The sequence below is a fragment of the Tachysurus vachellii genome, chromosome 3, assembly GCF_030014155.1.
Source record: "Tachysurus vachellii isolate PV-2020 chromosome 3, HZAU_Pvac_v1, whole genome shotgun sequence".
NCBI lineage: Eukaryota > Metazoa > Chordata > Actinopteri > Siluriformes > Bagridae > Tachysurus > Tachysurus vachellii.
Genome location: NC_083462.1, coordinates 13,167,157 through 13,310,531, shown reverse-complemented (window position 1 = coordinate 13,310,531; position 143,375 = coordinate 13,167,157). Strand labels below are relative to the sequence as shown.

At 40.0% G+C, this 143,375-nt stretch overlaps 8 protein-coding genes and 1 pseudogene across 18 annotated transcripts; 2 read left to right on the top strand and 7 right to left on the bottom strand.

The window, feature by feature from the left end:
- The first annotated feature begins 5,407 nt into the window (after positions 1-5,407).
- On the top strand, positions 5,408-9,915 carry LOC132842219 (GTPase IMAP family member 8-like). Of its 3 annotated transcripts, none has more exons than XM_060864884.1 (4): positions 5,408-5,444; positions 6,301-6,469; positions 7,004-7,614; positions 8,212-9,915. In XM_060864884.1, exons 3-4 carry the CDS (start codon positions 7,026-7,028, stop codon positions 9,546-9,548), a joined length of 1,926 nt encoding a protein of 641 aa, XP_060720867.1. In that variant the 5' UTR covers positions 5,408-5,444; positions 6,301-6,469; positions 7,004-7,025; the 3' UTR covers positions 9,549-9,915. The 3 variants fall into 3 exon arrangements, with proteins under 3 accessions (XP_060720867.1, XP_060720868.1, XP_060720869.1); XM_060864885.1 differs by having other exon boundaries at positions 6,301-6,536; XM_060864886.1 differs by lacking the exon at positions 6,301-6,469.
- An 8,231-nt stretch (positions 9,916-18,146) lies between these two features.
- LOC132842218 (GTPase IMAP family member 8-like) lies at positions 18,147-21,253 on the top strand (annotated as a pseudogene).
- A 1,268-nt stretch (positions 21,254-22,521) lies between these two features.
- On the bottom strand, positions 22,522-31,288 carry ndufv1 (NADH:ubiquinone oxidoreductase core subunit V1). Its single transcript, XM_060865829.1, is given in 12 exon segments — positions 22,522-22,761; positions 22,844-22,988; positions 23,406-23,487; positions 24,313-24,479; positions 25,096-25,282; positions 25,284-25,309; positions 27,702-27,891; positions 28,461-28,644; positions 28,741-28,911; positions 29,444-29,526; positions 29,673-29,837; positions 31,197-31,288. Coding segments are annotated over 11 exon segments (1,473 nt in total). The 5' UTR covers positions 29,832-29,837; positions 31,197-31,288; the 3' UTR covers positions 22,522-22,682.
- Positions 31,289-35,627: 4,339 nt separating this feature from the next.
- Positions 35,628-45,264, bottom strand: hcn3 (hyperpolarization activated cyclic nucleotide-gated potassium channel 3). Its single transcript, XM_060865087.1, has 7 exons — positions 44,788-45,264; positions 40,625-41,057; positions 40,168-40,329; positions 39,554-39,772; positions 39,102-39,248; positions 35,979-36,219; positions 35,628-35,875 (listed from the first exon to the last, which is right to left on the bottom strand). The coding sequence occupies exons 1-7, from the start codon at positions 45,261-45,263 to the stop codon at positions 35,628-35,630; spliced, it is 1,926 nt and encodes a 641-aa protein (XP_060721070.1). The 5' UTR covers position 45,264.
- A 2,229-nt stretch (positions 45,265-47,493) lies between these two features.
- On the bottom strand, positions 47,494-49,599 carry si:ch211-81a5.8 (uncharacterized protein LOC560648 homolog). Its single transcript, XM_060864883.1, has 4 exons — positions 49,546-49,599; positions 49,047-49,433; positions 47,820-47,907; positions 47,494-47,712 (listed from the first exon to the last, which is right to left on the bottom strand). The coding sequence occupies exons 2-4, from the start codon at positions 49,214-49,216 to the stop codon at positions 47,557-47,559; spliced, it is 414 nt and encodes a 137-aa protein (XP_060720866.1). The 5' UTR covers positions 49,217-49,433; positions 49,546-49,599; the 3' UTR covers positions 47,494-47,556.
- Positions 49,600-51,914: 2,315 nt separating this feature from the next.
- Positions 51,915-65,395, bottom strand: clk2a (CDC-like kinase 2a). Of its 3 annotated transcripts, none has more exons than XM_060865826.1 (14): positions 65,219-65,395; positions 60,615-60,802; positions 60,106-60,346; positions 59,035-59,128; positions 58,124-58,190; positions 57,570-57,686; positions 56,468-56,634; positions 56,269-56,363; positions 56,047-56,176; positions 54,490-54,572; positions 54,078-54,157; positions 53,556-53,646; positions 52,949-53,136; positions 51,915-52,805 (listed from the first exon to the last, which is right to left on the bottom strand). In XM_060865826.1, exons 2-14 carry the CDS (start codon positions 60,800-60,802, stop codon positions 52,793-52,795), a joined length of 1,554 nt encoding a protein of 517 aa, XP_060721809.1. In that variant the 5' UTR covers positions 65,219-65,395; the 3' UTR covers positions 51,915-52,792. The 3 variants fall into 3 exon arrangements, with proteins under 3 accessions (XP_060721809.1, XP_060721810.1, XP_060721811.1); XM_060865827.1 differs by having other exon boundaries at positions 59,035-59,125; XM_060865828.1 differs by lacking the exons at positions 59,035-59,128; positions 60,615-60,802; positions 65,219-65,395 and having other exon boundaries at positions 60,106-60,246.
- Positions 65,396-68,066: 2,671 nt separating this feature from the next.
- On the bottom strand, positions 68,067-81,376 carry setdb1a (SET domain bifurcated histone lysine methyltransferase 1a). 3 transcript variants are annotated; one of them, XM_060865824.1, is made up of 21 exons: positions 81,231-81,376; positions 79,109-79,314; positions 78,579-78,781; positions 78,398-78,423; positions 77,536-78,292; positions 77,283-77,432; positions 75,573-75,777; positions 75,409-75,482; positions 75,128-75,318; positions 74,508-74,616; positions 74,103-74,406; positions 73,143-73,365; positions 72,668-73,032; positions 72,445-72,561; positions 72,037-72,206; positions 71,714-71,950; positions 70,943-71,152; positions 70,739-70,834; positions 70,436-70,656; positions 68,970-69,058; positions 68,067-68,394 (listed from the first exon to the last, which is right to left on the bottom strand). In XM_060865824.1, the coding sequence occupies exons 2-21, from the start codon at positions 79,297-79,299 to the stop codon at positions 68,277-68,279; spliced, it is 4,056 nt and encodes a 1,351-aa protein (XP_060721807.1). In that variant the 5' UTR covers positions 79,300-79,314; positions 81,231-81,376; the 3' UTR covers positions 68,067-68,276. The 3 variants fall into 3 exon arrangements, with proteins under 3 accessions (XP_060721807.1, XP_060721806.1, XP_060721808.1); XM_060865823.1 differs by having other exon boundaries at positions 79,109-79,311; positions 81,231-81,356; XM_060865825.1 differs by lacking the exon at positions 81,231-81,376 and adding an exon at positions 80,793-80,864.
- A 2,067-nt stretch (positions 81,377-83,443) lies between these two features.
- Positions 83,444-93,558, bottom strand: lrrc71 (leucine rich repeat containing 71). 2 transcript variants are annotated; one of them, XM_060864880.1, is made up of 15 exons: positions 93,342-93,558; positions 93,047-93,169; positions 92,143-92,262; positions 90,135-90,210; positions 89,899-89,973; positions 89,481-89,549; positions 89,064-89,205; positions 88,824-88,907; positions 87,463-87,537; positions 87,222-87,317; positions 85,693-85,777; positions 85,475-85,554; positions 84,348-84,459; positions 84,186-84,274; positions 83,444-84,068 (listed from the first exon to the last, which is right to left on the bottom strand). In XM_060864880.1, the coding sequence occupies exons 1-15, from the start codon at positions 93,415-93,417 to the stop codon at positions 83,946-83,948; spliced, it is 1,425 nt and encodes a 474-aa protein (XP_060720863.1). In that variant the 5' UTR covers positions 93,418-93,558; the 3' UTR covers positions 83,444-83,945. The 2 variants fall into 2 exon arrangements, with proteins under 2 accessions (XP_060720863.1, XP_060720865.1); XM_060864882.1 differs by lacking the exon at positions 93,342-93,558 and having other exon boundaries at positions 92,143-92,258; positions 93,047-93,172.
- A 784-nt stretch (positions 93,559-94,342) lies between these two features.
- On the bottom strand, positions 94,343-133,060 carry ash1l (ash1 (absent, small, or homeotic)-like (Drosophila)). Of its 4 annotated transcripts, none has more exons than XM_060865821.1 (27): positions 132,909-133,060; positions 131,935-132,027; positions 124,878-125,611; positions 116,311-120,622; positions 114,166-114,856; positions 113,844-114,017; positions 113,643-113,737; positions 113,259-113,332; positions 113,082-113,127; positions 112,877-112,985; positions 112,339-112,545; positions 109,065-109,211; positions 106,729-106,837; positions 104,101-104,411; positions 103,846-104,015; positions 103,488-103,640; positions 102,484-102,538; positions 102,058-102,190; positions 101,315-101,563; positions 100,635-100,721; positions 100,459-100,549; positions 100,218-100,356; positions 99,071-99,243; positions 98,729-98,895; positions 97,464-97,911; positions 97,176-97,277; positions 94,343-96,773 (listed from the first exon to the last, which is right to left on the bottom strand). In XM_060865821.1, exons 3-26 carry the CDS (start codon positions 125,445-125,447, stop codon positions 97,186-97,188), a joined length of 8,802 nt encoding a protein of 2,933 aa, XP_060721804.1. In that variant the 5' UTR covers positions 125,448-125,611; positions 131,935-132,027; positions 132,909-133,060; the 3' UTR covers positions 94,343-96,773; positions 97,176-97,185. The 4 variants fall into 4 exon arrangements, with proteins under 4 accessions (XP_060721804.1, XP_060721805.1, XP_060721802.1 ...); XM_060865822.1 differs by having other exon boundaries at positions 94,343-97,277; positions 104,101-104,171; positions 104,250-104,411; XM_060865819.1 differs by having other exon boundaries at positions 94,343-97,277.
- Positions 133,061-143,375: the final 10,315 nt, after the last annotated feature.

The following is a 143,375-nucleotide window of genomic DNA, read 5'->3' as shown; positions in this document are numbered from 1 at the left end:
GAGGAAATACCACCACCAAAAACCAGTCCTTCGCCCCTAGTGCTCAGGCCCTGCCAAGAAAAAGATGACATATAACTACAGTCACGTTAGAGACTGAGTCAACTCAAAAAAACAAAAGTAAATAATTAAATTCACAACCAATAAATAGTTGCTACAATAAATCAATTTCCACAAAATAGAAATTAGAATGTAAGAAAAAAAAAAGAAAATAGACTTTGTAACCAAATTATATAGATCAAAACTAAATCCAATACAATTGAAGAGAAAGTAATTTAAATAAGAAATCCAAAATCCAATTAACCATTCATACCCCAGAAGCAATCAAAACCGAATGCAACTGAAGAACAACAGCAAACTAAAGAAGAATCAAATCAAGATTGCAAATGAAATACATCAAAAATAATATATAATAGAACTAAAGAAACAGACAAAACAATATAAAACAGCCACAAAAGGGAAATAAACAAAAAATGAACTTGAAAACAGGTTTGGGAACAGGTGTAGAAACAGGATTGGAAACTGGTCTGGAGACCGATTTAGAACCATGTTTGGAAACAGGTTTGGAATCCGGTTTGGAAACCGATCTGGAAACAGGTGTGGAAACCAATCTGGAAACAGGTGTAGAAACAGGATTGGAAACCGGTCTGGAGACCGATATAGAACCACGTTTGGAAACAGGACAGCACTGAAGTCATTCACCAACGCGGAGCACGCCGACTGGAATAATTCCGTCATCACCAAGTGACGCATCCCAGGTAAACGTGCATACTCCTGTTTTTATAGCTCCGTGGTGCTGCCAATAAGCTAACGCTGCACCTGCACCGTGACGTAATCAAAATCACTCCTCCTGCCACACATGGAAAGAATAGTCCTTCTAGTAGGCTGCCAACCCTTCAGGTTAATAATGAATGAAAGGAGAACACAAAACATAAACAAAAATCATGTCAAAAAGTCCAGGCTAGATTCTGACAGGGAGTTTATCTCTATCGAGATCCAACTCTTTAACTTCTTTAGATTACTCCTTTGCTTGAATATAAGCGAACAGAACAACTGTTACTAATCCACTTTGTTAGCTGAAATCTACCAGTAGCAAAAACAGCTTTTAGGTCTTTGATAAAGTTGTTGGCTACATTCTCGTTAGGTAATGGCGTTAAGCAGCCATTGACATAAAAGTTTCTTCGAATGATATTAAGGACTTCCTTACTAATGTTGCCTTTGTTATCCTCTTCTGTTTTCCTGAGTGCATAGTTTGCACATCTCGGTGAAGAAACAGCACCAAAGAGGTGAACCAGCATCTGATATTCTACTAGAGGTTGACTAATGTCACCATTAGTCCACCACAAAACCTCAGAAAATCTGTATTCTCAAGTGGAACTTTAACTTGATGGAACATTCCTATATCAGCCATGATGGCTACATATTCTTGCTGAAAACGTAGAATAACTCACAGTAAGGTATTTGTAAGGTCAGGGCCCTGAAGAAGCTCTTGATTTAAAGATGTGCTATAAAAAGTGGACCCAACATCAAACACAACCCTTATTTTCCTTTTTCTTTTGTGATATACACCATGATGGGGTATGTACCACACTCTTCCAGAACTTCCTTGTAGCTGATCTTGTGGCAGCATTTCAGCATGCCTTTTCTCCAGAGATCACTCATGAACTCCTTGTAGTTAATAAAAAAAACTTAATATTCCTTTTGGAATCTCTTCATGAGGTTAGTCACTCGCTGTTCAACTATCTTTCTAATATTGGGGTAGGTGGACACATTACATGGTTGTGGCCCTGCTTTGGTCTTCATTCCCTTTGTAGCAGGGGTAAGATATTGAATATTAACAAAAGGGGATCCTGAAGTATCTTAGCCTGTCTTTCAATGAAGTAACAACATCCTGAAATTTAGCTCTGCACTGTGTCTGTTCAAGTAGATTGCATGCTATATTTCTCCACTTTTTGAGTAATTTATATGGAAGCTTGGATATTATCAGCTTAGGTTTTGAAGGTAAATCAAGATCAGACATGTTAGGGAGGTCTTCAGCAGCATTACAGCAGATGCTCAGGTAAAGGGCATAAACATTAATACCTTTTCCATTATCAGATTTGATATCATCCCAACTCAAATCTTTCTCAATATAGAACTTGTAATAACTACATCATTGCCTAACTGAAGTTTCAGGAGCTTCTTGCCTTCAGCATAACCCCTTCTAGCATCCATGTGTAGACAGCTTCGAACCACCTCCTTTGACTGGAGAGATGTAAATTGTTCCAGATAGTAAAGCCTATCCCTACTATAATCAGTTTTATCTTCTATGCCATGTTTAAAGGCTTGTATGAAGGAACAAAAATTTAGTGGATCTCCATCATACACTGGAATTTTTCTTGAGGGAAGTGTGTTTTTGAGTTCAGCAATATAATTTTGCCTCTGCACCACATTTGAAAGGTTCATGTTTGCATTTCAAACTGTATAACTTGATGGGTTTGCAATGTTTATAGCAGACTTATCGGATTGTATCTGTCACATCAGCGTTACACCTTATTTGCATAACTTGATTGCGCTTAAGTGTTTGGAGCAAAGCACTGTAAGTGCTTATCCCCCGGTCCAAAATTCTGCACGGCTTGTTCAGGTTTTGCAGCTGCACTGAAAGATGGACATCTACATTTTTTTTACATTTACATATTTTCAGAGTTTAACTGTGTCCTCCTCATATAATTTCATTACAGACCTGTCTGAATAAGTCACAAGAAGACACAAAACACTATTGACATAAAACTGCTTATAAAATTCCAATCCCACTCTTTTAAAACAACCACAATTTACATTACCAAAAAAACGGATAAAATTTATTTAAAAAACAAAGTAATACTTATACTTTAAATTTAAATACTTAAATGTAAATACTACATTTACTTTTTTATACAGTTGTTGACCCCACACATTTTTAACTTAACTATATAAATACTCTTCAGATTATGATTAATATTTTCAAGTTGTATGCATTTTCAAGTGTTTGTTAAGTAAAGCTAAAAATGTAGAAATATGTAATGTTTAACGTAAAAGATGCTTATCATAACACTTTGTAGTTGTTGAGACAACGAATCACTTTTTACAGTGTATTCAGAGTTTGTCAAATATGTAATCATGCAATGTAGGAGCAATGTTGGTAAGACATTTTGTTTTCATTACTCTTTATATATATATATATATATATATATGAAGTGAGTTGAAATTAAATTGTAAATTCAAATAAATCCTATAGTTGCATTTTTGTTGTTTATTGTATTGTGTAGAGCAGAGGTATTCAACTAAAATTTAAAGAGGTCCAATAAGAGAAAATTTCTTGAAGCAAAGGTCCGAAAGATCATAATGTCTAACTAGTTAGTGTGATATATATTTAAGGACTCACTCGTCTGTTTCTCTCCTTTTGTTTTCTACACTTGATTGGTCTGTGCATTTCCACTACCACTACCGTAAAGACTGCAAAAGCTGCACCGTTTAAAATAGAAGCGCTTAGTCAAGTTTCATAACCTTTTGTTTTGGCTGTAGGTCCGGGTCCGGATTGGGCAGCTTCTGGGTCCGGACCCAGACCGCAGTCCGCCTGTTAGTGACCTAAGCCACCGTGCCCCCCTTCCTAAATGTTAAGTACATTAAATGTCAAATGTCTTGTTTGTTCAACACGACAAAATGAACTTTTTTAGGGCAAAGAGTTTCCATAATTTTTTAAGTAGAATCCTCCTGGGGGAGCACGGTGGCTTAGTGGTTAGCACGTTCGCCTCGCACCTCCAGGGTTGGGGGTTCGATTCCCGCCTCCGCCTTGTGTGTGTGGAGTTTGCATGTTCTCCCCGTGCCTCGGGGGTTTCCTCCGGGTACTCCGGTTTCCTGCATGGAACCAGCATGCATGGTAGGTTGATTGGCATCTCTGGAAAATTGTCCGTAGTGCGTGATCGCCTGTGTTACTGTGCTTTTACTGTCTCTAGAACATGTTTTTATGCAGACATCATGAGAAAATTAAGTTGTTTTCATGATAAAACAAAAAACATTGTATGGCCTCTTAGGATTTAAAAAACAAAACAAGGCAAGTCCGACATTTGGAAAAGATTGCTACTCCATAATACCATTTTTGTATTGTTTTTGTTTATTATTATTATTTTCTTCTTTACTATAATGATGCTAATAAGCTATAAACACATGATACTTGTGAGATTTTTAATTTTCTATTTATTGTATTTATGTTTAACTTGTTTTGTGTGTTTTTTAATGCATTTATGTTTAATTTGTTTTCATTTTACTTCGTTTCATTTCGTTTTACTTTAGTGAAAGTGAAAGTGACGTGACGTACGGCTAAGTACGGTAACCCATACTCAGAATTTGTTCTCTGCGTTTAACCCATCCAAAGTGCACACACACAGCAGTGAACACACACACACACCGTGAACACACACTCGGAGCAGTGGTATTGCTTTATTTTACTACCAGTTTAATGGTTATGGTCCGTTATTCTGTAAGCTAATCGTTGCCCTTATGTTTGTGTACACTTTTACACAATCTTCATAAACTGTAACAGAATATTTCCGGGAGTGGACACAAAATTCGTGGGAACGGGCGGTAATCGTCAGAAATTCAGCGGGAGCGGTATTATATTACTGAGGCTCTTGTATAATTCCATGTACATATTTCAGGTGGAGCACCGAAACTTATTTTGTGAATTTTACTTTCCATCTTGAACAAAAGAACAAAGGTTATGAAGTCATCGGTCAACTGCATTTCTTTGTAGAGACTGAATGTGTTTATAATCTCTGGGCTGGAACATGAGCACAACAAACATACCACACAAACCCAAAACACACACAGACACACCCACATCCTTTTAAAGCCCATAACACGCACACAGACACACCCACATCCTTTCAGGAATTTGATTATACTATACGTTGATGTATATATTATCTTAATTCTAATGATTTGACCATGCTATTGCTTTGAATTGCCACCTGAACTACATTATGTTGTCAGGAACACAACAAAAATCATGCCCAAATGCAGGGGTTTTAATAAAAACGTAACAAGAACAACACACACAGGTCTTGCTATTGAAAGTACAACTAATCCTGTTTCTGAATTGCTACCTGAGCTAATATCAAGACCTGTGTGGACTTATTTTGAGCCATTTTATGATAAAGATGTGTTAGATTAAAATCTGTCCTTTTTCTAATAGACCTATTTTTGTTTTTACCATCAGAGAAGTTGTCAGTTGTGCATGTTGTTTTTTTGTTTTGCATAGTTCCATGAGAAGGGCAGTGATTACCAAATGGAGTTGTTTTGCTTTCATTTTGGAAGTTTAACTCGTGACTACCTTGCGTGAGAATGCCTTTATATAAGCTGCTTCACTACAAGCTCTTGTACAAGACGACAATCCTGATCCATCTTCACCTGGGCAGATTCTTAACAAGGTTTTTTAGATTTTTAGAATGCATTACACTTCATTAAGTGGGTGTGTTTTTCTTGGGTGTGTTTTCTTGGTTTGTCTTGTGAGAGACTGATTCTCAGGGACAAACCTACCGAGATCGTTCATTTTCAGTGAAAGCTGGAGATTTCCTTCAACATTATTGGTGGCTAGATGTGGGCATATCATTCATGATGTAATTAAGATATAAAACATGTCTCTGCCACATACACATCACTGATTGTTGTGGTTAAGTTAACTTAAAATTTAGGCATAGTTAAGCAGCCCAGATGTGCAATATTTCTCCTCTACCAGGTTGCACAGATGCACTTTATGTGGCTATGACTATTTACTAATGTCCTTAGCTCTGTCTTTGTTTTTTGTAGCACCAGGGTCCTGGAGAAACATTGTCTCATTTCACTACTCATTGTACTGCAACAGCTATATATGGTTGAAATGACAATAAAAGCTACTTGACTTGATCGAGCATGCTGTAATCGATAATGTTTGAGTAGATCAGCTTTGTTAGAAAAAACTGAGCTGCAAAATTTGCAAGGCCATATTGTGCACTAGGAGGAAAAATAAAAAACCTAAAGTTACTGTAAACATTGATGTTTAATCTATGAATTTAAAAAGTGTTAAAATATATTTAAAGCACAAGACAATATATATTGTAAATTGTTACCTGTAAGTTTTTCACATGAATAAGTCACAAAAAAGTAACAACTGACACAAAACACATAATGACATAAAACTGCTTATAAAACTGTAATCCTACTTTTGGTTTAAAATTAAAACAAATCAAATGTGTTATGCGTTCTATATTGCATGGATATTTTCATCGTGTTTTTTGTTTTGCATAGTTCCATGAGAAGGGCAGTGATTACCAAATGGAGTTGTTTTGCTTTCATTTTGGAAGGTTAACTCGTGACTACCTTGCGTGAGAATGCCTTTACATAAGCTGCTTCACTACAAGCTCTTGTACAAGACGACGATCCTGACCCATCTTCACCTGGGCAGATTCTTAACAAGGTTTTTTAGATTTTTAGAATGCATTACACTTCATTAAAAGGAGAGAATGTATATTCCAGCATGAAAGGTGTATAGAAATATTGCTGTTGCAATGGCTTATCTTGTCTTGTCTTGTCTTGTCTTGTCTTGTCTTGTCTTGTCTTGTCTTGTCTTGTATTATATTATATTATATTATATTATATTATATTATATTATATTATATTATATTATATTATATTATCTTTTAATCCTGTTTTGTAGGATTATGTAAATGCAGTTTTTAAATGTTACTTGTCTCTTTTCTGTTCAATGACTTTTTTTTAATCTTTCATATCGCATATTTTATTCTCTCGGGCTAAATATTGTTTTACGCATTTTATTATATTTTATATTTTTATATAATATATTTTTCATCATTTTGCATCACTTATTTGTATCATAATAGATCTACAGTTAAAAAGTAATGTGTCTTAAGTATCACAACAGGTGAATGTATTTTCAGGACAATATACTGGATTAGCAAATGAAAGATTTCTTACTTTTTTGTTCCATTAGGTCATTTTAAGAGGATAGACAAATGGCATCGTTCCAGAATAACACTGTTCATCCCCTACAATTTAACATTATTCTTCTTGGAAAAACAGGACATGGAAAAAGTGCTTCAGGAAACACTTTACTGAGGAGAAATGTTTTTATTTCTAATGAGAGCCTTCAAGGTGTAACTCAGGAGGTTCAGATGGCGAGCAAGACTTTTGATGGAGTGACGCTTAATGTTTATGACACACCAGGAATGTTCAGTCAAGAAAGCAATGAGATTCCCATATCACTATATCAGTCTTTCTTCCAGTTAGATGAGTCAGCTCACACTGTGATTCTGTTGGTGATAAAGGCAGAAAGAGTTGCTGCTGAAGAAAAACAAGCTGTTCGTCTGATTGGGGAATTTTTACCAGAATGTCTTGTACAGAACACATGGATCCTTTTCACCAAAGGAGACGAACTGAACAAAAACAACCTCACTATTCAGCAGTTTATTGAAGAGACAGAAGAAGTGAAAGAAGTCCTTCAGAGATTTCAAAACAGATATCACGTCTTCAACAACTTCTCACAGAATCCAGATCAAGTTAGAGAGTTAATTAATAAAATCAAAGAGGCACCAGAAATAATCCGTAAGTGTTTTTTTAGTTTGTATTCAATCACTGGGCATAAAAACTGATAGAAATATATCCTATTTCAGAAATATATTCCTATTTGCTTATTTGGATTTATTAGGCAATGAAAGTGATCATAGTGGAACTTAGCTACAGTATATGCAGCATTTTAAGAATTAGCAACACCCTGTGGATGTGTTACCTTTACAATAACAACATTCATTTTTAATTTATTTATTTAATTTTGTAGACTGGTTCATTTGTCTTCAGTATGATTACATACATGATTACATTTGCTATTTATTTTACCCTCTGACATTCAATGAAGCAATTACACACACATACACACACACACACACACACACACAAACACACACACAGGTGAAGTGTCATTAACAGAGAACTAACACTAAATAATCAGCTGAAACACTACACACACTTCAGATGTAATAGGTCATATTTTAGCTACTGATTGGTGTGGGTGTGTGTTAAAACATAAAAAATAAATGTCATCAGAAGAACTAATGTGTTTCTAAAATTCTTTGGTGTTAAAATGATAGACCTGTATAGACCTGTAATGATGCATTGAACTGTGTTCTTTTTATCTACTTTCAGCTCCAGAGATGGGATTTCCTCGGACATCACCAGCTGATCCTGAACAAGATTCCCTTCACAGGAGAATCTTACTGGTGGGGAAGACTGGAGCTGGGAAGAGTGCTACAGGAAACACCATCCTGGGAGAGAAGAGATTTAAATCTGAGCTCAGACTATCCTCTATAACATCAGTGTGTGAGGTGCAGCAGGCAGTGGTTTCAGGGAGGAATTTATCTGTCATTGACTCACCAGGGTTATTTGATACGAATATCAGCAAAGAGAAGTTAAGTAGGGAGATAGGAAAGAGTATTTATCTGACCTGTCCAGGACCTCATGCTTTCCTTTATGTCCATGCTCTTAACAACAAATTCACTGAAGTGGAGGAAAGTGTTTTATCAAAATTAGAGCTGATTTTAGGAAGAGAGATGAAAAAATACACAATAATCCTATTCACCCATGGAGACTTGTTAGAGGATAAGAGTGTGGACGAGTTGATTCAGGAGAACAGATCTCTCAGTTACCTGGTCAATGAGTGTGGAGGTAGATATCACATCTTCAACAATAAACAACTGAGAAACAGAGAGCAGGTCAGTGAGCTACTGGAGAAGATAGACAGAATGGTGGGAGAAAACGGAGGAACCTGCTACTCCAATAAGCTGTATCAGGACGCACTGAGATTCAGGCAGGAGGAGGAAAAGAGAATAAGAGAGGAAAGAGAGAGACTCAGGAGAGAGGAGGAGAAGAGAAGGGAGGAAAGAGAGAGACTCAGGAGAGAGGAGGAGAAGAGAAGGGAGGAAATAGAGAGACTCAGGAGAGTAGAGGAGGAGAGGAGTGAGGAAATGGAGAGACTCAGGAGAGCGGAGAAGGAGAGGAGTGAGGAAATGGAGAGACTCAGGAGAGTAGAGGAGGAGAGGAGTGAGGAAATGGAGAGACTCAGGAGAGCGGAGAAGGAGAGGAGTGAGGAAATAGAGAGACTCATGATAGAGGACGAGGAGAGAAGGAAGGAAATAGAGAGACTCAGGATAGAGGAGGAGGAGAGAAGGAAGGAAATAGAGAGACTCAGCAGAGAAGAGGAGGTAAAAAGGAAGCAAATAGAAAGACTCAGCAGAGACTTGGAGCAATTGAGTGCGGAAAACAAAGGGAGAAACAAAGGTACTTGTAAGAAAGCAGAAGAAGAAGCAAGTGAGAATGGTTTTCAGGAGTTTTACAGAAATCACAGTTCTGCTTTTAATTTATTTGGTCAAATTGCACGTGGAGCTTTAGAGAGTTTTGCTCTTAAGTGTTATTTTAATTCTGCAACTTTGCCTCTTAATATTATTGTTAGTTTATTCTTCAGTTTATCTCGAAAAATGTTTTAATTTACAACACAGTAACAGACAATGATGGTGGATGAGTATCATGTACACCTGATATGAAGTTCTTGCTTTGAGAGCATCTTGCTTAAATAACTGTAGGTATCTTGCTATGGTCAAGAGAAGGGCAATTTACAAATCAGGACTAAACCTGACAAATCCCAATGATGTGTATTTAGGTATATTTTTAGTGGCTGTGTTTATAATATACTAAAAACAGCAAACTATCCTGCTTTGACTAAAAATAACGAGTGTAAATAAATCAATTCTTCATAGTGTATTTAATTCTTATAGATGTATTGATTGTTTGAAACTTAGACCAGTATAGCAGTAATAATAGTTGCTACTATTAGTTATATAAAATGTTTATAAGGTGAGACATAACAAATACAGGAATGCAATACATGTTTATTTAATAAATGCTGTAAGGTGTGACAGAAATAAACTGATCTAAAAAATGTTTTCTTCTCATTCCTTTGGCCCTTCTTTACTAAGTACATAATTATATATACTTCATAAAATAGTAATATTAATATACTATTGTATAATTGTATTATCTTTGTCTACTTCTCTACTATGACCAAACAGGTGCAGACAAAAGCTAAGTTTGTTTTTGAAACTTTACTTTTAATGGCAACATTTACACCTAATACTTAATAATGCAAATGATCAAACTATCATACAACATTTACAGTGAACTGCAACTGATCTCTGATCACTAATGCAAAACAAGAGAAAAAAATAGGGTTTCAGAAACAGCAAAACTCTAAAAGACTTAAATCATGAATTAAAGCATAAGTAAACATTGCAAACATTTACTTAATTCAATTGTTTTAATGTTTGCATTTTTCTATGGTCTAACCAATTGCAATATGATAAAATGTCAATTAGTTAACCGAGAATTTGTAGAGGGAAGATAATATACCAGTCCCAGAGTCATTTAAACCCCCAGACATGTTGTGTCCTTTTTTTTGTCCTGGAGCTTGTCCTACAGCTCTGGAAGACAAACTCTCCCTGTTCACCCATGACTGCGTTCCCTGGCATAACTCCAACATCGTTATCAAGTATGCAGATGATACCACTGTGGTTGGTCAGATTGGCAACAATGATAAATCAGCCTACAGTGAGGATATCCAAAGACAGCATGGTGTTTCACTAACAACCTCACCCTTAATGCCACAAAGACAAAAGTAACATTGTGGACATCTGAAAAACTAAAATAACAGCAGTTCCATCAGGACCACTTCGTCAATGAAGGTTTATTGCGAGCAGGGGCATCACTAGGCCCTTTTTAGGGGGGCTTTAGCGCGTTTTTCAATCGGCAGGGATGCCGAGCAGAGCGAACATCAGAGAGTACAAGGTGTGTGTGCTTTTATTGATGGATTGCTATGATATGACATCTGCATCGGTGCAGTTCTTGTAATTGCAGTTTACTGGACCAATACACAGTTCGGGTTCTCATCCAATGCGTCTTCGCTGCGTTCAACTTCAGCCCTTAACACAGTGTGATAGTTGTTTTATCTTCCAGCAAAAATGAAGCGATTAACACCCATGAAAACATACTTTAGAAAACGACCATGATCTATTTTAATTGACCTTTTAAAATGTAAAACATATTATTGTGTATTTCGGCATTACAAATATGCAGCCAGGGGGCACGGTGGCTTAGTGGTTAGCACTTTTGCCTCACACCTCCAGGGTTGGGGGTTCGATTCCCACCTCCGCCTTGTGTGTGTGGAGTTTGCATGTTCTCCCCGTGCCTCGGGGGTTTCCTCCGGGTACTCCGGTTTCCTCCCCCGGTCCAAAGACATGCATGATAGGTTGATTGGTATCTCTGGAAAATTGTCCGTAGTGTGTGAGTGAATGAGAGTGTGTGTGTGCGGCCTGTGATGGGTTGGCGCTCCGTCCAGGGTGTATCCTGCCTTGATGCCCGATGACGCCTGAGATAGGCACAGGCTCCCCGTGACCCGAGGTAGTTCGGATAAGCGGTAGAAAATGAGTGAGTGAGAAATATGCAGCCATGCACAGAAATGATTAAAGACACACATCATTATATTGTCTGAAAGCACTAAATGGCACAGAGAGAGAAACATCATGTGGAGTTATTTTATTTTGTATTATTAAACATAATTTTAATTATATATATGAATCATTAGTGTATCATGATACATATATTAGAGTAAGAGTAAAGGGATTTGTGATTTTTTTAAGTAATTGATTTATAGAAGTGGCAAATTGATAATTCATGTTGTTATTTTTAATAAAACTACATTCACAACTCAAAATTTTCTAGTGACTGGTCACATCTAAATTTAAATTTTTTTTTACAGTGAAATACAGGGAATAGAATGGAATAGTGGATTGCAATAAGGTTAGTAGTATACAACCCTACCCTGGGGGCTGAGCCCCCCAAAATGAAAATTCTAGATTCGCCCCTGCCTGTGGCCATGCACCTGAATTCAGTAATTTGATGGGTGTTCCAAAGATTGTAAATTTAATATTATATATATATATATATATGATAATCTTGTTTCTCTTTGTTGCTACTGGATTGACCTATCTCACATAAATAATCTATCTATCTATCTATCTATCTATCTATCTATCTATCTATCTATCTATATATCTAATGTTAAAATTAGATGTTTTAGTATTTTAACATATTTAACAAGTTCTCAACTGAAAATGTACTACAAGAATTATGTGGCAAATATGTGGTTTCAATTAAAATATTCAATTAAGAATATATGAATTCCATATGAAGGTAAAAACAGAAGTGAAGAATACGGTGTGTTGATTTGTGGAAAATGTTCATTTATGTCACTTATTTTAGATCAACACTGTAGTTCTCACCACATAGAGACAGACTGTAAAATGCCTTCATTCTACTCTCATCTCTATTCAGCATGGAATATAGTTTTGGATTATACAGGACATGAATTCTTCATAAAAATCAACACTACCTGTGTGTTGTGACTGAGGAAGGCTTGTTGTTTCTGCTGAAACTGCTGGATTCTGCTCTCCATAATGGGGCGGAAGTGACAGATCAAACCCTGGACACAAATCATGCATTAAAAACAATTGACCAAATACATTAAAGCACTATTAATACTATAAAAGCATGATGTTCTGTATTGTACCTGTACAGGCCATGCAGCTCCATCACCCAGAGCACAAATGGTGTGACCCTCGATCTGTTTGCTGAGCTCCCAGATCATATCGATCTCTGCTGCCCGTGCGTCTCCCTTAACAAAGTGCCACATCATATTATTCATCCAATCCACTCCTGAGAAAAAGAAGAATTAGATTAATTAGAATTAGAATAGATTAATAATAAAATACTTAAAAAGAAGAGAGGCTGTTGAGGGATCGACCGTTTTACAGCTATAACAGAAGTGATGAACTCAGGGATGTTGCACAACATTAAATGACCTGTCAGGCAGTAATACATTACAAACTGTAATCGGTGGCAACTTGCTGTGGTGTAAGAGAAATAAAATACTTGAGCTGTCATAGATAAAAAATCCAAAACTATTGCTTTTGTTTCCTATAACTGCACGGCCAGTCCTGCTTCTCTGTGTTCTCAAGTCCCGTGAGGTTTATCCAGCATTATTTGAACGCACCATTATTCATCACACAGTATCACATCAGCAGAGAAACCAATCCTTACTTTCCCTGCATGGGGTGAATTGACCACAGCTTTCATGCTTATAGAATTCGATCAGCCGGGCAATCGCTCTGATTACATCCGTCTGTAATGAAACAAGAGCTTTGTATTTTCACATTAAATTCCGGCATTGTTTCTGATGACATCCTACAAAGCACAAGATTGCACATGGGTCTGTTCCAACTATGATGGAAAAACTTTAGAGACATGTAATTAGTACTGAAGAAATTTTTCTGTGACTGTGGAACTTCTGTAAGATCCAGACTACCCACAGGACAGGATCATGAGAAAAGGCTCCCGAATGCAAAATAGACCCTTTTTGAATCTCCTCCTACAAACTCTATACTTCAAACTAAATAAATTCTCCCTGTACTGCTGTAACTGTTACTGATTATGATTGGATGATCATTTTCAACAATTCAACTGATAAAGATTAAAATAATCTTTCAAACAATCTTTCATTTCATCTTTCATTTTTTTAATGAAAGCGTTGCTTTTTTTTTGACTACCAGCTGTGATGATGGTAGTCAATAAAAAATAGCAACACTTTCATTAAAAAAATTTAATCAATATACAAGATGATGGCTCAAGAGGTTAATGCCTTGGGTTGTTAATTGTAGGATAAGGGTTGAAGTTGCCACTGTTGGGCCCTTGAACAAGGCCCTTAACTGCTCAACTTAACCTCACCTGCTCCAGAGGTGCTGTATCATGGCTAACCCTGTGCTCTGACCCCAGTCTCCAAAGTCGGGATATGTAAAGAAAGAATTTTACTGTGCTAGCATCGCTGCCTATGTTCTTGTAGAACCTCCCTCATTCATCAGTTCACCAATAAACCATATTATACAGATTAACATCTCCATGTACAATCAGATGAAATCTCATGACAATGACGTCTGCAGTACCCAGACTGGTCTAAGCCTGTATGAGGCCGTCAAAGTGACGCACATTCAAATTTAAATTCAAATTCTGTGTATTTGTATAGGGCTTTTAACAATTGCAATTGTCTCATAGCAGCTTTACAGAAGTATGAAAACAGGAGAGAGAGAGTAAAAAAGAAATAAATATTTAATAATAATAATAATAATAATAATAATAATAATAATAAGAAGAAGAAGAAGAAGAAGAAGAAGAAGAAGAAGAAGAAGAAGAAATAAGGATAAAAAAAGAAATGAATATATACAATTAAAGTTCAACATTAATGTAAAAATATTAATTTAAAATTTAAAATACTAAATACTAATTTAAAATACTAAAAATCTTTTCCTATCCCTAATGAGCAAGCCAGAGGCTATGGTGGCAAGGAAAAACTCCCTGAGATGATATGAGGAAGAAAACTTTAGAGGAACCAGGCTCAGAGAGAGAAAAAATTGTTAGGTAAGTTTGGAATCAGGTGATGGACAATGTAAATTATGTGCAAAGTGCAGACAGATACTCCGGCAAGACATCATAACTAAAAGGGAGAGACAGAAGTTTGTAAAGACAAGAGAGATTCCTGGTATGTAAAGCATCCCACCACTACACTGTCTGCAAACCTGAGCGACTTGCAAGGGTGGAAAGCTGACAGCATCCAGACATCCTATTCATAAAAATCTAGACTAAACAAATGTGTTTTTAGCCTGGACTTAAACAGTGAGACTGTGTCTGAGTCACAAACACTAATTGGAAGGCTGTTCCATAACTGTTGTGCTCTGTGAGAAAAAGCTCTGACCCATGCTGTAGCCTTTTGTACTTGAGGTACTACCAAATAGCCTTTGATCAAAGTAGGCATGACGGATCATAAAAAAACAATCTCTCAGGTACTGTGGCACAAGACCATTAAGTGCTTTCTAGGTTAGTGATAGTATTTATTAATCAAACTTGACTGGGAGAAAATACAAAGGATAAGATAGGGGTTATGTGGTCATATCTTCTGATTCTAGTTAGGACTCTAGCCACTGCATTCTGGACTAACTGGAGCTTGTTTATGCTCCTACTGAAACATCCAGACAGTAACACATTACAGTAATCCAACCTAGAGGTAACAAATGCATGAACTAGTGTTTCTGCATCATGTACAGTAATGACATCATATTTCTTATCTTAGCAATATTTCAAAGATGAAAGAAGGTTACCCTTGTGATATTATTTATGTGAGTTTCAAATGAGTGACCGGTATCAACAATCACACCAAGGTCTTTTACTGTTGCACATGATGTAATAAAAAGACCATCAGTAACTCTGTAATCAGAAAGTTTACTGGCTACCTATGGTCCTAGTAAAAGCACTTCTGTCTTTCAGAGTTAAGCAGGAGGAAGTTAGTAAGCATCCACTGGGCCTAAAACAGAACCTTGCGGATAACCAAACATTGCCTTAGTTTGTTTAGAGTATACACCATTTAAATAAGACCTGATCCAGGAGAGGGTTGTCCCTTTAACACCAACAACATGTTCTAGCCTATCAAGTAGAATAGCATGTTCAATTTTATCAAAAGCTGTACTTAGATCAAGCAACACCAGCAAAGAGACAGAGGTACCATGCTTGAATTCACTGAGCTCATGAGTGCAACCCATTCTTTTACAAATCTATCTAGCGAAGAATACGGTGTGTTGATTTGGGAAAAATGTTCATTTATGTCACTTATTTTAGATCAACACTGTAGTTCTCACCACATAGAGACAGGCTGTAAAATGCCTTCTTTCTACTCTCATCTCTATTCAGCATGGAATATAGTTTTGAATTATACAAGACATGAATTCTTCATAAAAATCCCTCGATCTGTTTGCTGAGCTCCCAGATCATCTCGATCTCTGCTGCCTGTGCGTCTCCCTTAACAAAGTGCCACATTATATTATACATCCAATCCACTCCTGAGAAAAAGAAGAATTAGAAAAGATTCATATTAAAATACTTTAAAAAAGAGAGGCTGCTGAGGGATCGTCAGTTTACGGATATAATAGAAGTGATGAACTCAGGGATGTTGCACAACTTTAAATGTCAGGCAGTAATACATTACAAACTGTAATCGGTGGCAAATTGCTGTGGTGTACTAGAGAAATTTTTCTGTGACTGTGGAACTTCTGTTAGATCCAGACTACCCAAAGGACAGGATTATGAGAAAAAGCTCCCGAATGCAAAATAGACCCTTTTTGAATCTCCTCCTACAAACTCTACACTTCAAACTAAATAAATTCTCCCTGTACTGCAGTAACTGTTACTGATCATGATTGTGTGATCATTTTCAATAATTCAACTGATAAAGATTAAAATTACACCAGTAATAGGTAAACAATATGCCTTATAAATAAACTAAACTAAACTAGTTATAAAGTACTTATAAACTAAATCCTGACCTTAATTTTTTTTTTCTTACTGCAGTAAACACAACCTTGTTTCAGCAGGGAAAATGCATGATGCTGATTGGTTAATTCAGTTTGTTATCATGACAGCTGGTAGTCAATAAAAAAGCAACGCTTTCAATAAAAAAAAATAATTAATATAATAATAATAATTGCTAAACTACTTTGTTGAATCAGTGAAATTGAAAGCACAGTAAAGACTTGTATAAACACTTACTGTAATAGCTGTGATTAGGAGATGGTTTTGGTTGATTGTTTTCGGATAAGTTTTTTTTGGGATAAGTTGCAAATGGGTCCCTTTGGAGTCTAGTTCAGTAAGACAGTTAATAAAAATAAAGAATATAAAAAGTTTCCACACAATTTTATTCATACTGCGTCCATATATAAAGTCGATTCCTGCCTTTGTTCACCTGTATTCTGCTCTTACTTAAGTTCTTAGCTCTGTCTCTGTGTTTTGTAGCACCATGGTCCTGGAGAAACGTTGTCTCATTTCATTACTCATTGTACTGCAACAGCTATATATGGTTGAAATGACAATAAAAGCTACTTAACTTGAAGTAATCGATCATGCTGTAATCTATAATGTTTCAGTAGATCAGCTTTTTTAGAAAAAACTGAGCTGCAAAATTTGCATGGCCATATTGTGCACTAGGAGGAAAAAGAAAAAACCTAAAGTTACTTTAAACATTGATGTTTAACCTATGAATTTAAAAAGTGTTAAAATATATTTAAAGCACAAGACAATGTATATATAGTAAATTGTTTCCTGTAATTTTTCACATGAACAAGTCACAAAAATGTAACAACTGACACAAAACACATAATGACTTATAAAACTGCAATCCTACTTTTGGTTAAAATCAAAACAAAACAAATGCATGTGTTCTATAATTCAGGGCTATTTTCATCGTGTTTTTTGTTTTGCATAGTTCCATGAGAAGGGCAGTGATTACCAAATGGAGTTGTTTTGCTTTCATTTTGGAAGGTTAACTCATGACTACCTTGCGTGAGAGTGCCTTTACATAAGCTGCTTCACTACAAGCTCTTGAATAAGACGACGATCCTGACCCATCTTCACCTGGGCAGATTCTTAACAAGGTTTTTTTAGATTTTTAGAATGCATTACACTTCATTAAAAGGAGAGAATGTATATTCCAGCATTAAAGGTTTATAGAAATATTACTGTTGCAGTGGCATATCTTATCTTATCTTATCTTATCTTATCTTATCTTATCTTATCTTATCTTATATTACCTTATCTTATCTTATATTATCTTATCTTATCTTTTAACCCTGTTTTGTAAATGCAGTTTTTAAATGTTACTTGTCTCTTTTCTGTTCAATGACGTTTTTTTAACCTTTCATATCGCATATTTTATTCTCTCTGGCTGAATATTTTTTTTACACATTTTATTTTATTCTTCTTTATTATATTTTTATATAATATCTTTTTCATCATTTTGCATCACTTATTTGTATCATAATAGTTCTACAGTTAAAAAGTAATGTGTCTTAAGTATCACCACAGGTGAATGTATTTTCAGGACAATATACTGGATTAGCAAATGAAAGATTTCTTACTTTTTTGTTCCATTAGGTCATTTTAAGAGGATAGAAAAATGGCATCGTTCCAGAATAACACTGTTCATCCCCTACAATTTAACATTATTCTTCTTGGAAAAACAGGACATGGAAAAAGTGCTTCAGGAAACACTTTACTGAGGAGAAATGTTTTTATTTCTAATGAGAGCCTTCAAGCTGTAACTTGGCAAGCGAGACTTTTGATGGAGTGACGCTTAATGTTTATGACACACCAGGAATCTTCAGTCAAGAAAGCAATGAGATTCCCATATCACTATATCAGTCTCACTTCCAGTTACATTCAGAGTCAGCTCGCACTGTGATTCTGTTGGTGATAAAGGCAGAAAGAGTTGCTGCTGAAGAAAAACAAGCTGTTCGTCTGATTGGGGAATTTTTACCAGAATGTCTTGTACAGAACACATGGATCCTTTTCACCAAAGGAGACGAACTGAACAAAAACAACCTCACTATTCAGCAGTTTATTGAAGAGACAGAAGAAGTGAAAGAAGTCCTTCAGAGATTTCAAAACAGATATCACGTCTTCAACAACTTCTCACAGAGTCCAGATCAAGTTAGAGAGTTAATTAATAAAATCAAAGAGGCACCAGAAATAATCCGTAAGTGTTTTTTTTTTAGTTTGTATTAATTCACTGGGTATAAAAACTGATAGAAATATATCCTATTTCAGAAATATATCCTATTTGCTTATTTGGTTTTAAAAAATAAGTTGTTAGGGTAAAATGTTTAAATCTTCAAGGAGAGGGCTCTCTTTTTTATTAGGTGATGAAGGTGAGCATCAAGGGGCCTCGTTTATAATTTTTACATTCATTGCCAATTAACAGAGGCCTTTATCCAGAGTTTATTACATTTACTTTTACATTTACGGCAGTTGGCAGAGGCCCTTATTCAGAGTGACTTACATTTATCTCATTTACATAGCTAAGCAATTGAGGGTTAAGGGCCTTGCTCAGGGGCCCAGGAGTGACAGCTTGGTGGCTCTGAGATTTGACCTCATGACCTTCCGCGAGTTTTAAAGAGTCAAAAAAAGAGTCTGGAATGAGTATGCAGCCCTTCTATGCAGAAACACAGATTTATAAAGTAATACTTGTAGATAAAAATAAATGTCTAGTTACAGAAGCTTTGACTCAGACATAAAGCTACTGTATATGCAGCATTTTAGGAATTAACAACACCCTGTGGATGTGTTACCTTTACAATAACGACATAAATTATTTTATTTATTTGTGTAGACTGGTTCATTTGTCTTCAGTATGATTACATACATGATTACATTTGCTAGTTATTTTACCCCCGGCCTTCAATGAAGCAGTTATATCCTCAGCGCCCACACACACATACAAACACACACCAACACACACACACAAGGTGACGTGTCATTAACAGAGAACTAACACTAAGTTATCAGCTGAAACACTACACGCACTTCAGATGTAATAGGGCAGAGTTTAGCTACTGATTGGTGTGGGTGTGTGTTAAAACATAAAAAATAAAAAAAAAATTTCATCAGAAGAACTAATGTGTTTCTAAAATTCTTTGGTGTTAAAATGATAGACCTGTAATGATGCATTGAACTGTGTTCTTTTTATCTACTTTCAGCTCCAGAGATGGGATTTCCTCGGACAACACCAGCTGATCCTGAAAAAGATCCCATTCAGAGGAGAATCTTACTGGTGGGGAAGACTGGAACTGGGAAGAGTGCTACAGGAAACACCATCCTGGGAGAGAAGAGATTTAAATCTGAGCTCAGTTCATCCTCTATAACATCAGTGTGTGAGCTGCAGCAGGCAGTGGTTTCAGGGAGGAATTTATCTGTTATTGACTCACCAGAGTTATTTGATACAAATATCAGCAATGAGCAGTTACGTATGGAGATAGGAAGGAGTATTTATCTGACCTGTCCAGGACCTCATGCTTTCCTTTATGTGCATCCTGTTAACAGAAGATTTACTGAAGAGGAGAAAAATGTTTTTCCGATATTAGAGCTGTTTTTAGGAAGAGAGATGAAAAAATACACAATAATTCTATTCACCCATGCAGATTTATTAGAGGATAAGAGTGTGGATGAGTTGATTCATGAGAACAGATCTCTCAGTTACCTGGTCAATGAGTGTGGAGGTAGATATCACATCTTCAACAATAAACAACTGAGAAACAGAGAGCAGGTCAGCGAGCTACTGGAGAAGATAGACAGAATGGTGGAAGAAAACGGAGGAACCTGCTATTCCAATGAGCTGTATGAGGAAGCACTGAGATTCAGGCAGGAGAAGGAAAAGAGAATGAGAGAGGAAAGAGAGAGACTCAGGAGAGAGGAGGAGAGGAGTGAGGAAATGGAGAGACTCAGGAGAGCGGAGAAGGAGAGGAGTGAGGAAATGGAGAGACTCAGGAGAGTAGTGGAGGAGAGGCGTGAGGAAATGGAGAGACCCAGGATGGTAGAGGAGAGAAGGGAGGAAATAAAGAGACTCAGGAAAGAGGAGGAGAAGACAAGGATGAGAGAACAAGAGAGACTCAGGAGAGAGGAGGAGAATACAAGGATGAGAAAGAAAGATGAGAGATATAGGAAAGAGGTGGCAGTGAAAAAGCAAGAAAATGTAAAGCATTTCAGGAGAACAGATGGTTTTGAAGAGTTTTACAGAGAAAAAAAGAGTTTTTTTCACAATGCTAGTAGTGTTGCAGGTGGAGATACATCTCTTGCTCAATTTGAATCTTGGACTACACTGGGTATTACTATAGGTTTTGTAGCTATAGGTGCTGCACTACTCTACTCCCCCTCTCTCCTGAGTCTCTCAATGCCCATTGTCCGCCATTATATTCGGCGATTTCCATTCCTTTAATAGTTTAATATTTCATTCATTCTTTCCAAAGGTGTCTTGTATGGACTTTTAAAATATTTCATTATAAGTATAAAAGTTAACCTGTAGGAAATTCTGTATTGTGTATATACTAAATTCAAAATGTACCTCAGTGCAGAATGAACTAGATTTTAACTTTACATATGCTGGATCTCCATGCATGCATTTCACAGACCTAAAACATTCATAAGGAAGTCTGTATCTATCACATTTTACACATTCTACAGAATAGCTACAGAATGAGTTCATATATTTAATCCTTTCTCGTCATGAATATATTTTTCAGTTGTTAATAATTTTTGTGTTTAATTAACAGTAATTCTATTAGTACAGAATATACTTCTTCCAATTTATATGAACATTAATCATGTTAATATAACATTATTGCATTTATTATATAATTTCATAGTTTTTATGTTTCAGTTGAAACTGGTTTGAATTTAATAATGATGTGTAAATTAGATTTTCATCCTGAATAACTGGTTCCAGATTGGTGTATTTCTAGGTACAAAGTGACCAAAAATATTTAACATCCCATTTTAAAAAGTATGGCAAAAATACTGAGTTGTTCTCCTTTTTTTCCCTAAAAGTGCCTCCAGTCCACTGTGAAGCCTTTACACTAGATGATGTTGTGTGTCTGTGTGGATTTGTGTTCATTCAGCTACAAGAGCATCAGTGAGATCAGACACTGATGATGTAAGAGTGAGGAGGTCTGGGGTTCAGCCTGTGTTTAGTCTGTGTTCATCACAAAGGTGTTCAGTGGGGTTGAGTCAGAGTCAGGGCTCTGTCTCATGTCTTCATGGAGCTCTGTGCTTTGTATATTGCAGCATGTCATGATGGAACAGGATTCCAGTCTCTGGTGACTGGAAAATGTAAAACTACAGCCAACAAAGACATTCTATACAACTGATTGTCAAATGCTGTCCAACATTGCAATAAGAGTTTGGGGAAGAACGACATCTGGGTGTGATGGACAGCTGGACATACTATTGGCTATATAGTGTAAAGAAACATCTATCTATCTATCTATCTATCTATCTATCTATCTATCTATAGGTTCTATTGTTTACAAAATTAAATGTTTTAATATTTGAACATGTTTAGAAGTTTTGTACATTTGTAAAAATGTACTACAAGAATTATGTATATTATGCATAATATATTATGTGGTTTCCATTAAAATATTCAATTAAATCCATATGAAGGTAAAAACAGAAGTGAAGAATACGGTGTGTTGATTTGGGGAAAGTGTTCATTTATGTCACTTATTTTAGGTCAACACTGTAGTTCTCACCACATAGAGACAGACTGGAAAATGCCTTCGTTCGCTCTTCGTTCGTCTCTATTCAGCATGGAATATAGTTTTGGATTATACAGGACATGAATTCTTCATAAAAATCAACACTACCTGTGTGTTGTGACTGAGGAAGGATGCAGTGTATTAATGTCACATTAAATATGACTACCACTGATCTGTGCACTTACTTATAGCTAAGCAGTTAAGACACATATCCATGGACAACAGCTGAGTCTAATAATCACAGAATTTTATTAGTTATTTTTAGACTCGATGCAACAGTGTCACAAGCTGGATGGTGATGGCAGTCCAGATATAAGTGCTGAGAACACTTTTATTCTTAAATAATAACATATATCCAGGTAAAAGGGGAAGGAGGAAATGCTGAAATTAAGCTTGAGCTTGTTGTTTCTGCTGAAACTGCTGGATTCTGCTCTCCATAATGGGGCGGAAGTGACGGACCCTGGACACAAATCACGTAATAAAAACAATTAACCAAACATATTAAAGCATTATTAATATTATAAATGCATGATGTTCTGTATTGTACCTGTACAGGCCATGCAGCTCCATCACCCAGAGCACAAATGGTGTCACCCTCGATCTGTTTGCTGAGCTCCCAGATCATATCGATCTCTGCTGCCCGTGCGTCTCCCTTAACGAAGCGCCACATCATATTATTCATCCAATCCACTCCTGAGAAAAAGAAGAATTAGAATAGATTAATATTAAAATAAATAAATAGAATAGAGGCTGTTGAGGGATCGACCGTTTACAGCTATAACAGAAGTGATGAACTCAGGGATGTTGCACAACATTAAATGACATAAATGACAGTCCTGTTTCTCTGTGTTCTCAAGTCCCGTGAGGTTCATATTTACAAGTTGGGAATTCAAAATAACGCTGCCAAGTGCGTTCAAGTCGCACAAGATGGAGGTGGAACCTTTAATTAACTGCAATCATAGATTGATTGTGCTACGTTTTCTTCCTATTCATAATTATGGCTTTGTGGTGGAGTTCATGAGCGCTCAACAAACACGATCTTTCCGACATGACTTAAATGCACCATTATTCATCACACAGTATCACATCAACAGAGAAACCAATCCTTACCTTCCCTGCAGGGGGTGCACTGACCACAGCTTTCATGCTTATAGAATTCGATCAGCCGGGCAATTGCACGAATTACATCCGTCTGTAATGAAACAAGAGCTTTGTATTTTCACATTAAATTCCAGCATTGTTTCTGATGACATCCTACAAAGCACAAGATTGCGCATGGGTTTGTTCCAACTCTGGTGGGAAAACTTTAGGACATGTAATTAGTACTGGATAAATTTTTACTGACTGTGGAACTTCTATAAGATACTTCTGTTAATGCCTTGGGTTGTTGATTGTAGGATAAGGGTTCAAGTCCCAGCACTGCCAAGTTGCCACTCTTGGCCCCTTGAGCAAGGCCCTTAACCCTCTCTGCTTCAGAGGTGCTGTATCATGGCTGACCCTGTGCTCTGACCCCAGTCTCCAAAGTTGGGATATGTAAAGAAAGAATTTTTACTGTGCTGTTATATATATGTGACAAAATAAAGCCGTCTTTTCTAATTACTGTTATTTTTTTCTGCTAAGGAATGTATTGAAATAGAAATAGTGTTTCTTTATTGTACAACGCAAGCTGGCTTCAGGGCCGCCTGACATCATGGGCCTGATCACCCTAGTCAGGATTTCCCCCTTACTGTCATGTTGAAGTTCTCTTACAAATATTTAATATAGGCATTACTCCATGGCTTCATCCTCCAAATCAAACCTTAATAGGCAGCACATTTTATTTCTTGGATATACAATCGGTGTAAAACGTAGGTGCTTATAGGTGTGTTTTCAATAAGTTCATACATTTCAGCATCGCTGCTTATGTTCTTGTAGAACCTCCATCATTCATCAGTTCATCAATAAACCATATTATACAGATTAACTTCTAGCTTGTAGCTCTGATGTCACATTACAGTCCGGTTAACTTTTCACCCACCGATTTGTCCATGACGATGAGAGCTGCAGTACCCAGACCGGTCTGAGCCTGTATGAGGCCGTCAAAGTCCATCGGAACATCTTCACAAACATGTTTAGGAATAAGCGGTGTGGACGAACCCCCGGGAATCACACACAAGAGGTTATCCCAGCCTCCACGAACACCACCTACAGCAGAGAAGAAGGTTACATATCCACAACCACAGAAGACAGTATCAACTGTATCTTTACAGCAGCACCAAGATGAAGACAGAAATGTTTTATTCAGGTTACTGAGAACTTTGCACAGGGCCAGGTTCTGTTGCTATCTACATCAAGGGTCTATGATATAACAGATCAGGGTTGGAGATCAGCAGTGGTCTTGTCTCCTGCAAGAAGCCCCTGAGTGGATCATAAGAAATTCAGGGGTTTTGTTTAGATTGTTGACATAAATTCTTGATTTTGTTGCCCTGTGTTGAAATTGGAAGAACAGTAAAGACTTGTTTAAAGACTTTCTGTAATAGTTGTGAATGGGAGATGGTTTTGGTTGAATGCGTTGTGATGACTACAAATGACAAAAATTCACAGAATCTGCAGAAAAACTGTGGTATGTTTAAAACATTTCAAACAGATATTAGCGAGTTTGCTTGATTTTGTGTTCATTCTAAATTGTGAAATCCTGGAGCCACTGCCTGAGAGCAGGATTTCAAATGTTTAATATCTTTGTAATAAAAACTTGAGAACATGTGGAACTCCATACACCGACACAAACCCTAATGCACGGAGTTTAACAGGTGTAGCATACCTGCATGCCTCTCAATCAGCTCCTTCATGGGAATAGACATCTCCTCCTCCACGGTGCAGGGGTTGTTCACATGACCCGAGATGTTGAAGAGCTTTGTGCCAGAGTTCCTCTCTCTACCGAAATCGGCAAACCATGTGCCTCCTCGGCAGCAGATGGTCGGAGCTACAGACACCGTTTCTACATTCGCAAACAGTTGTTGGGCAACCAAAAATTCCTGCAAGAAGACAGTTAGTAAAAGTAAAGAGTATAAAAATGTTTCCACACCTTTTTATTCAAACTGTGTCTATATACTGTACAAAGTTGATTCCTGCCTTTGTTCACCTGTATGCTGCTCTCACCTGCGAAAGCTACGTCACTGCTGGACACGAGTAAGCTTAAACCCTGTTTGTGTTGTGGATGAATCACATCTGTTCAAGACCTGCTGCTAGAATAGACTCCACCTGACACACGTGTTATGTATGCTAACGTGCATACATATATGCACGTGTATATATATATATACATATATGTTGACTCCCTAAATTCCACCATTATGTGGACTTTGCTACGAGAGGTAAAAACACGCTGCATCTTGTTTAAACAAACATTCCCGGGCATATCGTTCGGAGCCCCGCCCATATCTCGGCTACTCAGACCACACATCTGTTATGCTAATTCCAGTATACAGACCACTCGTCAGATGCTCTAAACCAGTTCTGAAGCAGGTGAAAACATGGCCAGCAGGAGCCACCTCTGCTCTTCAGGACTGCTTTGAGTGCACTGACTGGAACATCCTCAGAGAGACTGCAACCAACGGTAACTCCATCAACTTTTAGGAGTACACGGAATCAGTGACCAGCTACTACCGTCTCCAAGACCATCACCACACGGTCCAACCAGAAGTGGTGGATGACTGCTAACGTGCGTACGCTGCTGAAGTCTAGAGACCTAGCCTTCAGAACAGGGGACAGGGCGGCCATAAGAACAGCAAGGGCCAAACTGTCCCGAGCCATCAGAGAGGCAAAGCGCGCACACGCACAGACAATCCACAGCCACTTCCAGGACAGCGGGGACACCCGGCCCATGTGGCAGGGCATACAGGCAATCACAAACTACAAGACCACTTCACCTGCTTGTGATAGTGATGCCTCCCTCCCACATGCGCTGAACGACTTCTATGCTCGGTTTGAGGTGCAAAACAACGTAGCAGCAAGGAAGACCATCCTTCCCCCCAACGACCAGGTACTCTGTCTATCCACGGCCGGCGTGAGGAGAACTCTACACAGAGTTAACCCACGGAAGGCTGCTGGACCAGACAAAATTCCTGGCAGAGTGCTAGGAGAATGTGCAGAACAGCTAGCGGATGTCTTCACTGGCATCTTCAACATTTCCCTGAGCAGCGCTATTAATCCTACGTGCCTCAAGACAACCACCATTGTCAGCCGTCCCAAAGAAGTCTACAGTGTCCTGACTCAATGACTATCATCCCGTCGCACTCACACCCATCGTTATGAAGTGCTTCGAGAAGCTCCTCAAGAGGCACATCAAGACCCAGTTACCACCCTCACTGGACCCCCTACAGTTTTGTATCGTCCAAACCACTCCCCGGATGATGCCATTGCCACAGCCCTTAATTTAGCCCTCACCCACCTGGACAATAAAGACACTTATGTATGAATGCTGTTCATAGACTTTCAGCATTCAATACAATCATCCCTCAGCACCTGATTGGGAAGCTAAGCTTGCTGGGACTGAACACCTCCCTGAACAACTGGATCCTGGACTTCCTGACTGGGAGACCTCAGTCAGTCCGCATCGGGAACAGCATCTCCAGCACCACCACACTGAGCACTGGAGCCCCTCAGAGCTGTGTGCTCAGTCAACTGCTGTTCATCTGTTCATGTTCATGCTGTGCAGCAAAGCTGTTCAACTGTTCATGTTGCTGTTTTGCACAATTCTTTACATTATCTAAGGGACCTGCTGCTATGAAACTGTGTTCATTATAGTATTACTGCACACAATATTGTTGAACATACAATATTTACAGTGGTCGGTGCTGTTTCTGTTTATTGTCTTTTGTGTAATGTCTTTTTTGTATCTTTTGTATTGTCTTGTACATTTTTTTGTTTGCACTGCCTTTTGTTCTGCACTGTCTTGTCCTGCACTGTTTGCACCAGGTTGCACAGATGCACTTTAAGTATCTAGGAATAACTTACTAAATCCTAGCCCTGTCTTTGTTCTATGTCACACCATGGTCCTGGAGAAACGTCATCTCATTTAACTGCAACAGCTATATATGGTTGAAATGGCAAAAAAAGCTTCTTGACTTGACGACTTGAGGTTGGACAATCTGAATCTGTGATATAAGAAACATATAGATTTGTTCGAAGTCTCTTCGAAGTCTAGTGAACTTGGGATACAATCTGTACATGTACATTTCGGTTGCTATTTAATCACGGTCTATGATATAAGGGATCTATGGCAAGCGGTAGTATACACACCAGCAGATTGTGTGAATGCAGCTGAAGTAATGATTCTTACTTCCAAGCAGATGTTATACAAGTGGCCAAATTGAGGTTACGATCAATGGCACAAATATTTCAGGAAGCGAGTTAAAGAACTCTTACCCACGTCAGCTGGAAAAGGCGGCTTCAGACGGGGCTTCCCCTGTTTCCCCTCCATAGACTCAATCAGAGCCGTCTCCTCTCCGCAGATGTAAGCGCCAGCACCGCGCATCACAAACACGTCAAAGTCGTAGCCAGAGCCGCAGGCGTTCTTTCCAATCAGCCCCGCGCCGTACGCCTCGTTAATGGCAACCTGAACAGAAAAAATATCTCAAACTCCTACCAGATGACAGATGAGCACTGCTGACTGTTCGCATCAACATCCTGTCCTGAGCCTGTGCGTGTTTTACTCTGAGCCTGTACGTGTTTCCTCTATGTTATTTTTGAAATCATTTAGTAAAGCACAATAAAATCAGCACCTCTTTTCCACGAACCTGCTTTCATCTAATCAATTAAAACGTTCCATCATCAGGGTGTCGCAAACGTATTACCATGGCAACCAGAAATTTATCTTTTCAAATACAAACTTTAAGTGTTTGTCCAGTGTTTGTCCTGTCCATCCGTCTCTATTTATAACAGTGACATTTTGGGTTGTTAATAAACGTGTTTTGTTTCTTTGTTTTCCAAAAGGCAGAGACAGGAAAAGAAGTTTGCTTTCATGCATTTTGGGAAAAGATCCAATTCACTGTAATTTAAAAAATGGATATATTATAGATCGTATACAACTCAACAAATCCAGTGACACAACATACAATAGGAAACGGTAACGGATTTTAAACAGACTTATTCTAATGAAAATCCTGTGTCTGGTTCTGATCTCACCTGAAGATTAGACGCTTCGTTGTAAAACTCTCCACGTATATAGATATAAGCAGCACGAGCTCCCATGGCTCTCCCGGCTACCAAGCAACCCTCCACCAGTTTGTGAGGGTCGTGGCGCATGATCTCTCTGTCTTTGCAGGTGCCAGGTTCTCCCTCATCAGCGTTCACCACCAGGTACTTGGGCCTGAGAAGAGAAATAAAGACTTTGAGACTTTGCTTTGAGAGGACTGCGAGGTTTTGAAGGCATGAAACGTTCAGGGTTTAATAAAGTCTAACTAACCGGCCATCGCTGGGCTTGTTCATGAAGCCCCACTTCATCCCTGTGGGGAATCCAGCGCCTCCTCGACCACGCAGACCAGACACTTTGATCTCGTTGAGGATCCAGTCCACTCCTTTCTCCAAGATCTCCTTGGTCTTGTACCAGTCTCCACGATTTAATGCACCTTTCAGCCTAAAACGCAGGAAAAACCTGAGCAAATCTTTTCTTGTAAACGTTAGATAAATAAAAAACCTCAGTGTCTGTTCTCAACCAGAAACAGGTTGCTGACAGACAACATGACAAAAATATCAGATGCTTTTTAAGCTACAGTAGCGATGTATAAAGGAAACCTGCTCAAGAAGGCAAACAAAAAAGTATTTCATGGTTTATATGATGCTCTCATTCTTCTCATCGCAAACAGATTGAATATAATTTCTACAAAAACAAATATATGTAATTTTTCATATAATCATATATTCATATGTAAAAAAAATTACATTTTCCATTTAACAATTAAAAAAATCATTGATAATAAATTCAACATAAATTTATGTCAAATAAGCTGCTTCGAGTTTGCAATTAAATTTATTTGGGAATTAAGTAGATGTCACAATATCCCTGATAACTCAGACAAATATATCAGAATTTCATAAATTCAGCCCATGTTAATTTGAATATTTCTAAATAAATTTACACTAATAACTAAGAAACCTAAACTAAATACCTCCAGTCATGTCGCCCATAAAGGTTAGTGAAGATTCTGTCCTGATCAGCCAAAGGTCCAAACTTTGTTTTCTTGACATTTTCCTGAATGACACAACAAACCAAATGTGTATATACATGTCATATAAATGTGACCATATAATATAGAGGTCCTTTAAACCACACTTCCTTTATCGATGGCTAAATGTAAACAATTAATAACAAGTAATCTACAAAGGGAGATGGAGTACCTGTTGAGCAGTGCTGTTGAAGCGGACTAACGCCACTTGGCTTCCTCTGCTGATCGAAGTGGATATTGTGGGAGCACGAGACACAAAAGAGTTGGGCAGATTCAGCACTCCTGAGCTGAGTGTGCGACTCAGTCCAGGACAGCCAAGACAAGCCAGCATCCTTTCCTGATGGAAACATGAGTGACATGGTCTGTATGATGTCTGTTACAAACTACACGCACGGTGGAAGTCACTTTCATCATCATCGTAAATGATTCGTTTGAACTGTGTCTCGGCGAGAGTGTATTAATAAAACTCTGTGGGCACCTGACCATGAGGCCCATATAAGCTTGTTAAGCATCCCATTACCCCTCGATTTTTATCCCCCTTAGCTGGTATACTAAGATGTTGTTGTGTGTCTGTGTGGATTTGTGTTCATTCAGCTACAAGAGCATCAGTGAGATCAGACACTGATGATGTAAGAGTGAGGAGGTCTGGGGTTCAGTCTGTGTTCCAGTTCATCACAAAGGTGTTCAGTGGTGTTGAGTCAGAGTCAGGGCTCAGTGCAGGACACTCGAGTTCTTCACTCCAACCTTCACACACCATGTCTTCATGGAGCTCTGTGCTTTGTGTACAGGGACGTTGTCATGATGGAACAGGGTTCGTGTCTCTGAGTTCCAGTAAACAAAGACATTCAAGACAATCGTGTGCTTCGAACTTTGTAGGTGGCAACAGTTTCTTTGACCTTATAGTGTAGAACATTGTCCTTATTACTGCATTGCTACATCATACAAAGTCTTACAATGTTATAAGCTGATGGAAATGTAAAGATTGTATGTTATTGCAATACTGAGCTTTAGAAAATTATTTCATAAGTTCTAGCTGAATTGAACAACTATAATAATAACAATAATAATGATGATGATAATAATAATGGTAATAATAATAATAACAATAATAATATTTATAATAATGATAATAGATAATAATAATTTAATAATAATAATAATTAATATTATTATTATACTACTAATAATAACAATAATATTTATAATAATAACTAACAATAATATTTATAATTATGATAATATTTATAATAATAATAATAAGCTAATGTTAGCATAGCAATGTTACTTAAATCACGCTAATGTTTCTAAAACACAAACCCAGACTCCACATCAGCGATGTGACGGAGCTGAAACTTTATAAAATGTAATTTTCATAATTTTTTCTCAATTTAAACGCTAACGTTAACAGACAACTTGGGCTGTATCCTAAACGCCTCCTTTCTCCTTACACAAATGCACTAGATAGGGTTCGACATCAAAGCTTCCGCGCCCTCTGTAGTGCACTACACATAGTCACTAGGTGTGATTTGTGATACAGCCACAAACTGTGACCTCCACAAACACTACAATAACATGCGCTGGATTTAGCTGCCTCGATTAGTTACACATTTTGTATTGACTGTTAACATTTCAGGACACCAGAGTCACGTATGAACATTCGTTATAATCATTTATAACATTCAGAGTAACTATTTACCTTTCTGTATGTTCCCTTGCTCACTTGAAACGGAAACACGTCACGTCTCTTCTTCTGCTGCTGCTGAAAGCAAGGGAGAGCACATCGCCACCTGGCGGAGGTTAGAGGAATAACACGACTCCCTAGTGCCTTCATAGATATCTATACACTAGATGTCGCATTGGGGTCCTAAAAATGCGTCAAAACCGCCGCCATCTTTGTACGGTGCTCCTTTACCTCAAATGCATGGACGATGCCGGACCTCTGTGCTGCATTTGGTTGTTCAAACGAAAGAAATCTAAAAACCAGACAGCAAGGGATTACGTTTCACAAGTGAGAATGTGTTTTATGATACTGAATGTTAGGAAATTATATTTCTTGTTCCGTTGGTTTGTTTTAGTCCTTGGTTAACGACCACAGCTAATCCATGCTAGTTACTCATTAGTTTTTGACAGGAAAACAGACAATGTTTGTAGATTCTGAAGCTCTTAATAAGGACATTAAAAATTGACCCATGCTTTTTTTGCTTAAAGGTGAAAAGACCCAACTTTATGTATGTTTTGTAAGATTCCCTTATCTGTCAAACATATTTTATTAGATTGTCCTGGACTTACCACAAGCAGAATTTGTTTTATCAAGTTACTTCACTTAAAGACATATTTAATGACATTATGTCTGAAAAGGGTTTGGATTTTTTTTATCGTATGTTAATTAAAATAAAAAATTATATAATATGACTTCTGAATCTGTTTGTAGATTCCCAAGTGATAAACACAGACGAGTTGCAGTTGCAGCACTAAACACTTTTTTTAATGGTTAATTCAGCTGACAGTCCTGGAAAGATGTCACCAGTTAGGTTGGCAGTTCAGCCTCAAAGTCAAACTTTGTGGGGGGGTTTTTTTGGTTTATGTGACTTTAGTACATACTTATTTAATGTGGCAAAAGTATTGCGGGAAAAGAATAAATAAAAGATTCAACAGTCTTTGGCACCTCAACTATCTAACTTTCACATTATGTTCCTCTCAAATTTGTGATTTGCTTCCACCTGCAAATTGCTTTGTGTATCATATTTAATAAACCAATACAATTTAAATGTTTAAATGAACATGTATAGTCACACCATTGTAGCAGTGTTACATGCAGTAGGCTATAAGGTAAGTAGTGATTGTTCATTTGAAGTTCACTCAAGTGGAAGAATGTAAGTAATAAACTTACACCAACTAGCACTATGCATTATATTGTGAAAAAGTAGCTCATCTTAATATCAAAACCTTAATTTTTCTCTGGACTTAATGATAAATACATGTCTGACCTTTGGAACGACCAAAAAAAACTAGAAATCGCATTCATGACGATTTATGGTGATTTTATTTCTTTGCCTACATTGACGATAATGCATTAAGAGGAGGGGTCCCCCGTACCAAGATGGCGGCTCAGTTGACGCATTCGCTCCAATGTACTGCCCTATACAAGGCGACATCTAGTCTATGTAGTGCTTTCAGCACAATAGTATCAGATAACGGTTCAGAGCTCGATGAGGCCCTCTGCTGGTGACAGTGAGATAAAGCATACAAAATGTTTCACAACCGACCGACGCTTTAATTCTGGAAGCAAATATGAATGGATTCATTCATTCTACTATTAACTCAGATTAATAATCAGTGCATTAAATACATGGCAACAATATGTTTCACTGCTTATTCACTGTAACTGAAAACAAAAATGTAAGAAAGATTTAATAAACATTTTGTATTGTGTTTTACTGTTTGTGAAAACACACACACACACACTCAAATACACACACACTCCCACACACACACGCTCAAATACACACACACTCTCTCTCTCACACTCACACATACAAACTTTTACACAATTAAAATAAATCTGTAGCCTTCAGACCAATGTACTGTATATGGTCAAGGCTTATGGAGAATTTGTTCGTAATGAAGTTTGCAAAAAGTGTTAATTTGAATGACTGGTGCTTGAGAAGGGGGTTGAGTTTAAAGTGTTTTGAACTGGGACCAGTGGAGTGCTATGAAACAGTGGTCGCATGTATGTAAATGACAGTGTCATTGCTTAAAGAAATGCTGACACACTGGAAGCTCAGGGGAAAATGTATTGTAGTGATTGTGGTGCTTATGTAGTGACTGTGGTGCTTATGGTACTATTTTTATTTAAAAACAGGATTTTCTGTGCTTAGGGCTGAGCCTATTTCTCTCCTTGCTGACTAATTCGCCATCCTTAGAAAATATCCGTTCACAAGGCACAGAAGAGGCAGGGGTACACAAAGAGTTTAGGAGCATGTCACGGCAGTCTAACAAACAAGCCTAACATGAAACAGACATCCCAGTTGGCCATGGGTGCATTAGGCATCTTGGCAGAATAATATGAGATATGTGAATGTGAACAAAATCATCCAACTTCAAATGCTGGTCTAATCCTGATTCACACAAACAGTGATAACCACATTTCTAAATTATAAGTGTGAAAGTTACTCTGCCCAAGGTTAAAGTGGGGTTTAAAACGACCGCGGTTTAGTGCAGTGAAAGCCTAGAAGTCTACCCCAAGGTTCAGAGAAGGAATTCACACTGTTTTCTTTGCTTTTCACAAGTTGGAGGTCTCTATTCGATTGTAGTATTACTGCAGAACGAAGTCATAAATACCATAATTACGAGATGAACACAGAGGAACATCAGCACAAAGTTGTAAAACTCTTGTATTGATTGATGCATTTCAAATATGCAGATGGCATATTTTTATAAAAACCATATGAAAGAAACAGTATGAACAAAAAAGTATAGATTTGAAAATACATCCTGTTCCATGTTATGGATATGACATGTCTGAAGCAGTATTCCATACATATGATGTATTAACAATACAGTCTTGTTTATTATTCACATAGAAAAGGTCAAATCAGATTAAAAGATGTGTGAACATTTTTGTTCCTGTGATCACAGCTTTATTTTTCCATGGTAAGATAGACACTTGCCTGGAATTGCCCTTGTCTTTTAATTGATTATCACATTTTTTGCCACATTGCTTCATCCAGGCATTGGGTAAGGATCGTGAATCGTCTAGAACATGCATGATTGTAGAGCTTCACAAAGGATTTCACATTAATGTCATTTTTTTACTGTAAACCAAGCAAGCAAGCAGAGCCTTTTGGCACTGAAGCATTTTTCGTTCATACAGTAGACTAATAAAAGTTTAACAAAGTCCATCAGTTATTCCATACCATTGGCCATCATCCCCAAGAAGATAATTTGCGAACGTTTAAAAAATATCTACCTTACTGCCAGTTATCTTCCCAATCAATAGAACACTTTTTTAATCAGCCATTTTTTGAAATCCTGCATTCGAGTCTATTCAAACATGCCTGACCCTGACAAGTCCCTGTGTGTCTAATTGTGAGGTAAGACAGGTTTAATCACTCTAAGCAGATGAATCACCTTGTGTAATACTTACCAATAATCCCTCCAGGACAGCCAGAGCAATTTTAATCCAGGATCTAATATGTTTGTTCCTCTAGTATTCCTAGAGCATGTTATGCTGCCTGCACATGCTATCGGAATGATTGTAAATAGGAACTTGCAAATAAATGACACTTTAAATTACAATTACAAGTCGTTAATTCAAGTGGGAGATCATTTTGATACGCGGGTTAACTGAATGGCAGGAGTCTTCAATTTTCTTAAACTATAGCTAAATATTAGCACTTGCCGTTTTGGTCATTTTCATTAATGTAACTCAACAACCATTCTATCAGTTTTGTATATATTTACACTGTAAGTATAGCTAGTATTTGAGCAAAATTCCACGATTGGCAGCAAGCTAGCTAACAAAGTATTGTGTGTTAGGGTGTCAATGTAAAAGAAAAACTAAGTACGTATGAATGAACCTGGAGTCGTCCGTGTTGCATTTTCTTTAAAACAACAAAACATGTCAACACAACATACTCGTACTTACAAGTTCAGAAACGGAAAATAAGATTATTCTGGTAACAGGTGAAGGCAACTTTAGGCAAATTCTAAAGCCAGTTTCCATGCATGCACGTGAGTTTTGATTGTGATTTAAACAGGATAGCAACCTTTAAAATGGCTTTAAATTGTGCAAGCGATCCAGCAGGACTCTATTCAGTGGGCGAGTTCCATCAACATACCTCTTTCAAATTTTCACCCCCCTGTAAATGTGCTCGGTTTTCATTACAAGAGTGTTTGCTTACTGAATGAGTAACCTGACATTAAATTACTAATTGCATCCAAATATAAAGCCTATGCGCATAAATAAATACACTTTTTAAATGCCCTAATCAGCTAAACCACTATGGCCAGTAATGTTCTTCATCCCTGGAAAAAGTCCTGTTTGGCTCAAGATATCCCTGTGTCTAGTGATGGTAATGACAGTCAACATGGTGTATGACAAAACGGAATAATTAAAAAAATGTTATCAGATATCACTGTCTTTTTTCTTGGTGGTGTGTTCCTTTCTTTCTGCTCCTGAAGGCGAGTCGTTATATGCAGTGTTGTTGTCTACTTGTTCAAGGTGGTCTATGGCGGCCCTCTCAAAGGCCGTCCTCATGATGGGGTGCTCTTCCAACACCTCGTTAAAGCTGTCCACACTGAGGGAATAGAGTCTGCAGTATGTTTCGGCTTGCACTGTAGCGGTACGACGCCCGCTGGTCAGCAAACAAATCTCTGAGGACAGAAATGGACAGAAGGAGGGTTCGAAATATAAAATTTGGAGGAGCTACAAAGAACGATATGATTGTAAGAGAAACAAGTGAATGCAATTACTCGCCTCCAAAGTAGGAGCCATCACTGAGCTTCTTTTCTTTCTTGTTATGGGGGAGGACCGTGACACAGCCATGCTGGATGAAGTACATTTTGCGGCCCAGTGTACCATCGCGTATAATGATATCACCTGGCAAGAAGACCTCGAACCTCAGCTTAGTCAGGAGCACAGTGACAAAGTGTGGATCACCGTTGCCAAAAAGTGGCATGTTTGCTACCAGTTCACGGCAATTGTAGCTCACAATATCCTATTAAAAAAGCAGGAATCTAAATTAGTAAAGGATCAGTGTAGTCTTTTCTAATGTACATTTGAAAATGAGAATTGAAAAAGAAAATGTGTATTTAAGCCGGCTGTGTTTCTCATTGTTTTGCATTGATGGCTCACAAAGCCATGATCCCAACATATAACAATTAAATAAATTCTTGATTCAAACTTGATGTGGTCCTGGAAAACAATCATCCTTCTTGTTTCACATCACTAAACTGACTAGGTTATGCAGATTTAGGGGCATCCAAGGTTTGTGAGCAGTGGTGGCTCAAGCAATTAAGGCTCTGGGATGTTGATCAGGGTACAAGTGCCAGCACTGCCAAGTTGCCACTGTTGGGCCCATGGGGTAACCATGGACAAACAACCGTCCTTTTCCTCGTAGGTTGTTAATGTGACATGCTCATTTGACACTGGCTATCTTCCAATGATGGTTGAAGACCTACTTCATCATGAAATACTTGCACTAGCACTTTCTTCCCTGTTTGTTGTATTTAAAATAATTAAATAAATAAACGTAAAATGTCTGTAACCTAGTGAACCAGTGGCTGAGTTCAGCTGAGCAATTGAGGGTTAAGGGCCTTGCTCAGGGTCCCAACTGCGGCAACTTGGTGGACTTGGGATTCAAGCTCACAACCTTCCTGAAACTACAATGCTACCACATCCCCAATTACTCCAGGTGTAAATGTGTGTTCACATGGTACCCTATGATGGACTGGAAATCTGCCCAGGGTGTATTCCCCCTCATACCCTGTTATGCCCCATAGTCTGAGGAAAGACTTCAGATCCACCAGAACGCTGACCAGGATAAAGAAGTTACTGAAGGTGAACTGAATAAATATACCTTCTAGATTGAGGAAATCTGCCGGACCTTCACTTCAGCCCCGACTGCACCTACATCTCAGAGTATGGATTCCCCTACACCTTTGTTGTCGCATTTCTCAACTGTAGCAGCAGAAGAGATTTTACAACTCATCCAGTCTTGCAATCCTACCACCTGCCCATTGGATCCACTCCCTTCCACTATGCTCCAGACCATCTCGCAAGACCTTCTGCCCTTCATTTCCACTATCGTCAATAGATCCATAGCATCTGGTCAGGTACCAACTACTTTCAAGAGAGCAAGGGTTATTCCCATCCTAAAGAAACCCGCTCTGGATCCATCAGACATCAGTAACTACAGACCGGTATCACTTCTCTCATTTCTTTCAAAAATTCTTGAGCGCATTGTCTATAATCAACTGTCTGTCTATCTCTCACAGAACAACCTCCAAGACCCCAACCAGTCTGGCTTTAAAGCAGCTCATTCCACAGAGACAGCCCTTTTGGATGTCTCTGAGAAACTACATGCTGCTAGATCAGCCAAACTGTCATCTGTCCTTATCCTCCTTGACCTTTCAGCAGCGTTTGATACGGTCAACCACGAGACTCTCTTATCCACCCTCAGGAGTCTTGGGATTTGCGGCTCAGCTTGGGAATGGTTTGCTTCCTACCTGGAAGGACGCTCATATCAGGTAACATGGAAGGGAGTGACATCTGCTCCACGCAGACTCTCCACTGGTGTCCCACAGGGCTCAGTACTTGGTCCTCTTCTTTTCTCCCTGTATACTCACTCTCTTGGGGAAGTTATTTCCTCACATGGGTTCTCTTACCACTGCTATGCTGATGATACACAACTTATCTTCTCTTTCCCACCCTCAGATGCCACAGCTTCTGACTGGATCTCAGCATGTCTGGCAGAAATTTCATCATGGATGACTGCTCATCATTTAAAGCTCAATCCTAGCAAAACTGAACTGCTGTTCATCCCAGGTGACTCATCCCCAGGTCATGACCTTGCTATATCCTTGCACAACGATCTGATCTCCCCTTCAGCCACAGCTCGCAACCTTGGGGTAACCATGGACAATCAACTGTCCTTTTCCTCTCATGTTGCTAATGTGACTCGCTCATGTCGGTTTCTTCTCTACAACATTAGAAGGATTCGGCCATTTCTGTCCACACAGGCTGCTCAGGTACTTGTTCAGTCTCTTGTCATCTCTAGACTGGATTACTGCAACACACTGCTGGCAGGTCTACCTATGAATGCAATTCGTCCTCTGCAAATGATCCAAAATGCAGCTGCCCGGCTTGTTTTCAACCTGCCAAAGTTCTCGCATACCACCCCGCTGCTGCGATCCCTCCACTGGCTTCCAGTAGCTGCACGCATCAGATTCAAAACACTGATGCTGGCCTACAAAGCCAAAAATGGACCAGCTCCCTCTTACCTCAAAGCCCTCATCTCTCCGCGCACTGCACCCCGCACCCTCCGATCTACCAGCACTGCTCGACTGGTTCCACCATCTCTCAGGGTAAGAGGCAAGTATACTACAAGACTCTTCTCTGTACTGGCACCAAGGTGGTGGAATGAACTTCCCCTAGAGGTCCGGACAGCTGAGTCACTGGCTATTTTCAAGCGGCGGTTGAAGACCTACTTATTCAGGAAACACTTCAACTAGCACTTCTTTCCTTATCTTTTGCATTTTTTAAAAAAAAAAAAAAACACCCTTTGACACTTTTTCATTGTAACTTTGAACAAATGTTTTAAACTCATGGTATCTTAAGGATGTAACTTAGTGAGCCAGCATTAATGTATCCAATGTTAGAGATTTAAGCACTTATGTACGTCGCTCTGGATAAGGGCGTCTGCCAAATGCTGTAAATGTAAATGTAAATACCTTATGTCAAATATTACAAGTTGTTGAAGTGTGTATTCTCAGACAGAGTCTATCACCTGAAAACTGTCAGAAGATTTTAGGCTACTTGAGTAATGGATGTGCTTAAACTACAGTCTTTTTGTGTAATATAATATATAGACATAATGACCTCTTTAAGTGGGTCACTGAGTTCTCCCAGAATGCTATCCTCGTCAAACATCTTCCCCTGGAAACGGTGCTCGTAATAGTCATGAATTCTTTGTCGCAATTCAGCAGGCAACTTATGGAATGACATGTATTGCTCCACTTGCTTATACTGTGAAAGACAAAAGTTTACAAGAAAACATGAAATAATGCAAAAAAGATAAAATTGAACAGATGGTGTAGGTAATAAAATAATGATATTACATTATGAGCCTAAGTGTGTGTTAATCCATATAGAGATGATTTCAGAGGTCTATAAAGGTATTGTACTTTGTTGATATGACAAAGTTAGGTGCAATTTGATCACAGTCTGATTAAAAGGCAAAATAATATAAAACTTTGGATAATGTACAATGGAGGATATAACATTATGCTATGAATAAATACCCAGCTAAAGAGAAAAATATGAACCAGTACCTTTTCCTGGTACTGGCGATGGGAGGCATCCAATGACTGCACCAGGGTGGTCGCATGTCCCAGGAACATGGCATAACAAGTAGCACCTACAATCATACTCAGCATGGTGAGCCAGACATCAGTCATTCTCTCAGGAGCTTGGGCACCATATCCAATACACAGCATATGGCTCATGGCCATGAAGAGAGCGTATGAGTACTGCTCCTCCCAAGTGGCATTCTGACAACAGAAAGAAATAACAATTAAAATGGTTTTAAAAAATTAAAATGGTGATTAATAAGATACAAAATATAAAAAATTATGATTATGACTCGTTACTTTTCCACAGCTGTATACTATAGAGTCAAGTGGTGCATAGTGTGCTGAAAAGATCAGGGTCATACAACAGGGTCATATACTAAAAAGTCCCCTGTCAATCAGAGGGACACTAACCATTTGTTGGACTCTGTGAGCCTGTGTATGAGCTGCCTTGTGATGTACAGGAGCAGCAGTATAAACTCTTGAGGTGTCTTGGAGGAAGCACATGCTAGACCTCACTCTTCCGATGGTTGGTGGTTATTATGTGATTGGGGAAAGCTAGCTATTTACTGGGAATATTTGAACAACTTCCTCACCACCATGTTGTTTTTGGAAACCCAGCAGTCCTGGGGGAAATCCTGAAGCATGGGCACCATGAACTGAAGACAGCCATCCCAGTGACACAGTAAAAGCATCATCCCAATCAAGTTGACTATTCGAATCACAGCACTTGCCAGGTCATATGTCATGTGAAAGATCTAAAAGAATGGGGTCACATTAGGGTTAATTAAGGGTTGTGCTTTCCCTTGAACAGTAATACAAAGCATTATTTGCATCTTAAAATGGATCTTCAAGTTGATATTCAGGTTTGAATCTGACCCATGCTGTATGACCACCTTTACCTAGAATCATTTTCTGTTGACTACACAATATACTCGCCTCCCTGTACTCAGGATCATGCCCTAGCTAGCCTTGCTGAACTCATTCATTGCTCAATAGTCCTTTCTGCCTTCCAGTCCACCTCTTATATAGAAATGCTTTCTCACTGCTTACCTCTTCCCACTGGTGAATGTAGCGGATAAGTCTGGATAGACGGAGCAGCCTAAGCAGACTGAGGATCTTAGTGAAACGGACAATTCTCAATGCTCTAGCAGTGCGATACACTTCCGCTGACTCAAGCCGAGCCTCCAGGTCGACAGCAAGGAAAATATAATCAACCGGGATGGAAGAGATGAAATCCACAAGGAACCAGCCCTGCAGGTATCTGCGTCGAATCACTTTTGGGTCTAGAATGATATTAGAGTTATCATCCTCTAGGAGTCCTGTGCGGAAGTTGAGGACTAGGTCAGTCAGAAACAGCGTATCTGAGGCCATGTTGAACATAATCCATGGCAATGTGTTTTGATCCTCAAAGAAAGTGATGCACCATGGCAGGATGACCAGATTGCTCATCATCAAAAAGAGCATCACTAAGTCCCAGTAGAACCTTAATGTGAGAAAAAAAAATTTAAACTCATTAATTTAATATTCTCAGATTTTGTCTGCAGAAACCTTTATCTTTGGACACATCTTCCCACAAAGATTTGTTTCTATAACTCATTGTCCGTCTTTTCAATGTTTTTGTCTTGTCATTTACGGTCATATATTAAGACTTCACATCAAAATGGCTGTGGAGAAAAAATGGAGAACTTATAAAATATTTATTTTACTTTATTTCTTTACACAAACGTCTAAATTCTGTCATTTTGTTTTTTTCTATGATGCTCTCTTTGGATTTTTAGATATACACATTGTTATGCCTCTGCCAATCTGTAAATAATGTAGCCTCTTTATCTTTATCAGGATGACACTGAATCCAGAGTGACCACTGGACATGATGCAGGAATACCCCTGGGATGGGATGGTACTCATTGTAGGGCACCATGCACACACACACAATCATTCCACAGCTAGGGGTATATGGAAAGTAATTTTAGTCTAAAATAAATAAAAATATATATATATAAACAAACCTATGATATACTGTACAGTCCTCTCTGAAATGATTGGACCAGCAAGACCTATTCTTTTAGTTTTTTACAATAAACTGAAGACTGAAGACATTTTCAGACTTTCACTTTTCAGTTTATATTTCATGTATATCTGGGTGCCGTAAACAACTTCAGATCATGGCAGCTTTTGTTTTTATGTGTATGTGTAAGTGTATTCAGGAAACATGTGGGATAGCCCAACATTACGTAGAATGTGCTGACCCTCAATTACTCTCACTTGGTTGAAGGTGTGCCTCAAAATGTTGTAAAATTGCCCCAAAGGGAAATCCCAAGGTGGATTATCATGAAGGGCTGAGGGTTAGAGCCAAATGATTCTTGTACTGATGCCTGTAACCCTGGCCAATTTTCCCAAAAATAAAAGGGTGAGGTGAGTACAACTGCTAACTCTACTCTATGTCCACTCTATGTCCACATTTCTTATGTTCCGCTGATGTGTACTCTCTTTTGTGCTCACTAACATATGTTCCCGCTTGGAGTCCTGCAGCAATATCAATGATCAGAGGTTTTTGCTTCCATGATGGGATCCTGGAAATGCTTAATTTCCATTCAGCAAACACAAGGTATTAAAGGGGACTCATAGAGACAATAAAGAGGATGGCAATGAATGTAATGGAAACATGGAGACAACCTGGTCAAGGATGCTGACCTTGGGGCACTGGCACTTCAGGAGTCTTCTGCCATGGATACCTTGGCAGGTGATCCATTGAAAGCTGGACAGCTTCATTAAGAAGCTATGTGATTAAGTGCTCCAGCAGCAGGATTCATTTAGTGTCCTGCTCCTCATCTATGAGACTGTGAGCTGCTGCAAGAAGCAAGTTCAGGGGGTGAGGGTCCAGCAAAGGTTTGTTGCACTGGCTTCCTTATGGTCTGGTACTCCAACTGCCACTACCGGGTGGGAGAGCTAGGCTTTCCCCAGCAGCAAGGTGAAAAGTTGTAGGAGCAAAGTCATCCTCACACAAGCTCCATGCACCTGACAGAAAGTCACAGAGCTCCACAAATAAAACAGTTATAGATGGTTGAAATGACAATAATGGCTTCTTAATTTGAAAGTACTATTTATTGACATGCTTCAAATAGTTATTTTATTATTTATACCATAGGAATATTCATTCATTCATCTTCTACCGCTTATCCGAACTACCTCGAGTCACGGGGAGCCTGTGCCTATCTCAGGCATCATCGGGCATCAAGGCAGGATACACCCTGGACGGAGTGCCAACCCATCGCAGGGCACACACACACACTCATTCACTCACGCAATCACACACTACGGACGATTTTCCAGAGATGCCAATCAACCTACCATGCATGTCTTTGGACCGGAGGAGGAAACCGGAGTAGCCGGAGGAAACCCCCGAGGCACGGGGAGAACATGCAAACTCCACACACACAAGGTGGAGGCGGGAATTGAACCCCGACCCTGGAGGTGTGAGGCGAACGTGCTAACCACTAAGCCACCGTGCCCCCCCATAGGAATATTTATTTATATAATTTAGACTAAAATGTCGTTCCACTCGGGCAATTCATCCTCCAAGCCACCTACTGGAATGACTTTAGAAAATGAGTGGGGAAAAAATGTTTGTTTTGATAACTGATGAAATATTAAAGGTTTATTTATAATACTATATTGTTTATTGTTATTAAATTTATTTTATGGCAATTTTATATTTGGACCCGATTGTTTGATGATGCTTTGAATGAGTAAATGATAAATTCTAGCTATCACTGCTTCTGTTCTACTGTCCTCTCATCACCCAACATGAATGAGCTTTCCCAGTCTTTTTGCCTATGCTACTACAAGCCCCCAAGTATGTTGTTATTCAATTCATAGAATAGTATAAACAGCAAAAACATAGAGTTTTAGCTGATAAGTAAATGTTAATTTTGTACAAAATTGTCCACCTCAAGCACAGAACATACAGGAACAATGTACCTGTCATCCAGAGAAAAAAAATTCAAAAGACATGTATAGATCTATCTATCTAAATAAAAATGTTTATAATTTGCATTGAATACTTGCTGCTTTATTATTGGTAATAAAGCCCAGTACACATCTCGCTTCATTTACAATCCCTTTATCCATTTATCTCTGCTTATACTTCCTGCAAACTAATGCCACAGGGCATGAACCCAACAAACCCAGAACTCCCTGACTCATTTCTGTCTGTGAACATACAGTACATGTGTTAAAGTTCTGCAAATTCTCTCACTTTTCTTTTCATTCAAACTATTCACTGATTTTTTTTTTACTTTCTATAATGTATGATTTAAAGTTTTGCTTTAAATATAAATAAATACATAAATACAAATGTAAATCAAGACCAGTGCAAATAAATTTACCAAGTACTTCACACGTTCATTGTCCTTCAAAAATAACTGAAATCAGAAAGTTCAGGTACGCAAATTCTTGCCCATTCTTGCATTCATATTTATACACTCTTGGATGAAAAGAAAAAAAGTTCTTTGGATAAATAAAGGTTCTGCTTTTCATGACAGAGAAATGCTCTTTAGAGTCTCTTTTTTTATAGAGGGAGAAGTCAAAGATCCCTTAAGGATGATGGATGGAACTGTTTTGAGAGCTTTTCTAAATTCACTTATCCTTTCACACACTCTCACACACACACCCACAAACCCACAAACCCACACACACTCTCACACACACCCACACACACACCCCTCTGGGAATTTCTTCCCTTCCTATGTTCTCAAATTATAAGGCTTTAGAAATGGCCTTGTATTCTTCATTTCATCCGCTACATCCATTGCTTTTCTGCTCATCATGATGTTTGTAAAGGGTTGTTTATTTTACCAAAGCCTTTGTATCAGCTCCCATTTTTCCTTCACGAGTGCTGGCAGAACTATTTATTTGTTGCACAATTTTGAATGAATTTAAAACTGCTACATGTGAGAATCTTGAGTTTGACAGTTTGCAGTTGCTAACAGCTTAATTGGAAGCAATTTCTGAATAATATGTACCAAAACAAAATCTGAGTAATGAAACTTTATTTTCTGAAGCACTTATCCTACACAGGGTCACAGTGAGCCTGGAGTCTATCCAAAGGGACTCGGGGCACAAGGAAGGGGACTGAACATGGTGTCAACCCATCACAGGGTTCCATTCAAACTCCTAAATTATAAATATCACAGCATCCCTGAGTTTCTTACCTAAAGTCACTGTATGGATGTATAATCCAGACTCCAAAAGAACGGACTCTCTGCTGCTCGGCTGCGACTCCTTGGGTGCTGCCAAACATGCGCAAGGAATGCTTGTTGACGCCGGGTTGTAACATGGAGCTCAGCTGCTTCTGGAGGTAAGTGGACTGGTCACTGGACTCACACTCCTCCATATTATCAGGCAACGGAGTCCCTGCAGTCAAGGCAGTCATGGTCATCTCGTCACCCACGACAGTCACTTCAGTGGGTTTGGAGTTAACGTCGGCTGTAGAAGCAGCTCTCTCGTGGTAATTACGAACAAGACTCAGTAGTCTCCGACTCAGATCCCCTCCACCTCCAGGTCCAGCTCCTTGTGCAGAGGACAGAGATGAGGAACGCCAAGTAGAGAAGGAGAACCTGCCATGAGCCCTGGAATCTCCATTCGGTGGACAAACCTCAATGCCTGCTTGTCCACTTGAGTTATCCATTATAAGTTTTTCTAACTTGGTTTCACTTAGATTTTACTTTTTTTCGCTATATGAGCAAAACAGTTATTTATAACTATCCACAAAGTATTCAAACAACTTAATCATGACTGAGGTTATAAGAAAGAAGGAGAGCCTGTTTAGACCAATATCTTATCTGTGATTTTTAAGTGTTGCAGAATAAGAGCCTTCTGGTGCAGACATGAGGTGCTCGACCTCTCCATCTCACCTGCATCATGCGCAAGGAACTAATCCACAGATCGGACGGAGTGTAATCTGCTTGTTCAGTGGTTACGTTTATTTTGCTGTCTTTGCTGACACTCGGATTACTGACCAGAGTGTGTGTGCGTGTGTGTGTGTGTGTGAGTGAGAGAGAGAGAGAGATAAAACACCACGGAAACATGCATGAAAAGTGTCTGATTTGATCCATATTTCTTTGCAGGTCATTCATTCATTCATTTTCTACCGCTTATCCGAACTACCTCGGGTCACGGGGAGCCCGTGCCTATCTCAGGCGTCATCGGGCATCAAGGCAGGATACACCCTTGACAGAGTGCCAACCCATCGCAGGGCGCACACACACACTCATTTACTCACGCAATCACACACTACAGACAATTTTCCAGCGATGCCAGTCAACCTACCATGCATGTCTTTGGACCGGGGGAGGAAACCGGAGTACCCAGAGGAAACCCCCGAGGCTCGGGGAGAACATGTAAACTCCACACACACAAGGCGGAGGTGGGAATCGAACCCCAAACCCTGGAGGTGTGAGGCAAACATGCTAACCACTAAGCCACCGTGCCCCCCCTTTGCAGGTCATGTGGATTTTTTTTGAACTATCACTTATATTAAATGCCAATGACCAAAGTAAGATAAATATATATTTGAAATAAAATATAGAAATATCTTTTACACGTATGGGGTTTAGAAATTAGGTTAAAGATATTTTTATTTCTAAAATTTTGAAGAAAAATAAGGGGGGGTAGAAACAGAGAGAGAGAGAGAGAGAGAAAGAGTTTAGTGTCTTCACTAATGAGCAGATGATGACTCAGTATACATTGCGTGTGCAGAAATTGTTATAGAAGATTATTATTATAAAAAAAAGAGTGAATTTATTGAGTGTTGGATCGTCAATAAACTTTAATTAAAAAGTGTTCTGGGACACTGGGAAAGTGTCTTGCAGCAGTTGCTTTTACTGCTGCTGGAAACATCTCGCAGGTTTTGTTCGCCCTCTAGTGGACAATCTGGAGCACAACAACTGAGCACTGCAGAAGTCCAACAGTGCCTCAACTACAGCATCAAAACCACCTGCCTAATATTGTGTAGGATATCTTCTGCTATCATACCAACTCTGATCTCTCAAGGCCTGGTTGGTTTTCAAAGACTAAGTTGCTCAATAATGTTTTAAGTTGCATGATCACTGCTGAAACATCAAGACCTTGTAGATTTTTGGTTCACGTTCAGAGGCATGAGCCTGCATTTTTTCCTCGTTCTTTCTCCATTTTCTCTTTTATCAGATAATCATTTATTTGTTTGCAAATATAAAAAGCATTTTTTGTATTTGAATGTGCCAATTTCAGTCATTTAATCTTCACAGCCTCTTGATGAAAAAATTATTTTGAGTAAAAATAGTCCAATAAAATGATAGAAATCATAATCAAACATTAGCAAAAGTCACATATTAAATGTGACTTTATTTGTCACAATAACATTACAGCCCAAAGAAATTCTTCATGCAAGCATGTTAGAAAGTTGGGGTCAGAGCACAGGGTAAGCCATTATACACAGCCCTGGAGCAGAGAGGGTTAAGGGCCTTACTCAAGGGCCCAACAGTGGCATCATAGTGGTGCTGGGGCTTGAACCCCAAACTTCTGATCATAAACCCAGAGCCTTAAATATTGAGCCTCCAACACCCCGATAACACCAGCAGAATTTTACAGATTTCCGTAACTTATATTATTCCTTCTGTTCTATTGATGTGTTTACCTGTAGTTTGACGTTGACATCATCATCATCAGGCTATATCCTAGATATTAGTATGTGGAAAAAGTTGAGATAATGATCTCTATTTTCTGAGGAACTGTAAATATAAATGTTTCTTAAACAAACTTTATGCAAGCAGATCTCACCACTCCCATTTATTTATTTATGATTTGACAGACTCTTATAAGACAATATATATGATTTAGAATAATTAATAATCTAAGCTTCAACCACAAGGAAACCCTTATGTTGCTGTAACAGGTGCAGGATATGTGCACATAATGGATGCAGATTATTTTGTGCTTCTTTATTACATGACTTTACACTGCTCTGCACTCGCTGCTGTAGGTTTAAAGGACCGGACACTGTTGTCTATATTCAGACTTAAACCCCGGAAGGCACCAAAAAGAGAGTCATCTTTCTTTGAAGAGGCTTTGGTTTTTAAGTGCTTCCTGTCCTGGGGTGCCTGAAAAGCACAAACAGGAAAAAAGGCTCTCATCTATTACTTTAATTTACACATTATTCTCAAAATCAGCACATTGAGGACCAGGAATTCAGGGACCACACACTTACCTTTGTGTAATGGTGTGGGTTCCTGTAGTGAACCTTCAGAACTGTTCTCTCTACTTTCTTCTGAGCTAATATGCCTTGTCTCAGTTTCCTGTATGAATATAACATCATTATGAATATATTAAAGAGTTGATGGCTTCTTGAAATGTTATTCGAGTTACAGATATAAAATTAAAAAATGATAAAACAATAAAACATCATCAAATTCAAACGTGCAAGTGAGTTGTAAATGTAAATCCAAACAGAAGATCAGCTTGAATTTAGAGTTAATCAAGGTCGAATACTCAAACAACGAACGTTAGGTGGAAAAAGCAAACTTGTAATCACATCTTTGTCATCGACTGGTTATGCAAAAAACGTAAAAAGCTTTCTATAAAGCACAAGTTAAGAGACTTTCACACATACAGGGACTCATAGTGATGAAGCAACCAATTATTTTTAATCAAAGCTGCAGACACGAGCAACATCAACGATTGGTGCGAGATGTGGGCGTGTCCAATAAAAACGGTGCAGATAAACACTGCTGAATTTTATTTATTTTTTTTATTTGCGTGTATTTAATGTTTAAAGTTTATCATTTCTTACTAGCCTTTTTTAAAGCTTAATAAAAATAATAATAAATTATGATCAGCTCTCATGGGATTAGTTATTTAGGCAAGTAATTTATGTGCAGCCCAGGAATAGGAAATATGACCATAAACCAATTTCAGTCATGTGCGAGGTCTGACTACACTGTGCTCAGCAGTGAGACAGGGAACATACGAACATATGGACTCTTACAGTGCCTCCAGATTGCTGTAGCAGGTGGGGAAGAGCTTTAATGTGGGTCTGTACTAGAAAGGAGCAAGGAGGAGGGGGATGAGTTAGAAGGGTAATGACTAGCAGGGTGAACTACACCTGAGTGCTACTGTCACATGTATATTCATGTCAATCTCTCTCTCTACATGAGAGTAAAGCAGTGACAAGATGGGGGAAAAAAGGGGGATGTGGTAGCTCAGTGGTTGAGGCGTTGGACCACTGCTCAGAAGGTCATGAGTTCAAATTTCAGGTCCACCAATCTGCCACTCCTGGGCCCCTGAGCAAGGCCCTTACCCCTAAATTGCTCAGCTCTATATAAGGGTGCTAGCCACATGCAGTACACTTCAGTGACACATTTGTATTTTTTTGCTGCTTCTTGTAAGAAGCATTTACACCTTTGTGCGCATACAACATTTATTTGATTTGACTTGCCTTTCTCGCTGTAGCTCTGCTTGGTAGGCTCTGATCCAGGACGAGTCATAAGTGATGTGGGAGTAACAGCAGGGTGCACTTTTCCTCCTAACAGCCTTCCCCTTTTTACCAGCTTCATCCTTCACCCCTGATATGCAGCCAGCTAGAGATTTCTTTACTATGGCATCCATATTTCAATTCAAATTCGCTGTTACAGAGTGCAGCTGAAAAGTATTTGCTTCTCTGCTTCTCGGTCTTCCTCAAGATTCAACACTGCCAGTGATTTTCTGACTCTTGTCCATGCAAATTGCATTCACCTCATTTAATATGTGAAAATAAAGAAATATTTTCCAGATCCTTTTGTTTTTCTTATTTTTAAGTGATGATGAGCCAAAGAAAAATGTACACCTTGGTGGACAATAAAGACATACAATACAATACTATATATCAACATTAGAACAGGTCTCTAGAATTTACAGTAAAACTCAAAGAGAAAAAATCAAGACACACATTTACATACCTTATACTTATATCAGCATTCACATCTGATCCGTGCTGCTTTCTGCCTCACAAGGCTGTGCTACTTCAAGAGTCTTAAATGCTACACTTTTTTTTAACGCCGCTGACTAATTCCACAACAACATAATGCTCTGTAATCTCATTAGGAACAGCCAGGAACCGTAAACACGTGAGGTCTGAAAGAGGTTAAAGTCTAGAGGGTTTAGTTCTGAACAAATCGCTGTGTTTCTCACACCAAATAATTCATCTACAGTCCTCGATAAGGCCAAAGCACCAAAACTGTCGATCTTTAACATTTCAGAATGAGAGATTAAGGAGTGAAATCTCTCCTGTAAACAGATGGAGTACAGAGAATGAAGACATAGAAAGGAAGGTGACAGATACTGAGATGTACGTCAGAGTGTCACACAAGGGGAATGAAAACCAATCAGCGCTCCGACCGACTGCCTGTAATTTATTCTTAAATGCCACATCGTTAACTGAAAATATGTTGGAAAGTAATAACACAACTTTTTAGGTTGTTGTGATGAGTGCTAATTTGGAAAATGTGTTTTGTAGCTAAAACGCAACAGATTAAGAATTATTGGTCAGGATATCTGTCACTAAACTTTACCTAATGTTCTCTAGAGGGTCATAAGCTAGTACCCTTAGGGGTAAGATGGTTTGAACAGGTTATTAAGCATGTTGTAGCTTAGAGGTTAAGACTTTGGTCTTTTACTAATTGGAAGGTAGTGAGTTTAAAATCTCAGAATCTTCAAGCTGCCACTAAACAGGCCCTTTATAATAAAATATTTGGCAAACGTAAACGTCACATTTCTCTGGAAGTGATGAGTCAGCTGATCGGTCTCTCTCATCTGTGCAGCTTCTGCTAACTTGGTACAGGCATTAAGGTGGTGTTGTGAAGTTAAAACCACGTCACCGCATTCCAGGTGGCGTCTGGATTAAGCTACCTGCAGCTTAATGGATCAGTCTGAAAAGGTCATCGAACATCAAGTTTTAAAATATCCATTGATATTTGTCAGGAAATATTCTACTTAATTTGTTTGTATAGCACATTTAACAACAGACATTGTCTGAAAGAAGCTTTACACAAGCATAGAAACTATTTCTCTCTAACATCCATGACTAATGATCAAGCCTGAGGTGACGGTGACGAGGAAAAACTCTCTGAGATGATATGAGGAAGAAACCTTGAGAGGAACCAGACTCAGAAGTGAACCCTTTCCTCATTTGGGTGACACTGAACAGGAAATAATGTAAAAAAATAATATAAATGTAAATAATGTCATTTCTACAACAGATTGTAGTCCAGTGGAATTGTGTAACCAAGATGAACCGACAGGTCATATTACATATCGATGCATCCAAAGTCACATTTAGGAGTCAGAGCAGCTGAAGGAAAATATCAGATCAGTGTATCTAGTGTTGACCTTCTTTCCTCACATTTATGAGAGGTTTAAGTTCTGATCAAGTTTGGGACTGACTTTATTTCTGGCTTTTTGGTGGATGGAAACAATTCAGAGAACATGGAGAAAACCCATCAAACAAAGAGAGACCACGATAAACAATCCACAGTATTGAACTGAGGACACTGGAGCTGTGAGACAAAGCTACCTCCTATACCATAGTGTCCTTAAACAATAATTATGGCTTTTCACCCAGAGTGATCATATACTCTGGGTAAAAAGGATCCTGGGTTATCTTGTTTAACTTTTCACACTTTACTAGGGTTAACAATTAATCCTGGATCTTCATGATGTGATGTTTCACACTTCATATTCCTTAACGCTCTTATTTGCAGCATCAACAGCCGTGTTTTGATAAATACGGCACATCGACATTTGGCCTTTTTAGTTTGTTGCCTAGTTGACAAGTGGCCTTCATTGATATCCAGCTTCCACAATTTTTTTTAGTCTATTCATTAACACTCCGTCCAGTTTAGCCTGGACGTTACTGTGCCCAAGATTAGAATCAGGCTTTAGACGACAAACAGGGGTGAGGTACAATATAAAAAATGCCCGATGTTTTTTATTAGTTCAGTAAATGCTTATTTTACTATAAGATGGTCTGCCATCTGTTATAAAACACCAAAGAAGAACAGAAAATGATCAGAGATGGTACTGTGAGGTTTCCCACGATGGCTGGGCTTCACAGGAGAAGTTATTCTCGTGCTCACCTGAAAAGTTCTCATCTCTTTAACCTACTGACAATCTGCTTGGTCTATGAACTCAATGTAAAAGATGGATATTAGTTTCATGTTCTCACCTTAATACAGAAACCATGGTTTCATACATTCTGTCATTGCTGGCTAAATAAGTAAAACAGCAGAAGCTACAAAATCAACACAAACTGAGTGAATGAGAGACAAACTCTGACAAGATGTCTGCCGTTTTCTGCCTGTGAAGCTGTGAAGACTTCAACACAAACCAGGCAGACAGACAGAGCCTTTATTCTATACAGTCATAGATACATATAGATTTGTATATACAGATATACACCTTAAGCTTCATATAAAAACACAAAACAAAAATAATGCTGATTCAAATAAATACTGTAAACCTGTGCTGGCAAGAATGACAGCGCACAAAAGATCTGTGCTTGACTACATGAACAAAAGGCTTCAATTGAAAATCCATGTATGTGTGTGTCTCACTGAAGAAAGTAAAAGATACCAATCTACATAGAACAGTAGCTTCTGTATAGCTTCTGATTGAATGAGTCTGACAGAAGGAGTTGTGTCCCTGCCAAAACATCTCTTCACCTGTTGCCTGTCCAGTAAAAATACGACTAAGTGATTTAATTCAGGCTCAGGGTTCAATTACAATGGAATCCAATGCAATCAATAACAGTTTGTTGCTTTTCATCACGTTTACATTCATGTTTTCCCAACACTTCCAAAAGAAAAAAAAAGAAAGAGGAAAAAAACACCTTGTATGGGTTTTGCTACAACAGATATGACTCAAAGGCGTTCTCTCTGTTCGAGATGGTTTTTAAAACCTCTTCCATCTACTGTGTGTCTGCAGTACTGGATCACGCTCGTTCCATCGTGTCCATGATGTGTGGAAGACTTCGTGTCTGTGTATCTTTGACATGGCATCCTATGATACACACTCTACCCACAGGCTCTGGAAATACCAAACTATTGTAACCGGCTGCATCTTAAGACAAAGTCCTGCGTCACCTTTAAATCCTTTAAAGCTGACACGGCAGTGTAACCCGACAACTCAGTCCACCTTAAAACTACTTGGTCAGAGAGGTTGCCTGAAAATAAAAAAAGGATCAGTTTCACCAGGTGAATCCCGATTGTTGTTGCACACCAACTCTGTTCATAGCCCCTCAAAAATGTGAAGAGTTTTTTTTTTTTTTGGCGCAAAAAATCTAAGGCAGGTAGAAACAAACATCACCGGCTAATGTCCCGATTGACCTCCCAGTGCTTTCCTGATGACTGGTCACTAGCAGTGATGGGACTCTGGAAGAACTGATGCCTGAGCGCTGCGGCCAGAGTAATGCGCTTTGGTGGCTCATACTCCAGCATGGCCTCGATCAGGTCGAACAGCTGGTGATGCTCCTCAGCCTCAGACAAGATGTAGCGCTGAACAAACAGAGACAGAATACATCAAAGGAGCGATAATAGCGGACAGAGAAGCAGCTATTTGGACTTAACCCCCACCCCCTATCGATGACCACACCACAACCTTGAACCTTGGACTGAACACAAAACCATTAAACCAACAAGTCATGAATTTGAGAAAACCAGCTCCACCTCCTTGAAAGTAATTAAAACATGGCCACCGCATATCATGTTTTTGATCATCGTTTTTTTGTTTTATTTTTACACGAGCCTGAGTAGATGGGTGCCAAAATTGTTTATTTTGCAAAAGTAAGTTGTACATATCATGGGTCAGAAAATCATCTCATTGACACTAACTTGCACGTTGGTCTGTACAAAGACAATAGATCATAAACATGTGCTTGTAACTCTAATAATAATAAATAAATGCAGTGTCTCACTCGCAAGGGCTTGCAGTTCTCCCGAACATATCTTCCTGCTGAGGAGTTTTCGTCCCAGTCGAGACGCCCGCGGTAAAAGTACTTCTGCTTTCTGTTGGGATGAGAAATCCAGGTCCAATTCTTCTGACATTCTGACAAAACCTCATTAATCAGTGTAAGATGTGTCGGACAGAGTTTTCTAAAGTAAGGGGTGATCGAGGGTTGCTCGGTTTACAAAAACGTGGTCACGAGAGAAAGTCAGAATCTCCCCCTTTGTTCCGTTCATTTATTTAACGAAGCACTTTTAAAGTGACTGCGAGTAGCATGTAATCGAGCCATATTTAAATAATGAGTGTGAACAAGAGAAACAGACACCTGTCCATCTGCCCTGTCGCTTTTAAACCTACAGAAGGTTTAGCATTTTGTAGAAGTCTTCGGTCAAACTAACTTGGGAAATAGTAAAAGTCCGATGTATATGAAGCATGCACTTGTTCATTGGTCAAATGTGTGTAAGTGTGTATGCGCATGCTGGTGGTGTTTTACCTAGTTTTTCTGATCATCCTGGAAGGGACAGGACCCAATATTCTCTCCATCATGGCTAAGTGCTCTCTGTTATCATGAGTCTGGAGAACAAAAAGAAAAAAAAGAAAGGGAAAAAAAAAAAAAAAAAAGAGACGATGGCATCAGTAAGAGGAGAACCTCTTAATGTCTCCGGTGTTAAATACGATCAGACTTTGTACTGATTGCTGTTATTAGATTAGGGAAATGAAACTAAAATGTATAAATGTATAAAATGCTTGTATAGCATGAAGAGTTAAAAACAAAAAAAAAGGATCTGTAAAGGCAACAGAGAAAAATGAAACGAAAAAAAAAAACAGCAACAGCAGCGATAGTTGCCTTAGTATGCAGGCCGCACGGCAAGAAAGAAAAGAATAAAAGAAAACCAGCAGCATACCTGAAAAAGTGTGAAGCCAAGGTAATACTCGAAGAGGATGCAGCCTATACTCCACACGTCACAAGGCTGGCTCCAACCCAGTTCTGAACACATTCACAAATACACTAAACACACACTCCTTATGTGACTTTACATACTAACAACAAGTCTATTTATAACAAATGCATTTAAATAGGAGTAAATAAATTCACTATTTAAGCACAAGCTTGGGAAGACAGGAATCTCTAAGGTTCCAGTTATAGCTGTCATCATCATCATCATCATCATCAGGAAGGACGATTTAAACGGAAAGTCTATTGTGTGTGTCCTATATAAACCCTACTAACCTATAAAGCAGTTAAACAGCTTTCACTGGCGCAGCTTAGCTTCCTTTTCCTTGACTGCAGGAATGCATTCGTTAGCAAAACATTGAGAAAACGAAACGTTGCTCATCGGGTTGACTTTGTTATACAAAAATTCGATAATTATCTCCTCAGTTACAGCTGATAACTGACTTCAGATATGAAATACCTTGTTGATGGTTAATTTAAAAAAAAAAAAACACTGCCCACTGCCCTTTCCTTTCCTCCCTCAGCAGCCACAGAAAATATCGTTGTCAAACAGATAACCAGACTTTCGTATAAGGGGCTTTTTACACCTGGTCACTTCATGCGTTTTCTGTGATCAGATAGCTATCCGATCGTAAAAAGACCAGGTCTAAATGCCCTCTGAAACGTTTCCAAGACGGATATAAATCCGATCGTTCAAACCACTTCAGGAAATTTCAGCATTTCAGATGAAACTGTACAGGTGTAAATGAATGTGGTTGTTCAAGCCACATACGTCAGCGCTAAACTCCTCCCAAACGGAAGTATGTCACTCGCAAGTGATCTTTCACCCAGGTGTCTCGTTGGGTCTTAAAATGCACTGCTGCCGCCAGCGAAAATGCAGCACACAGTAAATGCTGTTTTTTGTAGCATAACCGTCGTAACACGTTTTTTCGTCTTCTTTTTGATTGCATTCTGAAAACCGCATACACCAAAGTATGTTCCATTTCAATTACCCTGGAAATGAGGTCAAAAATAATTGCGTTTTGGGCGGGAGTAGAAAGATCGGTTTGTTATCCGAGTCGCAAAGACGCATTTATGTGGCCTAATGTAAATGGAACAGTTTTAACAAATCAGATAGCTATCGGATGAGAGAAAACACATGAAGTGACCAGGTGTAAAAAGGCCCTAAGACAACTGCATACTTTACACAATCTCACAACCCAAATAAAGAAGAAATCACTAGTATACAAAACTCTTGATTTTGCAGAAACCATCACTTTTCAAACAGCACAAACTCCTGTTAGAAAAACTCTGGTAAAAAAAAATCTTAATCATATTTAATAAATTCACATTTATTCAAGCCTTTTTTGATGCATTAAATTTATTAAATAAAAAGCTGAAACTTCCTATCACATACATAATCACATACCTCCCATTACCTTGTGTATGTTACTGATACCTGATAAAATATTAAAATGGAACGGTGGTCATGAATTATAAATCTTGAATAATAAGGCTTCACACTTACCAAGAATAACCTCAGGTGCGCGGTAATGCCTGGTGGAGACGATCGTGCTGTGGTGTTCATGGTCGAACGTAGCGCTGCCGAAATCTACAACCCTTACTGCGGCGCTCTTCACCGTACGCTCTTCTCTCTTCTGAATGAGAAAGCAAGACGCACCAAAATAAACGGTTCATTCTAAGGGACATGATTTAAGAAAAAATAGGAGAGAAACATTCATACGCCCACCTTCTCTACATTGTAGTTCAGGGAGAAGTCCGAGTTCACGAAGAGAATGTTCTCTGGTTTCAGATCTGTGTGGGTCAGCTTGTTATCATGCAGAACTGTAAATAAGAATCGAGGACAATACCGCGTTTGTACCAATAAATCTTGTACGAGTGCTTCCGTTAAACGAGCTTTGAGGTTTTATTTTTGTTGATGTACTCACACTTGACGGCTAGGCAGAGCTGGTAGGCCATGTGTCGCACCTGGGTGATGGAATAAGGCAGGTAATTGTTCTCCTTCAGGAAGTCAAAGGTGCTGAGCGCTAGCAGCTCAAAGCTAAGACACATGTGACCATGATAGTCGAACCAGTCAAACATCTGTACACACAGACTGCAAAGAAATGATAACAGGAGAAAGAAAATAAGTGTTTATGTAGGTCAGGCAGGATAACAAGAATTCTGAGTTCCCTTTAATTCTCTGACTATACAAAATAATCTAGTAGATTTACCTTCCCGTCGGCATGATGCTGGTTTACAAAATGATCACAAGCTCCTGTTCGGTTTGATTGTATTTATTTTACACGTTAAGATTAATAATTAAAGACAGATTCTGTGTGCTAATATTTTGCATCGTTCCTGAGAGTTGCAATTCCGTTTATTATGTAATATTTATTTTCACGATTCTCACCTGAATCGGCACAAGAATCGGCAGACAAATTGAAGAAACTAGTGCAGTGTGTCAAACTGAATAACTCTCCTCAGTTCCAGGACATTATTACTACCAGTAAAAGGTGTTGAGAGGTCGCTCATTTTAAATCCATTCACCTTCAGAAGTAACAAATGTTATGGACCAGCCTTCTGGATTTCGAGATAAGTAAAGACTTTTTTGTATTGAGATGCAAAAATTCATTCATGACAACAATTTACAGGGTGTTTTAAGGCTAATTTTGACATCTAGTGAACATCAGTTTTAAAGCTTCTATATCTAGTCTACAGAAACTTTGCATGTGTGTGCGTGTGTGCTCGTGTGTGTGCACGTGTGTGTGCGCACATGTGTGCGTGTGTGTGAGTGAGAGAACAATGCTGTGAGCTAAAAACCAAACTGAGATGCTTCATTATCAAGATGCTAAATGTATAAATGTTAGAATAGTCATTAGTATATTACAAATCTGGAAGCTTAAAAAAATCTAATTAAAAAAATAAATAAATACATAAAAAGTGAAGTCCTTCATAATGTCTATTTGGTTAAAAAAAATGCTAAATAAAAATTTGGATTTAGTGTCACATTTGTACAGTAAATGTAAGTTTGCCTCAAAGTTCACTCACTTTTTATTATCAGGGTCTCGTTCGTTGATCCTCTCCAAGACGTTGATCTCCAGCCGCGCAGCCTCCTTGTACTTCTCAACGTTTTTAATGATTTTCAGAGCCACATGAGCTCCACCTCTGAAATAAAAAATAAATGTTATGAGTAAAAATAAAAAACACAGAAGATTAAGATAAGTTTAAACTAAAATATGTAAACTTTTGTTTTTGCTCAGGTTAAAAAAAAAAAAAGATTTCTCTATTGTTGAAATGTACAGGAAGGGAAAAGTATGAAAGTCAGCTAAACTTTAGTGCAAGACGAACTACACTCCAGGTGAAACATTTTACATGCCTGTTGATTCTTGGCAGCACCAAATAACAGACTGCTTTATTATGTAAATTGTATTAAAACCTGTCACCGTTACTACTGTGAACCTTCTCTATTTATAAAAAAAATAGAATTTCTTTAAAATAGTTAAGTTACATAACAATTGAACTTAATTTCAATTGTTAAAGTAACATAAGTTCCTCTAACAATTTCCTAACAAGCTTTTGAACTTGTTAAATGAAAGGCCTACCTGCGATGGTCGATGCACTCCATCACCCTTCCAAACGTGCCTTCGCCCAAAGTGCCAACAATTTCATCTGAGAGGGAGACAGGGATGGGGGGAAAGGAAGAGAGAGAGAAAAAAAAAAGACAAAAAAAAAAAGCAAAGAAACAAATAATATTAACAAAAAGGAAAACAGGCAAGAGAACCAAAAAGGCAGGCGATAAATGCTCTAACATCTCTGCATTGCCCCCATCTCACCGCCCCAACCCTCCCAGACCCCGCCCCCCAACCCGTTAGCCATTAAAAATGAACCTAAAGTGCACAACCAATTTGCACACCGTCGGGCCAACAAAGCGAACAAACAAACTTGGGTAATTATTCAACCCTGGAAATATTTTAGAAACTAATGAAGTAAAACAATGACGACATCCCCCTGATGAGGAATCACTGAATTTGCTGGAAAAATGGATTAAAAAAAAAATCAAACAAACAAACAAAAGCAAACAAACAAGGAGCCGCCCGATCCCACCCCGAACTAAATGACAGAAACGAGATCTAAACGAGACTAACGCATAGGGAGCAAAATTAACGCTTAGTAGTATGTTATCCTAATGAAAAAAAGACCCCGAGATGACTATAATACGCCAAGACGATAAAAGAAGAGGATATCAAAAGCTGTAAAAGCTTTTTAAACATCCCTGTAAAGCACCTGGGACACCACTAAGGCCAAAACAAGAAAGGCTAAAAGATCTGAAATATTCTATGTGTATGAAAGTTAAGATACCGATCTATAACATTCTGGTCTGTTCTAACAATCGATATCATCATCATGACCTCTGGCCCTGGCGTGTGAGTGTGTATGCTCTGTGCTGCTACTGATAGGGAGAAAGGTTACGATATAAGAGTAGAGGAGTAGTAGTAGTAGTGGCAGTGTGTACATCTCTCTTGCAGGACGTCGCCACTCCGACAGATCAGGTGACCCTCCTCGTCGTCCCTCACACATAACGGCCGCGTCCCGCTGGCACTCCGCTGCTTTTCAGCCCCACCAGCCAGGGTCACAGGTCACGGCACAACCGGCAAAGCAGGAGGGGGTAAGCCGAGAGGGCAGGGTGGAAGGGGCAGCCGTAGCCACGGCGATGGAGAGGAGCAGTGATGGTGGTGGTTGTGTACGTAGGTTTGGTGATCATGGAGTGGTTCGAATGACACCACGTGAGAAGATATATAACGATAGGGATATAGTGCAAGGGAACAAGTCAAAGATCACATTTTGTCCCTTTTGTTGCTCTCTACATGAACTCCCCTCCCCTCAAACTCCTGTCTAGTGCCCTGACAAAAAACCTGCATCAAACATTTATGTATACAAGAGCAACACATAAGCAAAAGGAACTGGTAATCATCACATTATACAAGTTGATACAGAAAATCAAACTTGTTGCACTACCAGGTGAAAAAAAAAGCAAGCAGTCGATGGAGAGAAAAAAAATCTACATTCTTTTAAATCGATAATCTTTTGTCTGCTTTTTTTTTTTTTGTTCATTTTATTTCATTTTTAAAGTGAAGCTCTAAATAAAGAAAGAGAGAAAGAAAGAAAGAAACAGAGAGAAGGGGGTGTGTATAGAGAAATAATGACACAAACTTGTCATTAAAACTACACAAACAGCTTTATATAAGGTAACGACTACAAGCTAGTTACTTCCTTTACATTAGGATCATTTTCAATCCAAATTAAAAAACAAAAAACAAAAACTAATATGCACAAAAAGGTCTAACAAATCAAAAAAGGAAAAAAAACAAAACACTCACCAAGTCCTGGAGCTGTAGAGAAGAAAATGTTAAAATGAATTTTTAAAAAAAAAAAAAAAGAGAAAGAGCAAGGGGGAGAGAGGGAGAGGGGGAGAGAGAGAGAGAGAGAGAGAGAGAGAGAGAAAGAGAAAGAGAGAGAGAGAGAGAGAAAGAGAAAGAGAGAGAGAGAGGGCCTAGACGTAAGGCCTGGGCTGGGAAGTACTCACCGAGGAAGATGGGCTATAGGACCTGGTTCTACGCCGCCTTCGTTTGTGCTTACGCCTGCTGCCTTTGTGGCGTTGGTGCGTGCGGCGATAGTCATAAGTGGTGGAAGGGTCGCGTGAGTGGTAGCCGTCTGGAGACAGTCGCTCTCGCTCACGTTCTCGCTCCCGTTCGTGCTCCTGTCGCCGGTAGGGTTCGCCGTAGCGCCTGTCGTAAGGTCTCCTGTCTACTGAACGGTTGTCGTAGCTGGAAATGAAAAAGAATCAAGAACTGCTTAGCTTTCATTTTATTCAATAAAGCCAGTATTAACAAAATAAACTACATAAACCAGCATTAACAAAATGTTTAAAAAAAATAGCTGTACAATTAGTTCTTTTGCCAGGAAAGCATCTGTTCGCTATTGACATAAATCAGTGTTTTTTTAATTAGTAGAAAATAAATAAAAGCAGGTTAAATAAACCCTATAGTGTGATTTTTATTGAAGATATTCAAATCACGGTTATTTCTAGATTACCTCCTGGAGCGTCCGTACATAACCTCCTGCCTGTGTCCCCGTCCTCTCCTGTCTCGTTCGCTGCTTAAGGAGAAGGATCGCGAGCGCCGGTGTCTTGGCTTTCTCCCTCGCTCACGCTCACGATAGCGGTCCTGATAGCTGCTGCGGCTGGCCCGCTCCGACGATGCATACCGCCTAGAATGGGGCATCTGAACACACAGACACATGCAGAAGATGGTCAGCGTAATGAAGCTTAAGATAAGTTTGATTGGTTGTGATTAGTCAATGTGATATTAAACAATATTTCTGATTCAATTATGGTCTGCAGTACAAGAGGACATTCTGCACTTAACATTTAAACTTAAAGAAAAAAAAATTAAAGATTTTTTTTTTAGATTTAAACTCAATATTGTTCAGTCGAATGGACAAGAAACAAACACACTTTTTCTCTCCACTCTAGCTGCTGACCTTCTCTTTAAAAACTCTAAAGGTGCAATAGTCGATTTCTGTTCAACCAAACCAAAGTCTGAGAACAAATGTAAGTGTCTGAGAAATTCGTTTTTTAAAAAAAAAAAAAAAGTGGTGGTGTGATGGTACATCGTGAGCACTGAGGCCATCCTTAAAAATATTTTGGCTTGCAGTAACAGTAAAAAAAAAAATTTTAAAAAAAGGGGTTGGTAGGTAGGTCTATTTTTTTTTTTTTAAGTTTCAATGTAAAAAAAAAGTACAATTTTGGTGACGGTGATTACGTAGGAATGAATTTAAACAAATTAGCATATCGTGACGTCACTGACTGGGTCTTCAACCTGTGCCTTCAGGCGCATCATTGCAAACCTCATTTTGATGCAGGCTATATAGACCACTAACAAATTTGTTTGAACGGTGACCGTGAACATTTTGTTTACTGCAGCCACAGCCATCATTACCAAGTGCAAACCGTTGACTCTGACAGTGAATGAGAGTATGAGATGAAGCGAACGTGTGACATCCGTTAACCAATAGTGTAAACATAGTTGACGTCACAGGTTTTTATTTAAAAGAAAGAACGTAGCCTTCGTTTGTATGTAGGCCTAGGCAATTTATATATTTACAATACTTACTAAAATATAATTAATATTATTTTATTGCTTTTGTATTAGTTGTTTAAAGAGTAAAAAAATAAAGTCTGTCTTACCGCAAATTTACAACTGGCAAGTCGGTCGGACTTAAAGCAAAAAAAAATAATAATTGAGTCGGTCCTAAATTGACAGGGTCGGTCGGGTTACGGCAAACAAGAATATTTTTAAGGATGGCCTGAGCTTCAGAAGGATGAGTGAGAATGAGGGGAATCTAAAGCAGGAAAAAAAAAAAACATCAAACCCAATGAATTAACTAAAACACCAATCATGAAATAGCTGACTAGTTTTACTCAATGCACATGGAAAATGGAAAAAAAGAAGACACAAAATTAAATCCTGGGTTTAGCTTCATCACAAGAGTTTCCAAAAAACAAAGTAATTTGCAAAACTTGCTAAAAAACAAACTGTGTGGAGGAGCAAAGTGCAAGTAGTAATACATGGGACACACATGGAGCTCTCAAAATCCTGTAAATAGGTTTAGAAATTGAGTGAAAGAGTAAGTAAGTGAACGAGAGAGAACAAGAGGGTGATCAAGAGAACAAGCAGGAGTAAACAAAAGAGTGAACCAACTAGTGAGAGAACCAGTGAGCAAGAAAGAGAACGAGAGAGTGAGACAGAGAACCAGTGAGAGAAAGTGTAAGCGTGAGACAGAGAACAAACAAGTGAATGCGTGAGAGAAGGAACTAGTGAGAGAACGAACGAGTGAATGCGTGAGAGAACGAGTGTGCAAGACATATGGAATTCTCATAATTCTGTGCATATTCTTAAAGAGTGAGTAACAGAACGAGTGAGTGAATGAGTGAATAAACAAGTGGGGGAATGAATGGGTGAATGAGTGTTCTTAATTTGCTTTCCGTCACGTTGTAAAAATTAAATAGTACATTGGGTTCAGCTTTGACCATTGCCATATACGTGCACTTTTTCCCACGGTCACATTTCCAGCACCACACCTTTGTCAGAAAACATTTATTTACTTTGTGGTTTGTTTCATTTAATGCAGTGAGAAAACAAAAAACAAACCTAACAACAACTGGGGCAGAAGGACACATTTCACTCCGAAGCTGCGTTCACACATTAAAACATTTAATCTCTGTGTGAATGTACAATAACCCCGGTTTACAAAGCGGACCAACAGGTGTGAAAGCAGCCTCTGGATATTTTTCTGTAAATATGATGATGAAAAGAAACAGAGCGGAATAACAAAGCTGAAGCTCTGAAGGTTGATTTGACTTTGAAAAAAAAAAGAAAAAAAAGGAAAAAAAAAGACAACGTAAAGAACTTTTAAATAAATGTCACAAATACAAAAGAAGTGTAGCTGGTTTTGTATTTTGTAGCTGTTTTATCATAATAAAAAAAATTACAAATCTGACTTCATTCGGTTTGTTTTGATTGATTTTCCCCCTTTTTATCCCAACATTCTGGAGAATGCACCAAGTGAGACAGAGATTCAGAGATGAACATTTTAGTCGATGCAGTTTGTTTTATAATATACAGTCATGTGAAAAATTTAGGACTCCTCATAAAATAGAGTGTTTTTTTTTTAAATTATCTGTAAAATGTAATTTAATGAAATCCAATTTCTTGTGAGGAAAAAATAAAAATGCCTCCACAATGATTTGTACTTAAAATGGACAAAATGGCCTACAGGTGTCTCACATCAGGTGTAAATTATTAGAATATTGTTACAGAGCATTTTGAAGAAGGCTTGAAATATTTAAACCTGGTTTGCACTTAATTGTTGAAGTGAGAGGTCTCAGCATGGTGAGATCCAAAGAGCTCTCTGAGGCCTTCAGAAAGAAGATTGTTGATGATTATGAGTCTGGGATATAAAAAGATCTCAAAAAATTTGTAATCAGCCTTTCTACTGTCCAGAAATCATTTACAAGTTTAGAGGATTTAAAACATCTGCCAATATGACCAGGTCAGGACAGCCAAGCAAATTCACCCCAAGAGCAGACAGTAAGATGCTTAAAGAAGTCTCCAAAAACAATAGAATATCATCACGGGACCTACAGCAAGCTCTTGCTTCAGTTAATGTCAAAGTGCATGAATCTACAATCAGAAAAAAGACTGAACATCTGTATTTATCATGGGAGGTGTGAAGGAGGAAACCTTTGCTGTATTGAGAAATACATGAGGGTAAGAATGAAGAGAGAGACAGTGACAAAGGCCAAGACTTGTGGAATGATGTAATTTGGACAGATGAGAAATGTAATTATTTGGACACGATACCAGACGGCATGTTTGGCGTTTCAGTAAAAGAACCTCATATCAACTGTGAAACATGGAGGTGGAAGTGTTTTGGTTTGGAGATGTTTTGCTGCAGCAGGACCTGAATTCTACGTTGTATCAGAGGATGTCTGAGGCACACGTGAGACCATCTGTCAAAAAATCAAAGCTCAAGCAGAGATGAAGCAAGATGACAACGGTCTAAAACATAATAGTAAATCCATCAAAGATATGGATATGACCCACCAATCTGGGTCACTCCTGATATCTGGAGTGACCCAGTCAAAGCTAAGATCTAAATCCTATTGAGATCCTGTGTGGTGATGTGAAACATACTGTGGATGTAAGAAACCCCTCAAACATCACACAGCTGAAAGAATTGTGCACTGAAGAAAGGTGGACGTTGATGTCAGAAACTCTTAGATGGTTACAAGAAACGTCTGATTTCAGCCAAAGCAAAGGAGGAAACACTGACTATTAGGGCACAGGGTGTGAAAACCTTTTCCTCAGATCAAATACTCATCGTTGTTGATTAACAAGTAAGTGATTTTTCTACAGGATCAGAAATCGACATGTTGACATTTCTTAACAAACGACTGAATGTATAATGGGGTGTCCTAATTTTTTCACACGGAAAAATTATATATAGATAGATAGATAGATAGAATAGAGAGAGAGAGAGAGAGAGAGAGAGAGAGAGAGAGAGAGAGAGAAATAGAAATAAAAATCGTCACGATTATGGCTAGTTTTTTATTTATTTTTTAAAAGTAAGATATATAATGAAATGTTCGCACCTGAAAAAGCTTCTATATGACATTTACACGTAAGATAATTCTGTTTTTTTTTTGGTTCCCAGGCATTTATCTTTCCTCAGCAGCTCTTAAAAGGCTTCGTGTTCACAAGTGTAACTTGAACTAGCTAACTTGCTAACGCTATTAGCTAACTTGCTAACGTTAGCTCGGTATTAAAAACAACTTTTCTCAACTCAGACTTTTTAACAAAACAATTCTAGTTCGCTAAAAAACACCCACCGACCCTGTAATCGAGGTCAATTCATAAAATAATAATACTGATGATACCAAGCACCAAACAAACATTTTGAAGCTAGCTGTTTTGCTAATGTTGCTAGCTTAGGTACCCGCCCGTGTAGATACATATTTAATCTCATATCGAGCCGCCATGTTGATCGGGTTAGCATGAATATGCTAAGCTAAGCTAGGCTAGCTAGGCACTCGAGAGAGAAAAAACGTTTTAACGTGAGACTAAAAGTTGTGTTACCGTTTTAGCAGCGAGGCCTGTGCGTTTATCCCAAAGAAAATCCGTGTTGGCGCTCAAACTCTGGATTTCTCTCTTTGCTGAATTTTGGACGACTAGCAAAAATAATAAAAGCTGAAACCGCGATTCAACAACAGCGACACTGAGGAGGTTGTGTCCCAAATCACACACAGAGGAATGCGCCCTAGTGGACATGTAGTGCAACTACGCAGGCTGTGGGCCTAGCTTCATTAACCATTATAACCTTCAGTACTGTAATTGATCAAACTCTGTGCACACATATGAGGTATGAGCTTTAAACCACACCATGGACGTTAATACACACTTGGTCCATTTCTACAAGAGATTCTTTTGGAGAGAATTTGTGCCCATATAGTATTAGTGAGGTCAGGCGCTGATGTCGGTAAGGTCTGATGGTTCAAAGGTGTTCAGAGATCCGAGGTCTGATCAGGATGCTCGACCGTTTCCAATCTAAATGCCGTGTATTTTTACGGGGCTTGCTTTGTGCACAGGTAAAAAAAAAGATCTTCTATAAAATGTCTCTCAGGCAGATGTCTAATCTTAACACAACTCTATAGCCCCAGACCCTTTAACCCTCCTCCACCACAATTAACTCAAGTCAAGTCAAGAATCAAGGCCATCATCTCCTACCGACGACGAGTTACTATGGAGTACGTTAGCATCCTGTCATCCATCCAGACCATAAAGTGTGATTCCTCGCACCAGAGAACTGCTCCAGAGAACTGCTCCAGAGTCCAGTCACACCAGTCTAGCTCGCACTTGGAAGAGCGTTTAGTGATTTTAGGCTTGAAAATCACTCGGAGCAGTGGGCATCCATTTATGCTGCGGTACCCGGGGAGCAGTTGGGGGGGTGCTGAAGGGCACCTCAGTTGTGGTGTTGCCGGCCTGAGACTCGAACCCAAAACCTTAGGGTTAGGAGTCAAACTCCTAAAAAACTTGCTTGTGTCAAGCTCTTCTTCAGTACGACCCTTTCTCCTTTCAGTGTGTGTTTATTGTTTATGTATGACGTGGCAATGTGCTTTATTTTCTGCACCTGTATCATCTGAACACCTTCATTAGATTCTGACAGTTGTCGGAACTTAGAGCCCGTCTCCAAGTCGACATATCGCAGGGTGATTTGTACTTATATACTTTATAATACTTTTATACTTTATAATTTTTAATTAAACTTACTTTACTGATAGCACTAACATTAATACAAATAAAACAATGAGAAAGCTCCTCAGACCTGGATGAGAATGAGCAAACTTCTTTATTGTGGTCAATCAGCCAACAATTCTCGAGTATTAAAAAAAAAGTAACAAAGTAACAAATGAAAAACCCAAAAAGAGCATCTTCATGAAGAGCATCTGCATGCAATCAAAAACAAAACTCTCAAGACGTTCTTGCAAAGTAGAGTTTTTCCGCAGCCCCCAATATAAATCTCCTCAATATATACCCTGGCGCTTCTAGGTGCCTCCTCTTTGGTTCCCATCCTCTCAGGCAAGTTCCCAGTCCCACGGTGGAGTTCCACCTGGTGTTCTTCCTCATATCACCTTATTTACCAGAATTACCTCCTGTTTTCTAAAAAACCTAACATCCTGTTCACTACATTCCCCTTATTTCCCAGCACCTTTTACCCATATGCCCATTTACGGATTTTCCTCCCCTTGGTTCCCAGGGCCCAGGTCTGGAGAACCCAGGTCTGGGAACCTGGGTCTTCTTCATTCTACATAACAATTTTCACGCACACATGAATCCACATGATTTTTCTGCACCCACGGTGGCTTAGTGGTTAGCACGTTCGCCTCACACCTCCAGGGTCGGGGTTCGATTCCCCCCTCCACCTTGTGTGTGTGGAGTTTGCATGTTCTCCCCGTGCCTCGGGGGTTTCCTCCGGGTACTCCGCTTTCCTCCCCCGGTCCAAAGACATGCATGGTAGGTTGATTGGCATCTCTGGAAAATTGTCCGTATTGTGTGATTGCGTGAGTGAATGAGAGTGTGTGTGTGCCCTGTGATGGGTTGGCACTCCGTCCAGGGAGTATCCTGCCTTGATGCCCGATGACGCCTGAGATAGGCACAGGCTCCCCGTGACCCGAGGTAGTTCGGATAAGCGGTAGAGAATGAATGAATAATCTAAGTATAATATATTCTCTTAAGGCTCAAGGATTTTTCACAACCCAGTGCTTTTATATCATATTTCATAAATATTTGTCTATACTTGAAAAAGAAACCAAGAGCTTAGATCCATATCTTTTTTGTTTTGTTTTTTTACTAACATCAAATGTTTTGAGTTATAGAAGTTAACCTAGTGCTTCATTCCATTTCATAAACTCATTCGAATCATTTATTGGCTGAAGACGGTATCTACTTCTTATAAAGCATTTAATTGAATGCTGTTTGAAATCATTTTTGATTTTGAAAATGTTTAAGGATCAGAATTAAAACACAGTTTGATGTATTCCTAGCAACCTGACGTGTTAAATAACATGTCTGTGACTCTATGAGTCATAAAACCTTTAGTATTATCACACGTTTGAACTTTTCCATAAAATGTCTAGCATCGCTTCATGAAATGTTTATGAATGTATTATAAAGGTACATCAAATGAAGTGGGTTTTTTTATTTTCCCAAATAAATATTTTTTAAAATAAATAAATGCATTTATATATATATATATATATATATATATATATATATATATATATATATATATAAAATTAGCCATATATATATATATAAATTAGCCATATTATATATATATATATATATATATATATATATATATATATATAAATACATTTATTTATTCATATAATTCATATAATAGGCATATTAAACGCTCACTTGGTGTAGAGTTCATCCTTTTTATTAACAAGTAAATCATATCCAAATTCATTTTTAAATTTATTTTAATTGGCTATAATAAGCTAAAAGTATGCCGTGTGCAGCCTTCCTTAAGTTCCTGAATTGCAAAGTGTGAACAGGTGGCAAGTAAAGAGCTTGGAATCTCTCTCCTTTGGTCCATCATGACATTGTTGTAAAGCAGAAGAATCCGTTTTCAAAGTAACCGGCCGGTGCATTCGGACGAGCCGCAGCAGCAGAGCAGCACCTTTCCCTCCACACTGCCTACTTCATAGCTGTAATCCCACGTCAGCTCTGTTCCAGCTCTTATACGCCTGACACGCACGCGCACGCAAGCACATGCGCACACACACACACACACACACACACACACACACACACACACACACACACACACACACACACACACACACACAGAGAGAGAGACAGACAGACAGAGACAGACAGACAGGGAAATGCATGTTTACATGATATCTGTGATGTGATGCACACCCCCAAATACACACCCAACCCCCCCCCCCCACACACACACACACACACAAACCCACAAACACCCACACCCACCCACCAATTCACACACATATCCACAAACATCCCCTCACACCCATTCGCACACACAAAACACCCACTCACACACACTCCCACCCATCCACAAATATCCCCCGACAACCATTCACACACACTCTCACAATACACACACCCATACAAAACAACACCCCCTCAAACACAACAAACTCACCCATACACACACCCATACACACCAACACCCACCCACTCACACACACCCATACACACACCCATACACAATCCCATATACACACACAGACACCCACACTCCCATACACCCACACTCCCATACACCCACACTCCCATACACACGGTCACTCACTTGCTGGTGAAGAATGCAACCCAGGGGAAACGGAGGTCATGTGTGTCCACAAAAACGTTTTGGACGAACAGATTAGGATTGCAGCTATGCTGTGGACATGAGAGACATGACAGGTTAAGGAGTGAGCAGAGAACATCTTTTTAAATATTCTTAAGATGCTTTTTATGAGAAATACAAAAAACATTAGCATGCAAGGTAAAAAAATCCCTGTGCACAGGACATGACACAGGGCAAGCTTGCACTTGGAAAGGATTAAGAAAATCAGACTTGGTCACATCTCATCAGAGGAAGTGTTCATGAATTATCATAAAGAATGATTGTGTCCTGAGAACTTTCATACATTTTTACGAGCTGATTTAAACAATTCTTTTCTCAAACTTAACTTGACTTTTACAGCTTCATTTGTTTATTCTGAGAAGCTTGACACAGACTCGCCCAGTGTTCTTTTTAACTCGCTAGTATTAGCTCTCCATTGTCGAACACCTAGATACAGAGAGAACTCCATTTCCCAGAACACACCACGGACTACGCTTCCCAAGCTGACTTGATTTTGGCTGCTCTAGTGTTGATCATAAGCTCTCACCGCTTCTTGAATTCTGGTTTTGTCCTGGCTGTATGATTTACACCTCACATGATCTGTCTGTTTTTGGGGAACAATTATGCCCATGTTACATTAATAATCTCTCTCTCTCTTTCTCTGTCTGTCTCCCTTTCCCATTTTGTCTGTCTGTCTCTCTTTCTCTGTCTGTCTCTCTTTCTCTTTGTCTGTCTGTATCTCCCTCTCTCTGTCTCTCTTTGCCTGTCTGTCTCTCTTTCCGTTTTTGTCTGTCTGTCTGCCTGTCTGTCTGTCTCTCCTTCTCTTTGTCTGTCTTTCTTTCTCTGTCTGTCTCTATCTCCCTCTCCCTGTCTCTTTTTGCCTGTTTGTCTGTCTGTCTCTCTTTCTGTCTGTCTGTCTGTCTGTCTTTGTTTCTTTGTCTGTCTGTCTCTCACTCTGTCTGTCTGTCTTTCTTTCTTTGTCTCTCTTTGCCTCTTTGTCTGTCTGTCTCTCCTTCTCTCTTTGTCTGTCTCTCACTTTGCCGCTTTGTCTGTCTGTTTGTCTGTCTCTCTCTGTCTCTCTCTCTGTCTCTCTCTCTGTCTCTCTCTCTGTCTCTCTCTCTGTCTCTCTCTCTGTCTCTCTCTCTGTCTCTCTCTCTGTCTCTGCATTTGCGTCCCTATCTGCTTACCAGTTGCAAACCCCTGATATTCTCCCTGAACCATTTCTGAAAAAAAAAAAAATCTCTGCAATTAAAAGTCAGAGCAGCTCAAGAACATCATGCTGTAGAGTCTAATCTTCTTCTGACTCAGTCATTTTTAATAAAAACAAAACACAAGGCCTTTGAAGCACTCATACCTTTTTTTTTTTTACATTTTAGTACTAAAACGAATCTATTCTATAATAAACTCTCGCTCTCCATTTCTTTTCTTACGTTAATGTATCGTGCCAGGTTTCCCTCCTGCTTGGCATCGATGAGATAACACGCCTTTTCCCCGTTAAACAGACTGCGTGTGCACTTCCTGCCGTGTGCCGTTTTATTTTCTTGCACACATTTCTCAGGTTCTGCTTGTGGCTTCACTCTCCTGTGACTGGACTTGATGGCAAAAGCACGTGTTGATTTCCTGGCAAATCCCATCTTAGGGCCTCCAGGACCTGAGAATGGACACAATATGAGAGAATAAATGAACCAATAATAATAATAATAATAATAATAATAATAATAATTGACGCTAACCCTCTTTTCTCATCTTCTTGGCCATGGATGCGGTCACCTCCGTTTGCTCCTCTGAGATTTTAGCAGATGTCTGGACAATGTTAGGAAATTCTTTTTCTGTGTGAGCATAAAGGAAAAAATGTGTTTAATCAGCAGCTCAGACAACAGTCCAGAAACCCAACAGGGATTTAGTAGATTTATTCAGTTTAAGGAATGAGATCTTACCTTCTGGGATCTTGGTATTTCTGCGTGTGGTGTAGCTCCTCTTACACTCATCGCTCAAGTCACTGGGTTTATAATCCTCATCGTCTACAGAATCATCGGCACCTTCTAAATCATCATCACTCACTTGTCTCTCTCTTTTACCTTGTGGCATTTTGGTTTTAGTGATTTCAGTCATTTCACTGACTTTCGTTTTGGTTGTGTCTTCCTTTTCTAAGAAAAGTAAGAAAATTTACTAAACCACAGACACGCACACACGCATGCAATCTCACGCACACACGCACAGACACAGACACACACACACCCAATACTCTCCTTGTGATTGGGCTAAATAACACTAGACCTAAAGCTAACCTTTACATTAAGTTCAAAACTGCTAGATATTCCAATCCTTATGGTATAGTTATTGGTGTTTCCCACTGAGATATACTCTCTCTCATACTCACTCACTCTAACCTGTTTGCCACTTACCCACTCAGCCAACTAAACTATGCTAAGCTAGGTTATGCTAAGCTAAGCTAGGCTAGCTAGGCACTCTCGAGAGAAAAAACGTTTTAAAGTGAGACTAAAATTGTGTTACCGTTTTAGCAGCGAGGCCTTTGTGTTTATCCTAAAGTTTATCCCACTCATTCACTCTCATATCCACTCAGCCACTCTCATATCCACTGAGCCACTCTCATATCCACTCACTCACTCTCCCACTCACTCTCCCACTCACTCTCCCACTCACTCTCCCACTCACTCTCCCACTCACTCTCCCACTCACTCCCTCACCTTCACCACTGCTAGAATTTGATTCCATCAGGAAAACGTCATGTTTCTTTAACGCTCCCGTCGTCATAGTTATGAGAGTCTTCTTGTCACTCTCTTCCTCCTTGTCGGAGCAGTAAGCTTCACTTTCATAGCCCTCCTTCAGTTTCTCCACTCCTTCAATGTAGTCCAGGTTTGCCAAGTACTCATTGCCAGACATAGCACTTTCTGCGTTCACCACCTCATCCTTGACTACTTTACCTGTGTAAACGGAGTCGGAAGAGCAGAATGATTCAGCGCTGCAGTCTGGACGCCTTGTTCACTGGTAACACTAGTTGTGCACATACCTGTGAACACACACACGAATGTCCCCTTGGACATATCGTCCAGGCAGCGCAGACCCCAGCCTTTGTGTTGAGTCATGAAAACCTCCAGGCGCAGCTGAAGCCCGTGTTGTACCAGCCTGTTATTACACAGCTTGGGATCACAGCGACACAGAGAGTTACACTCGTACACCCTGCAGAGAGAAACAGCAGCCAGGAACACTCGTCAGTACAGATTTATTACATGGACGCTATTTCAAGGTCTTGCACGGAGCTTCCTTTTTCCACTGACGGAACTCATTAGGTGACTGTTTATACGTCTGTTTGTTGAGTTATTGGTTAAAAACCCATTTGGATTAAACAAGTGACCAGTTAACAGAGTGCTAATTCTTAACAACTTAAACAGAGCCAGTTCATGGAGATTCATCTTACCCAGTGGGCACGTATCTGGGCAATCGCTTGTGCGTGTATCCGGCAGTGACGTCCACAGGTCCGCCGGTGAACAACGACGTGGCCTCGATTGTCATCTGGTAACACGCGCACTTTGACCTGTGACACAAACACATCCAGCCAATGAGAGCAAGGCACCAAATCTGAACATAAAGAAAATCACAGAAGCTAGTGGGCTGTGAAGGAACTGGTGAAAATCTCACACCTGTCTCGGCAGCCATCGGTACAATCACATCCCACCATGAAGTCAAGGCTGGTGTTGATGAAGACACCAGGAGCAGGCAGCCTGTGTCTGGTGTAGGTCACAGGAGGTGGAGAGACAGCGTTAAGCTCGTTAACGCACTGCACAGGCACCACCTCCTTTCCTGCTGAAATGTCTGGCAGGAACACAAAGGGATGGCTGATCATGGAGGATGGGAGCATGGCGCTTTTCACCAAGACAAATGGGTCCAAGCAGAACATGTCCAGGAAGAGGAAATCACAGCGTGAATCAAACAGGAAGGCCTGAATCTCTTCCATCTCACACATGCTCCGCCCACAAGGAGCACGATAGAAGACGTGAAAAGACATCTGAGGAAAATGGGGGGGGGGGGGGAGATTTGTACAAATCTGTTGATATTTTCAAGATGATACAATGTTTTATTGGTGTCCTGCATGCATATATACCACATTATTCTCACCTTCCCATCTAGACGCCTTCTAGCGGTCATGCGGCGAAACCCGTGGAGCAGCGGGATGAGCAGCGGATTCTGGCCACGGTGTGGATCCTTCTGCGTCGGCCTCATGTGATCCAGACAAGCCGGGCAGCAGCGATGAGGTACATACTTTAACCGTGGCTCAACAACCGGGAGAAGAGCGTTCAGTGATCTGCAGTCTTCCTCTTCAGGAGGGGGGCGTTTAGTTCTGTAAAATAGCAGAGAGCAAATGTCACCATTTTCCCTACGACTGCTTGAAGAACATTCTGTTTCACTCATACAACGGGAAATCAGCTCACAGAGAGACACTTCGATTCTCAGTCTTAGATTATTACCTATGAACAAACTGCTGTACCGACAGAGAGGGAGAGACAGAGAGAGAGAGAGAGAGACAGAGAGAGAGAGACAGAGAGAGAGAGAGAGAGACAGAGAGAGAGAGAGAGAGATAGAGATAGAGAGACAGAGACAGAGACAGAGAGAGAGAGAGAGAGAGAGAGAGAGAGAGAGACAGACAGACAAACAAACAGAGAGAGACAGTGACAGAGAGAGAGAGAGAGAGAGAGACACACAGACAGACAAACAGAGAGAGACAGAGACAGAGAGAGAGAGACAGACAGACACAGACAGAGAGAGCGAGCGAGAGAGAGACAAACAGAGGAGTGACAGAAAGAGAGAAAGACAGACAGAAAAAGAGAGACAAAGAGAGACATACAGACAGAGGAGTGTCACTCACACACAGGAACTTGAACAAGGCTAAAGATGTGAGCTGTGATGGTTCATTTTTCTGTTTTAACAGAGTTACATGTGTGTGATGTGCTGACAGACAGAGCTAGAAGTTCTGCAGGACCTCAGAGTGCATCATCTCCACACAACACTTACCTAAAAACCAGGATTAGAAACCGGACCAAATCTGTAGATCAGTGTAAAATACAATAACAGACTCACCCTGTGTTAGATGGACTGGTCACTGTGGGCTCGGTGTGTGTGCTGATTTTCACAGCAGTCAAAGCTAAAGGCAAAGTAACTCTCTTCAGGACGACTCTGGGCTGCGAGATCGAGTTACCCAGAAATATCTTTGTCGTATTTTGCGATGTCGTGACTGGAGAAACTCTCTGAGAAGAAACAGTTGGAGCAGTCGAGGTTTTTAAGGGCACAGTGTTTGTAGAAACTGGTGTTGAGGAGGTAGCAGTGGTGCTGGTGGTGATGCTGGTGGGTAGTTTAGTGTTCTTCTTAGGTACAATCCATCCAGCTGATGAGGCAGAAAAAAAAAAGTGTGAAGTTCATTGACAATTCTTTACAACACACACACACACACACACACCCACACACACACACACACACACCTCATACCTGTATTTACAGCCTCGTCCTTCTTCTGCTCAGACATTCGCTTCTTAATCCTTTGGATTTGCTCCAGTCGATTCGAGCCCTTGTATAGCCACTCTTTCTCCTCATCTTTCTGTAACAGTTAACACACACTTCACATACTGAGATGTTTAAAAAAAAATTGTATGTCAGTGTCATGATGCGTGACATTTTTTCAGTTCCCTGCTTACAACTTCAGCTCCTACTGCAATTAGTTCCCACTTAATGTATGGGACAAAAATGGAGGAAACTTTTATAACCATGGTTTAATCTTATGGTTCATCTTGGTATCATACTATAGCAAGCAGTAGTAGGAACACTGACTAATGACTTCAGAGTACAGAGACTGGGGACTTGCAGAAATAGAAATCACTGTGTGTGAACGCAGCATAAAACGATAAAATCACAAGACTAAAAATTCTCACACACAGACTCAGATATAATGCAAACGCAGTGTTTATTTCTTAAAACACCAATTCGCTGCATATTATTTTTCACTAGAGAGAGATATGACGCGATATAAAGCTTCATTACGTCACACTCAAAGCCTCAGTGGATTTTACGCTATAAGCTAAGGTTCAGGTCAGGCTACAGCAGCGTCTCACCTTGTAACAGATCTGGATCAGGCTCCCATCCACCTGAGTGACGGTGCAGAGCTCCATCTGTCCATCACGTTCCACCTTACTATCCTGCCCCACCCGCATCACCACAAAAATGGGGTTTGGATACGCCTGTAGATATTCCTCCACCTCCGCACGCCACACCTTATCATCTATGTCGTCTGACATTTTCTTCACTAGACGGCCAGAATGGTGAGATAGGAGGTCAGCGTAAAATAATATACATAAAATGCAGGCAGAAAGCATGCAACGGTTTGGTTCCTTACATGGCTTACAGACCAAGTGGAGGTCTGGCAGGCTGATGTAGGCTGGACATCCGTTGTCAAAGAACACCAAGAACCTGAAACACCAGACATCAGCATGTTTGCTAGATTCAAAAACTGAAACCAAACAGATGATGAGAGATTAAAGGACAAGTGAATATGCACACCTCATCCGATTCCTGCGTTCTGGCATCTCGACCACTACGGCAGCATGAAGCCAAGACTGGTTATCTTCTTTGTAGCAGGCGACGACTCGACATCCCACAAAGAGATCCTTCAGCATAGGAGGGCCAACACACGCGAGGTGATGAGCAGATAAAACACTCTTGCCTTTACCTCCATCAAACAGGATCTTATACCTAGGACCGGACTCTGAGATCACATGGAGAAAACAAAAAAAAAAACAGGAAAGAAAATCCAAAACGTTATCCAACCAAACCCCCAAAAAGAATAATAAACACACTGCAAGAGCTATAAACCCGATATAAGATAATTAATCATAATTTCTGGGAATATTTTTCTGCATCTAAATTTTCATGTTCTACTGGTGGATAATTATGTTCATTTGAAGAATTAATTCTATTTCTAAATTTTTTATTTCAAATAACAGGACCAATGAATAGAAATAAAAATCGTATGTTTGATTTATTGTAATCTTATAATAAGAAATAGATAGTAATAATAAATTGAAGCAGATTCAACATGGGATCACTTGCTAAGATGATCACTTGTTATCTGCAGTGTGGTCCTGAAGAATCAGGAAGGCTGGAACATCTCAACACGCAGCACGCTATGGCACGATTAAAAGAAACTCCAGACGAGATGAGAATTAAAGGCAACGAATATCCGAAGAACCCTAGTGATTATCTCCAAACTCTAATCTTAAAATAGTGGGGGATTTTCCCAGTAGTGGCTGGTCTATCAAACAAATTGGTCTCAGAGCGCATCAGTAACTCATCAATAAAATCATGATAGAGCCCAGACCACAACCACAACTCAATAAAGGCTTATGCCAGAAAACACCTTGATGGCCCACGGATGCTGTCTGGTATATTGTTTTGTGAGCTGACCAAAGTGTCCAAAGTGGAAGACATGGGTCTGTTGCCATCTGGCGTAAAAACAACACAGCAAAATGAATCCAATCTTCTGCAATAAGTATTAATACTAACAGTGAAGCATGGTGGTGGTGGTGTGATAGTGTCAGGACTCTTTGCTGCTGGAGAGCCTGGGAGTCTTGCCATAATTGATTGATAATTGATAGAAACATGAATTCTGCTCCTCATCTCTACAAGAAATTACCGTGAGCTTCAGGCCTGAAGGCCCTCCAGGGTTTCTGAATTATAGCAATTCTGCAAAAAAAAAAAAAAAAAATAGAGGCTCAAAACTCCTCTATGTAATGTGAAAGACTCCAGTTAGCAGAAGCGTTTGGTTGCAGTTGTTGCTACGAAAGATGACGCGACCATTTATGTATTTTAGTTTAGGAATTATTTTATCCCCAGTGGTGATATTCTATAGTTGCTATAAAACCATTTTCATTCATTTGTTTCAGTGTTTTCTCATGTTCTCAGTCAAAGTCTAAAATTACATTCTGAATGAGGATCTGAAACCATATAGCGTGACAAAAATGCAAAACTACAGGAAACCTGTAGGGTGTCGAGAGAGGGGTTGTGAATCTTCGGAAATCTTTAAAGCATCCATGATGATTAAACTGAACTAAAATTTCCTGGTTATTGTCTGAGGTTAGAACTCAAACGTTCTCTCTTCAGTGTCATTTCAAAGACTGACGATCCGTCGGCCTTTCCATATTCCTAGGACGATTGACCCGTCTGCTGTTTTTGCTGAAGAAGACACACTTGTACCCCCCCATGCAGACTTACCAGTTGATTTGATGTCTAAAATCGTGCCTTGGTGCCATGTTTTGGTCCTCCGCCATCCGAGAACGCTCATGTTGACCTTCAGCTTCACGTCTTGCGGAGCATGAGCAGGCAGCGCAGGCGTGTCTGGTGTGACCTGTGGCATAATGGAGACTGAGAAAAAACAGCATGATGGTTATTCATTGTCAAAAAAGAAATATGTCGAATGAAATACAGCTGAAGTCAAAGCAAGCCTGAGACACATTAAATCTCACACCTTCTCTAGCATCTGGTGGCTTGGTAGACGTTGTGGCATTTGTGGCACCAGAGGGAGGGCTGGAGGTAGGTGATTTAGTCTCAGGATTGTCTCCTTGTTTAGGGGGGATATCTTTAGCTTTTTCAGAAGGTATGGCTTTAACTGTGCTACTAGATGGCATTGAGGTGCTTGAAGGTTGGCTGCTGGAATCGGGACTGGTTTGTTTAACTTTTTCCTTGGCTCTGGTTTTTCCAGTGGAGTCTGAAGTTGGAGTTGTTTTGGAACTCTTGCTCTTAGAGGCAGGTTTTTGGCTGACTGAGTTTGTTTTTGAAGATTTGGAAGCAGAAACAGATTTCACCAGGAGTGTAGATGTTGGGGTAGATGTCACAAGTTGCACTGGAGTGTCAACATTCTGTTTTGTAGGGGTTTCAAGTCTATCTGTATCGCTTGTGGATGTGGATGTGCTTTGAACGGTGCCCGGTGGAGGGGTTTTAACAGTCTCACTCATGGGGACCGATTTGCCTGATGAAACAGGACGAGGACTTTCCTTTTGGGGCGTTAACTGAGCAGACAAATCACCGGGAGATGGTGCAGTAATTGGTGAAGAGCTTCGTAAAGTCTTTACACTTTTGTGGGAGGATCTCTTTTTCTTGATCGCTGAGGATGACTTGGGTTTGACTTTGGCTGAAGGGTCAACAGCCTCAGACCTTTCCACGTTCTGATCTAACATCTGTCCAGAACATTCTGAAGACTCTATGGCTGTTGACAAATCAGCTTCCTGAGAGAGTTATGGTGGAGAAGAAAAAGAAATTTCAGCAAATAACCAGTTTATTATAAAAGGAGATTTATACGTATACGTCCAATGTACGTATAACATCCTCACCTTCAGTTCAGTTTCGGGAACAGCGGCTTATGTATGGTTAAATGATGAGAAGATGAGAGAGAGAGAGAGAGAGAGAGGAAGAGATACATCAGTTTCAAAAAGCATGCAATCACATTCTGACTTTAGTAACTTTTTCACATCACCTGTAGTCTTAATCAAAAGAAAACAAAGAACTCCTTACCCCCTAAATCAATGACAACATACTCATCGTCCTCTTCCCCATCATCGCCACGCTCGTCCTCTCCGTTGTCAAAATCATCCGCGATCTGTATGACGTTTTCCGTAGGTTTGCCTCCTCCTTCTTCCTCAGAGTCGGTGTCTCGATAGTCCAGTCCCAGCATTCCATACAAGCCCTTCATCACAGACTCACACTCGAGCACTGATCTGAACCAAAAATCAAAGGAAGTCATGGTCACTGATCACTTTATAAAGCACATCCACATCATTAACAGTATAGAAACTTCTCTCCAGACCTGCAGCCTTCCAGTACAGATCTGGAGAGTTCTGGTAAACTGGAATGTCTGGATGCTTTATGCTTTTATGTCCCAGGATGTCCTCTTGCCCTTGTAGTGCTATATAAATTATGACATCCTAGCAAGCGTTGCCAGAATTAATCTGTTTCTTACTAGTATCTCTCTCTAACCCTCCCGATCCAGGACAATTAACTCATCGATCTACCTTTAAAATGGCATGTTTTACGCTGGTACTTACTCGCAGGCGTTATTATACAGCAGCTGAGTGTACGATGCCTCCCTCTCTTTCTGCTTCACCCAGTCTTCCACCTGCTCCAACTGCGCTCGCCTCTGCACCAGCTGCTCGTTCTTCTCCACCTGCGACCTCACCCAGTGCTGCAGCTCCTCCGCCGTCATGTTCATCCTCTCGTCCTCTTCCTCGCTCTTCATTGCTCTACTGCTCTACTGTCAAGAGACAGGCACATCGTAAACACGGACATGTCAGTGACAGGCTGCAAACACAAAGCTGGCTTGGAGATTAAGTTCAAGATTAAGCTGTGACTAAGACCAGGAAACTGGTGACGGTCCTGTCTCTGAGTAACAGTGTCGACTCTTCAGCACCTGATCTTGAGTTGAGAAACCAGCACTGCAAACAAGAATATTTCTACAGATATTTTTAGATTTTCTACATTTTATTTAGAATGAATAATGATGAAGGGGCACTGTGGCTTAGTGGTTAGCACGTTCGCCTCACACCTCCAGGGTTGGGGGTTCGATTCCCGCCTCCGCCTTGTGTGTGTGTGTGTGTGTGGAGTTTGCATGTTCTCCCTGTGCCCCAGGGGTTTCCTCCGGGTATTCCGGTTTCCTCCCCCGGTCCAAAGACATGCATGGTAGGTTGATTTGCATCTCTGGAAAATTGTCCTGTGTGTGATTGGAAAGTGTGTGTGTGTGTGTGCCCTGCAATGGGTTGGCACTCCGTCCAGGGTGTATCCTGCCTTGATGCCCAATGACGCCTGAGATAGGCACAGGCTCCCCGTGACCCGAGGTAGTTCGGATAAACGGTAGAAAATGAGTGAGTGAATGAATAATGATGAATTATGTAACAAATCTACTTCTGTAACTCCAGTAAAACCTTTGGCCCAACTTCAGGTGTGTGATATGAAGAATTGTCAGGAGAATTGAGGAGACATTTAGGATCTGAATGAACTGTTTATTTAGTTACTTAGTACTGAATTTTAAAAAAATTATTTAACATAAATAAGCCGCATATGTCTATAAGCCACAGGTGCCTACAGGTATATGGCTGTTCAAGGGAGCTGCTGACACAGACTCGTCCGTAGGGATGTGATAGCCTAGTAGTTAAGGTGTTGGATTACCAATCGGAAGGTTGTGAGCTCGATTCCTACATCCACCAAGCTGCCACTGCTGGGCCCCTGAGCAAGGCCCTTAACCCTCAGTTGCTCAGTTGTATAAAAATTAGATAAAATGTAAGTCGCTCTGGATAAGTGCGTCTGCTAAATGCTGTAAATGTAAATGTACCCTACTGGACAGGAAAGATTCATACCGCCAAAATACTGAGCACGTCACAGAATGTGTTTTTTTTTTTTTAAAAAAAGAAATGGAAAAAAGTTCATATTAGCCCCGTCATTGTTTAAGCCGCAAGGTTCAAAGCGTGGGAAAAAAGTTGATTCTTATAATCCGGAAAATACGGTAACAGGTAGTTAAAGATAGCAGAGAAACACTAAACTGAGCCACTAGGGGGCGCCACATGTCAGATCAGACCACCAAATTCCCACGTGCTGATGGAACAAAGAGCAAATGAAGTCGGACAACTGAACATCTCCCAGACTTATTTCTGACGTGTTGACTCCCTAAATGACCAGTCCTGCTTCAACACTGTCTAATATATTATAACAACAACAATCTATAAGAGAGTTACTAACATGGAGCTTAGACATGGCGTCCGGTGACGTTTAGGTGATGCATTTTGCACTACAGAGAGGACGAATCGGATCTGTTATAAATCGGATCTTTGAATCGTATCTATGAATCGGATCTGTCATGAATCGGATCTGTGAAAAGGATCTGTAATGAATCGGATCTGTAATGAATCGGATCTGTGAATCGGAGGAGTTTATACTGGACATTTAGTGTCACAACATGTGTGTGCATATTATTTGTTATTGCCAAGATGAGCAGCTAGCTACATTAGCACAACCTATCAGCTATATAATAACAACAGTGCACGTTAAATAGCAGAGAGCTTTGGTCAGGGTCCTTAAACCGAACCCAGACAAGATGCTGCATCATGACTCTGTGCCTTAACGAGCTGCTGCTTTTATAAACTCATTTCGTGATGTACAAATGGTAAAAGCACTGACCTTCAATCCCGGTATTACACATCGTCTGAAATTTACAGCTAGGTAGATGCGGAAAGTGGGGATTAGAGTCAGCGTCAGTTCTTTTTTCCCCACTCGTATTCCGTCAAGTCCCGCCTTCTGCACTGGGATTGGTTGAGAGCCCGGATACACGCGCACCATGGCGTCATGCATCCGAATCTTTAAGGTAGAAACCTGATATTGGGCTCACATGCAGCGCCCATACGTTTTTACACGTGCTTTTAATGTTCTACATGAAACTAGTAGGGGGCACGGTGGCTTAGTGGTTATCACGTTCGCCTCACACCTCCAGGGTTGGGGGTTCGATTCCCGCCTCCGCATGTTCTCCCCGTGTCTCGGGGGTTTCCTCCGGGTACTCTGGTTTCCTCCCCCGGTCCAAAGACATGCATGGTAGGTTGATTGGCATCTCTGAAAAATTGTCCCTAGTGTGTGATTGCGTGAGTGAATGAGACTGTGTGTGCCCTGCGATGGGTTGGCACTCCGTCCAGGGTGTATCCTGCCTTGATGCCCAATGACACCTGAGATAGGCACAGGCTCCCCGTGACCCAAGGTAGTTCAGATAAGCGGTAAGCGGTAGAAAATGAATGAAACTAGTACAGAGTGAGACTAGCAACCACCTGGGATACCATTTCAGCAACACCATACATTTACATAATTTAGTAGACACTTTCATACAGAGTGCTTTTTTATTTCAATTTATACACCTGAGTAATTAAGGGCCTTGTTCAGGGACCCAGCAGTGGCAGCTTTTGGTGGACATGGGATTCAAACTCATGACCTACTGATCAGTAATCCAACACCTTAACCACTAGGCCACCACTTCCCATGACAATCACCTGGGAAGCAAACGTAAAAAGTCTTTCAGTTGGAAAATGACCCTATTCGGATCCTTTTGCGCAGCAAACACAATCACCCCATTCCTGTATGGGAGCTGCATCTGTGCCGAATATAAGGTTTCTAACTCAAAGATTTGGACGCATGACCCTGGCGCCATGGTGCGTGTGTATCCAGGCTCTAAACCAATCGAGCTAAAACCTGGGCAAGGATATCCTAACAGTCACCTAGCAACCAACATGGATGCCATAGCATCCACCAAACAATCTAACAACTCTAACAATACCTTACTACAGCAACTGCTTTGCAACAACCTAGCAACCACCATAGATCCCATAGCAGCCATGCAGCAACACCGTAGTAATCACTTGGGATAGGATATCATAACAGTCACATAGCAACACCCTAGTAACCAAATAGGTTATCATAGCAACCGCCTAACAATACTCTACCAACAATACTGCAGAAACTGCTTAGCAACAACCCATAAACCACCTGGGATTCCATAACAGTCATCTACCAACATCCTAGCAACTACGTAACAATAAATACTCTACCAACCTGGCTTGGTTAGCATATTAACGACACAAGTCTAGCATCCACCTGATGTATCATAAAGCACAGCCAAGCTGCTAATGCTGGGCCCTTGAGCAAGGCCCTCAACCCTCCCTGCTCCAGGGGTGCTGTATCATAGCTGCCCCTGCACTCTGACCCCAACCTCCTCAGTTGGGGTATGTGAAGAAAAGAATTCCACTGTGCTGTAATGTATGTGCTGTAATGTATGTGGCGATAATAAAGGCTTCTATGCCCCCGTTCTATAACCACCTAGAAAAATCTTAGTAACCAACTGAGTTAGCATAACAGCCACCTTGCAGAGTATAGCTAAAACCTAGCAAGTTTTTATTCTTTAAATATTAGAAAAGGTTTAAATGCTTTAACTGGTCAACATATTAATATCAACAACAAAACACTGTAATATCATCTAGTGGGATCTGTCAAATTCACATCAAATTTCATCAATGAACTTTAACCTTCTCTCATCTAACCTTGAAAACCTGATCCAGTAGATTTTAGCTCAGTCCTCTGTACAGGTTTATTAGTAGCATTTATTAAAGCAATGTCAGACAAATAAAACAAAATTCATGTGTTTTTATCACGTTTCAAAATTTATTTTGCGAATTAGCAACAGCAACATGTAGTCAAGTCAAGTCAAGAAGCTTTTATTGTCATTTCAACCATATATAGCTGTTGCAGTACTCAACTTCAACTTTATTCATTTATATCGCACATTTTACTGCAATTTCAATTGCCCAAAGTGCTGCACAATATTACAAAAAGCATAAAGCAAAATATCAGACTGATTATAACAAAGAAAATTAAAACAGATAAAAAATAAAATAAATAAAAGGGAAACAGATAAAAGATAAAATGAAATAAAATATATAAAAGCATCAAGAAACTATCTCTAAACAAGGTCTATTCTCAATGAACGCTAAATTAAAAATATACGTTTTTAACTGAGACTTAAAACCTTCTAAAGTTGAGGCCTGCCGAATGTGCAAAGGGAGGCTGTTCCACAGTTTTTGGGCGATGACCATGAAAGCTCTATCGCCCCTAGATTTTTTTGAGGAACGGGGAACTGCCAGTAAATGAAAGTAAAATGAGACAACGTTTCTCCAGGACCAAGAACATGGTGCTACATAGAACAATGAAAGTTAGATGAGGAAACTTAGAAAGTTAGTCCTAGATACATAATGTACAACATTTAATGTCCAGCTCAATGTGATTTATCAAAGCTTGGGATTAGACAGAATAAAAAAATCATCTGAGATCAAATTCTGAAGTGGAAAAGATAATGTTTTTCTATGATGCCTTTCCCTGTTCAGCCTCCACCTGAGCTGAATTGGTTCTGTTGAGAGGATCCTTGAGTGACATCATTTCCTGTAGTTTTAGGAAGACCTCACAATCTGGAGGAAAACAGTTCCTCTGAAAGAAAAAAAAAATCAGAATAAAAACTAAAATATTTTTTAATGAAATAAATCTGACATGGAATCAGATAAATGTTTAAAGTTTTATTGTCAGACATTCATCTATAAACCGTACATTAAGAGAAATATACTGGAGACCACTTTGCCCTTGACACTCCACAGATGACAGGAAGCTCTGAAGCGACTTCTGCGTCAGTTTATTGCCTGCGAAGGATTGAAGGAATAAGGTAAACACCAGCAGATTCAGGGGAATGTAAAGGTAAGACTTATGACTGACCTGACAAGTTCAGAGAGAGAAGTGTTGTGTTGCCTGGATGAATCACTCTTCCTCCAATGTTCTGTATAGCAGGATTCAGCAAAGGGCTTTGTGTTTCAGCCACTTCTTCTGTCTTACACACACACACACACACACACACACACACACACACACACACACACACACGCTTTATTTGTCTTTATTTTTAAGACTTGGAGAGTGCTGTGTGTGAAAGAGATCAGCAGCTTCTGAATCACTCAAACCAGCAACCAAGACCCTACACGCTGCCGACCCGAGTATCCCTAATAAAGTGGCTAGTGAGTATAGATCAGGATAAACGATTATACCTTAAATACAAAGATGTCTGAGTGTGTTGAATCTGTGTGTCTTTGTTTCCAGCATCCCGAAGCGTTGAACTGGTCTTAGACACCCTTGATCCCTAGACTCCCTTGATCTTACCTCAACACAAGTTCATGTGACTCGCCATATTTTTGTATTTTTTATTATTTTGCTGTGATTATATTGGTAAAGTTCCTCAGCTCTTTTCTGTCTTCCATTGTTCATGCTACATGTGTGTTGGGGAAACTAATGATGTCATCATCGACTTAAACACACGCCTGACCTGAGTGTTCCTAATAGAGTGGCTAGTGTGTGTAGATCAATGGAAATGATTGTACCTTGTATACAAATCTGCCCTTTTGGGTGCAGAGCAAAACATTTTACAGTGAAGAGACATTACTGACATTCATTCATTCATTTTCTATCGCTTATCCGAACTACCTCGGGTCACGGGGAGCCTGTGCCTATCTCAGGCGTCATCGGGCATCAAGGCAGGATACACCCTGGACGGAGTGCCAACCCATCGCAGGGCACACACACACACTCTCATTCACTCACGCAATCACACACTACAGACAATTTTCCAGAGATGCCAATCAACCTACCATGCATGTCTTTGGACCGGGGGAGGAAACCGGAGTACCCGGAGGAAACCCCCGAGGCACGGGGAGAACATGCAAACTCCACACACACAAGGCGGAGGCGGGAATCGAACCCCCAACCCTGGAGGTGTGAGGCGAACGAGCCTCATTACTGACATTAATATGATTAATTCAGAGTGGTTCATTTCTAGAATAATGATGTCCTACCTCTTGTTCTTTCATTGATACAAGCTTGTCTTTTCCATCAGATTTTCCACCTCTTCCTTGTGTCATTTTAGTATCTGAAGCTAACAGAAAAGAAAAAAGTAAGTGTTTTTTTTTAAAGCTTAATTCCAAAATTCCAGAGTTGGAATTAATTTAGCATTAAGTTTTTAATAACAATAAAAATATTAAAAAAACACAACAGAGGCAAGCTAAATATTTACTTCTTTTCTTATCCACTTTGGGGTCCTCTTTCTTTCCTGTTGTAGTTTGACTTATTGGAGTTTTCTCATCCTTTTTGCTGGAATCCTACAAATAAGCAAACATTCACAGCACCATGTGACATTTCCCCAAACTCTGACATTTCATGAAGCCTGAACCTGATGCTATAAGTCCACTCCTGAAGGACTTTGGATTCCGCATCATGAAGATTTCAGACTTTCAAAGAGAAGATGTCAACTCCGTGTGGTCTTTAAAAGCAACAATCTCCTCATCAATACACAATTATCAGACAATAACACTCTCTGGTGTTTATAACAGTTTATAATCACACTCTCCAGTGTCACCCAAATGAGGATGAGGTTCACTTTGGAGTCTGGTTCCTCTCAAGGTTTCTTCCTCTTACATCTAAGGGAGTTTTTCCTCACCACAGTCACCTCAGACTTGTTCATTAGAGATAAATACAAACGCATTTAAACATAAGTCTAATAATAATCTTGAACTGTATTTCTTATGTTCTGTGGAGACAATGTCCACTGATAAAAGTTCTATACAAATAAATTTAAATTGAATTGAATAATTAATTGCTGTTTTTTTAATGAGCCTCATTTCAAATATTTAAAAAAAATCTAAAAATTAATGACTTAAATCACAGAAATCCTGACCAGGGTAAACTGAAAATGAAGGAATAAACATAGGAAACATGAATTAACTCCCATGTTAGTTGCCTAGTTTTCATTCCATGAGTTTTATATATGATCACTCTTTTCAGTTGGATCTTGTGAGTCCTGTTGACACAGAAACAATAAAATTCTGATTTGTTCATCACTGTTAAGGAGTCATTTGTTAATTACTGTGGTATTAAAATGTACCCCATTAACTGCTGGCAAAATGAAATCCGCTTCATCTTAAATTTGTTGCTGCTTCTTTTTAAACATTTGTGGCATTTGGCTGATGCGATTATCCAGAGCACCTTACATTTCAAATAACTGAGCAAATAATGGACATGGGACTCAAACTCACTACCTTCTGATAAAGTGTCCAACATCTTAGCCACTGATCTACCACATCTCCAACAAAACACCTCAAAAGTTGCTGTACCCTTACTCACAGTACACTGGCGCCCTGCTTATCAGACATTTTCAAGCATAAACGAATGAATTATTTTATCTTCGATTAGTCAGGACACTGTTGGGTATCTGTATGTGGAGTATTGTAACTCTGTGTTTAGCTGCTGGCAATGGTGTAAGAAAAGGGGTGTAAACTCCCTGCTGGGCAAACAAAAAGCTGCCACATAAAATAATAACTTTTAAAGTTATCAAACTGTACATTCAAGCTCTGATCCATTAAACTGTACTGTGAAGAGTGACATCACAAATCAATTCAATGCTGAACAGAGGCATCTCCAAAACAGACAGAAATGGCCCCTGGTTAAGTTAATGCTATCAGAGAGTAATGGTAGCTCAGTGATTAAGGATTAAAGCAATGGTATCCACGAGGTTGTGAGTTTGAATCCTGGCACTTAATTATCTACCTTTTTCTTGGCACTTTTGATGTACTCCAGCGACGAGCTGCTGGGGATGGACAGAGCTGACTCACATTTAGAGACTTCGCTTATCAACTGAGCTGACTTAAAATAAGAGTGAGATTGAGGGAACGAGAGAAAGAACAACAGAGAGAGAACATTAAAGAAAGGAGGCAATAAAAAGAAATTAAGAGACAAGCTACTACCACTACTAAACTTGAGCTCAACGAAACAGCCTTTTCTTTCTCACCAGTCTGTCCTTCCTTTTCAACAGCCTCCTCCTTTCCACGATTTCTTCATGTGTCAAAGCAAATGGGCCAAACACCTAGAGAACGACAGACAGGCCTGTGTGAATAATATCCACCAATTCTTTTTGTACATGAGTTCACACACAGGAAGTTAAAATCCAAACAGTCAGGATTCTCCCTTTATGTAACGTGTGTACACGGCGTGTGTTTTTGTTAACAAACCTCCTGTTTTACATTTTCAGACTCCCTTGATTCTATCAAACACTGTTGACATTTGTGTTCATCTTACCTAAACATAACTTCATGTGACAACATATTTTTTGTATTGCATTGGTACAGTAAGGTTTCTCAGCTCTTCTGTGTCCCACATTGTTCATGATACATGTGTGTTTTAGAACTAATGATGTCTAAATCATACACTTTTTGCTTCCTGAACAAAATTTTTTAGGTGGTTGCTATGATAACCTATTTGGTCCAGACCCATGTACGAGCTGCATGTACAAGCCATCGCATGACCAATTGATCATGTGAACCTGCTCGGTTTCAGACTAAACTACTAGTTCGATAGTCATCTAAAATTTGGGAGAGAGACAAAAAAAGTTTCACCGTCTTCCACCCTCTCTGTCTCCTTCTTCTACTAATGACCGAGCCAATACCTGCCTACTATCTCTACTATTCATCATCTTCTACCTTTAGTAGCAGCGTATGGTCTGCACTCACAAACTATTATCTAATGTAGTGGAAATTTTAAATATCATGAGTGTTATATGTGTTTTCATGGTAAATTCTGTGTTTCAGACTAGGGAGAGAAAGAGAACAGGAGGAAATGTCCCTGCCATAAACATTCCTACCACAAATTCTCCTGCCATAAGTGTTCTTGCCATAAACGTTCCATGTGTTAAAGGGATGGGAAGTGTGGGGAGTGTGTGCACGTGTGTGATCTGACCTTACTGAGGTGACCGAGAGGTCACAAACACAAGCACACACACATACCAACACACACATACAGTACCAGGCTACACAAGCACACACCTAGGGTATAAAATGGGAGAGAGATGCCTTTTGCTGCAGCAACTTTAATAATAAATACCATCTTTACTTCTTTGCTTTTTACCACCAACTCCGAGTCTGTTTTTTTCTATATATATCAAAAATAAATGCCACCACATTTATCGTGAGACATGAGCATGCACCAATCAGCACTGTATTTAACCAACCACACACAGGGATTCAGCAAGTGTATAGCTACTTCCTCCCTATCAGCAAGGACAGAGAATTTCACTCAGAACACAAGATGTGAAAACAACACATGAATTTCTCAATTAAATGAGGTTTGGGAAACATATCAGATCAGAAGGTGCACCTGAGCCAGATGGGCCGCTCCTACATCGCTTATGTGATTGTTGGCTAGGGAGAGATACAACAAATTGCGATTGAGACGCAACGTCTGTAAAAGACAAAAGAGGACAAGGATGATTAGACACCATTTTTTTCAAGAATCTGATTCTATCACAATCACATTATTCACATTCAAATGTATATCCATGAATGTGGACACAGAAGTGTTTACATGGCGTGTTGTGAATGATGTTCATTTCAGCACCTGAGCTAAATACATAGCACCCACGTCGCCGACAGCGTTAAAGGCCAAGTTGAGGGACAGGAGATTCTTAGAGAGCGCCAAACCAATCAGACGTGCTCCTTCTTCTCCGATGCGATTGTGTCGCAAGGACAAGTGTGTTATCCTGGCAGATAAGACAGGCACAAAAATAACACAAAAAAATTAATTAATACAAACCGGAGAAATCCATTTAAACACTGCATGCAGGATTCTGGTGACAGTTTGTACATAGTTTTATTAGGACATGAGCCTACTGCTAGATTTTGAATATTTTAGTCTGCTGATCGACTGGGAATTTTACATTTTTTTTACATCTTACTCTCGAGTTTATAAACAAAAGGTTAGGGTCCCATTTGCTTTTTTATACTGACTACAGATGTGCGCACGAGTGTTACTTACATGCTGTCCTCTCCCAGGAGAATATGGTAAGGGCTTCCTGGAATAGGAGTTCCATCCAAAATAACTCTCCTGCCACAGACACAGCAAGAACATACGGTATAAAATCTTTAATTAGGAAAAGAAGTCTCTAGTTTCTTTTCTTCGCATATCCCAGTTTGTTAAGAAGTTGTAACCCCAAGGTCAGTTAAGGGCCTTGCTCAAGGGCCCATCTTGTTCATGCTGGGGCTTGAACCCACAACCTTCTGATTACTGGCATTTGTTGAGCCTCCACTGCATCCATGTATAATATACAGATATACACACACACACACACACACACATATATATATATATATATATATATATATATATATATATATATATATATATATATATATATATATATATATGCATACGACCTGCACCTTGTTTTAGTCACCTGAGCTTTGAGCACAAACAAACTGTGTCCTTCAAGGAGGCCAGAACGGAGTCGGTCAATCCCACTTGCCACATCCTGTAAATTATAACATGTAGATCACACTGTAGCATAATCCATTGTGTAGTACAATCTTTTTATTTGGGATCATGTTATATTTGTTGTAATCGTCAATTATGATTTTTGAGTATTTTCTCATTGGTTTGTGATTTTCCAGAAAACTTTGTACCACTACTTACTCTAAACTCCGCAGATTAATGAGGGATGGTAACGTCTTACTCAGCACTCGAGCCATCACCTCGTTTACCCTCCATCCTGGACAATAACACAAAAATCAGAGCAGCTGCATTTGTAAGATTCCCTACTGCTGAATAATCTCAATAAAATTTGCGGGATTCTTCATTTGAAGATGAAGGATACGGCTGATGACCACTGGTTTAATGCTGCAGTTAGCTGATCGTCTCGTTTTCAGGACTGGGTATCAACCTGAACATTTCACAGTGGCTTCTACCACCGAAATATAACTACAAACTCAAATAACCTTTAATTAACAGATGGCATTAACAGATGGTCTGATGTGGAGTTATTTGGTTTCTCTTGATTTGCCCAAGAACAGGAATCTGAGACTCATCATGATCATCATGGACACAGACACACAGAAGATTTGAAAAAATAAATCAGCTAATCTTTTTCCAGGCTTTAGCTGTCCAGTTTGGGCGATTCTGTGCTCATGATAGCTTCAGGATCCTGTTTTTTGCAGACAGGAGCGGAACCTGATGTGATCTTTTGCTGCTGTAGCTTTTATCTACCTCAAGGTTTGATTCGAGCGTGTGTTCTGAACTGCTTTTCTGCTCAGCAAGAATGATTATAGAATGATTATCTGAGTTACTCTAGACTTCCAGTCAGCTCAGACCAGGCTGATTCTTCTCCTCTGATCTTATTCTTAGTCTGCTGATTCTTCACTCACAGGATGCTTTTTTTTGCACCATGTGTTAAATTGGAGACTCTGTTTTGTGTAAAAATCCCAGAAGATCAACAGGTGCTAAAACATTCAAACCAGCTCATTTGGTACATGCCACTGTTAAAGTCACATAGATCAGACTTTTCCTTCAGTCTGATGTTTGATGTGAACAGTAACTGAAGCTCTTTACCTGAATCTGGGTGATTTTATGCATTGTGCTGTTGGTCGTGAGCTTTAACCCCAGGGCCACCAAGTTGCCACTCCTGGGCCCCTGAGAAAGGCCCTCAATTAACCCTCAATTGCTCAGTTGTATAATTAAGATAAACCTAATTTGCTCTGTATAAAGGCATCTGCTAAACGCTGTAAATGAAGCACTAACTGGATTAACAGGTTAAAACAGGTTAAAAGTTTGGGTGTCAGCTTAAAAGTTTGGGTGTCATCTTGGATAGCACACTATCTTTTAAAGCTCAAATTAATAATATAACACGGATTGCATACTTCCATTTGCGCAACATTAATCGTCTCCGTCCCTTTCTTTCAAATAATAATACTGCAATTCTCATTCACGCACTAGTCACTTCACGTATAGACTACTGCAATGCTCTTCTTACAGGTATTCCTTCCAAATTGCTGCATAAGCTCCAACTGGTTCAGAATTCTGCAGCTCGTGTTCTCTCTAGAACACCTTATACTGATCACATTTCTCCGGTTCTCCAGCAATTGCATTGGCTTCCAGTAAAATATAGAGTACAGTTTAAAATCCTGCTACTCACTTATAAGGCACTTCATAATCTTGCACCACAATACCTTACTCAACTTCTCCAGGTTTACACTCCTTCCCGTGCACTCAGATCTTCATCTTCAATTTCTCTTGTGGTACCTCGGATTCAACTTACTACTATGGGTGCCAGATCTTTTAGTTATGTTGCCCCCCGCCTATGGAATTCTCTTCCCCTCAATGTTTCGCAATAGCGAGTGCTTGCTGACTTTTAAAACGCGTCTTAAGACTTATCTTTTTATACAGGCTTTCTTATAACATGTTTTATTGAGACTTAAATGCACTTTATATGTATATATGCTGTTTGTTTAAGTGTTTTGTCTTATGTAATGACCTGTATATTGCTTGTAAGGTGACCTTGGGTGTTCTGAAAGGCGCCATGAAATAAAATGCATTATTATTATTATTATTACTAACTTCTTGAATGTAACTCAATGCTTGTGAACTGTTGTGTAATTTCTATTGTACAATGCTGTGTTTATAAAGATCGCATTATTAACTGCCTTACCGGATATTCGGACACGTTTCACGCTCCGAGAGTCCTCGTTCTCCGTTTCTATGTGAAGGCAGGGTTTAGGAGACCAGGCTTTCATACATCTATCAGCGATACTCTGTTCCCGGTTACTGTCTAAACACATATACATGGCTTGTCATTTCAGCACACAGTGTGTACATGATGTAACGCTGAAAGTTTAATGTAATAGAGAGTGTAATAGCAATAACCGTTATCAGTCCAAGTATAAGGGTGTATAGAGTATAACAAACACTGTTGTTTCTCTTATTAAATTTGGATAGAATAGAATTTATTTTGATTTACACACAATATGTCTCTTAGATTGTCATAAGGATTAAAGAAAAGTAGTCCAACTTTCTTTCGTTCTTTCTTTCATGCATTCATCCATTCTTTCTTTCTGGTATCGTGGATCAACTTTCTATCTTTCTTTCTTTTTTCTTTCTTTCATTCTTTCTTTCTGGTATCATGGATGAACTTTCTATCTTTCTTTCTTTTTTCTTTCTTTCTGGTATCGTGGATCAACTTTCTTTCTTTCTTTCATGCATTCATCCATCCATCCATTCATTCTTAATTAATTAACTCACTCACTCACTCTTTCTTTCTTTCATCCATTCTTTCTTTCTTTCTTTCTTTCATGCATTCATCCATCCATCAATTCATTCTTTTTTCTTTCTTTCTGGCATTGTGGATCAACTTTCTATCTTTCTTTCTTTCTTTCTGTCATTCATTCTTATCTTTTTTGGTACCTAAAGCTGCTATATAAAAACCAGAGCACCAGCTGGCTTGGTTGAGGTGTAATGTAATTTATAATGCTCTTATCATGATCACAACAGTAAAAACAGTGTTTTCTCAGCCTCACACATCACACACAGATAACAACTAATCGTTTTTTTTTTACCCAGTGCTCTTTCTGTAGGTGACGCTGCTGTTACTGGTCTAACATCAGGGATTTCCTTCAGGCCAAATAAAGCACACAGCTCTGGGAAATCCACGTCCAGATGTCCTGAGCACTGGTAATCATCTGTGACCAAACAAAACAAAAACACAGTTTAGCTGAAGACACCAGTGCAATATGAGAAGTGGACAGAACATTTGTCTTGTATATTCAATCCTAAACGTTAGAAAACAGAGTAGAATGATTACAACACAAGTAAAAACAACAATTGTGAATAATAATGTCAATAAGATCCAACCTGCAGTCTGTAAAAGCTCTTCCTCGACTCCATAATGTACTTTATCCTTGTTTACTTTTTCCATCCGCTTTTTCATTGCTTTCTAAGTTGTTATTTTTGTTGTTAATTATTTATAATATTTTTGTATGTATACACTACATAACATTTATAAAGACTCTAATGTTAGTGCTATTGACATTTCAGCCTAGTTGCCATAGCTACACCACCAGCATGTTTACTGAGATGGCGGAAGTGACGTAGTGCACATCGTCCCGTAATATCCGGAAAGTTTTATTTTTAAATATGACGTGTATTAGGTTATGAATATAAAGCTAGAATATTATAACTGTATTCTTAATTTGAAAAATACATACCAATTTTCTTATATTATTTCTTCCGCGACTTTTTAATAATCAAATTATTATTATTATTTTTCAGTTGAAAGTAATATTGTCCCAAATATATCTCGAGTGTAAACAAAACATATATATATATATACACACATGAAAACACAGCTGTATCCCAGTCATCGGAGTCTGTCCTGTTACAGAAGTCTTTTAAGGAAGCAGTTTTAATAGATGCATAAGTATGACGCGTGTAAACCGAAAAAAAGTACTGATGGAAGAAGCAGAAATAATGTTCTGTAGCTATGACAGCCATTTCTCACTAAATGCAAAATCACAAGTTAAAAAAAAAAGAAAATTTATTAACTAGAAAATAAGAATTCCTTTAAAAAATTATTTAAAAAAAAAAAAAAAACACTCGCATACGCGGTTTCTCTTCTTCTTATGCTAGTAACTAACATTTTAGGTGCTGCTGCTGTGACAGTGTATATCAGAATCCTAACTTCATCATAACTCAAAATCACCACCTTACTTATTACCTGACGAACAAACGAGGCGCTAAATCATGACACTGCATTCGTCATCGAACCGATCCCTCTTTCCATTCCATTCTTTGTTTTTCTCTCACATATCGACACACCAACGTTCAAAATAACGGTCCACAATGTATAAGCTCTATGCAATAGTTAAAACTCACTTTATTGGCAGATGTATTAATTGACTATCCATACAATTAAAATATGCTTTGACTGTATACCTTGAGTATCAATAGTTATGACCTAGTAAAGAATTATCACATGATTCTTGGCTAAATGTAAGAGCAACAGGCAGGTATATTCACAACAATGTAGTGCTTTTTATTAAAAAACAAACAAACAAAAACAAACAAAAAAAAAAACAAAAACAAATAGAATATAAAACAAAAAAGTAAAAACCAACAGCATTTTCATGACTTTAGAATCATAATTACAAACTTTTAACCAGAGTGGAAAAAGTTGCGACAAACTGTACACAACACAAAATGTCTGTCAGTCTGTCCATATACAACGCTTGCATGTTATTTTTGTGATTGTCTAAAATAACTAAACAAATCACACAAAAACACACAAATACAAGAAATACGAGAATCAGAATTATGACCGTTATCACAAAAAAAAAAAAAAAAGAAAAGAAAAAAAAAAGAAAAAGGAGCTGTTTAATTTTTCCCACCAATTCTTGATGGGAAAAAGAAAAAGATTAAGAACATGATAGTCCGCTGATAGATTTTTTTTTTTTTTTTTTTTTGTTTTGTTTCTGCCATTTTCCAAAATAGCATTTTTACGTTGGTTTGTTTTTTTAGTGTTCAACACTTTGCAGCAAAAGTAAGAGGAGTACTTTTTCCCTCCCCTTCAAAAAGTAATAATAATTATAATAGCATTAAAATTAATAATTACAATGACAGTTGTCAGGTCTGGGGTCAGCAAGTCCGTTTCACCTGCCTCCTATGTCGTCAAAAAATTTTGGATAAGTTGCTTCTCTTTCCTCCGTTGTTGGGTTTTAACGTTCGGCCCACGTCCTCCTCAAGCCCCGAAGCTTAAATGAACAATTATGCGAATACAAACGCAGTAATAATAATAATAATTAATAATAATGAATAATAATACATATAGGGTTGAGTCCTGTACAATACAATACACAAAAAAATTCCATTATCAAGATATTGCTTTTTGGAGATGTCTCTCACATATTCCCGTCTGCATATATATACATAGCTTGGCACATCATATACATCTTCCTACTCTCTTGTCAGTTATCCCACCCACCCCTTCTCTTTCTGTCGTTTCTGTCAGTTTATCCAAAACAACCCACATTTGCTTGGGGCCCAAATGATAAGAGTTAAATAAAAGAAAAACAAGGAAGAAAAAAAAAGCCAAAAAACAAAAACAAAAACGTAATAGTCGTTTTCCAATCTAAAAACCCAAGATAAGATAAAAACAAACCAGACAATGAACACCCAAAGCCCCTCCTGTCTCCCACCCAATTGTCTCACTTGACGTGTTAATTCATCCATTATATCAATTGCCAATCAAAAGCTTATTTTAATTTTTCCTAAAAGTTATTTTCTCCTGACAGGCTACATACATTCATGGAAGCTTGCACGCACGCTGACGCTCCCTCACGCACTCGCACACGCTCGCTCGCACACGCACTCGCTCTCGCTCTCTCACTCGCTCATGCTCGCTCACTCTCGCACACTCGCACGCTGACACTCGCACACTCGCACGCTGACACTCGCTCACTCGCACGCTGACACTCGCTCACTCGCACGCTGACACTCGCTCACTCGCACGCTGACACTCGCTCACTCGCACGCTGACACTCGCTCACTCGCACGCTGACACTCGCTCACTCGCACACACCTTCGCTCACTCACTTGCACATGCTCATGCACTCGCACACGCTCACTCTGAGATCATTCTAAGGCGTTTAAAGTAAGTCAGTGCACCCCCACTGGTTAAACATCTTGTTGAGCTGGTACATCGAACACTCAAAAACAGGGCAAACTATTTCACAGACGAAAATCTCAGAGCTTTTCTTTTTCTTTAAAAAAAAACAAACAAACAACAAAATACCCACAATATAGCAAGCCCCCCCTGCCTCCTTGCCCCAACATGCCACTATTCCAGGTTTACAAAATAAGAAACCCTTCCCATCCATCCTGCCCTTGCCAATGCTAATATAATTACAGTATGACAGAACAACAAACAAACAAAAAACAATAATGTATTTAATTATGTTTTGCGTTTTTTTTTTGCTGCACAGTATCTTTCCAGTACTGCGACGAGTGTTAGTGTACACCTCCAAGAGCGAATGACGTCCGTGTTAGAAAAAAGTGCAGTTAGCTCTTTCTCCGCTTGCTTTCTTCCTCCTCTTCTCTTCTTCTCCTCTCTCAGTCAACAAGGCAGTGTGTGTGCGCTACACTGCGCCTCCTATGCTGCGCCTCTTCACACTTCTCAGTAAATGCAGGTTTCTATTCACCAAGACGTGCTCTTCTTCTTCTATCCAACTGCATGACCAAACTCCCCCAGTCTGTTCTCAGAGGCCTCATTCTTTCTGTCTGTAGTACCACCTCGAAAAAAAACAACATTGACCTCTGTTGTCATAGAAACGGGAAATCCCGTTATGTGACAGTTCATAAATGATAGGTTTAAATAGTACGTACTCCTATGTTCATGTGTCATTGCAACATACTTTTTTCTTTTTAAAATGTTTCAAAATAATAATTCTTGCATTGCTGGCAAAAACAAAAAAAATAATAAGTCCTCGTGTCCTGTGCACATACACAAAACTCTCTTTAATTCATTTAGGAAAAATAGAGCAAAATGGAGGACAGATGTGTGTTTTGGAAGGGAGAGCCATCGAGCCTCAAGTGTCTCTCCTTTCTCATACCTTCATCCCTCGTTTGCTGTTCCTGCATATTGTTCTTTGTCTTATCTTTTGAATTTTTTTTTGCTGTCTGCTCGTCACCTACAGCAATGACGTTACTTCCGGGTCACAAAGTCGCTCAGCCCAAGCGTGCGTCTGCGCAGGCGGCGGCCGGGGCCCTCCTCCAGAAGATAGGTGACGTCTATAACTGCGGGACAGACAAAAGGCGGCATTAAGCTACTGAAATAAATTCCAATCTTCTACACTGAGTGAAGCTGTCTTGCTCATATTTCTGACTGTAATGTGTGCTGCTTTTCATTAAAAGCCTGAAATGAAAGATTTTTCCTCTGGTTTCTCACTTGCTATAAATAAGAAGCCATGGTTTCTCTCTCACCGTTTTTGCTGGGGGTCCGATGCAGGAGGTCTAAGAGGATCTTGTTGAGTCGTTCCCTCTGTGCTTTCCTCCGACCCAAAACGGACAGATGCAGCGGTGAATGCGAGAGCAAGGACGCCTCGGCTCCTCCTTTCTCCACGGAACTTTCCTCAACTTCCCTCCTCTCTTCCTCCTCTCCTAACTCTTCATCCTCCTCCTCATCTTCATCTTCGCCAGCCCTCCTCTGTTCCTGCGGTGGCCCTAGAATGGACAGTGTAGTGGAAGACTCCTCGTGGTTACAGACTGCATGCCCCCCTACTCCTCCTTCAGGATCTCTTGTGAAGGACAGCTGGTCACATGACCCTCCAGGGGCTGGGTCTTCATCGCAAGCCACGCCCCCTTTGGAGCGATCGCTCTTCCAGGCCGAACGACCTCCGTTCCTCTTGTAGCTGTCAGGAACGTGGTGAGGCTGAGAGGGGTAGAAATAAAGTCAGAGAAAGAGAAAATACAGAATGAGAGAGATGAATAATATGCGTATTTCACAATATAAATCGTACAGAAAACATTTTATGCTCTTGCTCGTTTGAGAGAGGACAAAAAGAAAGGGACATGAGAGAAAGCTACTACGTTTCTGATATTTAGTCAAGGTTTACACTGAATTTGGAGAAGGTTTCAGTACCACGTCATGTTTAAAGCAAGACCAGAGTGTTTTTCTCAGTTAGGATAATTATCCAACACGACATTATTCCTCATCTTCTATGTGTAATCAATTTGTTAATGGCAGTCACCCACCACTGACAGACGTCAAATTTCCTGCGATGCATAAGCACTGCCACAGAGCATTTAAACGCATCGAAAGGTTCGTCTAAAAATTGGGAATTGAAATTTGGTGATAGTTGTGACAAACACCAAAGATCCAACTCAAAATTTCATAGGGTGGTTAAAGAAACAATAGAACAATGCAGATATTGTACTACGCATCACAGCGCAGTATGGGACTACAATGGTTATATAAAATAATAGTTATAATAGTTATCTAATTAAACATGTTTATTTCCTGTAAAAACATCAAGATCATGTGTTAATTCAATTGAATATTTATTGGGATTGTCTCATACAATGTAAGTAATAATGGACTGCAGGAGTCACATTGAGTAAATCCTGCTTTAGACCAGGCAGTAAGTTGCACATACATGTACAAAGATCCTGTTTAATATTTAAGCTGTAAACACTACACCGGACATCAGGACACATAATTAAACGAGGTCTGATAGAGAGAAACTTACTGAGAAGTCCCTTTTGGGTGTAAGTCTCTTGGGAAAGTGGTTGAAGGCATAGGACTTAGTGCACACTGGGTAACGGTTGCGGTGGATTTTGTAAAAAAGGTGCGCGGATTTGTCCAACCGGTAGTCGCAGATGTACACATCCTGCTCCTTCACGCTTTTGGGTCGACCTGCCACCAAGGAGAAAGAGAGAGAGAGAGAGACAGACACAGAGAGAGAGAGAGAGAGAGCGAGCGAGAGATCTTGACTATGTGTAGGTCAGAGTGCATATGAATAAATGAGAAAGGACCTCCACTGTGCTTGCGATGTCCTGAGGTGTGTTCTAGCACAAGAAGCATGTCTCACCCTTGCAGTATGTGTAAAGGTCCAGAACGCAGCACGTTCCCACCACTGCTTCCAGAGGGATTATCTCATAGAGCGGCACTCGAAACAGCTCGTTGTGGTAGAAGCGGCGCGAGGGCGAGTGGTGGGTCTCGTGAGGTCGGAAATAGTGATGACCAAAAGCAAACCGCTCTCCCCTAATGGGAAAAACAGACCTGGTTAAAACTCACAAAGAAACCGGCGATCAGATCTACTGACACTGTTTTTGTATTAGGGTGACGTTATGTCAGGAGGCCGTGCATGAACACTCAAGGTCAAGTATTTAAACTTGCATGTAATGTGAGTAAGTTCTCTAGAAGTCGCTGTCACATGAAGCATGCCTATATTTACCGAATGACAGAACGAAAGAGTCAAATCTCATGACCGTTTTTCTGTAAATAAATCCATAATACAGTACAATTTACACAGCATTTTATTTCAGTATCTGTCACAATCTGGGTTAAGGTATTTACACGAAAGAAGGAAATGAGGGAAATTTGTACGTATGCTCAAAGAGCACTGTTAGAAACAACCTCACTTCTTCATGGCATGGATTCCCTGAATGTTGGACACATCCCTTTGAGATTCTAGAAAAGAAAAGGTACACGCTTTCCTTTGTTATGATGTGATTCGGATCCGATAACTGAGAAGGCCAAGACTTTTGCTTTCACATGGCGCATCATCATGTGAGAAGTCATTAGAAGACAAGCCTGGGCTGTAGGTAGGTTTGGTCCATGGATTTGGGCCAAAATGGCATTTGCCACAGCAGCCTCAGTTTCTGTTCTTCATCCTGACAGAAGTAGAACCTGACATTGTCTTCTGCTTCTTGCAGAACATCCACCTCAAAGATGTCCATTCCCTGCTTTTCTGCTCACCACAATTGTATCATAGTGGTTAACCGAGTTACTGAGTCTTTCTGTCAGCTCAAACCAGTCTGGACTTTCTTTGTTGACCTCTTTCATCTGAGATCACCTTAAGTTTCATTCTTTATTGGAACATTCTGAGCAAACCACATAAACGTACATAAACCTTCTCCAAAAATGCAGCCTGCCTCCATATTCTCATTGTGAATAGGACATAACTTTCATTTTCATTGCATTAAAAATGATCAGAACATGATAAAAGAGCTCACTTTTCATTTTTCCAAAGTTTCTCAATGCGGAAGATATCTAGTTTGTCTCTGTTGACATGGGACAAGAGGCGATATGACTGGCGCAATGGCTGGCCCTCTGGAGTACGCCTGCTGTCTCTCATCAGGTACACACAGTCGCCTGAAAACACACAGTGTATAGTATAATATCAGGTTATCGCTTCAGCTAGTTATACATACATGAGGAATATCCACATTATTCACAACACCCACACACACACACCTTGGTGTAGCAGCAGCTCATCCCGAAGGAGGCAGATATAGTAAATGGAACCTGACTGTGCGTAACTGGGCTGGGGCACCATTGGGACCTCCTATTGATTAAAAAAAACGCAAGAAGTCAGTGTAAAGCATGCAGCATTATTTTATTTATTAATTTTTATTTTAAAGGTAACATACTCTGTCCACTGGGCGAGGGTCACACTGCTCACAAAGATAATGCTCCACCTCAGCCTCCAAACGCATGCAGTCACAGTGCTGCCAGACCTGAGAGAGAGAGAGAGAGAGAGAGAGAGAGAGAGGGGGGGGGGGACAGACAGAGACAGAGAGAGTAGAGACAGAGAGTAGAGACAGAGGGAGGAGAGAGAGAGAGAGAGAGAGAGAGAGAGAGAGAGAGAGAGAGAGAGAGAGAGCGAAAGAGAGAGTAGAGAGAGGGAGTAGAGAGAGGAGAGAGACAGTGGGAGGAGAGAGAAAGAGAGAGAGCGGGAGAGAGAGAGAGAGGGAGAGAGGAAGGGAGGGAGAGAGAGAGAGGGAGGGAGGGAGAGAGAGAGAGAGGGAGGGAGGGAGAGAGATAGAGGCAGAGAGAGCGAGGGGAAGGGAGGGAGGGTGAGAGAGAGAGACGACAGAGGGAGAGAGAGACAGAGAGAGAGAGAGAGAGAGAGAGAGAGAGAGAGAGAGAGAGAGAGAGACAGAGAGCACAGGTTTTGTGTTTCTTTAGTCACAATACACAATTTTTAGTGTGAAATATAAAAGGTTCACATTTATATTCCTTCATAATTCCTTCCTTTGTAATGCCTATAAGTGAGACATGGCAATTACCATCATCTCGCCCTGAATGAATAAAAGCTTGCTGTATGTACCATGCATTTCTCGCACTGGATCATCAGACCCTCATCCTTGTACATGCCACAGATGCAGCGGATGATGTCATCATCTTTGTTGACATGGTGAGCATGGTCACGGTCCATTGAATCGGAGCTGTCTGCCTCACTAACTGTCTCACCAACGATCTCATCGATCTGCACCGCGGCCTCGTGTCGCGCGCCGTAGTATGCCTTACGTAGCCGGCACACGTCCCGGCCCACCGTGGACTTCCGGCCGTAGTATTTCTTTAGAAGACAGAGATGAAGGTGAGGCACGAAGTCTGACAATTAAGTAATGTTACAGAAATACGGTACAAGTGCTTTTCTGAGTGTGCCTTCAGTGGGGAGTTCAAAAGTTAGCAATGCTGTAATTTAAATACTAACTTGAACTTTGCCCTAGAACTGACTGTGGTATCCAAAAATAAAGGCATCTCAGAAAGGTTAGAAAGTTAGAAACATTCCTCAATCTGGGCACAGTGTCACTGTTTTTTTCCCCCTCCTAAGTTGGACTCTGGCCATTAAATTCCACAGCAGTCTGCTTTGTTTTTACTTACAACTGGAATTTAGATTAAAGCCAACGAAACCGGGAATTTCAAGCTGCACCGTTTACACTGTTACACCATGACATCTAAGAGCTAATAGTCTTAGCTGTTATCTAGCTTCCTGATGAAGTTTCCTGACGTGATGAGGAATATGTCCAAGCTGTTATATAAGAAGGTGGCTGACGCAGTTAGACTGACCTCAGCGTTGCGGAACACCTTGAGCATGTCTGTGTCGAAGGCCTCAACTGTCTTGTAATGTCCAGTGAGGATCTGCTTTTCTATGGTACTGAGGTCCAGAGGATCTGACACCTTCTCATAGTACTGCATGTTCCTGTAAACACACACACACACATACACTCCACAATGAGCCACTAAAACATCTGAAAGGACTAAGGATTAAATAAGAGACTGATTTCTCTACTGAAATTAATTTGTTACTAGACTAAGCAGTAAACCAAAACAACCCATAAGGTTGTACATACAGATGTTTTTTAGGCCACACACCCACCATATTAATACACAACTAACACAGTTACTCCTACAGCCACACTAAACAAAATCAGCCCTACTGCAGGACTGTTCATTTTTTTTAAGGTAAACAATTATCGATATATGTGGTCTTACCTCTTTTTAGATGGTAAATTAAGCAGGGGAGCTGCAAGAGTTTGGCCCGAGGAATCTGCAGAGAGACAGAGACAGAGAGAGAGAGACAGAGAGAGAGAACGAGAGAGAAAGAGAGAGAGAGAGAGAGAGAGAGAGCGAGCAAGAGAGAGAGAGAGAGAGAGAGAGAGAGAGAGAGAGAGAGAGAGAGAGAGAGAGAGCAAGAGAGGTCACATGCTTTATTTAGGAATCAGAGAGATATTAAAATGTTATGCAGATTATTACGAATGACCAAAAGTAGACAGTGATTGATGCTGATCCAGAGCTGGACATATACACACATAGCTCATAGAAGCTTTATGTCTATAGAAAGTCTCCTAATACTTATAACATTGTCACTTTCAAGAAGTAATGTTTTACAATTGTACATCGAGGGCATTTACACACTGTGGCACTGAGAGCCATGGTTGCCTTTACAAGCAAAGCCTCAGTGAGAACGTAACCTAGCTTTCTAGCATTAGCCCACACCCCGGGCGCCACACCCCGGGCGCCACACCCCGGGCGCCACACCCCGGGCGCCACACCCCGGGCGCCACACCTCTGCTTCTGACCTCCAACACACAAATTTTTATTTATTTTCAAATTTGGTATAGTCCCCCCCCCTTCTATTTCCAGGCACAATTATCACTGCCTCATCTTTCTGGGACACAAATTCAGACATACCTAGGTTTAAGACCATTAATCAAAGTACAATAATTTCTGAACAATTAAGGTTTTATGGATTGGTACACACTGGGTTTAATTTTTAAGTACAATTCCATGTGTTTGTATGTGCGTGCGCATACACACGCACACACAGAGCATGTGCTGATGAGCCAAAGACAGATTGCTCATTAACACCGAGATAACACGTTAGCTGGAGGTGTTGAGAGTGTGTGATGTAAAAGAAGCAGGAATTTGTAGGAGTATGTGTGTTTTTTAACTCATACTGGTGTGTGTTTGTATACATGAACAGCGCATGTACTGACCCTTGTAGCTGGTGATCATGTCACAGATCTCTTTGAATATGTGTGCGAGACGAGCCGTGCGGGTCACTTCAGTGTTTTCCTCAGCAGCGGCGAGTCTGCGAGTGCGCACTGAACGAGAGGTCTGTAATGCTGAAAACTGTGTTAGGAACACGTCTGCAACACACACAAACACACATACAGACAGCATAATTCAGTATACAATTACACAAATATACAATTAAAAAATAAAGCAGGCCATCATGTCCTGCTTTACAGCAGTCACAAACATGTCCACACCCCGTCACACTACTATGTAAAAAGTAATACCGTTTTTAATAAACGCTGACTGCAGATGCAACCCATGTACACACGCACACACCTGATTTGATATTGCCATCATCACGAATGACACCTCCCCACCGGGCGTACTGCGATAGACTGCTCTCCTTCTCTCGATCCCTCTCTCCCTCCCTCTTGGACAGCTCACGTTTGTCCCTCATCTTCTCCCAGTTGCGCAGCAGGAATACTCGGTGCTTCAGGACAAAGTTCCTGCAATCAGAAAGACTTCGTGTGAGTATGCTGGCATAAGCAGTCCTATGTATTTGCGTGTCAGTGAAAAGACGGAGGCTTTTACCTCTCTCTGTTGGACATCGGCTTCATCAGAAGGTGCTGGAAAAACTTGCTGCCGTCACTGGACTCCTCCTCCTGGGGACCAAAACAGACGTGTGTTATTGCAAGGAGTCCAGCATTGATTCGTGAATGAATGTTTTTAAATCCTCTTACCCGTTTTTTAAGGTGGTGCTTTGATTTGCGCTTCTCCTTCAGCCTCCCAAGCCTTCGTGTTCCGCCTCCTGATCCTCCTGCTTTACCCGGAAGGCCGTTGATTCGTTGACTCTTTCCACCGATGATTCCCCGGCAGCATTCAGAGCCACACTTACACACTTGCTGTACGGGAATAAAGACAAAATGACCTCTTTCTAAATAATAATAATAATAATAATAACAATGTGAATGAAAAGATGAAATACGTGAATTATGAAGAACACATTAAAGACCAATCTCAGGACTATAAGGTTCTCTATGAGTAACAGTCAGAACCTCATACAATTCATCTAAAGCATTCATTTTTAAAGTATTATTCAAAATATTATAGTCCTAACAATATTTTAGATCCACACCTTTCATTAATATGAGTGTTAAGTCACCGTGTGACGTAGACTGCATATTTTAGATTTTATATATTTCAGATATATAAAGATTTGAAGTCAAATAAATAACATTATTATACATAATCTCTTCAAGGCATGTGTTCCAGTGTTCAACAAGGGTCCGCATTCCTCTGGAGATAAATTCTTCCGGGTATTAATTTACGCCTAATGTCTGACTGTATATAAACACCATGGTAGTTAACTAGAATTAAATAATCAAGTTTTTTACATTTTTTCCCACAGTACACACCCAATTGTGGAAATTAGCAATCTAATTGAACCAGTTCTAGTGTAGAGCAAGCAGGATAAACCTAGTCCTGTAAGCCTTCTTCAGAGCCTTCCTCTGTCCTCTCGTCACAGAGAGACTTAGTAAAGACAATAACTTTGTAAACATAAGCGACTGCATTTTTCTCTGAAATGTTCACTGGGTCAGACTGCAACCTTGAGCAGTCTCGAGACAGAAAAGTGAACAGATCGTATCCCCCTGCACAGGCTGCCCGAACCTGAGACAAGTCAGTGCTTCCATAAACAGAACTCTTGAGCCATCTTAAGCGGATGTGTAACGCTAAGATTACTGAAATATTTATTATTCAGGTGTGCTAACATATTTACGTTCACGTTGTAAAAACGTGAGACGCAGTATATTAAAAAATAATCACGTATAACTAGGGTTGCAAAATTCTGGGAATTTTCAAGGCTGGAAACTTTCCATGGGAATTAACGGGAATATATGGGAATTAACGGGAATATATGGGAATAAACTGGGAATTTAAAAAAAATTCAGAGTTGCCTATAACAAGGAACTTAAATGTAGTTAAAAAAAAATCTTGCAGCATAATTTTGTTTAAAACGACAAGATTTAATGCAATTTAAGTTGAATCTGTACCCTGCATTCCTTGGTCACTTGCACACAGCACACTGCTTACTGGAGGGCCATTGAGGCCAAACCCCCTGCATGTGCTTGCATTCTTCCATAACATGCACAGTAACACTCTATTTTAGGGTCATTTAACCTGGTGCTTATTATTATGAATATTAATAGACTATTGGCTATTTATTAGTACTTATTAAGCACATATTAATGCCTTATTCTGCATGACCTTATTCTACATTCGTAATTGTACCCAATACCTAAACTTAATAACTACCTTACTAACTCTTAATAATCAGTAAATTAGGAGTGTTACCACATGCACAGATTATTTGATGACCCTCCCCCCCTCACACACTCACTCCCCCCTGAAATTAAAAAAAACATCCTCCATATATCACTTAAAGGGGGGATTCACCTCCATTTTCCAGGCCTTGACTACCACACAAGCAGAGACCTAATAAGCTTGAGAACAAATGCTTCATTTTACATTTTGATTGGGACTTTTTTTTAGAAGTGCAAGGGTGGGGGGTGCTTTCATTTTACAGCAATCATAGGGAAACATGTTTATTACAATTATTAAGATTATTATGTTTGTTACAAGCATAATAATGTTTATTATGCTTTTGTGTTACTTAATGAAATAAACAATTAAAGTTCTACTTACAATTAAATCAGTCAAGACGTCATTTTTAAAATTTGTATTACCTTGCATGTATGTCTGCTTATGACCAATCAAAATGTTTATTTATGTTTGTGTATGATATAGTTTATAAACATTTCCTTATATTTCTAAATAATTCCCATAAATTCCCATAAATTCCCGTAAATTCCCGTAAAGTTTCCAATTTTGAATATTCCCAAAATTCCCCAGATTAAGTTCCCGTGGAAAGTTTCCGGAAATTTAACGGAAATTTACCAGAAACTTTCCGCCCCTTTGCAACCCTACGTATAACCTTAACCTTATCTAGTAAACACTTAAACGTGTCTCAGATAACCCTAACATACTTTAGACAAGTAGGTTGAAAAATGAATAAAGAAAGAAAAGAAGAATTCAAAATTTTCAGTTCATAAAATTAGAAGGTAAATGAGTGGGTGGCATCTGACACACACACACACACACACACACACACACACACACACACACACACACACACACACACACACACACACACACACACACCTGTTCTTCAGTGTTGAAGGAGTGAAAATTGTAGTCGTAAGTGAGCTCTGTCCCACTGTCCATGTCTTTCAGAGCAAACAGTCCAATCCTGTACACCCCATTCACTGACCTGTAAATAAAAGAAGGAATTGTGTATTTAATAAACGTTTTAATATCTGAATGGGATCAACAGGGATACAAGAGAGTAGGAAAACTATTCATTTAATGATCTAATAAATAAAATAACTGTGTTGCTTGTCTAACAATAATATACACTGTTTGTGTGTGTGTGTGTGTGTGTGCGCGCGCTATTGGCTCAATCACTGAATCCACTATGAATTGTTGATTTCTTTTGTTAAATAAGTGAAAAAATGATTTTATTTTGTTGACATTTCTTAAAAATAGAACTTAACATTTAATGGGAGTCCTAAATTGTTCACGTTACTGTATGAATGTTTATATGTGTATATACACATACACCTGTAAAGGGGTTGGGATGTATTAAGCAGCAAGAGAAAAATCAGTTCTCAAGGTTAATGTGTTGGAAGCAGGAAAAATGGGCAAGTGTAAGGATCTGAGTGACTTTGACAAAGACCAAATTATGATGTTTCTAGACAACCGGGACAGAGAATCTCTGGACAGGAGGTCTTGTGGAGTGTTCCTGGTATGCAGTGTTTACTATCTACCAAAAGTGGTCCAAAGAACAAACCAGTGACAGGCTCATGTGTGACCAAAGCTCATGTGTTGGGGAATGAATGCTAGTCCATCTGGTCTGATCCTACACAAGAGTTACTGTAGCACAATCCGCTGAAAAAGTTAAAGGTGGCTCTAAGAGTAATGTGTCAGGACACACAGTCACCCATGACGACCCTAATCGAGGTGCCTAAGTTGGTCACATCAGCATCAGAACTAGAGCATGGTGAAATGGAAGAAGGTGGCATGGCTGATGAATCACATTTTCTTTTACGTTATGTGGATGGACGGATGCATGTGCGTCACTTCTCCTGGGGAAGAGATGGCACCAGGATGCACTATGAGGAAATGAAGGGAAGCCAACAGAGAGATGCTCTCCACCATGTTCAGCTTTGAAACCGTGAGTCCTGGCATTCATGTGGGTGTCACTTAAACACGTACCACCTACTTAAACATTGTTACAGACCAAGTCATTTCTCTTCATTGAAATAGTATTCCTTAATGGGATTGGTCTTTTTAAACAGCCCCTGAAACACTGCAAAAGTTGTTCAGGAATAATTGAGGAATATATATATGAAAGAAAAGAGTTCAAGGTTTTGATTTGGCCTCCAAATTCCCCAGACCCCAAGCTGATCATCTGATCAAGCTGAGCATCTGTGGGATGTGCAAACAAATCTGAACCATAAAGGCTCCACCTCACATCTTACAGGACTTAAAGGATCGGCTGCTAAGGTCTTGGTGCCAGATACCGGACACCTTCAGAGGTTTTGTTAAGTCCATGCCTCAACGAGTCAGAGCTCTTTAGGCAGCAAAAAAGAGGACCTAAACAATATTAGTTTTGGTGGTTTTTAATGTTTGGGCTGATTAGTCTGTGTGCACATATTATTCTTGTATAATCAGCCTGCCTAATAGGATGTTTTTAACTGTACGTTCAAGGCTACTGGTAAGATGAAGTTGCTAGAAACTCAGGCTCTTGTACACCAGAGCACTGTAAACCACAGTGGTTTGAAGTCATGGTCACACATGCCTTTGACTATGTGAGAAAGCATGCATGAATGAAGGAATGTACATTTGTGGGTACGAGTGTCTAGCGAGCAGCACAGCTGTGTCCTCCACCCTCTACTGCTAAACAATTGTTCTTCCATGAAAAGATGGATGACCTACAAGCCCCTAGTCTGGTAGACGTTTTTCACGAGTGTGTGTCCGTATGTGTGTGTGTGTGGTGGTGTGGAGTCTTAGGGGGTGGGGTACTTGGTACTACGCAGATGTTGGCTCTGTGACTTGGATCCTGAGTATGTCCTGTTCCAGGGGATGTTTATGTTCGGCTAATCATGTCATTTATTATCAACATCTGTGAGCTTCATTTGTAGAAAATGTTTTTGCTGTAATCGCTTACACCACACAGTCACTCTGTAACTACAGCTGAAGTAACAGATGCTGTGTAACCAAGACTGGCCGATTTAAAGTATACATTATCCGTCCGCTCGAATTTTATGGGACATCATTCTTTGATACTTTTGCTCAAGGGCATGTTGAACGTGCGTGAGGTCGCATCTGAATCGTTGTACGCTATTAATTCTGACTAATGCTGATTTCCCACATGCAAACAATTGAATTGAAATTTATTTGCCCCGATAGTCACTTGATTTGTTCATGTTTCTTACCATTTCTGCATCTCACAGTTGGGCTCACAGCTGTGGTTGATGAAGCGCGCCTCATTTCCCATGCGGTAGCTGTCAATCACCATACCGCTATCCAGATTTAGACAGTACTGACCGCTGTGTGAGAAGTACTGCTCCATCATTCGACTCCTACAGAGAGAGTAATGCAGATAAACATTTAAACAATAAAAAAAATCACTAGATGCTGTTTTAATCAAAGAAATTACTGTAACAAGTACTAGAAGGAAAAAAGCTAGAAGGTATGCCAGACACTTCTGCTTTAGTGGCTGATCAGCTACCCTGATCTTATAGAGAGATGGCTGAGGTCAGAAACAGAAATGTCTCATTGCAGTATTAATTTCGGCTGAAGGGGGAAATGCTAGCTATTAGGGCACAGGGTGTACTAACTTTTTCCTCAGATCAAATACTCAATTGTTGTTGATTTCTTTTGTTTAATAAGTGAAAAGGGTGTGGGGGTGTGTGGGTGTGTGCGCTATTGGCTCAATCACTGAATCCACTATGAATTGTTGATTTCTTTTGTTAAATAAGTGAAAAAATGATTTTATTTTGTTGACATTTCTTAAAAATAGAACTTAATATTTAATGGGGAGTCCTAAATTGTTCACATTACTGTATGAATGTTTATAATATGTGTATATACACATACACCTGTAAAGGGGTTGGATTTGTTAAGCAGCAAGAGAAAAATCAGTTCTCAAGGTTAATGTGTTGGAAGCAGGAGAAACGGGCAAGTGTAAGGATCTGAGTGACTTTGACAAAGACCAAATTATGATGTTTCTAGACAACCGGGACAGAGAATCTCTGGACAGGAGGTCTTGTGGAGTGTTCCTGGTATGTAGTGTTTACTATCTACCAAAAGTGGTCCAAAGAACAAACCAGTGACAGGCTCATGTGTGACCAAAGCTCCATCTGGTCTGATCCTACACAAGAGTTACTGTAGCACAAACCGCTGAAAAAGTTAAAGGTGGCTCTAAGAGTAATGTGTCAGGACACACAGTGAGCTTTTCTACAAATGAAGCTCACAGAACACACTATTGGGGCAAACTGATCTTATAGAGAGTTGCACAAGTGGCTGGTTTTGCCTGTTTTACAGTGTAAGGATGTAGAACAAATGTTATGTACAACACCTGTTTTTCTTGTGTCTGTTGGTAAGTTAAATGTGCTCAAACCTCGCTCCTTATTTGTTCAGTCAGACATTGGCTTTTACCTGGGCAAGAGCAAAGATAGGGACTGTGAATTTGTACTTGGAAACATGTTTATCATTTTATTCACATACCTCATTTACAACATTTTTCACAAAACAAATCCAGATTAATTCAAGCTATACCGTTACTGAGAACTGTGATATTGCACTATGTTTAATAATCAAACATTGGATGATGTGACCGTGAATAACCCATGAGAGTAAAACTAGTTATTCATTTACTGCGTATATGCTACACATTCACCCGTATGCTCTATGCTATGTCCTGACTTATGTGGATTTTGCTCGACATTTCGGATGGAAATATTTGCTCAACATACCCCTGTTGGCTCCTGACTTGTCAGCTGCCCTGTAATTTGATGCTGTAACTTGTCAGCAGGAATGTTCTCCATAATACCAGGCTGAACAAAGCTCATAACACACACTGATTGCAATGTGCCCCCTACAGTGAGGGAGTCTGGTGGCACTGTTATGACGTCAGGACATTTTGCTGGCTTTGTTCAAGACAGTTCTAGAAACTTATAGAATCTACTCCAAGGTACATTTAAGCTATTTTTGAAATGTCTGGAGGTCCACCACTATACCAAATACTTATGTTGGTTTTGCTACCAACTCGAATTTTTGAAAGTTTTAAACCTCGCAACCTACTGCAAAAGTGTCAAACACTTTGATTCTCCTAGCTTCTCACATAATTTGGTTTTACTAACTCCCGCCCAAGTCTTATCACATGATGCCTATCAATTAAGAAGAGTGGAACAAGCATGTTTCCTCCGAAACATGCCATGCCAGCATCTGCATACAACACACTGTTCTCTCCAAGTTACCACTCTGACAACATGGCCAATTTTTGCAGTTAGCTTTAGCATCGTCTGGGTTCAAACTCGCAATCTCCCAAGAACAAGAAGTACACTTTTCTGTTGTGCCACTCAATAGCATTGCAGGGCTTTTAATACAGAACAGCCCACCTTATTTGGCAGAACTTGAAGAGGGATGCTGGACTACACAATCACTTCAATCACTGACTATATGACATCCGGATACATTTGCATTGTGTCTCGGACCAGGCACCGAGTGTGTGAAGGCTCTCCACAGGGTACAGTTATGTCTCCTTTCTTGTTCACGGCTTAAATTTCAAGCTCAATTTAGATTTGTACCATTTGATCATGATGCTGTAATGGGGCGCTTCAGTGCTGAGCAGAAATCTCAATACAGGGCTGTGACTGACAGCATCATTGAGTAACAGCATATGGTGATGGACTGACTTAGGAATACCAAGACCCTAATGACCACTATGTCCTGGGAGACATTGTGAAAGTGATGGAAACAAGTTCTGTGGTGAACTTTGAAAACAACCTGGAGTGGAAGCATGTTATAGGAAGAAAGCAAACAGTAAGGATACAGTTACAGTTTCACTAAGCTCTGGTCTGTTAACAAATATGTAGCAAGATACTTCAGTGTGGCAGGAACCAACCCAGACTTCTTGGAATTAAAATCCTTCTACAGGAAGATGCTAAATTGTCTAATCTGTTGCTCATCACTGACAATTGACAAATCTTCCCCCATGAGTCAAACAGTGAAGCACTTTTAGCTACAAACTAACACCAACAGGGTGCAGCAAGGAGCAGATCAGAAGACCTCTAATTGGGCAATAAAACCTTCTTTTAAAAGTGTTTATAGCTAAATCACCTGTCGAACCAAGCATAATGTTAAGCCTCCAAAAATACTATCTTCTCATAGGCCCGTCTACCTAATGAGATTAAAGTTGAGTGCTTGAGTATTAAAATTATTATTACAAACAGGTAATACATAAAAACTGATTAGTTAAATTGTTGTTGTTGCTATATAGATACTGTTCATAAAGTTAGCAAATTTATAACCAAACATTTAAATTGTCAAAAGATCACTGCATTTTTCTAAAGCGTACAAACTGAAATCATTAAAATTCTAAACTTTCACTTATTGTTGATGACCCAAAGAATATCCTATTTGTTATACATATGCGTGTGTATTTTAAATAATACTCTCGCACTATGAAGTCAGTATGTGGCTAACCTGAACTCCTGCTCGCTGACCACCTCTCCAAGGTATTCAATGATGAACTGGCCAGCACGTAATGGCTCTTTAATGCGGATGCCCCAGCCCTTTCCTTCTGTCCTGAAACGCTCCAGACACTGAACCCACTCGTGCCTCTGGATTCGCTGATTATCGCATTGGTCTCCACATGGACAAGTGCTAGAGGAGCACTCAGCAAACATCATCCTGAGAGAGAAGGGGAATAGAGAGTGAAAACCAGCCATACACGCTCGTGTCGTCTATTCTTCATGCTCTGCTCTTCGCTTCAGTCCATTCTGGCACAAGCTGTCTATAGGATATATCTCCATAGACAGCTAGACGTATTCTTTTTTTTTCACTTTTTTGAAATGATTGTTGATTGTTTTGTTAAAACAATCATCAGCTGATTGTTATTCAGCTGTCTGTGACAGTAGAATAACACAGACATTGACCAGGTATTTAATTATATATGGCCTGAGAGTACATATAAAGAATAGTATAAATGCTTCAAAATAGAGGCTTGTCAAAGTGCTATTACCTGTTTAGGCATTCATCCATGCAGCCCTTTGCACTGAAGTCCTCAGGGAACCTGCAGTTACAGGTAGTGGCTTCATAGCCTGACAGGGGCTTTACATCAACATATACATCTAAGGAAGAAAACATTAAGAAGTTACTAATGATTCACAAAGCATTAAATGACACCTCGACATGATAGAAAAGCGAGTTCAACTGTAGAAACTTACTGGATCTTATTTTCTTGTAGAGAGGGACATCAGGTCTCTTATGCAGCTGAAATGAATAATATGCTGTTAACAGTCTGAGAGATGATGCTAATGGATATACAAAAATGTGAGAAGAGGATATAATAATCATAAAATGTGAGCTGTGTAGAATAAAGCAAAGTTGCACATGCAAACTACCTGGTCATGTTTCCAAAGCCACAGGATGTCATAAGGCAACTGGAAGTCTATGCGCTTCTGTCTCAAGTACTTCCCTGGAGAGAAAAGGAGGTAAGAAGGTAGTTAGTAACAGATGTTAGAGTTGATGCACTGTACCGCTCGTTTATCTTTGGATTTTGCATAAAACTGCAGTCTGCAATGTTACTGAATACCTAGCTGATCAATTTATAACCCGAAAGAAAGCAAATGTGTAACTTACAATCAGCATGAACGTTTCTAAAATACTAATCCTAGCAGTCTATTATTTTACAGATTTACTGTTTTCTGTTTGTTTTACTATCTGTGCACAGTAATAAATAAAATCACGGGGCATCTGAGGGTTAATTTCTTCTCATGTGGACTTACCAACATGAATGGGAGCAGGGAGAAGGCCATACTCATGTTCACCCGGAATATACTCCAACTTTTCTTTCTTTAGCTGTAACAGCTGACCACGAGGACTAATGTTGAGACAGGAAAAAGGAGCCAGAATGGTGGGGTGTTAAAACAGTCATCAGGAAAGAAAGTCTTCTGTACCCATTCAGAAGAATTCTGTGCTAGACATACTCATCTGACTTGTACACATCAGAATAAAGGCCAGCCTTCTGAAATTTCTTCTTGGGTGGCCTAGCAGCTTTTTTCTCCCGTTGGGTAGTCACTGATGTAGGTGGAGCTTGTACCGTGGGGGTTGGACCTGTGCGTTCAGGGGAGGAGTGGCCATCAGATTTTCCTTCCACAGCACTAAAAAGTAAATACAATTATGTTAAGTTTACCCAGGAGAATTTGTTTTGGTTGAATACTGTGGCCAAATCATTTTGCCACAAATTTACAAGTTAAGTTAATTGAATGCATGAGCTTAGCTTTACATTAAATAAAAGAAATTGCAGACCTTGGAAAGCTTTGCATCTCCTCATGTGCCATCCATCCTTTCCCTCCTGTCGAATGTCCCTGTGTCACCGGCTCTTCCTCTCTAGCCTCTGGCCTTGCTTCCTCCTCCTCCGCCTCTTCTTCTTCCTCTCTCTCATGCACTGTCTCATCCTCATCTTCTCCATTTTCATCCCTGTCCCTATCCCAGCGCTTCCTCTTTCGGCCCTTTCGTTTTTGCCTCTGTATAACAGACTCAATAGCATCTGTAACAGTGTCTTCCTCCCATTCCTTACTATGCTTCTCTGGTTCAGGCTCTGGTATTGGAGGTGACATTGGAGGCAATGATGACGACGAGGGTAAAGGATTCTTGCGGGGCCGCCCTGGTCCCCGTTTCTTAACCATGTTATTTCCTGTGCGTGCCTGCCTCTGTAGCTTCTTGGCCCGGAGGATTTTGTTGACATGATGCAAGGTGTTTTTGGGAGGAGGTGGGGCTGAACGTTGGGAAGGACGAGAGGGGGTGGAGTCCAAGCAGCATGCAGGCTGTAAAGAGCGTGCAGATGGACTTCCCCCTGGCTGCTCCAGGCCACAGGCAGAGACACAGGAGGACGAGTGGGAGACAGACAGAGGCGTATGGTGATGATGTCGATGGGGAGGAACCTCCGAAAAATCGGGTGTGCTAAACTGACTGTATCGTGTCTGTATACCACAGGCTCCTTTGAAAACAGAAAGCGACGGATGGAATGGGTGGCATTGAGAGGACAAGATCACCATAAAACTATTTTACATCTTTTTAATCTTTTGTTAAATCTTTTAAATATTTTGGGGAAAAAGAGATTATTTTTCTGTAAAATAATTTTATACAGAACGGTGCTCCAGCTACAATCTAATCTCCAGCTACAATTTAAATACAATTAAAAGCTACAAAATAACCTGTTTTCAAAAAGATCAGATGAATGCTGGTGTGTCATATTGTATACTGACTGACAATGATGTCTCCACAGCAATTTAATTAACTTGTCGATAATGCTAAAAAAAAAGAGTGGAGAAATGTAGGGATCTTTAAATCTCTTGTGCTTCTAAACAAGTTGGAAGTAAACAATGTAGAGTATTTTGCTGATATGAAAATAAAGAATGAATGTAGTTATGTGCACTTGTTACTTCCCTTCTTCCAACCATTTTAGTTTAAAGGATTCCACTAAAGCAGCACTAAATGGCATCTGTTTTAATATGGCTTAATGTGGTTTAAAATGTGTTTTACTGTCCTCTTATACAATTGGCTTGTTATATCAGATCAATTTTACAGTATTTGATTAGCTTATAACTCATGAAACTTTTTAATGTGTCTAACACACAAAAATGGTAAAGCCGCAGTTTTGCTTATGGTCACTCAGACACAAAAAAGCTGAGTGAGCTTGAAAGAAGGGGTAAACAGAGAGCTGATGTAAGCAAATGGCTAAATCTTACTTTGGCAGACATGATGTCACATTTATCAAATATGACCTGAATTAAACAGTCAGGAAAATTACAGGAGAAAAAAATCTTCTCTTTCTAAGATAATTTGCCTTCTTTAATAAGAATCCCTTAGTTTCCTGTTCCATCATTTGTCCTTCTTACATCTGACTAGTTTCTTCGCAAAGGATGTAGCACATAAGCATATACAAACAATACACAACACTAAGTCACAGTTTCCCAGGTTCGTCTGTCCCTATACCCAGTGTTTCACAGAAAAGTAGATTATTTTCTTAATAAAAAAAAATTATATGTGTTACTGTGCAAGTTGTGGGTGGAACAGACACAAGCTGAGGCAGTCTGATGTGAATTCAGGGTTAGACATTTGAAGTCTATCAGCTATATAAATAAAGATAACCAGAAATGTATCAAGGTGATTAGGGGAGCTGTTGTGATGAGGGACGTGTGAGAATTATAGCAAGAGATTACGAATGGCTCTAAGAGTACACATTGCTGCATGAATTCTGTAACCCTCACAGTATCAGAAAAAATCTGGGTTTACTCTGCAAAGTCATTATTTGATTTGTTTTTATATTCAGTCACTTGCCAAGACTGTTTTCAAATTCAGGCAGGTATAAATAAGAAACATATAATAATCTAAAAACTTCATAAAAGAATGTCATTGCTATTAAACCATTAACTTTATAAACTCATTTACCTGATTCTCTCCTTTCCGCAGATGTGGACAGATCTTTCCTCAGTGATTTGTCCAAACGTGTCAGACTTGAGCCCTCTGAGCTCCCAGCTTTCCTGCCTTGATTACATCTAAGAGAAGTCCGAGTAAGGGCTGAAGCAAAAAGGTTGGTGTGGTGGGAGCCTGATTCCTGTTCCTCATTTGGAGAAATGTGATCTTCATCCTCACTGTCTGAGCAACCCACAGAGTTATGCACATGGCCATCAGAGAATGCTCCCTGCCCAAGAGTCTGATTATGGGAGAGTTTGGAGTAATCAGCATCATAGCTGCCAATCCTAAACCAAGAGTCTGCAGCATGGTGCCCCCGACTCCCTTGGCCCAAAGATAGTCTTGAAGGGACCAGACAAGACATAGAGGCTTCTTTCTGCTTGTACCTTTCTGCTGAAGATGATGAGGAGGAAGAGGGGGAGTTGCCAGAGGTGGCAGCTGCCTGCTTGCCAGCACTGGATTCAGCTGAGCCATCTGGACCATATCCACAATGCTTGAGGGATTCCATGCTTCCACCTCTTCTCCCTCGCTCCCCTCTTCCAGCTACCATTCCTTCACCTACATTTCTCCCTCCTCCTCCACCACCACCACCACCACCACCACCAACTCCTCCACCATCATCTCCCTCTTCCTCTCCACAGCGGTCACGATGTTTATGTCTGTGTTTGTGTTTATGGTGCCAGCTAAATGACAGTTCAGAAGACATAGGAGGGTACAGCACTGCTGAACGTCCCCCACTGAGATATTCTTGTCGTAGAAGCTTATGTTTTTTCTTGTGGAACTTAGAAGGGTTGAGAAGTAGATGTGGAGGGTGATGATGATGATGAACATATGAAGGAGGAGGAGGTGGAGGGAAGGAAGGACTATGGTGGCCATGGTGAGATGGGGCAGAATGTGTAGCCTGGTGGTGAGGATGAGGGTACAGTGCACTGGCTGGGGGATAGCCCCGATAATAACCAAGTCCAAGAGGGGCTGAGGAGTACGGAACACCATACGAAGGGTGATAAAACCCTCCACTGGTAAGGGGAAACCCTAGCCCAGGAACAAAAGGCACCTCTGACATTGACTCTCGAAGTTTTGGGGGCCTCCCACGCTTTTTCTTGAGATCAGGCTTACGGACATAGTGCAGGGGATCACATGGGTAGGCTGGGTGGGGTGAGTAGTACCCACTAAAGTTGATCCTAAAAATTGTTGGTAAAAGGTCTCTATGAAGGTAATGATGAGGTGTGGGGTTAGTGCCAATGCTACTGCCTGCTCTGGTACCAGCCAAACCAGCCCCATGACCTGTGCCAGCTGTTCCTGTACCAAGACCCAGACTGCTGCCCAGACGAAGAGTTGGTGTCCGGTGCGAAATTCGTATTCCACAAAGCCGCACACAAATCTCATCAAGCTCAGCCAGGAAGTCAGGATCCTGTCTCCGTGAACGCAGCTGCAGGTACTTCTTCTTGCGTTTGCGTTTCTGCCTTTTCAACTTATCATAGCCTGGGCATCCATGGCCACGCCGTTTGCACTTATGCTTATGTTTTTCTTTGTGGCCCACTAGTGCTGAAGCAGAAGCCAATGGATGTGGTCGCCGTGGATCAGCTGATGACCTTTCCCCAAGTGGGGATGGTGTGGGGGAAGAACAATCAAGTAGTACAGTAGATGAATGTCTCCTGCTGCCTCTGAGGTTATGCCCTAGCCCAATACCCACTGAAGACCCCATAATTCCAGGCATTAGTAGTCCATTGGTCATACTCTGTGAGACACCTAACCCAGCTAACCCACTAGCACTCCCAGCCTTCTCCCCACGATCGGATGTACTGTTGTTGTCTGTTCCTATGCCACTGTCACTGGGCACAGTCTCCTCACTGTGAGACTCACTCACTGGGGAAGGTGTAGCTTCTTTAAGCTCACTAAGAGGAGCAGGGGATGTAGGAAGTATTGGCCTGGGAGGTGAGAGCTTGCGGCAATGGTAAAGCTGTCTGTAGTGGTGGTGGTGGTGATGGTGGTGACCTCTGCAAGAAGGCTTCTTCTGAGAGCAGTGTGAAGACGTGGAACCTCCCAAAGAACGTGGGGAGGGTGCTGAAAGAGTTGGTGGGGTAAAGGGAAATGAGTGATGGCTACAATGTGAGTGGACTGACCCAGGCTCCACAAAACTAGCATCACTGATGGGGCTTTGTCCACCACTAGACTGGGAAAGTGAGGGGGAGGGAAAAATGTCAGAGGGAGGAATCTGGTTGTGCTGGTTTTGTGAAGCCAAAGACTGATGTGAATGGTGTGGGGAAGAAGTGTTTGGCGTCAAAAAAGGTTCAGGTGGTGGTGTCGGGGCACCTGGTGAATTGTTGGCTGGTGCTTTTGGCTTGCGGCCCCTTCTTTTACCCATGTATATTGTCCCTTTTTTACTCACATTGATTTGAGGTCCAAGTTTGCCACCAAAGGTTGCAGCAAGAGTTGAGAGAGACTGAGACGCAGAAGCTGCGGTCCCTGCCATGCCTGTACTTTTAGTGACCTCTGGCTCAGTTGCTGATCCTGACCCTAACAGGATCTGGCTGAGAAACCTCTTCCGCTTTACAGTCTTCATCTTGTTGATCTTGCCTATAATCGTTTTCATTATAAGCTGCCCATTGCCTTTGTTGTGAAAGACCTTGTCGCCTGCCACAGTATCCCCTGGCTCCGGAGCAAGTGTTGGAGGCTGCGTCTCCTGTGGCAGCGTTGGAGGTAAGCGTTTTGGTCTTCCTCTCTTTCGTGGCATGGGTTTAGGAGGATTCAGGTCCACCTCTGGGTGCAATACAGGAGGATCCTGCTCCTCTTTGGACATTAAGTATACTTTCGGGGGAGTCACTTTGGGAGGCAAACGACCACGTGTAGGTGCATCCAATGTTGGCATTTTCGACTTAGGCCGGCCCCTTTTCTTGGGTGGTGGCAAATAGAGCTCTGAGACAGGAAGCATACGATTAGCATTGGGCGGCCTTCCCACAGGCCGACGGATGGGTTGGGAGGATGTAGGGTCGGTAGGCAGTGTGGTGGATTTGGTTTGACTAGGAGAAACATCATCTATCGCTCTGTGTGTGCGACTGACTACCTTAGTCCAGCGAGGTCTTCGACCCCGCCGCTTTTTCAAAGGCTTAGACTCCTGTTCTGCTGGTGATCCAGGTGATGCAGGGTCATGGTCATCACAAAGTTGTGAGAAGCTGCTACTAGTACCGGTAGGAAAAGAAGGAGAAGTGTGTTTTGTGGACTCTGCAGGACTTAGTTCTCCATAAGCATGACTTTCTTGTGCAGGACTTCGTTTAGCTGGACTTAAGCTCTTCCCCCTCTCCCCTCGAAATACAGAGAAGGGCCCCTTTTCTTTAGTGTCTTGCTTCCCTAACACAGTAGGGGAGGGGCCTTTACTCATTTCTCTGACATTGAAAATGTCCTTGTCCCACTCTTTCTCTCCATCAATGGGTTCCTCTGTTTGTGAGGGGCTTGCAGTGATCCTTGACCCAAGTGAGGCAGGCATCACCTGGTGGCAGATCCCACTCCCTATTCTCTCTAAGGAAGAGGAGAAAAGAGGTGGTGTGGATGAATGTGGTCCAAGACGAGACACTGATTTTATTCCGTTGCTATTATCATCGTCAATGCCATCGTTATGGGTTGTTAAACAACTGTTGATATATGATGCCGCAGGAATGTGGTTGCTGCAGTTACCGTTGCTACCTGTAATCTCTTTTGAAAGTCCACTAGGTTCCTCTTTTCTAGGCATGCCAGATAACTTCTCCAGGATACTGTCTTTGTTTCGGGAGCCATATGGACGACCTGGGGGCCGTGAAACAGGTGGAGGAGGGGCAAGATGTGCTACTCTGGAATATGTGTTCCTGTTGGCCATGGCCCGCTCAGGCCGCTGCAAATTTGAGATCAGGGGTGGAGAGCTGCTGTGTGCTGGAGCTGGAGTTACTTTTCGGACTTTGGGCTTAGGACACTTAGTAGGTGGGCAGGTGGCTATAAGCTGTGCAAGTTTCTCAGTGACTGTAGGAGTACCCCAATTTGGAGCTCCTCTTTCTTGTTCCCTCTGGCTATCTGAGGAGTAAGTATACTGAGGTGGTTTTGTGATTCCGTCAATTTTGGGTTCATGTGGAGATGAACTGGGGGAAGGAGTTAGTAGTGAAGGGGCTGGTGAGTTGTTTTGGGGTACAAGGCTCTTTTTTCCAAAGGAGTGTGATTTGCTGTCTAATACAGGGCAGTGACTGTTAATGGATTTTTCTGAAGAAGCAATGGATTTCACATCCGTCTTTCCTTCAGACTTGCAAGCCAGCTTTGGAGGACCCTAGTGAGAAAAAATAATTTAGGAATTCCAGTATTTGAAAGTAAACAAATGGTTTATTTTTTTTAAGCATGATGATTTTAATCCCCAAAACTTTTATTTTTATCGTGGGATTGAAGGAATTTTGCATGATTTTAATCATTCCCACATTAAGACCAAGCCTAGTATCTGTAATACAGGAAATTCCTGTACATACATTAAATACATATTGAGATCCCTCAATATAAATTTAATAAATGAGAACACACACATGCACACACACACTTTCTCCAACATACAATCACTTTGAATTGACACTGCTATAGTATGTCATACGTGAGCCTTCCACAAACAATTCCCACAAAGTCGGAGGTACACGATTGCACAGAATGCCTTTGTATGATGAAGCATTACAAGGGGACTTTCTATATAAAACAGAGTAGTTTGCTCTGAAAGAAAGAAAGCTGTCATGTGGACAGAAAAGCATGGTCTGAGTTCTGTTACACAGTTAAATTTTGTGAACCCTTTTATTTAAATTCCTATATTTCTGCATAAATATGACCCAAAACAGCATCAGATTTTCAAACAAGTCTTAAAGGTAAACAAAGAGAACACAATCAATCAAATGAGCCAACAATATTAATAATCTTCATTTAATTATTCCTCCACAAATTATTTTTCCAATAGTTCTCTGGCTTGTTCACATGATCTTTAGCAAACTTCATGAGCAGCAATGTACTTTTTGGAGCGTATTTGATCTTATCTGAAAATCTGACGACGTTTTGGGTCATATTTATGTAGAAATATAGAAATGTCTAAAGGTTTCACAAAGCTTCAAGCAATACACACACACACACACGCAAAGTGCAATGGACTGTGGAACAATGTACGATGACACCATCACCAGAAAGCTGTTCTTGATGCTCTTTGGAGGTGGTCTGTGGTTTGTCTGTCACCATTCTACCTTTCAGATATTTGTCTCGGCCTACCACATCTTTCCTTCACAAGCACTGTTCCTGTGGCCTTCCATTTTCTAACTATATTTCTGACTGTGGAGTAGGGCTGGGCGATATGGCTGAAAACTGTATCACGATATCAGTGTTTCATATCGGTCATTATCAATAACTATTGATATTTTATATAAAATATTATATTTATAGTTAAATATAAACATAGAGAAACCTGAGAATTTAGTGCAAGTTTAGTGCTAGGAAGTTCACTAAATGTTCACCTTCTGGTGAATAAAGAGTTTTAAAATATGTGCAGTGTTTTGTAAACTTAAATAAAACTGAGGTAGACAGAGATACATCTGCAATATAAAAAACAAACCTGATACAGTACAGTAACATTGTTTGAAATATAAAACCTGCACAAATATGAAAAAGTAGCTGACTTTTCCTCTTTTATGTACAATTTCCTCAATCGCTGCAGCGCACATTTTCTGCTTATCAGTCGGCGGTTACTGAAGAGGAATCCAGCAGACCAGCACAAGACAACGATATGGTGGCACAGCCAAACTTGATACTGTTACATGATTGGTTAGCGTGTCACTCCCTGCATTGCTAGGTTACCAGAGAGCGAGTGCCTTTGTTAATGCAACCAAACTTGCTTCGCAACCTCTGTTTTCTTCCAACGAAGAATAAAAAATATCGAACACATTTTTTATTGATATCAATCATGTGTCTTTCGCGATACATATCGTTATATCGCCCAGCCCTAGTCTGCATCAGGTGAAAACTGAACAACCTCGGTGTGCAAGGCAGAGTTGCAAGAAGAAAGATACTACTATTGACTTTATACTATTGGAAAGCCAGAGGACTATTGTAAAAATAATTTGTGGAGAAATGAGTCCAAAATAAAACTGTTTTAAAACGAGAACCATTATTTTTTAGAGAAAGGAAATGACTGAATTCCAGCATAAGAACCTTATACCTTCTGTGAAACATTGTGGTGGGAGTATCATCCGTTGGGCCTGTATTGCTGAATCTGGGCCAGGACAGCTTGTTATCAATGAATTCAGTATTATGCCAGTGATCTCTAAAAGAACATGGCAAGACATCTGTCCATGAACTGAATCTCAAGAAAAAATGGTTCATACACCAAGACAACAATCACAAGCACTTACGTCTGTCTACCAAAGAATTGAGTGAATGCTGGAGTCCTCTTCAGTAACCGGCCACTGAAAGCAGAAAATGAGCCACTGCGAGCGAGGAAATTGTTAATAAAAGAGGAAAAGTCAGCTCGTCAGTATGGGAGTTTTTTGGATATTATAAGTTTGACCGTAGTCAGACGAATGTCGTCTGCAAATTATGCAAGACCGTTTCTCTATGTTTATATTTAACACTTTGCACTATTTTATTACACTTCATTTCTTACATTTTCTTTCATTTTGCACCTTAAATGTTAAGAGATAATTTTTAAGTGTTCATTGTGACTTTAGACTTATGTTTACATTATAATTATTTGAGTTTTCCATGGTTGTTGACATTTCTGTCTTAATAACTGAGGGGATTATGATCACAGGAAGGTTAAGTTTAAAATAAAAATGTTTATATGTAATATATTTTTCTCCTGGTCCTTATTTTAATGGGTCATAAAAAATATCAATAATTATCGATATCGACCGATATGAAACACTGATATCGTGATACAGTTTTCAGCCATATCGCCCAGCCCTAATTTGTTGCTTTTATGATTTTTTGGGTGATATTTATACAGAAATATAGAAATTCCTAAAGGGTTCACAAACTTTCACATGACAACGCGTGTATGTATGTATGTATGTATATATACACACACATACATACATACACACACAGGCCACTTTATTAGGTACACCTTACTAGTACCGGTGTGGTCTTCTGCTGCTGTAGCCCATCCGCCTCAAGGTTCGACCTGTTGTGCATTCAGAGATGCTCTTCTGCATACCTCGGTTGTAACGAGTGGTTATTTGAGTTACTGTTGCCTTTCTATCAGCTCGAACCAGTCTGGCCATTCTCCTCTGACCTCTGGCATCAACAAGGCATTTGTGCCCACAGAACTGCCGCTCACTGGATATTTTCTCTTTTTCGGACCATTCTCTGTAAACCCTAGATATGGTTCTGCGTGAAAATCCCAGTAGATCAGCAGTTTCTGAAATACTCAGACCAGCCCTTCTGGCACCAACAACCATGCCACGTTCAAAGTCACTTAAATCACCTTTCTTCCCCATTCTGATGCTCGGTTTGAACTGCAGCAGATCGTCTTGACCATGTCTACATGCCTAAATGCATCGAGTTGCTGCCATGTGATTGGCTTATTAGAAATTTGCGTTAACGAGCAGTTGGACAGGTGTACCTAATAAAGTGAGTGAGTGGCCAGTGAGTGTGTGCGCATATATATATATATATATATATGTGTATGTATATATATATATATATATATATATATATATATATATATATATATATATATATATACACACACACACATACACACACACACACACACACACACACACACACACACACACATACACACACACACACACACACACACACACACACACACACACACAGAGTCATGTACACAAATACTCTAGGGTTCGATAGAATCACGCAAGTCTGAAACCAGACCAGCACTGTAGGGGTGCTGGAAACAATCATGTTTCAGCCAGCAGCAATCGTGCTCAGTGTGAAAACCATCTAAGAAGCCCATAACTGTTCCAGCATGACAATGTTTCTGTGCACAGAGTTCTAAGAAGACACGAGTTGCCAAAATACTCGAGTGCCCTCGTCCTGCAAAAAGAACTGACCTGATCTTTGGGACAAACTGGAAAACTTTTGAAATGACCTGCTAATTGCAGCCTATGCACCCTTACCATCAATGGGACGTTAATGCTTCAAAATCTACTGAAAAGTTTTCCCAGAAGAGTGAAGGTTATAATAACGGAACGGGATTGGACGTTCCACGTGTGCTGTGATGGTCATGCATGCACAAACTTTCAGCCATATAGTGTAGAGGATCTACAAGTGTCAAAAATTGGGATAAACGAGAGGTCCAGATGACAGATGAAGAAAAACAATGAAAAATTATTTGTCTAGGTTGCTGAGAAGACAAACACTGGAACATGACAAACAACATACTGTTTAAAGAAGCTTTAAAGATTTGATTAACAAAACCTCCACAAAAATGTTAGCTTGGCTCCGTTAATCGACAGTTTAGCAGAAAGTTTAGCGGTTAATCTTCACTTCTGGTTTCCATGCTACGATTTCAAAACTGTGACAAAGCTGGCACTTACTCGTTTAGATGGGGCGTTCCCATTCACAGGAGTTTCAGGGCTGGTGGAAGAAGAAGTAGGAAGAGAAGAAGGTGCAGATGCATTATTGGATAAAACACCTGACGACAGAGGCACTCCCGGGTTACCAGTGGGGTCCTTTTCGGTATCTTTCTGCAAACTCAGGGTGTTTCCACTGCCATCAGAAGGTCCCACTCGACGATTGCCTCGTCCTCCACCTCGGCTGCCATGTCTAACCGTCGCTCTGAATGCTGGCCGACAGACGTAGTTCTCAAGGATTTTAGGGGGCTTCTTCATTCGTTTGGCCTGGAGGCCTATCTTAAGTTTGACGTTGCCCTCTGAGTAGCTGGTCTCTTTGACTGAGAACTGTGGAGACTGCTGCTGCTGTTGGTCGCCAGCACTCGCCGAGTTGCAGGACGCAGCCGGCGCCGCATCTCTTTCCTTCTCCCGCTTCTTTTTTTCATCTTCATCGTCTTTCTTCCCACCTCCTCCGTCCTTCTCGCACTCGACTTGTAAGGCATTTGCAGGGAGAGGAGGTGGTGTGGTGGGCCCTCCTTGTGTCCTCTGATCCATTGATGATATGAGAAACAGGGAAGGGCTGAGCAGTATGTGCTCGCAAGAAGTACAATCCCGGGGGCTGCAGAATCCAGCTGGAGGTGGCAGATGGGATATAATAAGAGTTGTTGGTTTGAAGCAATGGCGTCCTTTCCTGGCTGCCAGCCCTCGTCACCTTCAAACTGGTGGAAAAAAGAGATAAACCGATAAAGCGTTTCATAAGACATAGGTACACGGCCCATAATTCTAAAAATACGCATGGTTTTAAAATAATAACGACTGAAAAGTGCATTGGATAAAATTTAAAGTACAACAGACTGTAACTGGAAAAAATGATACTGTTATAAAAGTTATACTGGCTAAAGGACAGAGGATCCATCTAGCATTCACCACCAATCTCAGGGTGGCAAAATTTTAACTTTATAGACGATTCACAAACCTGTTAAAGGAAGTTTAAATGAAAGTTCAGACTCACTTTAGCGCTTGACACAAAGTCAAACATTCAATACAAGTTATAGCATTTATACTGCAACTCAATATGTACTGCATCCTCTTCCAACAATGCCAAAGCATTAGTAAATCATTAACCTGATTCACTGCCGCTGGAGTGACTTGCCTGTTAGGAATACAAGCCGTGTAACACAAAGAGTTCCCGTGAGCTGCAAAAAGTGAAATCAGCCGAGTTTTTAAAATCGGACTGTGTGTGAATCGATTAAATTAGATCATACATAGAATTCCCCATTTCTCAGTCATGGATCTGCCGTGAGTGCAAATTGTAGTTGCGATGCTGTCTGTTAGTGGAATGGGACCACAACAGGTCCTTTGCTGATCAAATACAGTACGATTTATTCCTTCATTTTCAGTACAGCAAACACGCTAAGCCAAAACTGTTATAAATGCAGTTTTTCCTTTGGGTGAGATCAGCCTCAAATCATCACTCAAATTGCTCTACGCTGGGAACTCAGGAGTGTTTCAAGTAGGGGTGTGCACGGATAGTCGAACATTCGAATATTCGGTCTGCTGTAATTATTCGATAAATAAAAATGCTATTTGAATTTCGCTATATTTTTGGTGTGGATGCAGCCGCCGCCACCAACGATGAAGAGGATGCGGCAATGCCCTCTCGTCGGAAAAGGCTGAGCCAGTTCTTCGGCGATGATTACAGAGAATCCAGCCAAGATGAGTGGGAACAGTTCTTGCTGGAGCCATGTATTCCACCAGATGAGGATCCCATTCAGTGGTGGAACAAAAACACGAAGCGCTCCACAAAACTTAAGTCGCTTAGCACAACGTTACTTGTGTGTCCCGGCAACTTCTGTGCTGTCAGAGTGCGTTTTCTCCGCAGCCGGCCTTATTGTTAACAGACTAAGGAGCCGACTTTCCCCCGATCATGTTGACATGCTTGTGTTCCTTAACAAGAACATGTACAACAATAGAAAGAAAGCAAAAAAGATTTGCTGACAGTTTAAAAGGTTCAAAGTTAAATGTAGCCTAGGCTACGTTCTGTACAATAGCCTAATTGCTGCAGGCGGCTTTATTTACGTTTTTTTTTTTTGTTCACTTTTTTTGCTTTTGCTCTGTACTTTTTTGTTTGTTTGCACACATTGTTAAAGGTTTTCAGCTACAAAACACGATGTAGCGTAATGTTTAAGCTTATTGTGTTATAAGCTTGTTCAAAAATGACGGAAACAATAAATGTTACTGAAAAATAACGTCTGTCTCATTAAACTTAATTTAAATAAACGAATATTCGTTTTTTGTGAGCTCAAATATTCGAATGTGATATTTGCGGAAAACACCCATCCCTAGTTTCAAGCTTTAGTTTACTTTTATGTATCATGGTTCAGTGGCAGAATCAGTCTAGTGTGATATAACCGTACATAAGTACATAATGCAAAATCGACAATGTGACTAAAAATCAATCAGACACCTTCCAGCTAAAATGTAAACTCTGCAGGTGTTTTTAAATTACACCGTACTGTTTGCAATCAAGCATATCTATAACCTAAAATTGGGGATTGGGATGAAGGACCGGACCACCGTCCTTCACGTCTATTTGTAAATGTCCACTTAGTGGCACTGTGCTTTAGACAGGATACAGGGATAGCAACAGACAACAGATTATATTCGGAAACCTAAACATTAAGTCCAAAAGTGAGTGGACACCTGACTATCATACAAAGACGTGGTTCTTTCCCAAACTTTGGAGAAGTTGAACACACACACAACACAATTGTATGCTGCAAAAATTACATTACTAATTGAAAGTAAGTACCTTTCTGCTTTCTACTGACTTTCACAAAGCAGATTTCTTCTGACGTGTTGTTCAGACGTAGTCACAAAGCAGAGAGATGCTCCAACAGCCTGATGCTGTAAGAGCAATTAGAGATGGCCAAAAAAATTTAGCAGGTGTGAAACCGTTGTTTCTCTATGAACGCAGCTTTGCCTGAAGACTAGTCTCTGACCTTTACAAAGTGCAACAAACATGAGCCTTCATATATGAAGCACACAATTTCCAGTAAGCCAGACCATTTTTTCCCCCTTCAGATATTAACAGACTTGATTTAGAAAGGTGAAGAATGGCCACGCTCTGAGAACGAGTGACTTTTTTTAAACACATCTTGAAGACTTCGTACCTCTTCGATCTCGCTGACTAAAACGTATAATTCGCCTACCTTAATGCTGAGAGAAGCTAATCTGAAAGTGCCTCGCCCGCATGCGATTCTTTTCCCCGAATCCAACCTCAAAAATAACAATGTTGGATGGAATAATCAAACCGTGTCTCCGTGTTGTGCTGCTTGCTAGAATTTTAGCATCAGGATTTAATGTAAAAATCACAGACTCAGACCAGCATCATGTGATTTGTATTGTATCAAAGAAGCGGTAGTATCCGTCTCCCTTTAACCTTTCAAACCGACTCTAGAGTGTTTAGGATGAAAGCTTGCCCAGAGCAGGTGGTTTCTGTGGCTAAAATCATTGAGAGGCGAGTCAGTGCTGTGACCTCGGCACAGAGTCCCCCTGGGAGTCACAGAACCTCGCTGGCTTCTCTGGTTCTATGTGATCGCCAATTAAAACAACAGTGACGGAGGAAAAGCCAGACGCAGAATACGAAAGTAGAGGAACGCAGTTGTTTTTTTTTTTTCATGCCCTGCTACAGGCAAAGGCTTAACAACAGCCCAGAGAAGAATTACGCGCATGGCTGATCAGGGTAGTAGAAACCATATTGTTGTTTTTTTTTTTCAATTATCAGTTTCATTAACGCTTGCACATTAGTTTATAGAGGCAGTAATAGCTGCACATGATATAGTTAAGAATTTAATGTCTTGCCTTTCCCCATGTTTACTATGATTAGTCAATACCTATCACTAAAACCATAACCTAATTTCTGTCAGATGACATCAGCCCTATTTCTGCCGTACAAATCCCCTCCTTAAGTCCTTCGCCTGCCTTTTCCTCTTACTCACTTTGACTTGTTTCTTACTCACTTGGAAAGCCTACAGTACGGCGGTCAAAGCTGCTGTGTTCTTGCTAATCGAAAACACATTTTCTCCGGTGCCCCCTCCCTTCTTCGCTTTCCTCTGTTTATCCCTCCCTCAGTGACAATCGTTTTCTTATTTCCTAAGGGTTCTTGGCCCGACAAACTTATTCACTACATAGTTATTAAGTAACATTCACTCACACACACACTTCGTTTCGAAGGAGTAAATCCTCGAGTGATATCGTTCGCTGGAAAACTTCTGCAGACAAAAAGTGGATAGCGAATTGCTGTTTTCTTTGCTTCCCTTTCGATAGTCTAACCCGGCGGTGTCGGATATTATCCGGAAAGGGCCGGTGTGGTGCAGGTTTTCGTTCCAACCAAGCAGAGGCCACACCAGAGTCTACTAAAAGCCAAGAACAACTGATTAAACAGGTGGAATCAGGTGTGGCTTCTGCTTGGTTGGAATGAAAACCTGCACCCACACCGGCCCTTTGTGGATAAGATTGGACACCGCTGGTTTAACCAGTCTCAAAAAAGAAAGCTTAAATTACACATTTGATGGTATTTGAAAGTTTGCCTATCACAACTTTAAACTGTTCATTCATTTTTGACACAGCTTTCCAGACACAGAGCTTGAAACCTATCCTTTGTTACTGTAACCACAACTGTAACAAAAGAAAGCCACGATGCCACTCCTCTCGTTCCCTCACTTTCACTTCAGGCAAAAGTTTTAGCATCCACTGACTCATCCCTCTACTTGTACAGAGTAGCTTCCCATTTCTTATGTGGATCATTTCTCACATAAAATAAGAAATGAATCAGGACACTCCTGTTCCTACAGTAGTCTGGACTTGGCTTTCACAGAAAAATCAGCTGTTGTGTGAGATGTGAAGTCTTGTGTTGAGTTCTCATCACCTGAAAATCACTGGCTGCTTCTGAGGCTGGTCGCCACACGGACCATCTATAGATCACCAGGATTTTACTGTGGATGCTGAGGCTTAGAAAGCATAAGGATAGCACTCAAGCCTCCTTTATTGAAGAATGAATAACTTCAGTTCAATACAACATTTAAAAGACTTTCAGAAATGACTCTGATGCTCATATTCATAAGTTGCTATTAACCACATAAATTGACTCTACAGTACACAATTCTAGATGTAAAATAATTTATACTATCTCTTGTCACCCAGATCTCTTATGAATCTGCGTCCTCTCAAGGGTTCCTAATCAAGTCATCTCAGAAAGTTCTTCATTGCCACCATCATCTCTGTCTTGCTCATTGAGGACTAATTTCAAAAGTATAGATTCCTGTAAAGGAGGTTTACCAGTAAACTCCTTGCCTGGAACAACCCATCAGATATCACTGTGACTGTATTCTGTTAAACCGCAGTCAAACTGTATTCTGCAGCAGTCAAACTGTTTAAAAATTCTCCTGCGCCATCACGTCATCAAAAACACTGAACAGAGCTGACACCCTCTCGACAAATTGGAGTCATGTTTGAAAACGACCAAATAAGGAGACGAGAAAATTAGTCAACAGAAGTCACTCGATTAGTCAGAGATCATTTCCTCAGCAACGTTAATGTGGACGGTGATCGGTGGCGCGAGGAGATGAGGACAAGACTCGAGTGATGCTGATCACGATTAGTTGATAAAGTGATCACTTATTTCATACTCTAAACTTAAGTCTACCAATACGTACGCCATGACATGAAGGACATAGATAAAATGACCTTATTATTAAGGAGTAATAATCTACACGTCTATTATCGATCCTATTTCTCAGTATTTTAGTAAAGTTGTGTGGAAATATTCTGATGGGTTCCGAAAAGTTTTAGTAAACTGATTTTCTTACTCGCATGTGTAGGTTGATCTGCTTTACGGTGCACGGTGTGTTCCTGAAACAAATGTATTTGCATGTAGCGACACCCACAAAACTCCATAAAAGGTAAAAAACAAAAAATCAGCTGGGAGCATGAAACGACAGCTAAAAGGCCAAAGTGGGAGATATTTTGTCTCGTAACTATTTATTTTGTTGTAATTAAATGATTCGTTTTATTTTCCTTCATTTGTGTTTGTGTTGGCTGGTTTTATTTTTCCACTCAATTAATCCCGATAATGTAAAGTGATTAGTGAATCAGCAGCAGAAAGATGTTGGTGTTGTCTCTATCGCTGCTCTTCTGTCTCACTAAATAGAGGACTTCAGCAGGATATTCCAGATAACGGCGCAGTAATCCGTGAGAATAACGTTAAGCTGATCGAGTCGAGTTATTCGTTTTCAAAAGTAAATTTCCACAGACTCTGGCTAAGAGCGATCGAGATTTTCGTGAACACCCGATTCCTTATACGAAAGGATTTACAAACAAATCAGAGTTGTTTCATACATTTGTTCGCTTTTTAACAGCTTTTTTTACACAATATTACTGATTCCAAACAAAAGCGGGCTGAGAAGAAAAGGCAAGGCTGGAGTGGCGTGAGTGGCCTTGACAGGGGTAGGAGGTCAAGGGTTAAAGGTGAACAAAAGGTTCCTGACAAAACCTCCTACAGTACCTCATCTACGACATCGTTTTCGGTTAAAATCACAGAGTTTGTCAAAACGGTAGGTAGGATAAACCAAGACAAAAACGAAATAATAATCAGGAATCCCTGATAAACACCCCCATACACACCCACACACAGAGTTATTAATGAGTTAGAAACCCAAACAGACTGAAGGAAATGCTTCAGTTCCCCAAAAAAAAAGCAAAAAAAACAACTGCCCTTTATTTAACCTGCCTCCAATTGAAAGAGCTGAATCTTACAATTCCAACCAGTTACAGATGTCTAATAAAAGGCTTGAATAATAAATACAACAGTGTGTGTTGCTCCTGTTTCCTCCCTGTAGTTGTTTTGGACAAACACACCTCCGTGAGAGTCATATAAAACACACACAAACGTGTTTTTTTTTTTTATCTCCCATACAACACTCCACGTGTCACAAACACGCTTTAAATACACCTGAATAAAAAATAAGTCAAAACAACTCACCGTGGATTATTTAGAGGCCAAAACGAGCTTTCACATCATTTAGGATCCAAATCTTCCCTTCATCAGTTCCAACATGGTTCCTTCTGTAAACTGCTGACGTCCCAAAAAAATAATAAATAAATAAATATATATATAAACACACAGAGAAATAATAAATATATTAACAAAATAATCGAGAAAGACAACCAGCTCAGAAAGCACTGTTTATATCAGTTTTTTTTTTATTTTTTATCTCGGATCTTCTCGTCTTAGCTTCTTCTCGGATTCAACTCTTAATACAAAAATCACAACAACGTCCCTAAAGAGCAACAGATCCACATGTACACTGACACTCCGAGTCCTTAAATTATAGTAAATATATTGACAGGAAACGTTAAAACAGGCGTTAAAGGGAGATTTTTAGGAGTGTTTCAGCGCGCAGTGGTCGTGTTTGGTTCTGTTAGCAAAGCTCGGTTCTAGCTTTAGAGGCTAAGCTATGATTTTTTTTTTGTTGTTGCTAAGGTGGCCTTCGTATCAACGTGGCAGTAAGTCGTGAAGACGAATCGGATTGTTTTTGTGACTTGGATAAATCAATAATTCCGACGTAGAGACGTGAAAAACATGCAGACGGACGTGTGGTGTTGGTGGTTGAAGAGTCATCAATCCTGTCAGTGGCACATTGCTAGTGACACGGCTAGCTGGCTAACTCCGACGTAGCTTAGCATAACCGCACACACACCACAGCTAGCTTAGCAAAGCATCGTTCTTGTCTTAAATGACAGACGTAAAACACTTCCGTCCTTCCTTGAAAACGGTGAAAGTAGAAGTAAAAGCGAGCGCTATTGAGTTCAAGCTGCCTGAGTTCGGGTTATTACAAAAAAAAACATGAACTGTCAACAAAATGGCGGCCGCGTTGAATCAACAGAAACCCGAAATGGATCTTTGACTTTAATATTTTTTCGTCTTTCTCGTCTCCAGAGATGAAGTCTTTTTACCCGTAACGTTCCGAAATGTCCCCAGGCTTCCTCTGTCCAGGGACCGGTGAAGGGTCGTGTTTTTAAAGGCGTGTGAATGGGCTTCTGCCCGTTAATCGGGCCTCCATGTCTGATGCGCCCGTAACGTTTCTGTCAGTACAACACGGGCATTCTCCCAGTGAGGGGAGGGAGGGAGAGGAGGGGAGGGGCACAGGGAAACACACACACACGGTGAGAGAGAGTGTGTGTGTGTGTGAGTGAGAGAGTGAGAGTGAGAGTGAGAGAGAGAGAGAGAGAGAGCAGAATGTCTTTCCACCTAAATGTTTCTTTTCTGGGTGTCCAAAATGGAGCCCCTTTCCAAAATGTAGGATTTATATATAAATATAATATTATTAAATAAATTTAAAATAAAAAAAATAAAAAATGTAAAAATAAAAAAAATAAAAATAGGCTTTATATATATATATATATATATATATATATATATATATATATATATATATATATATATATATATATATATATATAAAGCCTATTTTTATTTTTTTTATTTTTACATTTTTTATAAAAAATTAAAAAATGTAAAAAATAAAAAATTAAAATAGGCTTTATATATATATATATATATATATATATATATATATATATATATATATATATATATATATATATATATATATAAGCCTATTTTTTTTTTTTTTTTATTTTTTATTATTTTTTTATATATTTATATATATATATATATATACATATATTTATGTGTGTGTGTGTGTATGTGTGTGGTTGTAAACCGCTTATATGAAGGTTATAGAAGTTTAGGAAGGGTGATGTTTAGGGCCCCGTGGCAGTGTTTACCTACGGTGAAAATATCGCGACTCCCTCGGGAATCGGAGTCAGGCTCGGAGGCGGAAACACACACACACACACACACACACACACACACACACACACACACACACACACACACACACACACACACACACACACACACACACACACACACGGCAAATGTGGGGGTGTGTGATCGTTTTCATTCGATGTTTTGCCACGCTCGTGCCGATTCAAGCCATCCCCATTGGCTCCAGGTGGAAGGGGGCGTGGCGTACAGTTGCACAATCCGCACATTTATTTACATGTCTCGCGCAGATAGACTATCTGCCTGATTGTGACTGAATTGTGTATTTAGATTACAGGTTATTAAGGACATGTTCAGTCATTAAGGACATGTTCAGTCACGATTTTTCGAGTGATTTAACATTCTTTGTCGTCTTGAAGACAAGTCAAACCATTCACGTGTTATGACCATGACACCATACCAGACAACAGCCCATAATAATAGTGACCTGAGAACAGAACACTATATTAAATTTATATATGTATATATGTGTGTGTATATATGAGTGTATATGTGTGTATGTGTGTCTGTGTGTATATGAATGTATATGTGTGTGTATGTGTCTGTGTATGTATGTGTGTGTGTATATGTGTATGTATGTGTGAGTCATCTGTGTGTTTGTATGTGTGTATATGTGTATGTATAATAAGACTGACCTGAGAACAGAACACTCTATTACTTATAAATCTGTAAGAGATAATATATCAGTTTATTATTTCATAAAAAAATATTTATATGTATATAATGATGTTTTTACTTTACACTCGCTTGCAACTCGGTCTGAGTTGACTGATCATATAACACATTTTATGTTTGTCTCTTTAATAAAGCAGCTAGGAATAAAAAACAAAATCACCAAACTAGTGAAGTATGCCAAGCCAAGTGCCCAGTACACGACTCTCTGAATCACTGACCCTTTCACACTACATGACTATTATACTGTACTTTGTATCACATTACTGTAACCTGGATCCATTTCATTTGGTTTTTACGTTTGCATTTTTTCTTCTCCAGCCCGACATACAAACGAGACGTATTAAAGTCACTATCAATAAACACACTAGTACGCTAGGTTACAGATTTAGGATACCATGCCTAAAGCTCTGTTCAGGGTTGTTGTTTTTTAAATATACACATAATACAAAGAATGAAAATAAGCTCTAGTTTAAGTGTTTCAGGAAGAGGTAGCCATACTCAGTGACTCAGCTCTTCAGACATCGAGAGGAAGTTCATTCCACCACCTCGGTGCCAGAACAGAAAAGAGTCTTGCTGTATACCGACCTCTTATCCGGAGGCAGGTTGAAAACAAGTCGTGCAGCTGCATTTTGGATTATTTGCAGAGGACGAATTGCGTTCAGAGACAGACCTGACAGCAGGGAGGTGCAGCAGTCCAGTGTCAAAATGACAAGAGTTTGAACAAGTACCTGAGCAGCCTGTGTGGATAAAAACAGCCAGATCATTCTGATGTAGAGAAGAAACCGATATGAGAGTGGAAAAGTACGGTTGATTGTCCATGGTTACCCCGAGGTTGCAAGAAGTGGCTGAAGTGGAGATTGTTGTGTAAGGTTATTGCAAGATCCTGCACAACAATCTGGCTTTTCATGCATCTCATCGAGTCCTTCTTCATAATTCATTAATTATGTGTTTATAGCACTTTATTTTAAAAGTATTTACAGAAAGGGTAGGTATAAGAAGGTATGAGATCTAAATTGGATTATTGTCTTACATGCCATTTGATAAACATGCAAAAATATTGAGTCTACACTTTACATAGCCATGTGCCTTTTCAAACTGTCTGCAGTAATATTAGTTTTATTATATGGGGACTTGAGTTTAGAAGGTTTTTGCAGGGTAAGAAGACCCTAAGAAGAAAAAGAGTGCATGTTATTGTATCCTGTGGTTGCTGTATTAACTTCTTTTGTGTTAAAATTGGATTTCCTAAGTTACACTTCTGTGATGTGTTTGACTAACAGACTGACTTGCTCTTTTACATCAGCACCAGAAAATGCACTGTCTATAAACCTATTTCTTTTGTAAGCCTCTTTAACATTTCGCAAGCTTTAACAAAATGTATATCTTTCTTAAATACAACAAAGCAAACACAACAGGTATCGTTTGTCCTTAGTGTTAGCACTCTAATATTTTATTAGCTGTCAAAAAAGAGTCAAATTGTTGTGATGCTGGACAGAGGCGAGTGAGGATCCAAATGCAGATTTTAGAGTTTTAATCATCCAAAACACAAATGCAGCTGACCAGACAGACAGGCAGACAGAACAAGGCAACAAACAGGGTTAACAGGAAACAGGAACAGGCACACCAACATCCAACATGCAATAACGACCAACACCATGGAAGTGAACAAACAGAATATAAATAACAGACAGGAACCAATCACAGCGCAATCAATCAGAAACAATCAGAGACAAAGACAACACACCTGAAGGAGAGATGGAGTTCAATTAATGTCCGTGGTAACCAATGAGTGGGCAGAGCAAACAATTAACAACAGGGAAAGACAGCAGACAGAAACAGGGCAGAAACACAGACAGACTCATTACACAAATCTATATTTTTATTCATTTTTCGTTATACATCCTAACGTTAGCACTGTTTAATTGTTTTTGTGGAATGATGACATTACACAGAGTCTCAGAGAACCTGTGCTCTGTCCCATGAGACTCGGGGTACAAAGCTGGGGACACACTGGATTGGGTGCCAACCCATAGCAGGGCAGAAACACACACAATCACACACCTGTTCACACTATACAGACAATTTAGAGATGCCAATCAGCCGACAACATACATGGAGGAAACTTGAGTAACCAGGAGAAAACCTGAAGCCTGGAGTAACCTCCCCCGAAGCCTGGGGAGAACATGCACACAAGGCAAAGTCAGGAATCAAACCCCTCAAATCCCTAATGGCTTAACAACTAGTAAGCCCACATTGTCTAGTTGCTTAGGCCAGATCAGAGCAGATCAGGTCAGTTTCAGCTTGAATTTAGTTTAAGTTTAATAATATACTCATCCTCTCAAAGGGTTTTCAGATTAAGAGTATTTAAAGCTGCACACCTCTTTGGTGTAATCGAAGTTTCTGTTAAGCAGCATATTCTGAATCGGCGATTAATTATAGTTTCATTAGTAATAAGTGATTTAGATGTACTGTAAAGGGTCTAATATTTAGCAAAGGTGATTTTTCATTCATTCCATGATCTGATTTTCTCTTTGCGTTTCTGTTTATGTATAGTGGAAATTTTCAGACAAACCCCAAGAGCTTTTGTGTTTGTATTTCTATTTCCGTTAATATTATTTGTCTGGCTATTAATTAAAAAAAAAAGATATATATCGCTATCAAAATCAAAAGCAATGGTCACTATTAATAGCACATCATTTTTGACTAAAGTAATCATCAGAATATGAGTCTGTTGAAGTTCATTCATTGAATCCATGGTTGTTGCTGATATCATGGAACAAAACTTCTGATATACATCTGATCCTATAAGCAACGTCTTGACTTGCTTATGCGTGCTCAGAGAATGTTAGCGGGAAAAAGTTGCTCGGAAGATGAAGAAGATTATACACCAAGTTTCACCACAACAATAATCAGCAGGTGACACAAGTGAAGTTTCAGGATGGCAGTGCAGGGAGACGTATTTGCATATCGTACTCGATAAGGCACTAGGTAACTTTTAACAGTCTATAGTGTCATTGCTTACCAATTGTAACCAAAGCAATATGCAGTCAGTGTGAAAATAGCATAGAGAGGGCAGCTGTTGGGCCAGGTCCTCTGAGGGCAGCGGTAGTCCTTCAAGCATATGGGGCATAAATAAGAAAGAGAGAGAGAGAGAGAGAGAGAGAGAGGTTTAAAAAAGAGTAAATCGCATGTATATAAATCGCATGTTAAAATGCAAGGATTTATCATGTTAATGTTAACATTTAATCATGTTAATGTTGCAATATTATTTTTAAGAAACATTCAAACACTCTTTAGTATTTGTATAATTATTATAATTATCTTAATTTCTTTTCTCTCTTAATTGTATTGTTACATATTTTTTGTTTCATTGTATTTTTATTTTAAGATTAATTTTTAGCACATTTTACCAATTTAAACTCCTGACTTATCCTTCCTCACCTTTATATCTAGTACTTTCACTGTAATGTACTTAATATTATGCTGAAATCCTTTCTATTATATGATAATGCCCTCGATTATAACATTTCTACTATTTTATAATGTAATCCAGATTGTCAGTAAAGAGATGCAGCAAACGCTGGAAAATCCCTTCTTATAACGTGTCCAGAAATATGTGGGTGGACGTTTTTTTTACACAGTAACACATGAAGGATGGTGGTCTGTGCGATGACTCAGGGGATGATGGGAACTCACCAGCTTGCTCTGAGAAGACATAGATGATGGCAGGAAGGGATGAGGTCACTTCTCCATTGGCTGGCACAGGGCCAGTACTTTCCAACTGACACAACAACTGCAGAAATAAGGGTTGGCATTGCAGGACAGAGAAAAAACCCAACAATGGATAATTTATGGTCTAAATAAAGTGAGCTGAATGTAGTAGGAAACTGAGATCATTATCGTACGAATTTGGTGAACACCACCCACCTGTGTGAAACCCGCATCATAACCTCCCTGTCTCCAGGCATGAGAAACAAGATCATCATTAAATCCCTCCATCGGATAAGTTCAAATATTCTGAAGATATTCTGTGTAGTACCACAATACAAATGACTCAGAAAATGTGTAATAAAAACATTTTAATCTACACAGATGAGGTCCAAGAACCTGTAATACCAGGCAGACAGACCAAGCCAAGGACTGCTGCTAAATATTTTCAGAAGAAACCAGAGGAGTTAAAAAACGGTGATGAGAAAAACACATAAAACACAACTGAAGACTGTAACCACTAACTATATTCAGTACTCAGTGCTGCTTGTCACTCTTTCGATTGATCAGAATTTCAGAAAATGTAAGACCAAAAATATTTCTAAGATTAAAAGAAATAAGCTATGTGTTTACATTCAGATTCTTTGTTTATTTTTATTTGTGCTTAATTTGAATACAATTATAATACAATTGTGCATTGTAGCTATAAACATGGTATAGCTGTACAAGCTATCTTTTGCCACTGTCATGTAAAGTATTCCTGTTCAATAAATGATGTGGTCCCCTCCAAAACTATTGGAACAGCAAGCTGTACTCTATTATTATTAATAATATATTTTTTTTATGAGATCCGCCCTGAGTACCTCAAGTCTCTGGATGTTGTGGGGCTGTCTTGGTTGACACGCCTCTGCAACATCGCGTGGCGGCTGGGGACAGTGCCTCTGGACAGTGCCTCTGTTTAAGAAGGGGGACCGGAGGGTGTGTTCCAACTACAGGGGGATCACTCTCCTCAGCCTCCCCGGAAAAGTCTATGCCAGGGTACTGGAGAGGAGAATTCGGCCGATAGTCGAACCTCGGATTCAGGAGGAACAATGCGGGTTTCATCCCAGTCGTGGAACACTGGACCATCTCTATACCCTCACCAGGTTGCTGGAGGGTTCATGGGAGTTTGCCCAACCAGTCCATATGTGCTTTGTGGATCTGGAGAAGGCATTCGACTGTGTCCCTCGTGGTGATCTGTGGGGGGTGCTCTGGGAGTATGGGGTCCGGGGCCCTCTGCTAAGGGCTGTCCGGTCCCTTATATGACCGAAGCAGGAGTTTGGTTCGCATTGCCGGCAGTAAGTCAGACTTGTTCCTGGTGCATGTTGGACTCCGGCAGGGCTGCCCTTTGTCACCGGTCCTGTTCATTATTTATATGGACAGGATTTCTAGGCGCAGGTTTGGGGACCACGGGATTTTGTCTCTGCTTTTTGCAGATGATGTTGTCCGGTTGGCTTCTTCAAATCAGGACCTTCAGCGTGCACTGGGACGGTTTGCAGCCGTGTGAAGCGGAGGGGATGAGAATCAGCACCTCCAAGTCCGAGGCCATGGTTCTCAGCCGGAAAAGGGTGGCTTGCCCCCTTCAGGTTGGTGGAGAGCTCCTGCCTCAAGTGGAGGAGTTTAAGTATCTTGGGGTCTTGTTCACGAGTGAGGGAAGGATGGAGCGGGAGATCGACAGGCAGATCGGTGTATCTTCTGCAGTGATGCGGTCGATATACCGGTCTGTTGTGGTGAAGAAATAGCTGAGCCGCAAGGCGAAGCTCTCTGTTTACCAGTCGATCTACGTTCCTACCCTCACCTATGGTCATGAGCTTTGGGTCATGACTGAAAGGACAAGATCCCAGATACAGGTGGCCGAAATGAGTTTCCTCCGTAGGGTGGCTGGGCGCTCCCTTAGAGATAGGGTGAGGAGCTCCGTCACTCGGGAGGAGCTCAGCGTAGAGCCGCTGCTCCTCCACATCGAGAGGAGTCAGCTGAGGTGGCTCGGGCATCTGTTCCGGATGCCTCCTGGACGCCTCCCTGGGGAGGAGTTCCGGGCATGTCCAACCGGGAGGAGGCCCCGGTGAAGACCTAGGACACGCTGGAGGGACTATGTCTCTCGGCTGGCCTGGGAACGCCTCGGTATTCCCCCGGAGGAGCTGGAGGAAGTGTCTGGGGAGAGGGAAGTCTGGGTGTCCCTGCTCAGACTGCTGCCCCCGCGACCCGGCCCCGGATAAGCGGTAGAAGATGGATGGATGGATGGATAGATGAATATGAGAATGGAGTTTAGATTGTCAGCTTTTATTTCCTAATATTTATAGGTACAAATATAGCACATAGTAGATTTAGTATCAGACCAACCACTTTTCGGGTGACACAATAACTCCAAAAGTATTGGAACACAGGACTGACAGGCGTTTCTTGTTGTCCAGGTGTATCCTGTTAGATTGGTTCTTTAAACAGTGAATTGCTCCGAACATCTACACTTGGATTTAACCTGCAGTTTCCCTTGTGAAGACTGCATTTGTTGCAAAAACGATAGATGGAGAAATGTCTATGGGAGAAAAGTAATCAGAGGCGTTGTACAAGCATTAGGCATGACTAATGCAACAATATGAAATTGAAAAATAAAGAAATGAATGATGTACTGAGCTACAGACACCAAACAGGCAAAGAAGAACTATAACAGCTGATGACAGAAAGGGTTGATGGAGCTCATTATGGTAGCAGCAGAATACTTCAGAAATATATAGAAACCCTTTGTTTGACAATATACAAAGTAATGCATCTAAATAAATCAGCAGGAATTTCATCAACACAACAAAGGAGGAGAGGGAGGAAAAAGTGAAAGATTTTACACTGGCCAAGTCAATAATCAGAATTTAACCCAAATGTGCAGCATTTCACCTTCTAAAGAGGAGACTGAAGGGCAAAACCTCCCAAGACAACAACAACAACAACAACAAAAAAAAAAACAACAACTGAGGTACAACAATTTGATGATATCACTGGCCACCAGCTTGATGCAACCAAATATTATGTTATTTACGTTTATATACATTAAGGTCTATACTTTTTACGTTTTCACAAATTTTAGAATTTTTGAAATCATCTTTCATGACTCATTTAATAAAAGGGGTTCAATACTACACTTGATTGGGTTTGAATTTTAGTTCAGGTTAATATAATGATCAGAAAGTACTAATCTGCCACTGCTGGGCCTCTCAATAAGAGTCGTAAATGTCTCAACATTTCCTATGGCGCTTAATCATGCCAATGTAACCCAGCCTCAGGAAGCTATCCGGTATATTAGAAAAACCTCGGCATAGTACTACTAGACATAAGAAATGATCTGGCTGTATTGACTGTATTTAAAATCTTAATAACAATGCATATTGGAAGCACTTCTATAAAGATAAAATTGCTGTGTGGATCTGTGGACTCCTCTGAAAAAACTGCAGGCCTTCAGTTTAATGTAACATGACACATCAGTGTCTGTGCCTAGGGGTAAAAGGTACTTGAGTAATTGTACTGTATTTATATGCTTGAGTGTAGCTTTGTCGTAAAAAAGAAATGGTAAAAAAAATAATCCAAACTAATTACACGTTAAAGAAACAACATGCAATTACATTTTACTGCTTAGATTTTTATCTGAACTTCAAAGTACTTTACGGTACAGATCATGAGGGGTCTTTTTCTCTCATCCAGCCAATGACTTTACAATTAAATCATCGACATATTAAAATAAGAAAAGAAATAGAAACCTTACCAATTCATCATCTCATTTTACAGGATGTAGATAGCACTGTCTGTCCAGGCACTTATTATGTCCTGGTCCTCGTCAGTAAAATGTTTCAGTATGCTGGTATAGGGAAAGACTTTTATTAAATTAAGTGTGGGGTCTTCTGTACCTCCATAGAAGGCTGTTACTCAGCCTGTTTTCTTTGCTTATGACTCATTTCCAGTAGCTATCATCATTGTCTAGGCAACAACTGGTTGTAATTACTGGTAAATACTTTGAACAACAAACCTACAAAAACATCTAAAAATTATGTTTTAGGTATATCATCATTCTAGAGCAGTTTTGAAAAGTTAAAAGTGATTTTCACAAGAAAACTACATTAATCTAAAATTATTTTTAAAAAATAATATATTTTAATAACTGCCTTTATATTAAAGTAAAAGCTATTTTACTTTTCCCTTCAGTATCTTTCATTCCAGTCAACATTCACAGTCACCAGACTACTGACCCTATGCATGTTCACCCCCATTTAAAATAGAATAAAAATAAAGTGCGAAAAACAAGTAAGTAAGTAAGTAAGTAGGTAGGTAAATAAGCAACAAACAGTAGACATTCAGTGGATATATAAAGAGGGAAAATGGTGGGATATGGGTTATTTAAGAACCTAGTAGCTTACAGGTAAAACCTGTTCTTTAAGCCTTTTCCTCCAAAACTTGCTGTTATCCAACATCTAGCAAACATTGTGTGCTGATTGACTGAAGTAGGTGACTGAAGTATGGAAGTTCTGCTGTTCTCACATCTCTCTGGAAAGTCTTGTGGTTGTGGGTGAAGCTCCTGCTATACCCAGTCACAATGTACGGAGGTAGTTGGTGAGGATGTTAAGGGCAAGTCCAAAATTCTTGAGCTTCCACAAAAAAATACAGTATGGGTGGGTCTCTGACAGGAAGACCTAATGATCGTCTTTGTACGTTTGCACATTAGTACCATGCTCAGTGATGTGATAAAGCCACAGCTATATATACAGTATATATTCTGTGTGTGTATATATTCTATTTGTGTTCATTCATTTAGTTGAAAGCCCTGAAGTGGATCAGCCTGTTACACCAAATATTCAGTCTTTCCTTTAGAAAAGCCAAAGCATATGCCCTGCCCCCTCACAGACCCCTTGACTGTACTAATGACCCGCAGTCTGCTGCCCCGCCTAAGTCACATGCCTATTCTTTATCTTCACTGAAATTAAAGCCATGGATGAATAGATTTCTGACATAAGGCTACATTAGGTGCTCATCACATGCACCAACATGCCAGAGTGTGTTGATATTTGGGGTCTCAACCAAATCACAGTTGAGTACTAAAACCCGTTGCCTCTCTGCTCTAGAACGATCCAAATCAGCCACTGTCTTTAGTGAGCTGGATCATTGTATTGATTTCA

Excerpts from the sequence above, each read along its gene's own strand:
- LOC132842219 (XM_060864886.1), top strand. The coding sequence starts at position 7,026 with ATGGCATCGTTCCAGAATAACACTGTTCATCCCCTACAATTTAACATT. Across the intron at positions 7,615-8,211 it reads AGAGGCACCAGAAATAATCC|CTCCAGAGATGGGATTTCCT; the intron begins GTAAGTGTTTTT and ends ATCTACTTTCAG.
- hcn3 (XM_060865087.1), bottom strand. The coding sequence starts at position 45,263 with ATGGATAACTCAAGTGGACAAGCAGGCATTGAGGTTTGTCCACCGAAT. Across the intron at positions 39,773-40,167 it reads TTTCCAAAAACAACATGGTG|AATGCCACTTGGGAGGAGCA; the intron begins GTGAGGAAGTTG and ends TTCTGTTGTCAG. Across the intron at positions 39,249-39,553 it reads ATCGCCAGTACCAGGAAAAG|TATAAGCAAGTGGAGCAATA; the intron begins GTACTGGTTCAT and ends TGTCTTTCACAG.
- si:ch211-81a5.8 (XM_060864883.1), bottom strand. The coding sequence starts at position 49,216 with ATGGATGCCATAGTAAAGAAATCTCTAGCTGGCTGCATATCAGGGGTG. Across the intron at positions 47,908-49,046 it reads GCAGAGCTACAGCGAGAAAG|GAAACTGAGACAAGGCATAT; the intron begins GCAAGTCAAATC and ends ATATTCATACAG. Across the intron at positions 47,713-47,819 it reads ACCCACACCATTACACAAAG|GCACCCCAGGACAGGAAGCA; the intron begins GTAAGTGTGTGG and ends TGTGCTTTTCAG.
- clk2a (XM_060865826.1), bottom strand. The coding sequence starts at position 60,802 with ATGCCCCATTCTAGGCGGTATGCATCGTCGGAGCGGGCCAGCCGCAGC. Across the intron at positions 58,191-59,034 it reads CGACGTCCTGCAAGAGAGAT|ATGAAATTGTTGGCACTTTG; the intron begins GTACACACTGCC and ends TCTCCCTCTCAG. Across the intron at positions 54,573-56,046 it reads CGCACCTGAGGTTATTCTTG|AACTGGGTTGGAGCCAGCCT; the intron begins GTAAGTGTGAAG and ends GAATGTGTTCAG.
- setdb1a (XM_060865824.1), bottom strand. The coding sequence starts at position 79,299 with ATGAAGAGCGAGGAAGAGGACGAGAGGATGAACATGACGGCGGAGGAG. Across the intron at positions 78,782-79,108 it reads CTGTATAATAACGCCTGCGA|ATCAGTGCTCGAGTGTGAGT; the intron begins GTAAGTACCAGC and ends TTTTTGGTTCAG. Across the intron at positions 74,407-74,507 it reads GGACGAGGCTGTAAATACAG|CTGGATGGATTGTACCTAAG; the intron begins GTATGAGGTGTG and ends CTGCCTCATCAG.
- lrrc71 (XM_060864880.1), bottom strand. The coding sequence starts at position 93,417 with ATGAAAAAGCGGATGGAAAAAGTAAACAAGGATAAAGTACATTATGGA. Across the intron at positions 87,318-87,462 it reads TGAAAAGGAAGGACAGACTG|TCAGCTCAGTTGATAAGCGA; the intron begins GTGAGAAAGAAA and ends TCTTATTTTAAG. Across the intron at positions 85,555-85,692 it reads CAAAGTGGATAAGAAAAGAA|CTTCAGATACTAAAATGACA; the intron begins GTAAATATTTAG and ends CTTTTCTGTTAG.
- ash1l (XM_060865819.1), bottom strand. The coding sequence starts at position 125,447 with ATGGATCAGAGGACACAAGGAGGGCCCACCACACCACCTCCTCTCCCT. Across the intron at positions 113,333-113,642 it reads CCCTGCTCCCATTCATGTTG|GGAAGTACTTGAGACAGAAG; the intron begins GTAAGTCCACAT and ends TTTTCTCTCCAG. Across the intron at positions 104,016-104,100 it reads CCGATGTCCAACAGAGAGAG|GAACTTTGTCCTGAAGCACC; the intron begins GTAAAAGCCTCC and ends TTCTGATTGCAG.